Below are 144179 nucleotides of genomic sequence, written 5' to 3'. Positions count from 1 at the left end.
GTCGGTACAGGGGCCCATGGCAGATTACGGGCCTGGCAGCAGCAATGGGAGGCCGTACAGGGACCCATGACACACTCTGGACCTGGCAGCAGCATGGGGAGGCGGTACAGGGGCCCATGACAGATTACGGGCCTGGCAGCAGCATGAGGAGTCGGTACGGGGGCCCATGACACACTCTGGACCTGGCAGCAGCATGAGGAGGCGGTACAGGGGCGCATGACAGATTACGAGCCTGGCAGCAGCAACTTGGACAGGAGGACGTTCAGCTTCTGCACCGTCGGGTGCGTGCTCGCAAACTGTTGTCTCTTGGAAACGGATTCCAAGAAAGACTGCTGACGGAATCCGTGAAGAGGAGTAGCAGGAGAAGGAGCATCTGAACGAGCGGAATATGCCAACAAGCGACAACAGTGGCCCATGACAGATTACGGGCCTGGCAGCAGCATGAGGAGTCGGTACGGGGGCCCATGGCAGATTACGGGCCTGGCAGCAGCTATGGGAGGCCCGTAATCTGCCAGCACCCTATGACAAAAAATGGAACCCACCAGCAGTGTGAGGAGACCTGAAAGTGGCACATGGCAGAGTGTGGCGATGGAGACAGCAGCAATGGGAGGCCGTACAGGGACCCATGAGAGACTCTGGACCTGGCAGCAGCATGAGGAGGCGGTATAGGGGCCCATGGCAGATTAGGGGCCTGGCAGCAGCTATGGGAGGCCCGTAATCTGCCAGCACCCTATGACAAAAAATGGAACACACCAGCAGTGTGAGGAGACCTGAAAGTGGCACATGGCAGAGTGTGGCGATGGAGGCAGCAGCAATGGGAGGCCGTACAGGGACCCATGAGAGACTCTGGACTTGGCAGCAGCATGAGGAGGCGGTATAGGGGCCCATGGCAGATTAGGGGCCTGGCAGCAGCTATGGGAGGCCCGTAATCTGCCAGCACCCTATGACAAAAAATGGAACACACCAGCAGTGTGAGGAGACCTGAAAGTGGCACATGTTTGGGGCATGATTCATGGCGGATTTAGTCAGTTGTGTCAGGAACTGGTGGTTTGAAATCCAGACTAATCCACGCCTGATTCATTTTCACAAACGTGAGTCTCTCCACACTTTGGGTGGACAGTCGTGTCCTCCGCGGAGTTGCAATACCTCCTGCCGCACTAAACACGCGCTCCGATGCCACGCTACTGGCCGGGCATGACAGCCTTTCAAGGGCAAATTCAGCTAGTTGGGGCCAAAGGTCAAGTTTCGTTGCCCAGTAGTCAAGGGGATTGTCTACCTCGGTTGGCAGGGTGCTGTCCAAGTAGGCCTAAGCCTGTTGTTTGAGGTCCTGCTCCAGGTCCACCTGATGCTGCTGCTGCTGCTGCGGCTGGTTAGTAGTTTCCTCACTGCGCTGGTGAAGAAAGCTACTCATCATCGACTGCAGACTGAGGCAGCCGCTGCTGGTGGAGCTGCCACTGCTCCTACCACCCCACCCCTCCCCTGCTGCCATGGCAGCGGAACACGAGCGCACAGGGCCCACAGTGTCTGAGGATGGACGTTGGCGCAGACAGGCAGAGACCAGCTGACTACATAGGTGTTTTTTATAGTACGTTATTTTGGCCTCCCTCTCAGCAGGTGTGAAAAAGGCCACCATTTTTGAACGGTAGCGAGGGTCCAACAAGGTGGACAGCCAAAAGTCATCCCTCTGTCTGATGGTTATTATTCGGCTGTCGCTACGCAAGCAAGCGAGCATGCTATGGGCCATTTGTGCCAAGGAATGCGAGGGACTCCCTGCCTCCATCTCCACAGCATACTGCCACGGTGCGTCTGGGTCCTCTGTCTCCTCTTCCTCCTCCTCTACCAGATGCTCCTGCTCCTCCACTCCTGTCCGCTGAGTGGAAAAACCACCCATTTCACTCAATAATTCCTGAGCACCAATGTCCTCCTCTACCTCCTCCTCTTCTTCCAGTCCTGCCCCCACAGGGGCCATGTGGCGTTGAGATCTGTGCGCCACGTCTACCGCACCCTGACCAGCCATTGTTAACAGCATTTGTTCCAGGACGTGCAACAGAGGAATGACGTCGTTCATCCCATAGTCCTGCCGACTCACGAATAGCGTGGCCTCCTCAAAGGGCCTGAGCAAGCGCAGGTGTCACGCATGAGCTGCCAATGGCTGACATCTAAGTTACACAGGGAGTACCTTTATCTGCTTTTAACATCAGGAAATCTGTGATGGCCTTTTGCTGTTCGTAAAGGCGGTCTAACATATGTAGGGTTGAATTCCACGTTGTTGCAACGTCACAGCATGAGGAGTCGGTATAGGGGCCCATGGCAGATTAGGGGCCTGGCAGCAGTTATGGGAGGCCCATAATCTGCCAGCACCCTATGACAAAAAATGGAACACACCAGCAGTGTGAGGAGACCTGAAAGTGGCACATGGCAGAGTGTGGCGATGGAGACAGCAGCAATGGGAGGCCGTACAGGGACCCATGAGAGACTCTGGACCTGGCAGCAGCATGAGGAGGCGGTATATAGGGGCCTACGGCAGATTAGGGGCCTGGCAGCAGCTATAGGAGGCCCGTAATCTGCCAGCACCCTATGTCAAAAAATTCAACACACCAGCAGTGTGTGAGGAGACCTGAAAGTGGCACATGGCAGAGTGTGGCGATGGAGACAGCAGCAATGGGAGGCCGTACAGGGACCCATGACAGACTCTGGACTTGGCAGCAGCATGAGGAGGCGGTATATAGGGGCTTATGGCAGATTAGGGGCCTGGCAGCAGCTATAGGAGGCCCGTAATCTGCCAGCACCCTATGTCAAAAAATTCAACACACCAGCAGTGTGAGGAGACCTGAAAGTGGCACATGGCAGAGTGTGGCGATGGAGACAGCAGCAATGGGAGGCCGTACAGGGACCCATGACAGACTCTGAACTTGGCAGCAGCATGAGGAGGCGGTATATAGGGGCCCATGGCAGATTAGGGGCCTGGCAGCAGCTATAGGAGGCCCGTAATCTGCCAGCACCCTATGTCAAAAAATTTAACACACCAGCAGTGTGAAGAGACCTGAAAGTGGCACATGGCAGCAGAGTGTGGCGATGGAGACAGCAGCAATGGGAGGCCGTACAGGGACCCATGAGAGACTCTAGACTTGGCAGCAGCATGAGGAGGCGGTATATAGGGGCCCATGGCAGATTAGGGGCCTGGCAGCAGCTATGTGAGGCCCGTAATCTGCCTGCACCCTATGTCAAAAAATTAAACACACCAGCAGTGTGAAGAGACCTGAAAGTGGCACATGGCATGAGAGACTCTGGACCTGGCAGCAGCAGGAGGAGGCGGTATAGGGGCCCATGGCTGATTAGGGGCCTGGCAGCAGCTATGTGAGGCCCGTTATCTTGCAGCACCCTATGTCAAAAAATTTAACACACCAGCAGTGTGAAGAGACCTGAAAGTGGCACATGGCAGCAGAGTGTGGCGATGGAGACAGCAGCAATGGGAGGCCGTACAGGGACCCATGAGAGACTCTAGACTTGGCAGCAGCATGAGGAGGCGGTATATAGGGGCCCATGGCAGATTAGGGGCCTGGCAGCAGCTATGTGAGGCCCGTAATCTGCCTGCACCCTATGTCAAAAAATTTAACACACCAGCAGTGTGAAGAGACCTGAAAGTGGCACATGGCAGCAGAGTGTGGCGATGGAGACAGCAGCAATGGGAGGCCGTACAGGGACCCATGAGAGACTCTAGACTTGGCAGCAGCATGAGGAGGCGGTATATAGGGGCCCATGGCAGATTAGGGGCCTGGCAGCAGCTATGTGAGGCCCGTAATCTGCCTGCACCCTATGTCAAAAAATTTAACACACCAGCAGTGTGAAGAGACCTGAAAGTGGCACATGGCAGCAGAGTGTGGCGATGGAGACAGCAGCAATGGGAGGCCGTACAGGGACCCATGAGAGACTCTAGACTTGGCAGCAGCATGAGGAGGCGGTATATAGGGGCCCATGGCAGATTAGGGGCCTGGCAGCAGCTATGTGAGGCCCGTAATCTGCCTGCACCCTATGTCAAAAAATTTAACACACCAGCAGTGTGAAGAGACCTGAAAGTGGCACATGGCAGCAGAGTGTGGCGATGGAGACAGCAGCAATGGGAGGCCGTACAGGGACCATGACAGACTCTGGACTTGGCAGCAGCATGAGGAGGCGGTATATAGGGGCCCATGGCAGATTAGGGGCCTGGCAGCAGCTATGTGAGGCCCGTAATCTGCCTGCACCCTATGTCAAAAAATTTAACACACCAGCAGTGTGAAGAGACCTGAAAGTGGCACATGGCAGCAGAGTGTGGCGATGGAGACAGCAGCAATGGGAGGCCGTACAGGGACCATGACAGACTCTGGACTTGGCAGCAGCATGAGGAGGCGGTATATAGGGGCCCATGGCAGATTAGGGGCCTGGCAGCAGCTATGTGAGGCCCGTAATCTGCCTGCACCCTATGTCAAAAAATTTAACACACCAGCAGTGTGAAGAGACCTGAAAGTGGCACATGGCAGCAGAGTGTGGCGATGGAGACAGCAGCAATGGGAGGCCGTACAGGGACCCATGAGAGACTCTAGACTTGGCAGCAGCATGAGGAGGCGGTATATAGGGGCCCATGGCAGATTAGGGGCCTGGCAGCAGCTATGTGAGGCCCGTAATCTGCCTGCACCCTATGTCAAAAAATTTAACACACCAGCAGTGTGAAGAGACCTGAAAGTGGCACATGGCAGCAGAGTGTGGCGATGGAGACAGCAGCAATGGGAGGCCGTACAGGGACCCATGAGAGACTCTAGACTTGGCAGCAGCATGAGGAGGCGGTATATAGGGGCCCATGGCAGATTAGGGGCCTGGCAGCAGCTATGTGAGGCCCGTAATCTGCCTGCACCCTATGTCAAAAAATTTAACACACCAGCAGTGTGAAGAGACCTGAAAGTGGCACATGGCAGCAGAGTGTGGCGATGGAGACAGCAGCAATGGGAGGCCGTACAGGGACCATGACAGACTCTGGACTTGGCAGCAGCATGAGGAGGCGGTATATAGGGGCCCATGGCAGATTAGGGGCCTGGCAGCAGCTATGTGAGGCCCGTAATCTGCCTGCACCCTATGTCAAAAAATTCAACACACCAGCAGTGTGAGGAGACCTGAAAGTGGCACATGGCAGAGTGTGGCGATGGAGACAGCAGCAATGGGAGGCCGTACAGGGACCCATGACAGACTCTGAACTTGGCAGCAGCATGAGGAGGCGGTATATAGGGGCCCATGGCAGATTAGGGGCCTGGCAGCAGCTATAGGAGGCCCGTAATCTGCCAGCACCCTATGTCAAAAAATTTAACACACCAGCAGTGTGAAGAGACCTGAAAGTGGCACATGGCAGCAGAGTGTGGCGATGGAGACAGCAGCAATGGGAGGCCGTACAGGGACCCATGAGAGACTCTAGACTTGGCAGCAGCATGAGGAGGCGGTATATAGGGGCCCATGGCAGATTAGGGGCCTGGCAGCAGCTATGTGAGGCCCGTAATCTGCCTGCACCCTATGTCAAAAAATTTAACACACCAGCAGTGTGAAGAGACCTGAAAGTGGCACATGGCATGAGAGACTCTGGACCTGGCAGCAGCAGGAGGAGGCGGTATAGGGGCCCATGGCTGATTAGGGGCCTGGCAGCAGCTATGTGAGGCCCGTTATCTTGCAGCACCCTATGTCAAAAAATTTAACACACCAGCAGTGTGAAGAGACCTGAAAGTGGCACATGGCAGCAGAGTGTGGCGATGGAGACAGCAGCAATGGGAGGCCGTACAGGGACCCATGAGAGACTCTAGACTTGGCAGCAGCATGAGGAGGCGGTATATAGGGGCCCATGGCAGATTAGGGGCCTGGCAGCAGCTATGTGAGGCCCGTAATCTGCCTGCACCCTATGTCAAAAAATTTAACACACCAGCAGTGTGAAGAGACCTGAAAGTGGCACATGGCAGCAGAGTGTGGCGATGGAGACAGCAGCAATGGGAGGCCGTACAGGGACCATGACAGACTCTGGACTTGGCAGCAGCATGAGGAGGCGGTATATAGGGGCCCATGGCAGATTAGGGGCCTGGCAGCAGCTATGTGAGGCCCGTAATCTGCCTGCACCCTATGTCAAAAAATTTAACACACCAGCAGTGTGAAGAGACCTGAAAGTGGCACATGGCAGCAGAGTGTGGCGATGGAGACAGCAGCAATGGGAGGCCGTACAGGGACCATGACAGACTCTGGACTTGGCAGCAGCATGAGGAGGCGGTATATAGGGGCCCATGGCAGATTAGGGGCCTGGCAGCAGCTATGTGAGGCCCGTAATCTGCCTGCACCCTATGTCAAAAAATTCAACACACCAGCAGTGTGAGGAGACCTGAAAGTGGCACATGGCAGAGTGTGGCGATGGAGACAGCAGCAATGGGAGGCCGTACAGGGACCCATGACAGACTCTGAACTTGGCAGCAGCATGAGGAGGCGGTATATAGGGGCCCATGGCAGATTAGGGGCCTGGCAGCAGCTATAGGAGGCCCGTAATCTGCCAGCACCCTATGTCAAAAAATTTAACACACCAGCAGTGTGAAGAGACCTGAAAGTGGCACATGGCAGCAGAGTGTGGCGATGGAGACAGCAGCAATGGGAGGCCGTACAGGGACCCATGAGAGACTCTAGACTTGGCAGCAGCATGAGGAGGCGGTATATAGGGGCCCATGGCAGATTAGGGGCCTGGCAGCAGCTATGTGAGGCCCGTAATCTGCCTGCACCCTATGTCAAAAAATTAAACACACCAGCAGTGTGAAGAGACCTGAAAGTGGCACATGGCATGAGAGACTCTGGACCTGGCAGCAGCAGGAGGAGGCGGTATAGGGGCCCATGGCTGATTAGGGGCCTGGCAGCAGCTATGTGAGGCCCGTTATCTTGCAGCACCCTATGTCAAAAAATTTAACACACCAGCAGTGTGAAGAGACCTGAAAGTGGCACATGGCAGCAGAGTGTGGCGATGGAGACAGCAGCAATGGGAGGCCGTACAGGGACCCATGAGAGACTCTAGACTTGGCAGCAGCATGAGGAGGCGGTATATAGGGGCCCATGGCAGATTAGGGGCCTGGCAGCAGCTATGTGAGGCCCGTAATCTGCCTGCACCCTATGTCAAAAAATTTAACACACCAGCAGTGTGAAGAGACCTGAAAGTGGCACATGGCAGCAGAGTGTGGCGATGGAGACAGCAGCAATGGGAGGCCGTACAGGGACCATGACAGACTCTGGACTTGGCAGCAGCATGAGGAGGCGGTATATAGGGGCCCATGGCAGATTAGGGGCCTGGCAGCAGCTATGTGAGGCCCGTAATCTGCCTGCACCCTATGTCAAAAAATTTAACACACCAGCAGTGTGAAGAGACCTGAAAGTGGCACATGGCAGCAGAGTGTGGCGATGGAGACAGCAGCAATGGGAGGCCGTACAGGGACCCATGAGAGACTCTAGACTTGGCAGCAGCATGAGGAGGCGGTATATAGGGGCCCATGGCAGATTAGGGGCCTGGCAGCAGCTATGTGAGGCCCGTAATCTGCCTGCACCCTATGTCAAAAAATTTAACACACCAGCAGTGTGAAGAGACCTGAAAGTGGCACATGGCAGCAGAGTGTGGCGATGGAGACAGCAGCAATGGGAGGCCGTACAGGGACCCATGAGAGACTCTAGACTTGGCAGCAGCATGAGGAGGCGGTATATAGGGGCCCATGGCAGATTAGGGGCCTGGCAGCAGCTATGTGAGGCCCGTAATCTGCCTGCACCCTATGTCAAAAAATTTAACACACCAGCAGTGTGAAGAGACCTGAAAGTGGCACATGGCAGCAGAGTGTGGCGATGGAGACAGCAGCAATGGGAGGCCGTACAGGGACCATGACAGACTCTGGACTTGGCAGCAGCATGAGGAGGCGGTATATAGGGGCCCATGGCAGATTAGGGGCCTGGCAGCAGCTATGTGAGGCCCGTAATCTGCCTGCACCCTATGTCAAAAAATTTAACACACCAGCAGTGTGAAGAGACCTGAAAGTGGCACATGGCAGCAGAGTGTGGCGATGGAGACAGCAGCAATGGGAGGCCGTACAGGGACCCATGAGAGACTCTAGACTTGGCAGCAGCATGAGGAGGCGGTATATAGGGGCCCATGGCAGATTAGGGGCCTGGCAGCAGCTATGTGAGGCCCGTAATCTGCCTGCACCCTATGTCAAAAAATTTAACACACCAGCAGTGTGAAGAGACCTGAAAGTGGCACATGGCAGCAGAGTGTGGCGATGGAGACAGCAGCAATGGGAGGCCGTACAGGGACCATGACAGACTCTGGACTTGGCAGCAGCATGAGGAGGCGGTATATAGGGGCCCATGGCAGATTAGGGGCCTGGCAGCAGCTATGTGAGGCCCGTTATCTTGCAGCACCCTATGTCAAAAAATTAAACACACCAGCAGTGTGAAGAGACCTGAAAGTGGCACATGGCAGCAGAGTGTGGCGATGGAGACAGCAGCAATGGGAGGCCGTACAGGGACCATGACAGACTCTGGACTTGGCAGCAGCATGAGGAGGCGGTATATAGGGGCCCATGGCAGATTAGGGGCCTGGCAGCAGCTATGTGAGGCCCGTAATCTGCCTGCACCCTATGTCAAAAAATTTAACACACCAGCAGTGTGAAGAGACCTGAAAGTGGCACATGGCAGCAGAGTGTGGCGATGGAGACAGCAGCAATGGGAGGCCGTACAGGGACCCATGAGAGACTCTGGACCTGGCAGCAGCAGGAGGAGGTGGTATATAGGGGCCCATGGCAGATTAGGGGCCTGGCAGCAGCTATGTGAGGCCCGTAATCTGCCTGCACCCTATGTCAAAAAATTTAACACACCAGCAGTGTGAAGAGACCTGAAAGTGGCACATGGCAGCAGAGTGTGGCGATGGAGACAGCAGCAATGGGAGGCCGTACAGGGACCCATGAGAGACTCTGGACTTGGCAGCAGCATGAGGAGGCGGTATATAGGGGCCCATGGCAGATTAGGGGCCTGGCAGCAGCTATGTGAGGCCCGTTATCTTGCAGCACCCTATGTCAAAAAATTAAACACACCAGCAGTGTGAAGAGACCTGAAAGTGGCACATGGCAGCAGAGTGTGGCGATGGAGACAGCAGCAATGGGAGGCCGTACAGGGACCCATGAGAGACTCTGGACTTGGCAGCAGCATGAGGAGGCGGTATATAGGGGCCCATGGCAGATTAGGGGCCTGGCAGCAGCTATGTGAGGCCCGTTATCTGGCAGCACCCTATGTCAAAAAATTAAACACACCAGCAGTGTGAAGAGACCTGAAAGTGGCACATGGCAGCAGAGTGTGGTGATGGAGACAGCAGCAATGGGAGGCCGTACAGGGACCCATGAGAGACTCTGGACTTGGCAGCAGCATGAGGAGGCGGTATATAGGGGCCCATGGCAGATTAGGGGCCTGGCAGCAGCTATGTGAGGCCCGTAATCTGCCTGCACCCTATGTCAAAAAATTCAACACACCAGCAGTGTGAGGAGACCTGAAAGTGGCACATGGCAGAGTGTGGCGATGGAGACAGCAGCAATGGGAGGCCGTACAGGGACCCATGACAGACTCTGAACTTGGCAGCAGCATGAGGAGGCGGTATATAGGGGCCCATGGCAGATTAGGGGCCTGGCAGCAGCTATAGGAGGCCCGTAATCTGCCAGCACCCTATGTCAAAAAATTTAACACACCAGCAGTGTGAAGAGACCTGAAAGTGGCACATGGCAGCAGAGTGTGGCGATGGAGACAGCAGCAATGGGAGGCCGTACAGGGACCCATGAGAGACTCTAGACTTGGCAGCAGCATGAGGAGGCGGTATATAGGGGCCCATGGCAGATTAGGGGCCTGGCAGCAGCTATGTGAGGCCCGTAATCTGCCTGCACCCTATGTCAAAAAATTAAACACACCAGCAGTGTGAAGAGACCTGAAAGTGGCACATGGCATGAGAGACTCTGGACCTGGCAGCAGCAGGAGGAGGCGGTATAGGGGCCCATGGCTGATTAGGGGCCTGGCAGCAGCTATGTGAGGCCCGTTATCTTGCAGCACCCTATGTCAAAAAATTTAACACACCAGCAGTGTGAAGAGACCTGAAAGTGGCACATGGCAGCAGAGTGTGGCGATGGAGACAGCAGCAATGGGAGGCCGTACAGGGACCCATGAGAGACTCTAGACTTGGCAGCAGCATGAGGAGGCGGTATATAGGGGCCCATGGCAGATTAGGGGCCTGGCAGCAGCTATGTGAGGCCCGTAATCTGCCTGCACCCTATGTCAAAAAATTTAACACACCAGCAGTGTGAAGAGACCTGAAAGTGGCACATGGCAGCAGAGTGTGGCGATGGAGACAGCAGCAATGGGAGGCCGTACAGGGACCATGACAGACTCTGGACTTGGCAGCAGCATGAGGAGGCGGTATATAGGGGCCCATGGCAGATTAGGGGCCTGGCAGCAGCTATGTGAGGCCCGTAATCTGCCTGCACCCTATGTCAAAAAATTTAACACACCAGCAGTGTGAAGAGACCTGAAAGTGGCACATGGCAGCAGAGTGTGGCGATGGAGACAGCAGCAATGGGAGGCCGTACAGGGACCCATGAGAGACTCTAGACTTGGCAGCAGCATGAGGAGGCGGTATATAGGGGCCCATGGCAGATTAGGGGCCTGGCAGCAGCTATGTGAGGCCCGTAATCTGCCTGCACCCTATGTCAAAAAATTTAACACACCAGCAGTGTGAAGAGACCTGAAAGTGGCACATGGCAGCAGAGTGTGGCGATGGAGACAGCAGCAATGGGAGGCCGTACAGGGACCCATGAGAGACTCTAGACTTGGCAGCAGCATGAGGAGGCGGTATATAGGGGCCCATGGCAGATTAGGGGCCTGGCAGCAGCTATGTGAGGCCCGTAATCTGCCTGCACCCTATGTCAAAAAATTTAACACACCAGCAGTGTGAAGAGACCTGAAAGTGGCACATGGCAGCAGAGTGTGGCGATGGAGACAGCAGCAATGGGAGGCCGTACAGGGACCATGACAGACTCTGGACTTGGCAGCAGCATGAGGAGGCGGTATATAGGGGCCCATGGCAGATTAGGGGCCTGGCAGCAGCTATGTGAGGCCCGTAATCTGCCTGCACCCTATGTCAAAAAATTTAACACACCAGCAGTGTGAAGAGACCTGAAAGTGGCACATGGCAGCAGAGTGTGGCGATGGAGACAGCAGCAATGGGAGGCCGTACAGGGACCCATGAGAGACTCTAGACTTGGCAGCAGCATGAGGAGGCGGTATATAGGGGCCCATGGCAGATTAGGGGCCTGGCAGCAGCTATGTGAGGCCCGTAATCTGCCTGCACCCTATGTCAAAAAATTTAACACACCAGCAGTGTGAAGAGACCTGAAAGTGGCACATGGCAGCAGAGTGTGGCGATGGAGACAGCAGCAATGGGAGGCCGTACAGGGACCATGACAGACTCTGGACTTGGCAGCAGCATGAGGAGGCGGTATATAGGGGCCCATGGCAGATTAGGGGCCTGGCAGCAGCTATGTGAGGCCCGTTATCTTGCAGCACCCTATGTCAAAAAATTAAACACACCAGCAGTGTGAAGAGACCTGAAAGTGGCACATGGCAGCAGAGTGTGGCGATGGAGACAGCAGCAATGGGAGGCCGTACAGGGACCATGACAGACTCTGGACTTGGCAGCAGCATGAGGAGGCGGTATATAGGGGCCCATGGCAGATTAGGGGCCTGGCAGCAGCTATGTGAGGCCCGTAATCTGCCTGCACCCTATGTCAAAAAATTTAACACACCAGCAGTGTGAAGAGACCTGAAAGTGGCACATGGCAGCAGAGTGTGGCGATGGAGACAGCAGCAATGGGAGGCCGTACAGGGACCCATGAGAGACTCTGGACCTGGCAGCAGCAGGAGGAGGTGGTATATAGGGGCCCATGGCAGATTAGGGGCCTGGCAGCAGCTATGTGAGGCCCGTAATCTGCCTGCACCCTATGTCAAAAAATTTAACACACCAGCAGTGTGAAGAGACCTGAAAGTGGCACATGGCAGCAGAGTGTGGCGATGGAGACAGCAGCAATGGGAGGCCGTACAGGGACCCATGAGAGACTCTGGACTTGGCAGCAGCATGAGGAGGCGGTATATAGGGGCCCATGGCAGATTAGGGGCCTGGCAGCAGCTATGTGAGGCCCGTTATCTTGCAGCACCCTATGTCAAAAAATTAAACACACCAGCAGTGTGAAGAGACCTGAAAGTGGCACATGGCAGCAGAGTGTGGCGATGGAGACAGCAGCAATGGGAGGCCGTACAGGGACCCATGAGAGACTCTGGACTTGGCAGCAGCATGAGGAGGCGGTATATAGGGGCCCATGGCAGATTAGGGGCCTGGCAGCAGCTATGTGAGGCCCGTTATCTGGCAGCACCCTATGTCAAAAAATTAAACACACCAGCAGTGTGAAGAGACCTGAAAGTGGCACATGGCAGCAGAGTGTGGTGATGGAGACAGCAGCAATGGGAGGCCGTACAGGGACCCATGAGAGACTCTGGACCTGGCAGCAGCAGGAGGAGGTGGTATATAGGGGCCCATGGCAGATTAGGGGCCTGGCAGCAGCTATGTGAGGCCCGTAATCTGCCTGCACCCTATGTCAAAAAATTTAACACACCAGCAGTGTGAAGAGACCTGAAAGTGGCACATGGCAGCAGAGTGTGGCGATGGAGACAGCAGCAATGGGAGGCCGTACAGGGACCCATGAGAGACTCTGGACTTGGCAGCAGCATGAGGAGGCGGTATATAGGGGCCCATGGCAGATTAGGGGCCTGGCAGCAGCTATGTGAGGCCCGTTATCTTGCAGCACCCTATGTCAAAAAATTTAACACACCAGCAGTGTGAAGAGACCTGAAAGTGGCACATGGCAGCAGAGTGTGGCGATGGAGACAGCAGCAATGGGAGGCCGTACAGGGACCCATGAGAGACTCTGGACCTGGCAGCAGCAGGAGGAGGTGGTATATAGGGGCCTATGGCAGATTAGGGGCCTGGCAGCAGCTATAGGAGGCCCGTAATCTGCCAGCACCCTATGTCAAAAAATTCAACACACCAGCAGTGTGTGAGGAGACCTGAAAGTGGCACATGTTTGAGGCATGATTCATGGCGGATTTAGTCAGTTGTGTCAGGAACTGGTGGTTTGAAATCCAGACTAATCCACGCCTGATTCATTTTCACAAACGTGAGTCTCTCCACACTTTGGGTGGACAGTCGTGTCCTCCGCGGAGTTACAATACCTCCTGCCGCACTAAACACGCGCTCCGATGCCACGCTACTGGCCGGGCATGACAGCCTTTCAAGGGCAAATTCAGCTAGTTGGGGCCAAAGGTCAAGTTTCGTTGCCCAGTAGTCAAGGGGATTGTCTACCTCGGTTGGCAGGGTGCTGTCCAAGTAGGCCCAAGCCTGTTGTTTGAGCTCCTGCTCCAGGTCCACCTGATGCTGCTGCTGCTGCTGCGGCTGGTTAGTAGTTTCCTCACTGCGCTGGTGAAGAAAGCTACTCATCATCGACTGCAGACTGAGGCAGCCGCTGCTGGTGGAGCTGCCACTGCTCCTACCACCCCACCCCTCCCCTGCTGCCATGCCAGCGGAACGCGAGCGCACAGGGCCCACAGTGTCTGAGGATGGACGATGGCGCACAAAGGCAGAGACCAACTGACTACATAGGTGGTTTTTATAGTACGTAATTTTGGCCTCCCTCTCAGCAGGTGTGAAAAAGGCCACCATTTTGGACCGGTAGCGAGGGTCCAACAAGGTGGACAGCCAAAAGTCATCCCTCTGTCTGATGGTTATTATTCGGCTGTCGCTACGCAAGCAACCGAGCATGCTATGGGCCATTTGTGCCAAGGAATGCGAGGGACTCCCTGCCTCCATCTCCACAGCATACTGCCACGGTGCGTCTGGGTCCTCTGTCTCCTCCTCCTCCTCCTCTACCAGATGCTCCTGCTCCTCCACTCCTGTCCGCTGAGTGGAAAAACCACCCATTTCACTCAATAATTCCTGAGCACCAATGTCCTCCTCTACCTCCTCCTCTTCTTCCTGTCCTGCCCCCACAGGGGTCATGTGGCGTTGAGATCTGTGCGTCACGTCTACCGCACCCTGACCAGCCATTGTTAACAGCATTTGTTCCAGGACGTGCAACAGAGGAATGACGTCGTTCATCCCATAGTCCTGCCGACTCACGAATAGCGTGGCCTCCTCAAAGGGCCTGAGCAAGCGGCAGGTGTCACGCATGAGCTGCCAATGGCTGACATCTAAGTTACACAGGGGAGTACCTTTATCCGCTTGTAACATCAGGAAATCGGTGATGGCCTTTCGCTGCTCGTAAAGGCGGTCTAACATGTGTAGGGTTGAATTCCACCTTGTTGCAACGTCGCAGATCAGGCGATGCTGTGGAATTCCGTTCTGCCGCTGCAGCTCAATGAGGGTGTTCTTTGCGGTGTAGGAATGGCTGAAATGCATGCACAGTTTACGTGACATTTTAAGGATGTCTTGCAGTGGGATGGTGGATTTTAGGAACCGCTTGACAACCAGATTGAACACGTGAGCCATGCATGGCGCATGGCACAACCTTCCTTGACGCAGAGCAGACACCATGTTCTTTCCGTTGTCAGTCAACATGGTTCCGATTTTTAGTTTGCGCGGAGACAGCCATCTGTCGATTTCTCTGTTCATTACACTCAGCAGTTCCTCCCCTGTGTGACTACGTTCGCCAAGGCATACCAGGTGCAGCACAGCGTGACACCGTTGCGCCCTGCACATGTGATATGCCGGTCGGGTAATGGGACTTGGCACGGGGGTGGCGGCTGAGGACACGGCGGAAAAAGAGGTGGTAGAGGCGGACATGCTTGCTGGACCAAGGACGTGCAAACGTGGAGGCAAAAGCGTCGTGACCTGTCCAAGTTGCTGGTGCGGCTGTGCCGGCACCACGTTCACCCAGTGGGCCGTAAATGACATGTACTGTCCCTGACCGTAGTTACAGCTCCACACGTCGGCGCTGCCGTGCACTTTGGCAGAGACCGACATGCTCAAAGACTGGCCCACCATCTCTTCTACATGTGAATGCAGGGCTGGCACTGCCTTTTGGGCAAAGAAATGACGGCTTGGCACTCTCCACCGCGGCGCGGCACAAGCCATCATTTCTCGGAAAGGTGCTGAGTCCACCAGTTGGAAAGGGAGGGACTGCAGCACCAGCAACTTGGACAGGAGGACGTTCAGCTTTTGCACCGTCGGGTGCGTGCTCGCAAACTGTTGTCTCTTGGATACGGATTCCAAGAAAGACTGTTGACGGAATCCGAGAAGAGGAGTAGCAGGAGAAGGAGCATCTGAACGAGCGGAAGATGCCAATGAGCGACAACTCCCCTCAGCAGAGGTGTTGGAGCCTTGACTGGCTGATAGAGGGCGATTGACGACGTCGGGTGACGGAGCAAGTAACGGAGCGGGTGATGGAGCGGGGGCTGGGGCAGGCAGAACCGCCGTATGTTTATCACGGTTTTCCCAGGCTACCGAATGGTGACGCTGCATATGCTGACGCAACGCTGTAGTCCCAACATGGGCCCCCTGGCCACGCTTGCATTTCTGGCCACATAGTCGACATACGGCTACGTTTACTTCCTCGGGCGGCTTGAGGAAAAATTGCCACACCACCGAGTAGGAAACTTTGCCCCCGCTACTCTTCACTGGCTGACTGCTACTTCCTCCGTGCGCACCGGCACCACTACTGGCCGTGGTGGTAGGCTGCAGTGGAGCTGGTGCTCTACTCCGTGGACGTTTGGCTCCACTGACACTGATGCGACCCTGCTGCTGTCTCCTGGGCAACCCACCGACTGTTTTGCTCGCTGCCAAGCTGCCACCCTCTTCTCCTGATGATGCGGAAGAAATTGCCTGATGACGACGAGGCTGCCAAGTGCGATCAACCTCCTCATCATCAAGTAGGGTCTCCGCCTCACTACTAGCCCCCTCGGCTGCGTCTGGGTCAGGAGACAGACCTGTCTCTAGACCGGCTACCGAGCCACTCTCCTCGCCAGTACTTGTTCGCTTGGCTGCTGAAAAGGCCGATGTCTCCCCCCGTTCCTGACCGCCCTCTGTTAGCTCTTCCTCACTGTACAGTGGGGCTGAGCCCACAGCATGCGATACTTCGCTTGGTGAGGGAACAGCAAAGGACAGGGGCAGGTAGAGGACACGTGATTTCAGTGGGCTTGGTCCCGGGCCATGCCAACTAACGGTTGTGTCTGACGTACCCACCGACCGTTGGCTGTAGGTGTCAGAGGTGACCTGGGAAGAGGAAGACGACCGAGCCAACCAATCAATGACGGCAGGGTTGTCGGTGGAGACACGACCGCTGGATGACACCGGGAGCACTGGCCTCTGGCTGCGAATACTGCTGCCTCGACCCCTTCCTCTGCTGCCACGTCTGCTCGCTCCTAAAACATTGCCTCCTCTGCCACTCCTCTGCATGTTGTCTGACATACTATTTAATTCAACGATTAGGTGTCCCTGAGTAACAATTCTCTGGCACTCAGTAACAATTCTGTCTGTCCCTGAGTATGAATTCTGTGGCCCTGAGTAACAATTGTGTGTCTGTGCAAGTAACAATTCTGTGTCTGTGCAAGTAACAATTTTGTGTCTGTGAGAGTAACAATTCTCTGGCACTCAGTAACAATTCTGTCTGTCCCTGAGTAACAATTCTCTGGCACTCAGTAACAATTCTGTCTGTCCCTGAGTATGAATTCTGTGGCCCTGAGTAACAATTCTGTCTCTGTGCGAGTAACAATTCTGTGTCTGTGCAAGTAACAATTTTGTGTCTGTGAGAGTAACAATTCTCTGGCACTCAGTAACAATTCTGTCTGTCCCTGAGTAACAATTCTCTGGCACTCAGTAACAATTCTGTCTGTCCCTGAGTAACAATTCTCTGGCACTCAGTAACAATTCTGTCTGTCCCTGAGTAACAATTCTCTGGCACTCAGTAACAATTGTGTGTCTGTGCAAGTAACAATTCTGTGTCTGTGCAAGTAACAATTTTGTGTCTGTGAGAGTAACAATTCTCTGGCACTCAGTAACAATTCTGTCTGTCCCTGAGTAACAATTCTCTGGCACTCAGTAACAATTCTGTCTGTCCCTGAGTATGAATTCTGTGGCCCTGAGTAACAATTCTGTCTCTGTGCGAGTAACAATTCTGTGTCTGTGCAAGTAACAATTTTGTGTCTGTGAGAGTAACAATTCTCTGGCACTCAGTAACAATTCTGTCTGTCCCTGAGTAACAATTCTATGGCACTCAGTAACAATTCTGTCTTCCCTGAGTAACAATTCTCTGGCACTCAGTAACAATTCTGTCTGTCCCTGAGTATGAATTCTGTGGCCCTGAGTAACAATTCTGTCTCTGTGCGAGTAACAATTCTGTGTCTGTGCAAGTAACAATTTTGTGTCTGTGAGAGTAACAATTCTCTGGCACTCAGTAACAATTCTGTCTGTCCCTGAGTAACAATTCTCTGGCACTCAGTAACAATTCTGTCTGTCCCTGAGTATGAATTCTGTGGCCCTGAGTAACAATTGTGTGTCTGTGCAAGTAACAATTCTGTGTCTGTGCAAGTAACAATTTTGTGTCTGTGAGAGTAACAATTCTCTGGCACTCAGTAACAATTCTGTCTGTCCCTGAGTAACAATTCTATGGCACTCAGTAACAATTCTGTCTTCCCTGAGTAACAATTCTCTGGCACTCAGTAACAATTCTGTCTGTCCCTGAGTATGAATTCTGTGGCCCTGAGTAACAATTCTGTCTCTGTGCGAGTAACAATTCTGTGTCTGTGCAAGTAACAATTTTGTGTCTGTGAGAGTAACAATTCTCTGGCACTCAGTAACAATTCTGTCTGTCCCTGAGTAACAATTCTCTGGCACTCAGTAACAATTCTGTCTGTCCCTGAGTATGAATTCTGTGGCCCTGAGTAACAATTGTGTGTCTGTGCAAGTAACAATTCTGTGTCTGTGCAAGTAACAATTTTGTGTCTGTGAGAGTAACAATTCTCTGGCACTCAGTAACAATTCTGTCTGTCCCTGAGTAACAATTCTCTGGCACTCAGTAACAATTCTGTCTGTCCCTGAGTATGAATTCTGTGGCCCTGAGTAACAATTCTGTCTCTGTGCGAGTAACAATTCTGTGTCTGTGCAAGTAACAATTTTGTGTCTGTGAGAGTAACAATTCTCTGGCACTCAGTAACAATTCTGTCTGTCCCTGAGTAACAATTCTCTGGCACTCAGTAACAATTCTGTCTGTCCCTGAGTAACAATTCTCTGGCACTCAGTAACAATTCTGTCTGTCCCTGAGTAACAATTCTCTGGCACTCAGTAACAATTGTGTGTCTGTGCAAGTAACAATTCTGTGTCTGTGCAAGTAACAATTTTGTGTCTGTGAGAGTAACAATTCTCTGGCACTCAGTAACAATTCTGTCTGTCCCTGAGTAACAATTCTCTGGCACTCAGTAACAATTCTGTCTGTCCCTGAGTATGAATTCTGTGGCCCTGAGTAACAATTCTGTCTCTGTGCGAGTAACAATTCTGTGTCTGTGCAAGTAACAATTTTGTGTCTGTGAGAGTAACAATTCTCTGGCACTCAGTAACAATTCTGTCTGTCCCTGAGTAACAATTCTCTGGCACTCAGTAACAATTCTGTCTGTCCCTGAGTAACAATTCTCTGGCACTCAGTAACAATTCTGTCTGTCCCTGAGTAACAATTCTCTGGCACTCAGTAACAATTGTGTGTCTGTGCAAGTAACAATTCTGTGTCTGTGCAAGTAACAATTTTGTGTCTGTGAGAGTAACAATTCTCTGGCACTCAGTAACAATTCTGTCTGTCCCTGAGTAACAATTCTCTGGCACTCAGTAACAATTCTGTCTGTCCCTGAGTATGAATTCTGTGGCCCTGAGTAACAATTCTGTCTCTGTGCGAGTAACAATTCTGTGTCTGTGCAAGTAACAATTTTGTGTCTGTGAGAGTAACAATTCTCTGGCACTCAGTAACAATTCTGTCTGTCCCTGAGTAACAATTCTATGGCACTCAGTAACAATTCTGTCTTCCCTGAGTAACAATTCTCTGGCACTCAGTAACAATTCTGTCTGTCCCTGAGTATGAATTCTGTGGCCCTGAGTAACAATTCTGTCTCTGTGCGAGTAACAATTCTGTGTCTGTGCAAGTAACAATTTTGTGTCTGTGAGAGTAACAATTCTCTGGCACTCAGTAACAATTCTGTCTGTCCCTGAGTAACAATTCTCTGGCACTCAGTAACAATTCTGTCTGTCCCTGAGTATGAATTCTGTGGCCCTGAGTAACAATTGTGTGTCTGTGCAAGTAACAATTCTGTGTCTGTGCAAGTAACAATTTTGTGTCTGTGAGAGTAACAATTCTCTGGCACTCAGTAACAATTCTGTCTGTCCCTGAGTAACAATTCTCTGGCACTCAGTAACAATTCTGTCTGTCCCTGAGTAACAATTCTGTCTGTCCCTGAGTATGAATTCTGTGGCCCTGAGTAAGAATTCTCTGGCACTCAGTAACAATTCTGTCTGTCCCTGAGTATGAATTCTGTGGCCCTGAGTAACAATTGTGTGTCTGTGCAAGTAACAATTCTGTGTCTGTGCAAGTAACAATTTTGTGTCTGTGAGAGTAACAATTCTCTGGCACTCAGTAACAATTCTGTCTGTCCCTGAGTAACAATTCTCTGGCACTCAGTAACAATTCTGTCTGTCCCTGAGTATGAATTCTGTGGCCCTGAGTAAGAATTCTCTGGCACTCAGTAACAATTCTGTCTGTCCCTGAGTATGAATTCTGTGGCCCTGAGTAACAATTGTGTGTCTGTGCAAGTAACAATTCTGTGTCTGTGCAAGTAACAATTTTGTGTCTGTGAGAGTAACAATTCTCTGGCACTCAGTAACAATTCTGTCTGTCCCTGAGTAACAATTCTCTGGCACTCAGTAACAATTCTGTCTGTCCCTGAGTAACAATTCTCTGGCACTCAGTAACAATTCTGTCTGTCCCTGAGTAACAATTCTCTGGCACTCAGTAACAATTCTGTCTGTCCCTGAGTAACAATTCTGTCTGTCCCTGAGAATGAATTCTGTGGCCCTGAGTAAGAATTCTCTGGCACTCAGTAACAATTCTGTCTGTCCCTGAGTAACAATTCTCTGGCACTCAGTAACAATTCTGTCTGTCCCTGAGTAAAAATTCTGTGGCCCTAATAACGTTTCTGTGGCCCTAAGTAACAATTCTCTGGCACTGAGTAACAATTCTGTCTGTCCCTGAGTATGAATTCTGTGGCCCTAACTAGCGTTTCTTTGTCCCTAAATAACGATTCTGTGGCCCTCATTAACAAGTCTGTGTCCCTGAGTAATGGTTCTCTGTCCCTAAGTAACTTCTCTCTGTCCCCAATTCTCGTTTCTGTGGCCCTAACTCTGTCCCTGTCCCTAGTACAGAGCGGTCTGCCTCTGTTCAATGACTGCAGGCAAATGAAGATTTCCAAAATGGCCGCTATATATACCTCGACCATTACACAGTGCTGGCTGGCTGGCTGCTGATTGGCTGATGCGATCACATGTCGTTGAGGAATGCATTATGGGGCAGCGCGCCTTGTCTGCGCGCCTTCCCCGACATCCCCGCTCCGTCGCCGCACATGTCAGCCGCCATTTTCGGAAAAATTTCGATTCGCGCGTCCGAATTAGGCTGTTTTTCGGATTCGGCACGAATCGAAATTTTTCCGAAATTCGACTCGAATTCCACTTCGGATACTTCGATTCGCTCATCTCTAGCCGCCATCTTTCTATCTATGGTGGCATCCTCCCCTAGAATGGCCATCTCTTCTTCGTACCAGATGACCCAAGGGCTCTTGCCATTTGTGCTTTGAAGCTCTGGTCCATCTCCTCTCAGGACTGCTTTGCTCCTGTCTGTGCCTGCATCTTCCCGTTGCTGTTGGCTGGCTTCCTCCAGCATCTGGACCAGCTGATCTTTGTTAAGTCCCTTGTAGTTGAGGCCCAAAGTTCTGGACTTTTCTTGTAAGCTGGTTACCATCCAGTGTTTATATTACGGGGCCACCGCTTCCATGGTATGCAGACTCTCATCTGCCATCTCGAGTGCTCTCATCCCGCTGCTGCCAACCAGTTGTCAAGAGAACCAGAGAACACAGAGACAGATTGCATGGAACCCGGCTTTTATTGGGGAGGGTTTTGGGGCACAGACAACAGTTCCTTTAGTCCATAGGTCCACACCAGACACAGCAACACAGTACAGTTCTCTGGAAGGCATTATGAAAGAACAGGGGTATGGTCATCCACAGGGTTAATCCACACAGGAGGCTCCAGGCAGGGAACGGTTAAGTCCAGGCAGGTTCATGGGGAGCAAGGGGTTAAGTCCAGGCAGGTTCACGGAGAGCAAGGGGTTAAGTCCAGGCAGGGGATAGATCCAGCCAGGCAGATTCACGGGGACAGCAGAAGATTCCTCCACAATTCAGGGATTCCAGGCAGCACAGACAGTCCAGGAGATGATGAGGAGGACACGGGATGGCTGGATGAGAGAAGCTGGCCCTCAGCACAGCCTTCTCTCACACAGCCAGGAGAACACACGAGGGTTTTTTTTTCCTGCTCACCCTTAAGTATAGAACTGGTAACCGGATACTTCCTGTCAGGTTACCATGGTAATGGGTCCTGTCTCCCAGGTCTGCAGACCTGCCCAGGGAGCTCAGGAATTTGTGCATGAGGGGGAAGGGAGGAGGGGGCTTGTTTGTGGATTCCTTCTGCAGGAGGCCAGACTGCAAGCCAGGGGGGGAGGGGCTGCTGAGGGCTGCCTGTGTCAAGGACAGGGAGGACTAGAAGTCCCAGCATGGACGGGACAGAAGAGTGAAGGGTTGCTGAGGAGTGGGGGGTAGCAGCCAGCAAACCTGGAGGATGGGGAAGGAAGGACCAGCTCTGTGACAGGGGAGGACATATTAAGAGTTCAGTTTTGGATAAATTGAGTTTGAGGAAGTGGTGTGACATTCAGACTGATACGTAGGTCAGTAAGTTAGTGATGTGTGAGGAGACTGATGTGAACTGAGGGGTAGAGAGATAGATTTGGGTTTCATCAGCATAGAAATGGTATTGGAAAGCCATGGAAAGCTATAAGCTCACTAAGGGAGGAAGTGTAGATCAAGAATAGGAGAGGTCCAAGAAAAGAACCTTGGGAGACTCTGATGGAGAAAGAAGGAGTAGAGGCGGAAGTAGAGTTGTAAGTCACACTGAAGGTGTAGTGGGATAGGTTGTATGAGAACCAATAAAGAGCACAAGCATGGAGACCAAAAAAGTGGAGTTTTTTATGGCGGAGAGGATGGTCAGCTATATCAAAGGTGGCTGATGTTGGGAATACAACAGCATGTACTATATATAGTATTTGTGTGTTTATATCACTTGACCAGTAGATGGCACTGTACACTAAGGTTACTAGTTGTGCATATGTGTAAAACTTGTTGGTTCTCTCTCTTCTCTCTTCCTCTCTCTCAAACCAAGATGTCTGCTGTCACAGTCTGCTGAAATGTGCTGTATGTTTGCAACTTAAGCCACACAAGTAAAACAGTTCTTCCTCATCACTACCAGTGTCTTCTTTAACACATAACCAACAGCTGAAAGATCCAGGAGTAGAAGTACAGAATGGTGTCCATTGGTTTTTGCTGTTAGTAAATCATTTGTGAGTTTTAGGAGAGCAGTTTCTGTGGAGTGCTAAGGGCAAAATCCAGACTAAATGGGATCAAAAAGGTTATTCTCAGTGAGGTAGTCATTTAGATGATTGTAGACCAGACTGTTGTCTTACATCACAAGGATGATGAGTGTATTCATAAATGTATTTACCTGCAGCAACAATTCTAACAATTATTTTTTAGAGGGAGATTTAATTGAGCTCAGAAACAATCCATAAAACAGAGGTACAGACAAGGCAGATGACAGGGTGCTCAGAATATTCATGCAATCATCAGACACCTTCAGTTGACCCACTTTTTCTTGTCATAATTTAAACAAAAAGAACCTTCCTTAATATACACATTTTCCCCATTCAGTACAATGACAAGCACTCTGATTGGCCACTTTTAGTAGCCCCTTTGATCTTCTGGGTGACAGATAATGCCTTCTGGGCTTGGACAGCCGTGGTCAATAATTCTAGTAAAAGTTATCCAGATATTTTCTAAACTGCATTCTTTTACCATTAATTAGATAAACAAGTTACCCTTTGAGGAATGCTATTTACCATACGTAAAACCCCTTTTCATGTTATTAGATAGTAGATGCTGGCCAAGTCCTTTCAAGTCTGACTGAGCAATCTGCATTTTATCACCCTTGCAAGTTTACAAATTACCTCCTTTGAAATGTAACAAGTTGGCCCCCAAGTGCCAATGTGAGCTTGCATAAAATTAACATAGCAAAGAGTCCTTGGCTATCCTTTTGCTGTGTAAAATATATCTATCTCTAGTCAGCTGCTGGCCTGGTCAATAACATGAATATACACCATATATATATATATATATATATATATGTGTGTGTGTGTGTGTGTGTGTGTGAGTCTGTGTGTACATGTGTTTATACATATGTGTGTGTATATACATGTGTGTGTCTGTGTGTACATGTGTCTGTATGCATGTACATGTGTCTGTGTGTATGTATTTGTGTGTGTAGGTACATGTGTCTGAGTGTGTGTGTCTGTGTATGTACATGTGTATGCATGTACATGTGTCTGTGTGTATGTACTGTGGGGTTAGCTCAGGTGGGGGATCTCCTTCCCTGGGACAAAGGTAGACCACACAACAGGCTTTTCGTCAAAATCTGACTGGATGTCAGTTTTATTAAAAAGGTTTGCAAGAAATATCAAAATGAACAAAACATCAAAATAAACCCTTGCCATCCAGGCACTAACTAAACAGCAGATGATTCCTCTCTCAGAGGTGAAGGGCTTCTCCCTGTCACCAAAACAAAATAACAGCAAACCTTTTCTTGCAGGTATAGTCCATACACACAGCTCTCTCAGAATACCTCTCTGAGTCCCAGGCCACGAGCGACTCCTTGCTCCAGCTCTGCCCTTTTTATATCACCTGTTGGTGGTCATTAGTGGAGTTCAAACTCTGGTCCGGAACCACCTCTGCCATTGTGGCCCCGAAAACCCGGAGTGGACTCCATCTTACACCTCACAGTATGACCTCATGCGAGGTGACACATATCTTCCATCCATCACTTTGCCGTTCATACTGTCACAGTACATTTATGTGTGTATATGTACATGTGTCTGTATGTGTGTCTGTGTGTACATGTGCCTGTGTGTGTAAATGTATATGTATGTACATGTGTGTGTTTGTGTGTCTGTGTGTACATGTGTCTGTGTATGTACATGTGTCTGTATGTATCTACATGTATTTGTGTGTGTGTACATGTGTCTGAGTGTGTGTGGCTGTGTATCTACACATGTGTGTGTGTATGAACACATATCTATGTGTGTGTATGTATGTACATGTGTGTATGTGTCTGTGTATACATGTGTCTGTGTGTATGTGTCTGTGTATAAATGTGTCTATGTGAATGTACATGTATCTGTGTGTATGTACATGTGTCTGTGTGTGTGTGTGTGTGTATATGTAGGTGTGTGTGTGTGTATATGTGTCTGTGTGTGTGTGTGTGTGTGTGTGTATATGTGTCTGTGTGTGTCTGTGTTTACACGTGTCTGTGTATGTACATATGTCTGTGTGTGTGAACATGTGTCTGTGTGTATGTACATGTATCTGTGTTTGTATGTATGTACATGTGTCTGTGTGTACATGTGACTGTGTGTGTGTACATGTGTCTCTGTTTATGTATTTGTGTGTATGTATGTACATGTGTCGGTGTGTATGCACATGTATCTGTGTGTTTGCATGTACATGTGTCTGTGTGTGTTTGTGTATGTCCATGTATCTGTGTGTGTGTATGTACATGTGTCTGTGTGTACATGTGTCAGTGTATGTACCTGTGTCTGTGTGTGTGTATGTACATGTGTGCAAATGTACATGTGTCTGTGTGTATGCGCATGTGTCTGTGTGTATGTGCATGTGTCTGTGTATGTACCTGTGTCTGTGTACGTGTGTGTGTATACATATTTCTGTGTGTGTGTTTGTGTGTGTGTACACATGTGTCTGTGTGTGTATGTACATGTGTCTGTGTGTATTTGCATTTGTCTGTGTGTGTGTGTGTGTATGTACATGTGTCTCTGTGTCTGTGTGTGTGTACACATGTGTCTGTGTGTGTGTATGTACATGTGTGTGTACATATGTCTGTTTTAAGCATACATGTATGGGTGGTTTGGTCAGGTTCAGGATGATGTGGATATTATGGGTGGTAGAGTGTGGGGGGCACTTGAGGTATTGCTGGGTTGGATACTAGGTAGTATATGCTTGGTAGAGTTATGGTTTGGTGAGTGAAAGATTATGGGGGTTATGGTTGTATGTGGTCCATGGTTTAAGTATGATGGAGTGTTTAGTGGACATTGGAGGCCCTGATGTAATGTGAAGGGACACTGATGTAATGTGGGGGGACTCTGGGGACACTGATGTAATGTGGGTAACATTTAACAGTGTCATTTCATGAGATAATTTACGAGGGTTTGTTTAGGGGCAGAATTAAGGGTGTAGCAGGGTAGGGGTTGGGTGGGGCAAATGGTGGTGAGTAACTCTTAAGGCATGGCTAGTAGCTCAGGACTTGAAATTCTGAGCCATATAGATAAATTTACAATATTCTACACAGATGTTCAAGGAGTTTGGAGAAAAAGTGGAGCAAGGGGGAGTAGGTTGTTAAAAGTAGTGGTGTCCAATGAGAGCTTTTTATGTATGGGGTGATTAGTACATGTTTTAGAGAATTGGGAAATGTTCCAGAAGAGAGAGAAATTGAAGATGTGGGTTAGAGAGTGTATGGCAGAGCCAAAAGATGACTGCAGTATTTAGAAGCGAACAGGGTCCATGGGACAGGTGGTTAGGTCACATAGTTACACCGTTCAGCTGGTTAGGTGGGTGTTTAGCAAACTATAGTAGCAGGGTTGGATAAGGGAAGTAGTGATTGTATCTGTGGACATGAGGTGTAAAGTGAGGGAGATATCTGTAGTTAGTGGATAGAGGCAGTGAAAGAAAATGTAGAGAGTTGAAGGTAGAGAAGAGTTCTTGGAGACGGAATAAGTGATAAAATAGGTCTGCTTGGCAGTGTAGAGACAGGAATTGTATTTTTGGAGGGCAGATTTATATTGGTTGAAATCTTTCTGAGACTTAGGCTGGCCATACACTATACAATTTTCTGTCCAATTTCTGCCCAATTGCCTTTAGATTTACCTTCAACTATGTAGTGCAAGGGTCTGCATAACTGGATACAATTGAAAGTGTTATTAGTTTTGACCTCCTGTTATATGGTTTTTGGTAAATCTAAACCAAAAATATCAAGAAAATTGTATAATGTATGGCCAGACTTAGTCTTAAGCAGCAGGTGTTCAAGAGTGCAGCTACATTTTTGAGCGTTCTGGTATCATCTGTTTGTATCATTGTATCATTGATGGAAATGATCTTCTGAGATGGCCCAGTGATCCATAATGACTGGATGAACCCAAATTTGATGGTTATTTGTGTAGTGGTTGGTGGGAATCCTTTGTGTATAGTCCTAAGGAGAAAACAGTCCCATGTTACATGACACACACTGCTGGGAAATTTGTAATTGGAGTTCTTAGTTTACACTGATCAGACACATCATTATTCAGGGGGGAGTTTGTAAAGGGTTCATAGTTTCTTCTAGTTTACTATGAAACAATCAATAAATACAATTTAAAAAATGGTTATTCAGATACTGTGTATACCGTGAGAACTCTATGTATTAGAAATTTACTTGCGTTTGTATTTCTAGCTCAGCCATCACTAATAATTAGTGATGGGCCGAACACCCCCATTTGGTTCACAGTCAAACATCTGAACCTACAGAATGTTCGACCATGAACTTCGGACACTGAACCGAACAACTGAGCGGTATCTTCCTGCTTCTGAGTATATGGTGAGATCCCACTCAGTGACTACAATCCAGCATGAGTTCTATTATGAAGTCACGCTGTATTTTAGTAGGGAGACATTCATTTATGTTCCTGGAGTCAGTGGGTTTCCCCTCTGACAGCTGAATGTTGCAAGATTTGTCTACATTGCCTGACAATTAAATACAAAAAATGATAAGGGGTCCCCCTCACATCCATACCAAGCCCTTTGGATCTGGTATGGATTTTGAGGGGATCCCCCACCCCAAAATAAAAAAAATGGTGTGGGGTACCCCCCAAAATCCATACCAGACTCTTCTCTGAGCATGCAGCCCGGCAGGTCAGGAAAGGGGGGGACGAGCAACCCCCCCTCCTCAACAATACCATGCTACATGCCCTCAACATGGGGAGTGCTTTGGGGCAGTGGGGCTCCCCCCAAAGCACCTTGTCCCCATACTGATGGGGAGAAGGGCCATTTCCCCACAACCATGACCTTTGGTTGTGGGGGTCTGTGGGTGGGGGGCTTATCAGAATCTTGAAGCCCCCCTTTAACAAGGGGACCCCCACCATGTGAATGAGTATGGGGTACATGCTACCACTACCCATTCACACAAAAAAAATGTAGTGAAAAAAAGACAGGAGACAGTCTGTGACAAGCTGTTTGTTAAAAATAAAAATTAAAAAAATCTGATCTGTGGTCAAGTGCATTGCTTTGGCCAATCACAATGTACTGTCAGGGCACAGTGCATTGTGGGGCAGGGCAGGCGAATAGCCTGCCGAACACATGAATGGCCCATGTTCAATTCAAACATGCAGCCCATCCCTTCTAATAATCCCCATAATGTGTCTAATAGGTTTACTTCGTATGATCAACAGCTCCATCTAGTGATCATAATACAGTCGTTTTTTTAAATACCTCATTCAGAAATATATGACTATATGGCCACTAGAAGGAGCTGACGATCACAGGAAATTAACATACTGGACACATTAAGGGAATTATTTGTGAAGGAAACTTTTAGACCCCCTAGGTGAATAGCCAATATTCATCCATCTGAGAGGCAATTTACAGTCATGGAGGCAGTCATGTGAGATTATCACAGGGAAGCCAATCTCTCCATAGGATGTGTACATATAGACATATTTGGGGGTATCTCTTTCCCCTTCTATATGATCTTTATAGCACCACTGACTGCCAGTACAGACATTTCTGCTGTCATTTGTCAGATATCATCCAATCAGGATGAATGTTTACGGTTTCTGATTGTCCTTTCTACAGGGTCAGCTTCTGGTGTTCTGGGATATGGCCCACAAACCACCGGGGATCTTATCATATATTCTCTAGAGGATCTGAAAGGATGTGATTTCAAGAGATTTAGGAACAAATTGTCTGATTTCTCCTATGGAGATAAACATCCCATCCCTCGAGGAAGACTAGAAAATGCAGACTGGATTACCACCAAGGACCTCCTGATAGACACATATGGAGAAGAAGGTGCTCTGGATGTCACAATTAAAGTCTTTACACTGATCAGTCTGATGGGACCTGCAAATGACCTCCAGGAGAGGAGAGCACAAAATGGTGAGTTCCCATCTATAGTGACCCATTCCTACCAATTCCTGATCAACATCTGTGTGAGGAAGAACTATGAATGTCATACAGGGAAAACCCGTGACCACTCATGAGCTTCTAATGGGATGAAACCAACTTTACTAAGGAAGTTTAAGAGATAAAATAAATTTGGGTATCAAAATTGTGGATCAAGGAAAAGGTTACAGAGTTCAGGAACAATCTAAAAGGGAAGCAGAGTAACAATTCTCCAGGATGCTGACAGTCACTCATCATAACACAATGACTTCACTGACATTGCAATACAGTTGCAGCCACTTGCCTCATAAGTTTGGCTTGGTGTTCTGAAGTTCGCCATACATGGGTCAGATTTATTTGATGAATAAGTTGGCTGCTTAAAAAAACTGAACATATTCCTCCATTGACGTAAGTGAGGTGGATGAAGGAATCCTCCCTGCTGCACTATCGTATTCTGACAGTGAGACTTCTCTGCTGTCAGAATGCACTGATCAGCATTGCAACCAACTGCTGCAAATGCTGATCAAGTGAACACATACCAGCAGTTATGCTTTGGAGGAGCTGATCGTTAGATTGACTCATCAAAAACTTTAACAGCCATAGACTGTTAAGGTTCCCTGCTGAAACAGCCAAATTTCCATCCATCTATGGCCATCTGAACCTCCATTAGAAAAAGAAGCCAATACTCCAGCTTCTAAGTGTGTGCCAGTAAAATTCTGCAACGAGTATTGGGGTCCGACCACATTCACATCACTGCAATGTTCTGAGATGTTATCAGGCACACAAAGACCTCTCCCCATCACCTGCAGAAAGAAATAAGATGAGAAGAGGATCCAATCTCCAGAAGGTTGGTGGGATTATGGTGACTGGGAGTATCTACCATAAGAAATATATTCATAGAAATACATGGTAGAAATATCAAAGGTTATTCAGGATTAATCAGTTATCCAAAATCAGATTTAAGGGGAAGAGATTTTCCTGCACACATCCTACTTCATATACAATAATAGAATTATTTCTTTACAGCCAAATTAAAGAAGATGACACACAACAACAGATTAGCAGGTTAGTAGGACATCCAAGTTTGATATGAAATCTGTTCTGGATGAACATTTTCTTCTCTCTTAAGCTGGAGATACACACATAGGTTTTTTTTTCATTCAACCAGCAGATTAAACCCCAGAGAAAAACCCCAGAGATCCCCACATCCACAAAAGCAATGTGGATACATAGATCTCCGCATTGTCAGAATACACTGATCAGTGCTGCAGCCATTAGCTACATGTTGGCTTAAATGCTGGACAATTCTAATGACAGGCTTCTGTTAAACACACAAGGCTACACACATATCGGAATTTAGCCAGTTCTGGAAATAATTAAATTTCAATACATTTATACTAAGCTTTAGTCTAGATCAGTTGCATCTAAACTGATTTGGCAATTTGCTTTCTTTATCTGGGCCTTGGGGCATGATTCCTCCCACTGACAACAATGGTGGGGCACTATTCCTCCCATTGATACAAGATACTATTCCTCCCACTGAACCAGCAATGAGATATAACTCCTGCTCTTGATATCAGCAATTGAGCACCATTTCTCCCATTGACACTAACTATGGATCCCTCTGACACCAATGATGGGGCACTATTCCTCCCACTGACACCAGCAATGGGGCACTATTCCTCCCACTGATACCAATGATGGGGCACTATTCCTCCCACTGATACCAATGATGGGGCACTATTCCTCCCACTGACACCAATGATGGGGCACTATTCCTCCCACTGATACCAATGATGGGACACTATTCCTCCCACTGACACCAATGATGGGGCACTATTCCTCCCACTGACACCAATGATGGGACACTATTCCTCCCACTGACACCAGCAATGGGGCACTATTCCTCCCACTGATACCAATGATGGGGCACTATTCCTCCCACTGATACCAATGATGGGGCACTATTCCTCCCACTGACACCAATGATGGGGCACTATTCCTCCCACTGATACCAATGATGGGACACTATTCCTCCCACTGACACCAATGATGGGGCACTATTCCTCCCACTGACACCAATGATGGGACACTATTCCTCCCACTGACACCAGCAATGGGGCACTATTCCTCCCACTGATACCAATGATGGGGCACTATTCCTCCCACTGATACCAATGATGGGGCACTATTCCTCCCACTGATACCAATGATGGGGCACTATTCCTCCCACTGACACCAATGATGGGGCACTATTCCTTCCACTGATATCAATGATGGGGCACTATTCCTCCCACTGATACCAATGATGGGGCACTATTCCTCCCACTGACACCAATGATGGGGTACTATTCCTCCCACTGACACCAATGATGGGGCACTATTCCCCCCACTGACACCAATGATGGGGTACTATTCCTCCCACTGACACCAATGATGGGGCAGTATTCCTCCCACTGATACCAATGATGGGGCACTATTCCTCCACTGATACCAATGATGGGGCACTATTCCTCCCACTGATACCAATGATGGGAAACTATTCCTCCCACTGACAACAATAGTGGGGCGCTATTCCTCCCATTGATACAAGATACTATTCCTCCCACTGAACCAACAATGTGGTATAATTCCTGCTCTTGGCATCAGCAATTGAGCACCATTTCTCCCACTGACTCTAACCATGGAGTACTATTCATCCCTCTGATATCAATGATGGGGTACTATTCCCCAAACTAACAACAATAATGTAGCACTATTCCTCCCACTGACACTAATGATGGGGCACTATTCCTCCCACTGACACCAATGATGGGGGCACTATTCCTCCCACTGACACCAATGATGGGGCACTATTCCTCCTACTGACACCAATGATGGGGCACTATTCCTCCCACTGATGGCAATGATGGGGTACTATTCCTCCCACTGACACCATAAATGGTACACTATTCCTCCCTCTGACACCAATGATGGGGCACTATTCCTTCCACTGATACCAATGATGGGGCACTATTCCTCCCACTGATACCAATGATGGGGCACTATTCCTCCCACTGATGACAATGATGGGGTACTATTCCTCCCACTGACACCATAAATGGGACACTATTCATCCCACTGACAACAATAGTGGAGCACTATAACTCCTACTGACACCAATGATGGGTCACTATTCCTCCCACTGACACCAATGATGGGGCCACTATTTCTCCCACTGACACCAACAATGGGACACTCCACCTCCCACTGACAACAATAGTGGGGCAATATAACTCCCACTGACACCAATGATGGGGCACTATTTCTAAAACTGACACCAATGATGGGGCACTATTCCTCCCACTGATGACAATGATGGGACACTATTACTCCCACTGACACCAATTATGGGGTACTATTCCCCCCAATGACACCAACGATGGGGCACTATTCCTCCCACTGATACCAATGATGGGGCACTATTCCTCCCACTGATACCAATGATGGGGCACTATTCCTCCCACTGATACCAATGATGGGGCACTATTCCCCCCACTGACACCAATGATGGGGCACTATTCCTCCCACTGACACCAATGATGGGGTACTATTCCTCCCACTGACACCAATGATGGGGCACTATTCCTCCCACTGACACCAATGATGGGGCACTATTCCCCCCACTGACACCAATGATGGGGCACTATTCCTCCCACTGATACCAATGATGGGGCACTATTCCCCCCACTGACACCAATGATGGGGCACTATTCCTCCCACTGATACCAATGATGGGGCACTATTCATTCCACTGATACCAATGATGGGGCACTATTCCTCCCACTGACACCAATGATGGGGTACTATTCCTCCCACTGACAGCAATGATGGGGCACTATTCCTCCCACTGATACCAATGATGGGGCACTATTCCTCCCACTGACACCAATGATGGGGCACTATTCCTCCCACTGATACCAATGATGGGGCACTATTCCTCCCACTGACACCAATGATGGGGCACTATTCCTCCCACTGACACCAATGATGGGGCACTATTCCTCCCACTGATACCAATGATGGGGCACTATTCCTCCCACTGATACCAATGATGGGGCACTATTCCTCCCACTGATACCAATGATGGGGCACTATTCCTCCCACTGATACCAAAGATGGGACACTATTCCTCCCACTGACACCAATGATGGAGCACTATTCCTCCCACTGATACCAAAGATGCATTGTTTTACACTAATGCCTGACCAATTTTTTTTACCAAATGGCCACAGTTCAGCCCCTCTAAAGTCTTAAGGGCTAAACTAGCCATGAGTTAATAAAGTTTAGAGACCTCTAATCTGTATGATGTGTACACAGTTTGGAGGGTTCCACAATCCTGTATTTCATGGGATTTCTTCTTTTAGGTTTACATTCTTAGGATTTATAATTAGAATACAATATTTCCATAACATCTTTTCTGCATGGTTGAATTCCGTTTGACTTCCTTTTTTCCATTTTTTTTTTTTTGCACTTTATTGTCCCTGACATAATGTCTTTGAATTACTGTATGTTTTTGTAAGGTTTGTGCAGACTACAACCTTCTGTATTTATATAGTGCCTATCTATGATACTTGAACTGTGGAACTACTTTTGATCATTTTTGGTACATTGTACTTTGAAAAACCTTTAATTTTTTTACAGTAGAATACAATATTTCTAACTCTGTCTTATACTGTAAATACTAATACATGTGTGTACAAGGAATAAAATATTTTCTTTTCTCTCATAAAGACCTCAAAAAGGAATGCAGACAGTCTGTGAAAGAGACATTCCGGGGGAATAAAGAATATAATTCCCGTTTGGGGGAGGCTGCTTATCTACAGAAAAGATACACCAAGTTATCGATGACAAAGGGACACCAGAATAAAGAGGAAAAAGAACAAGAACTATGGAGTTCAGGCATAAGACATCTACAGAGCATAGAGAAAAGACCTTCTGATGAATACTCCCCAACCACAATCCAGGCTCTCTTTGACCCTGATGAATATGGTTTTATTCCTAAAATTGTGGTGTTACAAGGACCTGCTGGGATTGGAAAAACAATGACCTCCAAGAAGATCATGCTGGACTGGGCCTCTGGGGATCTCTACCAAGACAAGTTTGACTTTGTGTTTTATCTGAGCTGTAGAGAAATCAATACCATCCCTGGAAACATAAGCCTTGTGGGACTTTTATCCAGAGCCTGCAAATTGCAGAGTTCAGATGACCTTCTGTCTATACTGAAGGATCCTGGAAGTCAGAGAAAACTTCTCACTATAGTTGATGGGTTTGATGAACTGAGGTGGACTCTGGAGGAGGAATCTGAGGCTTGTCTTGACATTTCTATGGAAACCCACAAAGAAATAATTCTCCAAAGACTGCTCAGGAAACAGGCTCTCCCACAATCTTCTCTGATCATCACCACCAGGTCACTGGCCATGGAGAAACTTAACACACTGATTGATGATTCTCACATTGATTCTCGCAATGTGGAAATCCAAGGATTTACAAGGGAAGATCGAGAGGAATATGTCCATAAATTCTTTGGAAATAAGGAAGATGCAGACAAGGTTCTCAGTATAATAAAAGACAATCAAGTTCTGTACACCATGTGTGCCGTCCCCATCACATGCTGGATTGTCTGCACTGTAATGAAACAAGAAATACAAAAAGATTTGGGATTAATTCGGTGTAAAACGACGACTTCAATTTACCTTCTATACCTGGAGGTTCTAATAACCCATCACAGCAAGGAGCAGTCTGTACACAGGAAACAAACCTGTCTGAAGAAGCTGTGTGCTCTGGCCAATCAGGGAGTTCTGCAGCAACAAATCTTATTTGAGAAGAAAGATCTAGAAAGACATGGACTTTCTCTGTCTGAGGTGGAGTCTGTATTTCTGAATGAGAACATCTTTCATTGGGACGTCCGCACCCAGGCCTGCTACAGCTTCATCCACCTGAGTGTACAGGAGTTCCTTGCTGCTCTGTATTATCTGCTGGATGATGGGTTTGGATTTATGAAAGATATGCTTCTTCCAGAGATTTGTATAGGACTCCAGTGGGAATATTCTAGTACATTTTTCCCCCATTTAGCATTAGCTATACAATTCTTGTTTGGTCTCTTAAATGAAAGGCAGGTGAAGACATTCTCAGAGAGCACAGGCATCAACATCTCACTCCAAGTCATAACTGCAGTGAAATGTTCTGTTATGGAGCACATCAATGACACTTTCTTTACTCATACCATCTTCTGTCTGTATGAGACTCAGGATGAGGACTTCATTAGGAGAGTAATGTCTCATTGTCCACGTTTGTATCTGCACTGCTCACGTACCAGTCACTTATGGATGGACAGTAATTATTCCAAGAAGCTGAGCTATTGCTTGAAGAAAAGTACATGTTTACAGTCTCTATGTTTTTATTCATTTATTGTGGATCCAGAGTGCAAGAAAAATCTCTCTCCATTCCTACACAGGTGTCAGAAGGTCAGGTAAGTGAGTGTGAGGAGATAACTGAATTCAGAGAATGGACAGGAACCTGCATACAGTATAATGGTGATGATCAGACATGTTCTCCATCCACCACACTTATTAGAAGTCCAGGGAACTCATGCTTTCCTCAGTCCTAAATGATGGTTACCAATGTATCACCTCATACAAAACTTTTGGTAAAAATCACATCACTTACATAGTATTAACCCTTTCACTGCCACCTTATTATACCATTCATCACACACATAATAACATTTGATCAAAATTTACTAAAAAACACAAAACTCTACATTTTTCATAAACAGAGGATGTTTTTATGTTGAACATTTGTGTAAAAATTTATAAAAACTGTAAAACATTCAATCAGAGGTCTCTAAATACAAAAACTGCTGTGAAAGTCATGAATAATACTCAGATGGTTTGTAATATGTGTAAAATATCAGTTTCTATCTGTTGCCTTTTGAAGGGTAAATGTAACATTCCCTAACATTCATTTCAAAGAGAAAATAGCCATAAGAGCATTTTATCAATACAGAAAAAGCCTAACACTATAGTCTAAGTGTGGATTCACATATATGCCATGCATATTGAAGCTACATTTTCACAGCTAATTGACAAGGTATAATATCAATGAAAATATGCTGCACTACATATAACAAACTGCACAATACCTAAACCATATATCTATACATAAAACAGTGATGTCAAAAACAGAAACTAAGTGACTCCAAAAATATGTTAAGTAAAATGTATTAATTGTCCAAAAAATGAATTTGGTTAAAGTCCAATAATTTAGGTATTCTCCTGTGACCCCCTCCTTGAAATAATGACCACCATGTGCATCTGTCACAGAAATCCAGTGCAAAAAAAACCTCCACCATATATCTGCTCACCTCCAGCAGTGTGACCTCACATTATGCAATGTTTTGGTCTAACTGCACGTTTGATCCCAATAACATGGACTCTGTAGATCAAATTGCTGCAGGGTAGCTCCAAAAGATGCTCCCTCCAGATAACTGCATCATGCTCAGCCATATTCTTCATAAACAAAAACTCAAAATAGTGCTTCATCCTTCAAAACTTTTATTTGCACATTAAAACATAAGAAATGCACTTATGTTCCAGAGATCCATATCTGCACCATGTATGGTGAATGTCCTGTAATATACTAATTAGGCACAAGATGGCAGTATCATCCCACCACAACATAAAACTGCTAACAGGGATGATACTGCCATCTTGTGCCTAATTAGTATATTACAGGACATTCACCATACATGGTGCAGATATGGACCTCTGGAACATAAGTGCATTTCTTATGTTTTAATGTGCAAATAAAAGTTTTGAAGGATGAAGCACTATTTTGAGTTTTTGTTTATGAGGAATATGGCTGAGCATGATGCAGTTATCTGGAGGGAGCATCTTTTGGAGCTACCCTGCAGCAATTTGATCTACAGAGTCCATGTTATTGGGATCAAACGTGCAGTTAGACCAAAACATTGCATAATGTGAGGTCACACTGCTGGAGGTGAGCAGATATATGGTGGAGGTTTTTTTGCACTGGATTTCTGTGACAGATGCACATGGTGGTCTTTATTTCAAGAAGGGATCACAGGAGAATACCTAAATTATTGGACTTTAAGAAAATTCATTTTTTTGTACAATTAATATATTTTATTTAACATATTTTTAGAGTCACTTAGTTTCTGTTTTTTACATCACTGTTTTATGTATAGATATATGGTTTAGGTATTGTGTATTTTGTTATATGTAGTGCAGCATATTTTCATTGATATTATTCATTATTTAGCCCACTGAGACATGGGTTGTGTGCACTAGCAGCTACAGTTTATTTCATACTTCCTAATTTTTATTTACATTTGTATTCACCATAGTAAGAACTTGAGGTTATTCACATTATTAATTGACAAGGTAGTTGTTTGAGCAGTTTAGTTCAGGTTTACATCAGGTTCAGGACAGGAATAGATTAGGATCAGGTCAGGAATTTTCTCTGTTCACAACTGATGGCATATGCGGTTCAGAAGCATTTTCATAGAAGTCAATGAGCCTGAATTTGCATCTGAGCTGGACTGTACTGAAAACTGACGGGACTCTTTTTCAGTTCACACTGAATCTGCACACCAGTTGCACCACATGTATGTGAACAGGCAAATTAGAAACCAATGTCATGCAAATAGGAAATCTCATTTGCAATGTCATGCAAATTGGTTCAAAACACATCCAAGACACATATATGTTACCCAGATCGAAGAAGATTGGAGCAGAAGAGGAAATAGTGTGAGGAAGAGTTGTGCTCAGTGTATGGAGATCTCTGTGCTCCCCATTGACAGTGATGGATCTGATACTGCAGAGGGAACTGCTATACATTGCCTTGAAAAAGTCTTCCTCCCCCTTGAAATTTTCCACATTTTTTCAGGTTACAACCATGTGATAGACCAACACAAAGTGGCCCATAATTGTCTCTTTAGGCTCAGTCCCAAATTCAATTGTATGCTGTAGGATTCTTACATTACACTGTGTGAGTCTATGTGTTGCACAGGCCTGTGTTAGTGAATTGGTGGAGCGCTCCTAAAGACTGACATGTCACTGGCTGCATTTGTATTCAGCCTCCTTTACTCTGATACACCTAACTAAAATCTAGTGGAAACAATTGCCTTCAGAAGTCACCTAATTAGTAAAGAGTGCATCTGTGTGTCATGTAATCTCAGTATAAGAACATTGGGGAACTGGAGAAAGTACAAAGGGCAACCAAACTTATACGAGGCATGGCGGAGATCAGCTATGAGGAAAGATTAGAGGAACTGAATGTATTCTCTACTGAGAAGAGGAGATTAAGGGGGGATATGATCACCATGTATAATACATAAGGGGGGGATATGATCTCCATGTATAATACATAAGGGGGGATATGATCTCCATGTATAATACATAAGGGGGGATATGATCTCCATGTATAATACATAAGGGGGATATGATCTCCATGTATAATACATAAGGGGGGATATGATCTCCATGTATAATACATAAGGGGGGTATATGATCTCCATGTATAATACATAAGGGAGGATATGATCTCCATGTATAATACATAAGGGGGGGATATGATCTCCATGTATAATACATAAGGGGGATATGATCTCCATGTATAATACATAAGGGGGATAAGATCTCCATGTATAATACATAAGGGGGGGATATGATCTCCATGTATAATACATAAGGGGGGATATGATCTCCATGTATAATACATAAGGGGGATATGATCACCATGTATAATACATAAGGGGGATATGATCTCCATGTATAATACATAAGGGGGATATGATCTCCATGTATAATACATAAGGGGGATATGATCTCCATGTATAATACATAAGGGGGGATATGATCACCATGTATAATACATAAGGGGGGATATGATCTCCATGTATAATACATAAGGGGGGATATGATCACCATGTATAATACATAAGGGGGGATATGATCTCCATGTATAATACATAAGGGGGGATATGATCACCATGTATAATACATAAGGGGGATATGATCTCCATGTATAATACATAAGGGGGATATGATCTCCATGTATAATACATAAGGGGGGGATATGATCTCCATGTATAATACATAAGGGGGGGATATGATCTCCATGTATAATACATAAGGGGGATATGATCTCCATGTATAATACATAAGGGGGAGATATGATCTCCATGTATAATACATAAGGGGGATATGATCTCCATGTATAATACATAAGGGGGATATGATCTCCATGTATAATACATAAGGGGGGATATGATCTCCATGTATAATACATAAGGGGGATATGATTTCCATGTATAATATATAAGGAGGGATATGATCTCCATGTATAATACATAAGGGGGGGATATGATCTCCATGTATAATACATAAGGGGGATAAGATCTCCATGTATAATACATAAGGGGGGATATGATCTCCATGTATAATACATAAGGGGGGATATGATCTCCATGTATAATACATAAGGGGGATATGATCTCCATGTATAATACATAAGGGGGGATATGATCTCCATGTATAATACATAAGGGGGGATATGATCTCCATGTATAATACATAAGGGGGGATATGATCTCCATGTATAATACATAAGGGGGGATATGATCTCCATGTATAATACATAAGGGGGGGATATGATCTCCATGTATAATACATAAGGGGGATATGATCTCCATGTATAATACATAAGGGGGGATATGATCTCCATGTATAATACATAGGGGAGGATATGATCTCCATGTATAATACATAAGGGGGGATATGATCTCCATGTATAATACATAAGGGGGATATGATCTCCATGTATAATACATAAGGGGGGATGTGATCTCCATGAATAATACATAAGGGGGGATATGATCTCCATGTATAATACATAAGGGGGATATGATCTCCATGTATAATACATAAGGGGGGATATGATCTCCATGTATAATACATAAGGGGGGGATATGATCTCCATGTATAATACATAAGGGGGATATGATCTCCATGTATAATACATAAGGGAGGATATGATCTCCATGTATAATACATAAGGGGGGATGTGATCTCCATGAATAATACATAAGGGGGGATATGATCTCCATGTATAATACATAAGGGGGATATGATCTCCATGTATAATACATAAGGGAGGATATGATCTCCATGTATAATACATAAGGGGGATATGATCTCCATGTATAATACATAAGGGGGGATATGATCTCCATGTATAATACATAAGGGGGATATGATCTCCATGTATAAAACATAAGGGGGGATATGATCTCCATGTATAATACATAAGGGGGGGATATGATCTCCATGTATAATACATAAGGGGGATATGATCTCCATGTATAATACATAAGGGGGATATGATCTTCATGTATAATACATAAGGGGGATATGATCTCCATGTATAATACATAAGGGGGATATGATCACCATGTATAATACATAAGGGGGGATATGATCTCCATGTATAATACATAAGGGGGGATATGATCTCCATGTATAATACATAAGGGGGATATGATCTCCATGTATGATACATAAGGGGGGATAGGATCTCCATGTAAAATACATAAGGGGGGATAGGATCTCCATGTATAATACATAAGGGGGGATATTATCTCCATGTATAACATAAGGGGGGATATGATCTCCATGTATAATACATAAGGGGGGATATGATCTCCATGTATAATACATAAGGGGGGATATGATCTCCATGTATAATACATAAGGGGGGATATGTTCTCCATGTATAATACATAAGGGGGATATGATCTCCATGTATAATACATAAGGGGGGATATGTTCTCCATGTATAATACATAAGGGGGGATATGTTCTCCATGTATAATACATAAGGGGGGATTGCTGTAGGAAAGTCCTGGATTCTTTCTTGGATACACAGAATATAACTGGATATAACATTTATAGGTAAATTTGATGCAGGGAATATCCGATTACCTCTCGGGGGGTTAAGAAGGAATTTTCTTCCCAGCAGGTGCAAATTGGATCGTGCTTTGCTGGGGTTTTTTTCCTTCCTCTGGATCAACTGTGGGTGTAGGATTATAACTTTTTTTTTATGGTTGAAATGGATGGACTTTTGTCTTTTTTCAGCCAGACTAACTATGTTATTATAAATCCAGCTGTTCTGTGAAGCCCTCAGAGGTTTGTTAGAGAACATTAGTGAATAAACAGCATCATGAAAGCCAAGGAACACACCAAATAGGTCAGAGACAAAGTTGTGGAGAAGTTTAAAGCAGGGTTAGGTTATATAAAAATATCTTAAGCTTTGAACATCTCACAGAGCACTGGTAAATCCATCATCCCAAAATGGAAAGAGTATGGCACAACTGCAAACCTACCAAGACATGGCCATCCACCTAAACTGACAGGGCAATGAGAGCATTCATCAGAGAAGCAGCCATGGGAACTCTGGAGGATCTGCAGAGATCCACAGCTGATGTGGGAGAATCTGTCCACAGGACAACTATTAGTTGTGCAATCTGTAAATCTGGCCTTTATGGAAGAGCGGCAAGAAGAAAGCCATTGTTGGAGGAAAGCCATAAGAAGTCCTGAATGCAGTTTGTGAGCAGCCATGTGGGGGACACAGCAAACACATGGAAGAAGGGGCTCTGGTCAGAGGAGACCAAAATGCAACTTTTTGGCATAACAGCAGAACGCTATGTGTGGGGGAAAACTAACACTGCACATCACCCTGAACATACCATCCCCACCGTGAAACATGGTGGTGGCAGGATCACATTGTGGGGATGTTTTTCTTCAACAGGGACAGGAAAGCTGGTCAGAATTGATGGGAAGATGGATGGAGCCAAATACAGGGTAATCTTAGAAGAAAACCTGTTAGAGTCTGCAAAAAACATGAGACCGGGGCAGGACATCCAGCTAGAGCTACAATGGAATGGTTTAGATCAAAGCATCTTCATGTGTTAGAATGGCCCAATCACAGTCCAGACCTAAATCCAATGGAGAATCTGTTGCAAGACTTGAAAATTTGCTGTTCCCAGATGCTCTCCATCCAATCTGACAGAGCTTTAGCCATTCTGCAAAGAAGAATGGGCAGAAATGTCCCTCTCTACATGTGCAAAGCTGGGAGAGACATCCCAAAAAGACTTGCAGCTGGAATTGCAGCCAAAGGGGGTCCTACAAAGTATTGACTCCAGGGGGCTGAATACAAATGCCGCCACATTTTTCTCAGATTTATTTGTCACAAATGTTGAAAACCATTTCTCATTTACCTTCCACTTTACAATTATGTGCCACTTTGTGTTGGTCTATCACATCCAATGCCAATAAAATAAATTGACGTTTTTGGTTGTAACATGACAAAATGTGGAAAATTGCAAGGGGTATGAATACTTTTTCAAGGCACTGTACAGAATAGAGGATATAATGCTGCAGTGACAGAACTCCGCTGTGTACCTTGGCTGATATGTGAAGGGTTCAGTCCAATAAACTTGTCACACAATGGAGTCTCATCTTCCTCACATTGTTTCCATTATGTATAGGAGATCACTCTCTAACATTTTACAGGTGCATCTCAATAAATTAGAATATTATCAAAAAGTTAATTTATTTCAGTAATCCAAAAACTGAAACTCATATATTCTATAGATTCATTACACACAGAGCAATATATTTTAAGCATTTCTTTCTTTTAATTTTGATGGGATCCACCCCAAAGTCTGGAGCGATGCGCTGAGAGCATGATATGGCCGCTCCCTCCCCCTCTACAGCCCAGCACTCCAGTGAGCATGGTGGGGGGGGGGCAGAGCAGACAGAGATGAATGACAGTCTTGTTGTCTGTGATCATGTGATCGTTGAGTTCTCACCCTTAGAGCCAGCCGGTGAGGGACAGATGCAGCATCCACCTAGGTAAGTAGAATTTGAAAAAACGAAATGCCATACTTTTCTTTTATGGTGTTTTTACTTATTTATTACTCTAACAAGGAGTAGATCATGGTCTTAGATACATTTCTGGCCTTCATTGTATCCATAACCTTGTGTACAAGTTCTTACTGCCCTCTTACTTAAAATATAGTTCCAGCAGTAGTGGTAATAAAAGATTTTTTCTTCCGGAGAAATTTAGAATCCCCAGAGTTACTCCTATTCCTCTGTTTACAAAAGTGGGTGAAATCGGAGATTCTAAGATTCCTCCACCTGGAAATCCTTTCCTCCACTACAAATCCAATCTTCTCTCCCTGGAAATCTGTTACTCCAATACTGGAGGCAGTAGACACAAGTTGAAAGGTTCCCTTTTCATTTCTCCCTTTTCTTAACTTCCAATATACAGCACAGACCCCCAACATGAAAGGATTATAGGGGGTCTTGTTATTATAAATACACATAAAGAGGATTCCACTAAATCTGTATGGGGGGAGATGACCAGTGGGGTGAAATGATGACTTTAATCCCTCACATTTCACTTCATTGGCATCCAGTATTGTGATCCCATCAATAGATTCTATGACCTTCCCAGTGGGTCTGCATCTTGTAGAATTTGCCCAATGTTCAGCAGTGGTGTCGTCTGACATATCACCTCCTTCCATGTCAGGTGTGATCTGCCAGTCATTCATTGGTGGGCAGAAATGGGTGTATCCAGCCAATGGAGGGAAAGCTTAGTGTTCAGAGATCTGGGGGATAGAAATAATGCCAGAGGTGTGACCAGGGCCAGAATTAGGGGTGGGCAGAAGGGGTGGATGCCCTGGGCACAATGGTTCACTGCAGGGATAGTGGTACCTTCCTTCTGTTACAAGGCTGACAGGAGAAGGGTTCAGTGGTAGTGATTTTGACAAGCAGGTGACTGCTGAGCGTAAGATCCCCTAAACTTACACATCATGAATGTGGGGGAGGGGTGCAGTTTGACATCTTTGCCCTGGATGAGCTTGTCCTGGAACTGCGTGTGACATCATCATCCCAACATTGGAGGGGCCAATTGTCTACAAAAGTGGGTGGAGATGAGAATGCCTGGACTGCATTTTATATTTGGAACCAAAGAGGTGTTCCAGGATGTTGCAGAAATTGTTAATGCATGAAACTTTATCTCTGGAAGGCCGGAGACCATATATACAGTATATATATATATATATATATATATATATATATATATATATATATATATCAGGGAATCAGAGGCCTCCTTTAAGTTTTGTATGGAGTGTGACTTCAAAGACTGCTTATCCCCACCAATGAAAAGTCCTCATCAGGTTCAGTATCAGACTGTAGAGCTGGAGGGAAGGGCAGCCATTTGGAAGAGATATGTTGGTTGTTACATTTTTATTCTTGTTTTTGGATGTAATACTGTACATTCTTGGGAGGTAACTATTATCTCATTATTGTATTTTAGATTTTCCAGTTGTGTTTTTTCCAGTAAAGATTATCTGGAAAAGGCCAAAACAGAAGGGTTCCCCTCTTCAGACAAAAAGAAGCCTTCTAAACTTTCCTGGCTGATTAACCCAGAGAGTAAAATTCAGGAATTATGGTAAGAGAAATCTGTGATTCTGCCGTGATCAGGAAATGTGATGTTTTGTGATAATTCCCATCTCTCAGTGTTTCCATATGTCTCTGGGTGTCCTCCATCCTCACTGATATAGAATCTCACATCACCTGTACTCTTCTCATGTGTTCTCCTCACTCTAAGGGAATATTTCTCTTCGTAATCCCATCCATGAGATTTGGGGTTCCTTTTAACCAATTCAATACCGGGCAATTTTACACCTTCCTGCCCAGGCCATTTTTCAGGTTTCAGCACTCTCACACTTTGAATGACAATTGCGCGGTCATACAACATTGTACCCAAACTAAAATTTTATCATTTTCTTCACACAACTAGAGCTTTCTTTTGGTGATATTTAATCACCGCTGGGGTTTTTATTTTTTGCTAAATTAACAAAAAAAGACCAAACATTTTGAAAAAAAAACACGTTTTTCTTTGTTTCTGTTATAAAAGTTTACAAATAAATAATTGTTCTTCATAAATTTAGGTATTCTGCTACATGTCTTTGGTGAAAATAACCCAAATTAGGATGTATTATTTAGTTTGTAGGAAAGTTATAGAGTTCACAAACTATGGGATAGATCTGAATATTGATCAATCCTGAAGTACTGACAGCCAATCTAATTTCTTGAGGTCCAAGAATGTCAGAATAGTACAGATATCCCCCAAATGACCCCTTTTTGCAGAGTAGACAGTCCGACGTACTTCATAAGAGGAATGGCGAGTTTTTTGAAGTTGTATTTTTTTGTCATAATTTTTGCGGAAAATGAAAAAATTAAAAAATATATTTTCACTATTTTTTTTACATACTGTCACCAGTGCAGTACAGCGTCATCATATAACTGGCATGGCGGTGAACAGGGACACTGACTGGTGACAGTATGAAAAAAAAAAATATATATATATATATATTTTTTTTTTATTATTATTATTTTTAATTTTTTATTACTTTTTTTTTTTTTTTTTTTAAGATTTTTTTTCATATTTTACTATGACCAAAGTAGTACAATGTTACCATAGTAACATTGTACTACTTTGGGGAAGTGATCAGTATTTAATTTTTTTTTTTTTGTTTACACAATTTGCTTATAGCAAAGAATTACTTTGCTATAAGCAAGCATTTACCTGAATGACATCGATTCATTCAGGGTTTTTTTTTTTTTTTGTGCTTAGCTGTGATTTGGTCACAGCTAATCACATGACATGTGCATGTGATCGCTGTGACCATTCACAGCTAGGCACTAGTATACAATGGATGGCATGAATGAAGCCATCCATTGTATACAACTGTCATGTGACCTGCTGTGATTGGCACATGGCAATAGAACAGTAAACCTGTACTGAAGAGTGGGCGAGCGTTGCTAGGGAAATGACTTACAGTATAATGTAAAAGTGATGGCTCAGGAGAAAAGCCGACAATGTCTGTTACAGAGGTTGGGGTGCAGACTGGCCAGTCTGGTCCCAAGAGGGGAGACTTCTTTGCAACAGCAAGTCCCTAACCTTTCCCTCCTAATCAAGAAACTTTCCTTAGCACTAGTTACTTTCCTTAGCAAGCAGAATCTCTCTCCCTACACTAGCCACTCATAGAATGTGTGCCAAATCCCAGGGGCAGGGACTTTTAAAGACCCTGTTGACCCAAGATGACTGTTATGGGTAACCAACTGGAACACTGCTCCATTGACCCTGGAAACCAAAGAGAAGCCATGTTTCCTGTGACTTCCACACAGGTTGAACGCCACCTACAGAGGAGATGGCAGTCTGCACCTGCAAGTGTGTACATGTGACAAAATTGGATAGCTTCTAGCAGGAGGAGTTGTTGGAACTCTCTCTGTTAGCAGATCCATCTCCCATAGCAATAGGAGCAGATTAGCACCACAGAGGTCTCCAACCAGTACACAGGAAAAAGAATTAGGTGACAGGCACACATTGACTATGTTCTAGGTACACTGGGACTAAAGTAGCAGTGACAGGTGGCAAAAGCAAGGGCTTTGCATGTCCCTCCTAAATGCACTGTGGTGATGTACATTATATCAAGAGAGTTTAGTAGAGATCATTTGTCTGTTCAAGTGAAGGTAGCCCATACATTAGACAATGGTAAAAATTCACTAAAGGTTATTGTCACAAGTTAGCCTGCAGCCTCCTGTTGTGTTGTCTTACCTCCTTGCTGTTCATGTTTCCCTTCACATGTGTGTTGTCTGTGCTCACCTATGGGCGTCATCTGCTATTCCCTGGGTTTTATGTCCTTCCCTTCCATCACTTCCTGGCCCGCCTCCTTGTCTGCCTGTCTATTTTAGACATGCTCAGTCTGTCCTACATTGCCAGAGCAACGTTTGTTGTCTGTGCTCCCCAGTGTTCTTCCAAGTATCTGGTCTAGTGTTTCTGTGTACCGACCCCGGCTTTGTCCCTGACTTCTCTCCTACATTGCCCACCTGTGTACCTACCCCGGCTTCGTTCCTGACCTTGCTTGTCTTCCACCTGTCCCGACTTCGGTTTGTCTTCTGGATCTTCTAGTCTACTCCCATTGCACCCAGCTCCCGCTGTTGGTCTCTTCTACCACAACTGGATGAACCTGGGGGCCGCGACCTGGTTTTGGCTTGCTCCAAGTCCATCCCCACCATCAGGGGCTCTGGTGAACAAGCAGGTTGGGGCTTAGACTCCATACCCTAGGGAGCCCCAAGCTGTGGATTAAGAGTTTACCACAACCGGTGCTGACAGTTATCTCATGCAAGTTGGTCAAGTGACAACACATCAGTGAAACTGAAACTGTCCATTCACTTTTTATAGTATGCTGCATTTATCACAAATAGAAAAATGCTTGGTAAATACCACATAAAAAGACCTTAAAGTCAATTCCCAGATCTTACTGGACTCTCCTCATGTACTATTTTTGTCCATTAATGTACCGCGTGTCTTCAGAATAGGATCTCCCTGGACACTCCTCGCCTACTATTACCGTCTATTAATGTACCGCGTGTCTTCATAATAAGATCTCCCCGGACTCTCCTCGCCTACTATTACCGTCTATTAATGTACCGCGTGTCTTCAGAATAAGATCTCCCCGGACTCTCCTCACCTACTATTACCGTCTATTAATGTACCGCGTGTCCTCAGAATAAGATCTCCCCGGACTCTCCTCGCCTACTATTACCGTCTATTAATGTACCGCGTGTCTTCAGAATAGGATCTCCCCGGACTCTCCTAGCCTACTATTACCGTTTATTAATGTACCTCGTGTCTTCAGAATAGGATCTCCCTGGACACTCCTCGCCTACTATTACCGCCTATTAATGTACCACGTGTCTTCAGAATAGGATCTCCCCGGACTCTCCTCGCCTACTATTACCGTCTATTAATGTACCGCGTGTCTTCAGAATAAGATCTCCCCGGACTCTCATCACCTACTATTACCGTCTATTAATGTACCGCGTGTCTTCAGATTAGGATCTCCCCGGACTCTCCTCACCTACTATTACCGTCTATTAATGTACCGCGTGTCTTCAGAATAAGATCTCCCCGGACTCTCCTCGCCTACTATTACAGTCTATTAATGTACCGCGTGTCTTCAGAATAGGATCTCCCCGGACTCTCCTCACCTACTATTACCGTCTATTAATGTACCGCGTGTCTTCAGAATAGGATCTCCCCGGACTCTCCTCGCCTACTATTACTATTAATGTACCGCGTGTCTTCAGAATAGGATCTCCCCGGACTCTCCTCGCCTACTATTACCATCTATTAATGTACCGCGTGTCTTCAGAATAGGATCTCCCTGGACTCTCCTCGCCTACTATTACTATTAATGTACCGCGTGTCTTCAGAATAGGATCTCCCCGGACTCTCCTCGCCTACTATTACCGTCTATTAATGTACCGCGTGTCTTCAGAATAGGATCTCCCCGGACTCTCCTCGCCTACTATTACTATTAATGTACCGCGTGTCTTCAGAATAGGATCTCCCCGGACTCTCCTCGCCTACTATTACCGTTAGAGATGAGCGAAGAAATGAAAAATTCGATTCGACTGATTCGGCGAATTCGTGGACAATATTCGATTCGAGTCGAATAAATTCGCTGTGAATTTAACTTAAAAAAGGGTGTTTCTAGGCTTCAGAGAGACTTAATATTAGTGCAGAACACTGTACCTTTAATTTAAATGCCCTTGGAGTCTGCTGGGGAAGAGAAATAATACTGTCAGTCAGTATGACATGCAGATGAGTGCCGTCGATCTTAGAATCACCGCACACTTCACTCATTTGGGCAGTCACGGGGCCAAAACCAGAGTGTGGAGCCACAGTGTGGCGGTGGAGGCAGCAGCAATGGGAGGCCATACAGCACCCTATGACAAAAATGGAAACCACCAGCAGTGTGAGGAGACCTGAAAGTGGCACATGGCAGAGTGTGGCGATAGAGACAGCAGCAATGGGAGGCCGTACAGGGACCCATGACACACTCTGGACCTGGCAGCAGCATGAGGAGGCGGTACAGGGGCCCATGACAGATTACGGGCCTGGCAGCAGCATGAGGAGTCGGTACAGGGGCCCATGGCAGATTACGGGCCTGGCAGCAGCAATGGGAGGCCGTACAGGGACCCATGACACACTCTGGACCTGGCAGCAGCATGGGGAGGCGGTACAGGGGCCCATGACAGATTACGGGCCTGGCAGCAGCATGAGGAGTCGGTACGGGGGCCCATGACACACTCTGGACCTGGCAGCAGCATGAGGAGGCGGTACAGGGGCGCATGACAGATTACGAGCCTGGCAGCAGCAACTTGGACAGGAGGACGTTCAGCTTCTGCACCGTCGGGTGCGTGCTCGCAAACTGTTGTCTCTTGGAAACGGATTCCAAGAAAGACTGCTGACGGAATCCGTGAAGAGGAGTAGCAGGAGAAGGAGCATCTGAACGAGCGGAATATGCCAACAAGCGACAACAGTGGCCCATGACAGATTACGGGCCTGGCAGCAGCATGAGGAGTCGGTACGGGGGCCCATGGCAGATTACGGGCCTGGCAGCAGCTATGGGAGGCCCGTAATCTGCCAGCACCCTATGACAAAAAATGGAACCCACCAGCAGTGTGAGGAGACCTGAAAGTGGCACATGGCAGAGTGTGGCGATGGAGACAGCAGCAATGGGAGGCCGTACAGGGACCCATGAGAGACTCTGGACCTGGCAGCAGCATGAGGAGGCGGTATAGGGGCCCATGGCAGATTAGGGGCCTGGCAGCAGCTATGGGAGGCCCGTAATCTGCCAGCACCCTATGACAAAAAATGGAACACACCAGCAGTGTGAGGAGACCTGAAAGTGGCACATGGCAGAGTGTGGCGATGGAGGCAGCAGCAATGGGAGGCCGTACAGGGACCCATGAGAGACTCTGGACTTGGCAGCAGCATGAGGAGGCGGTATAGGGGCCCATGGCAGATTAGGGGCCTGGCAGCAGCTATGGGAGGCCCGTAATCTGCCAGCACCCTATGACAAAAAATGGAACACACCAGCAGTGTGAGGAGACCTGAAAGTGGCACATGTTTGGGGCATGATTCATGGCGGATTTAGTCAGTTGTGTCAGGAACTGGTGGTTTGAAATCCAGACTAATCCACGCCTGATTCATTTTCACAAACGTGAGTCTCTCCACACTTTGGGTGGACAGTCGTGTCCTCCGCGGAGTTGCAATACCTCCTGCCGCACTAAACACGCGCTCCGATGCCACGCTACTGGCCGGGCATGACAGCCTTTCAAGGGCAAATTCAGCTAGTTGGGGCCAAAGGTCAAGTTTCGTTGCCCAGTAGTCAAGGGGATTGTCTACCTCGGTTGGCAGGGTGCTGTCCAAGTAGGCCTAAGCCTGTTGTTTGAGGTCCTGCTCCAGGTCCACCTGATGCTGCTGCTGCTGCTGCGGCTGGTTAGTAGTTTCCTCACTGCGCTGGTGAAGAAAGCTACTCATCATCGACTGCAGACTGAGGCAGCCGCTGCTGGTGGAGCTGCCACTGCTCCTACCACCCCACCCCTCCCCTGCTGCCATGGCAGCGGAACACGAGCGCACAGGGCCCACAGTGTCTGAGGATGGACGTTGGCGCAGACAGGCAGAGACCAGCTGACTACATAGGTGTTTTTTATAGTACGTTATTTTGGCCTCCCTCTCAGCAGGTGTGAAAAAGGCCACCATTTTTGAACGGTAGCGAGGGTCCAACAAGGTGGACAGCCAAAAGTCATCCCTCTGTCTGATGGTTATTATTCGGCTGTCGCTACGCAAGCAACCGAGCATGCTATGGGCCATTTGTGCCAAGGAATGCGAGGGACTCCCTGCCTCCATCTCCACAGCATACTGCCACGGTGCGTCTAGGTCCTCTGTCTCCTCTTCCTCCTCCTCTACCAGATGCTCCTGCTCCTCCACTCCTGTCCGCTGAGTGGAAAAACCACCCATTTCACTCAATAATTCCTGAGCACCAATGTCCTCCTCTACCTCCTCCTCTTCTTCCAGTCCTGCCCCCACAGGGGCCATGTGGCGTTGAGATCTGTGCGCCACGTCTACCGCACCCTGACCAGCCATTGTTAACAGCATTTGTTCCAGGACGTGCAACAGAGGAATGACGTCGTTCATCCCATAGTCCTGCCGACTCACGAATAGCGTGGCCTCCTCAAAGGGCCTGAGCAAGCGCAGGTGTCACGCATGAGCTGCCAATGGCTGACATCTAAGTTACACAGGGAGTACCTTTATCTGCTTTTAACATCAGGAAATCTGTGATGGCCTTTTGCTGTTCGTAAAGGCGGTCTAACATATGTAGGGTTGAATTCCACCTTGTTGCAACGTCACAGCATGAGGAGTCGGTATAGGGGCCCATGGCAGATTAGGGGCCTGGCAGCAGTTATGGGAGGCCCATAATCTGCCAGCACCCTATGACAAAAAATGGAACACACCAGCAGTGTGAGGAGACCTGAAAGTGGCACATGGCAGAGTGTGGCGATGGAGACAGCAGCAATGGGAGGCCGTACAGGGACCCATGAGAGACTCTGGACCTGGCAGCAGCATGAGGAGGCGGTATATAGGGGCCTACGGCAGATTAGGGGCCTGGCAGCAGCTATAGGAGGCCCGTAATCTGCCAGCACCCTATGTCAAAAAATTCAACACACCAGCAGTGTGTGAGGAGACCTGAAAGTGGCACATGGCAGAGTGTGGCGATGGAGACAGCAGCAATGGGAGGCCGTACAGGGACCCATGACAGACTCTGGACTTGGCAGCAGCATGAGGAGGCGGTATATAGGGGCTTATGGCAGATTAGGGGCCTGGCAGCAGCTATAGGAGGCCCGTAATCTGCCAGCACCCTATGTCAAAAAATTCAACACACCAGCAGTGTGAGGAGACCTGAAAGTGGCACATGGCAGAGTGTGGCGATGGAGACAGCAGCAATGGGAGGCCGTACAGGGACCCATGACAGACTCTGAACTTGGCAGCAGCATGAGGAGGCGGTATATAGGGGCCCATGGCAGATTAGGGGCCTGGCAGCAGCTATAGGAGGCCCGTAATCTGCCAGCACCCTATGTCAAAAAATTTAACACACCAGCAGTGTGAAGAGACCTGAAAGTGGCACATGGCAGCAGAGTGTGGCGATGGAGACAGCAGCAATGGGAGGCCGTACAGGGACCCATGAGAGACTCTAGACTTGGCAGCAGCATGAGGAGGCGGTATATAGGGGCCCATGGCAGATTAGGGGCCTGGCAGCAGCTATGTGAGGCCCGTAATCTGCCTGCACCCTATGTCAAAAAATTAAACACACCAGCAGTGTGAAGAGACCTGAAAGTGGCACATGGCATGAGAGACTCTGGACCTGGCAGCAGCAGGAGGAGGCGGTATAGGGGCCCATGGCTGATTAGGGGCCTGGCAGCAGCTATGTGAGGCCCGTTATCTTGCAGCACCCTATGTCAAAAAATTTAACACACCAGCAGTGTGAAGAGACCTGAAAGTGGCACATGGCAGCAGAGTGTGGCGATGGAGACAGCAGCAATGGGAGGCCGTACAGGGACCCATGAGAGACTCTGGACTTGGCAGCAGCATGAGGAGGCGGTATATAGGGGCCCATGGCAGATTAGGGGCCTGGCAGCAGCTATGTGAGGCCCGTTATCTTGCAGCACCCTATGTCAAAAAATTTAACACACCAGCAGTGTGAAGAGACCTGAAAGTGGCACATGGCAGCAGAGTGTGGCGATGGAGACAGCAGCAATGGGAGGCCGTACAGGGACCCATGAGAGACTCTGGACCTGGCAGCAGCAGGAGGAGGTGGTATATAGGGGCCCATGGCAGATTAGGGGCCTGGCAGCAGCTATGTGAGGCCCGTAATCTGCCTGCACCCTATGTCAAAAAATTTAACACACCAGCAGTGTGAAGAGACCTGAAAGTGGCACATGGCAGCAGAGTGTGGCGATGGAGACAGCAGCAATGGGAGGCCGTACAGGGACCATGACAGACTCTGGACTTGGCAGCAGCATGAGGAGGCGGTATATAGGGGCCCATGGCAGATTAGGGGCCTGGCAGCAGCTATGTGAGGCCCGTAATCTGCCTGCACCCTATGTCAAAAAATTTAACACACCAGCAGTGTGAAGAGACCTGAAAGTGGCACATGGCAGCAGAGTGTGGCGATGGAGACAGCAGCAATGGGAGGCCGTACAGGGACCATGACAGACTCTGGACTTGGCAGCAGCATGAGGAGGCGGTATATAGGGGCCCATGGCAGATTAGGGGCCTGGCAGCAGCTATGTGAGGCCCGTTATCTTGCAGCACCCTATGTCAAAAAATTTAACACACCAGCAGTGTGAAGAGACCTGAAAGTGGCACATGGCAGCAGAGTGTGGCGATGGAGACAGCAGCAATGGGAGGCCGTACAGGGACCATGACAGACTCTGGACTTGGCAGCAGCATGAGGAGGCGGTATATAGGGGCCCATGGCAGATTAGGGGCCTGGCAGCAGCTATGTGAGGCCCGTTATCTTGCAGCACCCTATGTCAAAAAATTTAACACACCAGCAGTGTGAAGAGACCTGAAAGTGGCACATGGCAGCAGAGTGTGGCGATGGAGACAGCAGCAATGGGAGGCCGTACAGGGACCATGACAGACTCTGGACTTGGCAGCAGCATGAGGAGGCGGTATATAGGGGCCCATGGCAGATTAGGGGCCTGGCAGCAGCTATGTGAGGCCCGTAATCTGCCTGCACCCTATGTCAAAAAATTTAACACACCAGCAGTGTGAAGAGACCTGAAAGTGGCACATGGCAGCAGAGTGTGGCGATGGAGACAGCAGCAATGGGAGGCCGTACAGGGACCATGACAGACTCTGGACTTGGCAGCAGCATGAGGAGGCGGTATATAGGGGCCCATGGCAGATTAGGGGCCTGGCAGCAGCTATGTGAGGCCCGTAATCTGCCTGCACCCTATGTCAAAAAATTTAACACACCAGCAGTGTGAAGAGACCTGAAAGTGGCACATGGCAGCAGAGTGTGGCGATGGAGACAGCAGCAATGGGAGGCCGTACAGGGACCCATGAGAGACTCTAGACTTGGCAGCAGCATGAGGAGGCGGTATATAGGGGCCCATGGCAGATTAGGGGCCTGGCAGCAGCTATGTGAGGCCCGTAATCTGCCTGCACCCTATGTCAAAAAATTTAACACACCAGCAGTGTGAAGAGACCTGAAAGTGGCACATGGCAGCAGAGTGTGGCGATGGAGACAGCAGCAATGGGAGGCCGTACAGGGACCCATGAGAGACTCTGGACTTGGCAGCAGCATGAGGAGGCGGTATATAGGGGCCCATGGCAGATTAGGGGCCTGGCAGCAGCTATGTGAGGCCCGTAATCTGCCTGCACCCTATGTCAAAAAATTAAACACACCAGCAGTGTGAAGAGACCTGAAAGTGGCACATGGCAGCAGAGTGTGGCGATGGAGACAGCAGCAATGGGAGGCCGTACAGGGACCCATGAGAGACTCTGGACTTGGCAGCAGCATGAGGAGGTGGTATATAGGGGCCCATGGCAGATTAGGGGCCTGGCAGCAGCTATGTGAGGCCCGTTATCTTGCAGCACCCTATGTCAAAAAATTAAACACACCAGCAGTGTGAAGAGACCTGAAAGTGGCACATGGCAGCAGAGTGTGGCGATGGAGACAGCAGCAATGGGAGGCCGTACAGGGACCCATGAGAGACTCTGGACTTGGCAGCAGCATGAGGAGGCGGTATATAGGGGCCCATGGCAGATTAGGGGCCTGGCAGCAGCTATGTGAGGCCCGTAATCTGCCTGCACCCTATGTCAAAAAATTTAACACACCAGCAGTGTGAAGAGACCTGAAAGTGGCACATGGCAGCAGAGTGTGGCGATGGAGACAGCAGCAATGGGAGGCCGTACAGGGACCCATGAGAGACTCTAGACTTGGCAGCAGCATGAGGAGGCGGTATATAGGGGCCCATGGCAGATTAGGGGCCTGGCAGCAGCTATGTGAGGCCCGTAATCTGCCTGCACCCTATGTCAAAAAATTAAACACACCAGCAGTGTGAAGAGACCTGAAAGTGGCACATGGCAGCAGAGTGTGGCGATGGAGACAGCAGCAATGGGAGGCCGTACAGGGACCCATGAGAGACTCTAGACTTGGCAGCAGCATGAGGAGGCGGTATATAGGGGCCCATGGCAGATTAGGGGCCTGGCAGCAGCTATGTGAGGCCCGTAATCTGCCTGCACCCTATGTCAAAAAATTTAACACACCAGCAGTGTGAAGAGACCTGAAAGTGGCACATGGCAGCAGAGTGTGGCGATGGAGACAGCAGCAATGGGAGGCCGTACAGGGACCCATGAGAGACTCTGGACTTGGCAGCAGCATGAGGAGGCGGTATATAGGGGCCCATGGCAGATTAGGGGCCTGGCAGCAGCTATGTGAGGCCCGTTATCTTGCAGCACCCTATGTCAAAAAATTAAACACACCAGCAGTGTGAAGAGACCTGAAAGTGGCACATGGCAGCAGAGTGTGGCGATGGAGACAGCAGCAATGGGAGGCCGTACAGGGACCCATGAGAGACTCTAGACTTGGCAGCAGCATGAGGAGGCGGTATATAGGGGCCCATGGCAGATTAGGGGCCTGGCAGCAGCTATGTGAGGCCCGTAATCTGCCTGCACCCTATGTCAAAAAATTAAACACACCAGCAGTGTGAAGAGACCTGAAAGTGGCACATGGCAGCAGAGTGTGGCGATGGAGACAGCAGCAATGGGAGGCCGTACAGGGACCCATGAGAGACTCTGGACTTGGCAGCAGCATGAGGAGGCGGTATATAGGGGCCCATGGCAGATTAGGGGCCTGGCAGCAGCTATGTGAGGCCCGTTATCTTGCAGCACCCTATGTCAAAAAATTAAACACACCAGCAGTGTGAAGAGACCTGAAAGTGGCACATGGCAGCAGAGTGTGGCGATGGAGACAGCAGCAATGGGAGGCCGTACAGGGACCCATGAGAGACTCTGGACTTGGCAGCAGCATGAGGAGGCGGTATATAGGGGCCCATGGCAGATTAGGGGCCTGGCAGCAGCTATGTGAGGCCCGTTATCTTGCAGCACCCTATGTCAAAAAATTAAACACACCAGCAGTGTGAAGAGACCTGAAAGTGGCACATGGCAGCAGAGTGTGGCGATGGAGACAGCAGCAATGGGAGGCCGTACAGGGACCCATGAGAGACTCTAGACTTGGCAGCAGCATGAGGAGGCGGTATATAGGGGCCCATGGCAGATTAGGGGCCTGGCAGCAGCTATGTGAGGCCCGTAATCTGCCTGCACCCTATGTCAAAAAATTAAACACACCAGCAGTGTGAAGAGACCTGAAAGTGGCACATGGCAGCAGAGTGTGGCGATGGAGACAGCAGCAATGGGAGGCCGTACAGGGACCCATGAGAGACTCTGGACTTGGCAGCAGCATGAGGAGGCGGTATATAGGGGCCCATGGCAGATTAGGGGCCTGGCAGCAGCTATGTGAGGCCCGTAATCTGCCTGCACCCTATGTCAAAAAATTTAACACACCAGCAGTGTGAAGAGACCTGAAAGTGGCACATGGCAGCAGAGTGTGGCGATGGAGACAGCAGCAATGGGAGGCCGTACAGGGACCCATGAGAGACTCTGGACTTGGCAGCAGCATGAGGAGGCGGTATATAGGGGCCCATGGCAGATTAGGGGCCTGGCAGCAGCTATGTGAGGCCCGTAATCTGCCTGCACCCTATGTCAAAAAATTAAACACACCAGCAGTGTGAAGAGACCTGAAAGTGGCACATGGCAGCAGAGTGTGGCGATGGAGACAGCAGCAATGGGAGGCCGTACAGGGACCCATGAGAGACTCTGGACTTGGCAGCAGCATGAGGAGGCGGTATATAGGGGCCCATGGCAGATTAGGGGCCTGGCAGCAGCTATGTGAGGCCCGTTATCTTGCAGCACCCTATGTCAAAAAATTAAACACACCAGCAGTGTGAAGAGACCTGAAAGTGGCACATGGCAGCAGAGTGTGGCGATGGAGACAGCAGCAATGGGAGGCCGTACAGGGACCCATGAGAGACTCTGGACTTGGCAGCAGCATGAGGAGGCGGTATATAGGGGCCCATGGCAGATTAGGGGCCTGGCAGCAGCTATGTGAGGCCCGTTATCTTGCAGCACCCTATGTCAAAAAATTAAACACACCAGCAGTGTGAAGAGACCTGAAAGTGGCACATGGCAGCAGAGTGTGGCGATGGAGACAGCAGCAATGGGAGGCCGTACAGGGACCCATGAGAGACTCTAGACTTGGCAGCAGCATGAGGAGGCGGTATATAGGGGCCCATGGCAGATTAGGGGCCTGGCAGCAGCTATGTGAGGCCCGTAATCTGCCTGCACCCTATGTCAAAAAATTAAACACACCAGCAGTGTGAAGAGACCTGAAAGTGGCACATGGCAGCAGAGTGTGGCGATGGAGACAGCAGCAATGGGAGGCCGTACAGGGACCCATGAGAGACTCTGGACTTGGCAGCAGCATGAGGAGGCGGTATATAGGGGCCCATGGCAGATTAGGGGCCTGGCAGCAGCTATGTGAGGCCCGTAATCTGCCTGCACCCTATGTCAAAAAATTAAACACACCAGCAGTGTGAAGAGACCTGAAAGTGGCACATGGCAGCAGAGTGTGGCGATGGAGACAGCAGCAATGGGAGGCCGTACAGGGACCCATGAGAGACTCTGGACCTAGCAGCAGCATGAGGAGGCGGTATATAGGGGCCTATGGCAGATTAGGGGCCTGGCAGCAGCTATAGGAGGCCCGTAATCTGCCAGCACCCTATGTCAAAAAATTAAACACACCAGCAGTGTGAGGAGACCTGAAAGTGGCACATGTTTGAGGCATGATTCATGGCGGATTTAGTCAGTTGTGTCAGGAACTGGTGGTTTGAAATCCAGACTAATCCACGCCTGATTCATTTTCACAAACGTGAGTCTCTCCACACTTTGGGTGGACAGTCGTGTCCTCCGCGGAGTTACAATACCTCCTGCCGCACTAAACACGCGCTCCGATGCCACGCTACTGGCCGGGCATGACAGCCTTTCAAGGGCAAATTCAGCTAGTTGGGGCCAAAGGTCAAGTTTCGTTGCCCAGTAGTCAAGGGGATTGTCTACCTCGGTTGGCAGGGTGCTGTCCAAGTAGGCCCAAGCCTGTTGTTTGAGCTCCTGCTCCAGGTCCACCTGATGCTGCTGCTGCTGCTGCGGCTGGTTAGTAGTTTCCTCACTGCGCTGGTGAAGAAAGCTACTCATCATCGACTGCAGACTGAGGCAGCCGCTGCTGGTGGAGCTGCCACTGCTCCTACCACCCCACCCCTCCCCTGCTGCCATGCCAGCGGAACGCGAGCGCACAGGGCCCACAGTGTCTGAGGATGGACGTTGGCGCACAAAGGCAGAGACCAACTGACTACATAGGTGGTTTTTATAGTACGTAATTTTGGCCTCCCTCTCAGCAGGTGTGAAAAAGGCCACCATTTTGGACCGGTAGCGAGGGTCCAACAAGGTGGACAGCCAAAAGTCATCCCTCTGTCTGATGGTTATTATTCGGCTGTCGCTACGCAAGCAACCGAGCATGCTATGGGCCATTTGTGCCAAGGAATGCGAGGGACTCCCTGCCTCCATCTCCACAGCATACTGCCACGGTGCGTCTGGGTCCTCTGTCTCCTCCTCCTCCTCCTCTACCAGATGCTCCTGCTCCTCCACTCCTGTCCGCTGAGTGGAAAAACCACCCATTTCACTCAATAATTCCTGAGCACAAATGTCCTCCTCTACCTCCTCCTCTTCTTCCTGTCCTGCCCCCACAGGGGTCATGTGGCGTTGAGATCTGTGCGCCACGTCTACCGCACCCTGACCAGCCATTGTTAACAGCATTTGTTCCAGGACGTGCAACAGAGGAATGACGTCGTTCATCCCATAGTCCTGCCGACTCACGAATAGCGTGGCCTCCTCAAAGGGCCTGAGCAAGCGGCAGGTGTCACGCATGAGCTGCCAATGGCTGACATCTAAGTTACACAGGGGAGTACCTTTATCCGCTTGTAACATCAGGAAATCGGTGATGGCCTTTCGCTGCTCGTAAAGGCGGTCTAACATGTGTAGGGTTGAATTCCACCTTGTTGCAACGTCGCAGATCAGGCGATGCTGTGGAATTCCGTTCTGCCGCTGCAGCTCAATGAGGGTGTTCTTTGCGGTGTAGGAATGGCTGAAATGCATGCACAGTTTACGTGACATTTTAAGGATGTCTTGCAGTGGGATGGTGGATTTTAGGAACCGCTTGACAACCAGATTGAACACGTGAGCCATGCATGGCGCATGGCACAACCTTCCTTGACGCAGAGCAGACACCATGTTCTTTCCGTTGTCAGTCAACATGGTTCCGATTTTTAGTTTGCGCGGAGACAGCCATCTGTCGATTTCTCTGTTCATTACACTCAGCAGTTCCTCCTCTGTGTGACTACGTTCGCCAAGGCATACCAGGTGCAGCACAGCGTGACACCGTTGCGCCCTGCACATGTGATATGCCGGTCGGGTAATGGGACTTGGCACGGGGGTGGCGGCTGAGGACACGGCGGAAAAAGAGGTGGTAGAGGCGGACATGCTTGCTGGACCAAGGACGTGCAAACGTGGAGGCAAAAGCGTCGTGACCTGTCCAAGTTGCTGGTGCGGCTGTGCCGGCACCACGTTCACCCAGTGGGCCGTAAATGACATGTACTGTCCCTGACCGTAGTTACAGCTCCACACGTCGGCGCTGCCGTGCACTTTGGCAGAGACCGACATGCTCAAAGACTGGCCCACCATCTCTTCTACATGTGAATGCAGGGCTGGCACTGCCTTTTGGGCAAAGAAATGACGGCTTGGCACTCTCCACCGCGGCGCGGCACAAGCCATCATTTCTCGGAAAGGTGCTGAGTCCACCAGTTGGAAAGGGAGGGACTGCAGCACCAGCAACTTGGACAGGAGGACGTTCAGCTTTTGCACCATCGGGTGCGTGCTCGCAAACTGTTGTCTCTTGGATACGGATTCCAAGAAAGACTGTTGACGGAATCCGAGAAGAGGAGTAGCAGGAGAAGGAGCATCTGAACGAGCGGAAGATGCCAACGAGCGACAACTCCCCTCAGCAGAGGTGTTGGAGCCTTGACTGGCTGATAGAGGGCGATTGACGACGTCGGGTGACGGAGCAAGTAACGGAGCGGGTGATGGAGCGGGGGCTGGGGCAGGCAGAACCGCCGTATGTTTATCACGGTTTTCCCAGGCCACCGAATGGTGACGCTGCATATGCTGACGCAACGCTGTAGTCCCAACATGGGCCCCCTGGCCACGCTTGCATTTCTGGCCACATAGTCGACATACGGCTACGTTTACTTCCTCGGGCGGCTTGAGGAAAAATTGCCACACCACCGAGTAGGAAACTTTGCCCCCGCTACTCTTCACTGGCTGACTGCTACTTCCTCCGTGCGCACCGGCACCACTACTGGCCGTGGTGGTAGGCTGCAGTGGAGCTGGTGCTCTACTCCGTGGACGTTTGGCTCCACTGACACTGATGCGACCCTGCTGCTGTCTCCTGTGCAACCCACCGACTGTTTTGCTCGCTGCCAAGCTGCCACCCTCTTCTCCTGATGATGCGGAAGAAATTGCCTGATGACGACGAGGCTGCCAAGTGCGATCAACCTCCTCATCATCAAGTAGGGTCTCCGCCTCACTACTAGCCCCCTCGGCTGCGTCTGGGTCAGGAGACAGACCTGTCTCTAGACCGGCTACCGAGCCACTCTCCTCGCCAGTACTTGTTCGCTTGGCTGCTGAAAAGGCCGATGTCTCCCCCCGTTCCTGACCGCCCTCTGTTAGCTCTTCCTCACTGTACAGTGGGGCTGAGCCCACAGCATGCGATACTTCGCTTGGTGAGGGAACAGCAAAGGACAGGGGCAGGTAGAGGACACGTGATTTCAGTGGGCTTGCTCCCGGGCCATGCCAACTAACGGTTGTGTCTGACGTACCCACCGACCGTTGGCTGTAGGTGTCAGAGGTGACCTGGGAAGAGGAAGACGACCGAGCCAACCAATCAATGACGGCAGGGTTGTCGGTGGAGACACGACCGCTGGATGACACCGGGAGCACTGGCCTCTGGCTGCGAATACTGCTGCCTCGACCCCTTCCTCTGCTGCCACGTCTGCTCGCTCCTAAAACATTGCCTCCTCTGCCACTCCTCTGCATGTTGTCTGACATACTATTTAATTCAACGATTAGGTGTCCCTGAGTAACAATTCTCTGGCACTCAGTAACAATTCTGTCTGTCCCTGAGTATGAATTCTGTGGCCCTGAGTAACAATTCTGTGTCTGTGCGAGTAACAATTCTGTGTCTGTGCGAGTAACAATTCTGTGTCTGTGCAAGTAACAATTTTGTGTCTGTGCGAGTAACAATTCTCTGGCACTCAGTAACAATTCTGTCTGTCCCTGAGTAACAATTCTCTGGCACTCAGTAACAATTCTGTCTGTCCCTGAGTAACAATTCTCTGGCACTCAGTAACAATTCTGTCTGTCCCTGAGTATGAATTCTGTGGCCCTGAGTAACAATTCTGTGTCTGTGCGAGTAACAATTCTGTGTCTGTGCAAGTAACAATTTTGTGTCTGTGCGAGTAACAATTCTCTGGCACTCAGTAACAATTCTGTCTGTCCCTGAGTAACAATTCTCTGGCACTCAGTAACAATTCTGTCTGTCCCTGAGTATGAATTCTGTGGCCCTGAGTAACAATTCTGTGTCTGTGCGAGTAACAATTCTGTGTCTGTGCAAGTAACAATTTTGTGTCTGTGCGAGTAACAATTCTCTGGCACTCAGTAACAATTCTGTCTGTCCCTGAGTAACAATTCTCTGGCACTCAGTAACAATTCTGTCTGTCCCTGAGTAACAATTCTCTGGCACTCAGTAACAATTCTGTCTGTCCCTGAGTAACAATTCTCTGGCACTCAGTAACAATTCTGTGTCTGTGCGAGTAACAATTCTGTGTCTGTGCAAGTAACAATTTTGTGTCTGTGCGAGTAACAATTCTCTGGCACTCAGTAACAATTCTGTCTGTCCCTGAGTAACAATTCTCTGGCACTCAGTAACAATTCTGTCTGTCCCTGAGTAACAATTCTCTGGCACTCAGTAACAATTCTGTGTCTGTGCGAGTAACAATTCTGTGTCTGTGCAAGTAACAATTTTGTGTCTGTGCGAGTAACAATTCTCTGGCACTCAGTAACAATTCTGTCTGTCCCTGAGTAACAATTCTCTGGCACTCAGTAACAATTCTGTCTGTCCCTGAGTAACAATTCTCTGGCACTCAGTAACAATTCTGTCTGTCCCTGAGTATGAATTCTGTGGCCCTGAGTAACAATTCTGTGTCTGTGCGAGTAACAATTCTGTGTCTGTGCAAGTAACAATTTTGTGTCTGTGCGAGTAACAATTCTCTGGCACTCAGTAACAATTCTGTCTGTCCCTGAGTAACAATTCTCTGGCACTCAGTAACAATTCTGTCTGTCCCTGAGTAACAATTCTCTGGCACTCAGTAACAATTCTGTCTGTCCCTGAGTAACAATTCTCTGGCACTCAGTAACAATTCTGTCTGTCCCTGAGTATGAATTCTGTGGCCCTGAGTAACAATTCTGTCTGTGCGAGTAACAATTCTGTGTCTGTGCAAGTAACAATTTTGTGTCTGTGCGAGTAACAATTCTCTGGCACTCAGTAACAATTCTGTCTGTCCCTGAGTAACAATTCTCTGGCACTCAGTAACAATTCTGTCTGTCCCTGAGTAAAAATTCTGTGGCCCTAATAACGTTTCTGTGGCCCTAAGTAACAATTCTCTGGCACTGAGTGAAAATTCTGTCTGTCCCTGAGTATGAATTCTGTGGCCCTAACTAGCGTTTCTTTGTCCCTAAATAACGATTCTGTGGCCCTCATTAACAAGTCTGTGTCCCTGAGTAATGGTTCTCTGTCCCTAAGTAACTTCTCTCTGTCCCCAATTCTCGTTTCTGTGGCCCTAACTCTGTCCCTGTCCCTAGTACAGAGCGGTCTGCCTCTGTTCAATGACTGCAGGCAAATGAAGATTTCCAAAATGGCCGCTATATATACCTCGACCATTACACAGTGCTGGCTGGCTGGCTGCTGATTGGCTGATGCGATCACATGTCGTTGAGGAATGCATTATGGGGCAGCGCGCCTTGTCTGCGCGCCTTCCCCGACATCCCCGCTCCGTCGCCGCACATGTCAGCCGCCATTTTCGGAAAAATTTCGATTCGCGAGTCCGAATTAGGCTGTTTTTCGGATTCGGCACGAATCGAAATTTTTCCGATATTCGACTCGAATTCCACTTCGGATACTTCGATTCGCTCATCTCTAATTACCATCTATTAATGTACCGCGTGTCTTCAGAATAAGATCTCCCCGGACTCTCCTCACCTACTATTACCGTCTATTAATGTACCGCGTGTCTTCAGAATAAGATCTCCCCCGACTCTCCTCACCTACTATTACCATCTATTAATGTACCGCGTGTCCTCAGAATAAGATCTCCCCGGACTCTCCTCACCTACTATTACCGTCTATTAATGTACCGCGTGTCTTCAGAATAGGATCTCCCCGGACTCTCCTCGCCTACTATTACCGTCTATTAATGTACCGCGTGTCTTCAGAATAGGATCTCCCCGGACTCTCCTCGCCTACTATTACCGTCTATTAATGTACCGCGTGTCTTCAGAATAAGATCTCCCCCGACTCTCCTCGCCTACTATTACCGTCTATTAATGTACCGCGTGTCTTCAGAATAGGATCTCCCCGGACTCTCCTCGCCTACTATTACCATCTATTAATGTACCGCGTGTCCTCAGAATAAGATCTCCCCGGACTCTCCTCACCTACTATTACCGTCTATTAATGTACCGCGTGTCTTCAGACTAGAATCTCACTGGATGCTCCTCTCCTACTATTACCGTCTATTAATATACCGCGTGTCTTCAGAATAGTATCTCCTCGGTTTCTCCTCACCTACTATTACCGTCTATTAATGTACCGCGTGTCTTCAGAATAGGATCTCCTCGGTTTCTCCTCGCCTACTATTACCGTCTATTAATGTACCGCGTGTCTTCAGAATAGGATCTCACCGGACTCTCCTCGCCTACTATTACCGTCTATTAATGTACCGCGTGTCTTCAGAATAGGATCTCCCCGGACTCTCCTCACCTACTATTACCGTCTATTAATGTACCGCGTGTCTTCAGAATAGGAACTCCCCGGACTCTCCTCGCCTACTATTACCGTCTATTAATGTACCGCGTGTCTTCAGAATAAGATCTCCCCGGACTCTCCTCGCCTACTATTACCGTCTATTAATGTACCGCGTGTCTTCAGAATAGGATCTCCCCGGACTCTCCTCGCCTACTATTACCGTCTATTAATGTACCGCGTGTCTTCAGAATAGGATCTCCCCGGACTCTCCTCGCCTACTATTACCGTCTATTAATGTACCGCGTGTCTTCAGAATAGGATCTCCCCGGACTCTCCTCGCCTACTATTACCGTCTATTAATGTACCGCGTGTCTTCAGAATAAGATCTCCCCGGACTCTCCTCACCTACTATTACCATCTATTAAAGTACCGCGTGTCTTCAGAATAAGATCTCCCCGGACTCTCCTCGCCTACTATTACCATCTATTAAAGTACCGCGTGTCTTCAGAATAAGATCTCCCCGGACTCTCCTCGCCTACTATTACTATTAATGTACCGCGTGTCTTCAGAATAGGATCTCCCCGGACTCTCCTCGCCTACTATTACCGTCTATTAATGTACCGCGTGTCTTAAGAATAAGATCTCCCCGGACTCTCCTTGCCTACTATTACCGTCTATTAAAGTACCGCGTGTCTTCAGAATAAGATCTCCCCGGACTCTCCTCACCTACTATTACCGTCTATTAATGCACCGCGTGTCTTCAGAATAGGATCTCCCCGGACTCTCCTCGCCTACTATTACCGTCTATTAATGTACCGCGTGTCTTAAGAATAAGATCTCCCCGGACTCTCCTCACCTACTATTACTATTAATGTACCGCGTGTCTTCAGAATAGGATCTCCCCGGACTCTCCTCGCCTACTATTACCGTCTATTAATGTACCGCGTGTCTTAAGAATAAGATCTCCCCGGACTCTCCTCTCCTACTATTACTGTCTATTAATGTACCGCGTGTCGTCAGAATAAGATCTCCCCCGACTCTCCTCGCCTACTATTACCGTCTATTAATGTACCGCGTGTCTTCAGAATAGGATCTCCCCGGACTCTCCTCGCCTACTATTACTATTAATGCACCGCGTGTCTTAAGAATAAGATCTCCCCGGACTCTCCTCGCCTACTATTACCGTCTATTAATGTACCGCGTGTCTTCAGAATAGGATCTCCCCGGACTCTCCTCACCTACTATTACCGTCCATTAATGTACCGCGTGTCTTCAGAATAGGATCTCCCCGGACTCTCCTCGCCTACTATTACCGTCTATTAATGTACCGCGTGTCTTCAGAATAGGATCTCCCCGGACTCTCCTCGCCTACTATTACTATTAATGTACCGCGTGTCTTCAGAATAGGATCTCCCCCGACTCTCCTCGCCTACTATTAACGTCCATTAATGTACCGCGTGTCTTCAGAATAAGATGTCCCCGGACTCTCCTCACCTACTATTACTATTAATGCACCGCGTGTCTTCAGAATAGGATCTCCCCGGACTCCCCTCGCCTACTATTACCGTCCATTAATGTACCGCGTGTCTTCAGATTAGGATCTCCCCCGACTCTCCTCGCCTACTATTACCGTCTATTAATGTACCGCGTGTCTTCAGAATAGGATCTCCCCGGACTCTCCTCGCCTACTATTACCGTCCATTAATGTACCGCGTGTCTTCAGATTAGGATCTCCCCGGACTCTCCTCACCTACTATTACCATCTATTAATGCACCGCGTGTCTTCAGAATAAGATCTCCCCGGACTCTCCTCGCCTACTATTACCGTCTATTAATGTACCGCGTGTCTTCAGATTAGGATCTCCCCCGACTCTCCTCGCCTACTATTACCGTCTATTAATGTACCGCGTGTCTTCAGAATAGGATCTCCCCGGACTCTCCTCGCCTACTATTACCGTCCATTAATGTACCGCGTGTCTTCAGAATAGGATCTCCCCGGACTCTCCTCGCCTACTATTACCATCTATTAATGTACCGCGTGTCTTCAGAATAAGATCTCCCCGGACTCTCCTCACCTACTATTACCGTCTATTAATGTACCACGTGTCTTCAGAATAGGACCTCCCCAGACTCTCCTCGCCTTCTATTACCGTCTATTAATGCACCGCGTGTCTTCAGAATAGGATCTCCCCGGACTCTCCTCGCCTACTATTACTATTAATGTACCGCGTGTCTTCAGAATAGGATCTCCCCGGACTCTCCTCGCCTACTATTACCGTCTATTAATGTACCGCGTTTCTTCAGAATAAGATCTCCCCGGACTCTCCTCACCTACTATTACCATTAGAGATGAGCGAATCGAAGTATCCGAAGTGGAATTCGAGTCGAATATCGGAAAAATTTCGATTCGTGCCGAATCCGAAAAATAGCCTAATTCGGACGCGCGAATCGAAATTTTTCAGAAAATGGCGGCTGACATGTGCGGCGACGGAGCGGGGATGTCTGGGAAGGCGCGCAGACAAGGCGCGCTGACCCATAATGCATTCCTCAACGACATGTGATCGCATCAGCCAATCAGCAGCCAGCCAGCCAGCACTGTGTAATGGTCGAGCTATAAATAGCGGCCATTTTGGAATTCTTCATTTGCCTGCAGTTATTGAACAGAGGCAGACCGCTCTGTACTAGGGACAGGGACAGAGTTAGGGCCACAGAAACGATACTTGGGGACAGAGAAAAGTTACTTAGGGACAGAGAACCATTACTCAGGGACACAGACTTGTTAATGAGGGCCACAGAATCGTTATTTAGGGACAAAGAAACGCTAGTTAGGGCCACAGAATTCATACTCAGGGACAGACAGAATTGTTACTCAGTGCCAGAGAATTGTTACTTAGGGCCACAGAAACGTTATTAGGGCCACAGAATTTTTACTCAGGGACAGACAGAATTGTTACTCAGTGCCAGAGAATTGTTACATAGGGCAACAGAAACGTTATTAGGGCCACAGAATTTTTACTCAGGGACAGACAGAATTGTTACTGAGTGCCAGAGAATTGTTACTCAGGGACAGACAGAATTGTTACTGAGTGCCAGAGAATTGTTACTTAGGGCCACAGAAACTTTACTTAGGGCCACAGAATTGTTACTCAGGGACAGACAGAATTGTTACTGAGTGCCAGAGAATTGTTACTCAGGGACAGACAGAATTGTTACTGAGTGCCAGAGAATTGTTACTCAGGGCCACAGAAACTTTACTTAGGGCCACAGAATTTTTACTCAGGGACAGACAGAATTGTTACTGAGTGCCAGAGAATTGTTACTCAGGGACAGACAGAATTGTTACTGAGTGCCAGAGAATTGTTACTTAGGGCCACAGAAACTTTACTTAGGGCCACAGAATTGTTACTCGCACAGACACAGAATTGTTACTCGCACAGACACAGAATTGTTACTGAAGGCCACAGAACTGTTACTTAGGGCCACAGAATTGTTACTCGCACAGACACAGAATTGTTACTCGCACAGACACAGAACTGTTACTGAGGGCCACAGAACTGTTACTTAGGGCCACAGAATTGTTACTCGCACAGACACAGAATTGTTACTCAGGGCCACAGAACTGTTACTTAGGGACAAAGAAACGCTAGTTAGGGCCACAGAATTCATACTCAGGGACAGACAGAATTGTTACTCAGGGACAGACAGAATTGTTACTGAGTGCCAGAGAATTGTTACTCAGGGCCACAGAAACTTTACTTAGGGCCACAGAATTTTTACTCAGGGACAGACAGAATTGTTACTGAGTGCCAGAGAATTGTTACTCAGGGACAGACAGAATTGTTACTGAGTGCCAGAGAATTGTTACTTAGGGCCACAGAAACTTTACTTAGGGCCACAGAATTGTTACTCGCACAGACACAGAATTGTTACTCGCACAGACACAGAATTGTTACTGAAGGCCACAGAACTGTTACTTAGGGCCACAGAATTGTTACTCGCACAGACACAGAATTGTTACTCGCACAGACACAGAATTGTTACTCAGGGCCACAGAACTGTTACTTAGGGACAAAGAAACGCTAGTTAGGGCCACAGAATTCATACTCAGGGACAGACAGAATTGTTACTCAGGGACAGACAGAATTGTTACTGAGTGCCAGAGAATTGTTACTCAGGGCCACAGAAACTTTACTTAGGGCCACAGAATTTTTACTCAGGGACAGACAGAATTGTTACTGAGTGCCAGAGAATTGTTACTCAGGGACAGACAGAATTGTTACTGAGTGCCAGAGAATTGTTACTTAGGGCCACAGAAACTTTACTTAGGGCCACAGAATTGTTACTCGCACAGACACAGAATTGTTACTCGCACAGACACAGAATTGTTACTGAAGGCCACAGAACTGTTACGTAGGGCCACAGAATTGTTACTCGCACAGACACAGAATTGTTACTCGCACAGACACAGAACTGTTACTGAGGGCCACAGAACTGTTACTTAGGGCCACAGAATTGTTACTCGCACAGACACAGAATTGTTACTCAGGGCCACAGAACTGTTACTTAGGGACAAAGAAACGCTAGTTAGGGCCACAGAATTCATACTCAGGGACAGACAGAATTGTTACTCAGGGACAGACAGAATTGTTACTGAGTGCCAGAGAATTGTTACTCAGGGACAGACAGAATTGTTACTGAGTGCCAGAGAATTGTTACTCAGGGACAGACAGAATTGTTACTGAGTGCCAGAGAATTGTTACTCAGGGACAGAGAGAATTGTTACTGAGTGCCAGAGAATTGTTACTTAGGGCCACAGAAACTTTACTTAGGGCCACAGAATTGTTACTCGCACAGACACAGAATTGTTACTCGCACAGACACAGAATTGTTACTGAAGGCCACAGAACTGTTACTTAGGGCCACAGGATTGTTACTCGCACAGACACAGAATTGTTACTCGCACAGACACAGAACTGTTACTGAGGGCCACAGAACTGTTACTTAGGGCCACAGAATTTTTACTCAGGGACAGACAGAATTGTTACTGAGTGCCAGAGAATTGTTACTCAGGGACAGACAGAATTGTTACTGAGTGCCAGAGAATTGTTACTTAGGGCCACAGAAACTTTACTTAGGGCCACAGAATTGTTACTCGCACAGACACAGAATTGTTACTCGCACAGACACAGAATTGTTACTGAAGGCCACAGAACTGTTACTTAGGGCCACAGAATTGTTACTCGCACAGACACAGAATTGTTACTCGCACAGACACAGAACTGTTACTGAGGGCCACAGAACTGTTACTTAGGGACAAAGAAACGCTAGTTAGGGCCACAGAATTCATACTCAGGGACAGACAGAATTGTTACTCAGGGACAGACAGAATTGTTACTGAGTGCCAGAGAATTGTTACTCAGGGACAGACAGAATTGTTACTGAGTGCCAGAGAATTGTTACTCAGGGACAGACAGAATTGTTACTGAGTGCCAGAGAATTGTTACTCAGGGACAGACAGAATTGTTACTGAGTGCCAGAGAATTGTTACTTAGGGCCACAGAAACTTTACTTAGGGCCACAGAATTGTTACTCGCACAGACACAGAATTGTTACTCGCACAGACACAGAATTGTTACTGAAGGCCACAGAACTGTTACTTAGGGCCACAGAATTGTTACTCGCACAGACACAAAATTGTTACTCGCACAGACACAGAACTGTTACTGAGGGCCACAGAACTGTTACTTAGGGCCACAGAATTGTTACTCGCACAGACACAGAATTGTTACTCAGGGCCACAGAACTGTTACTTAGGGACAAAGAAACGCTAGTTAGGGCCACAGAATTCATACTCAGGGACAGACAGAATTGTTACTCAGGGACAGACAGAATTGTTACTGAGTGCCAGAGAATTGTTACTCAGGGCCACAGAAACTTTACTTAGGGCCATAGAATTTTTACTCAGGGACAGACAGAATTGTTACTGAGTGCCAGAGAATTGTTACTCAGGGACAGACAGAATTGTTACTGAGTGCCAGAGAATTGTTACTCAGGGACAGACAGAATTGTTACTGAGTGCCAGAGAATTGTTACTCAGCGACAGACAGAATTGTTACTGAGTGCCAGAGAATTGTTACTTAGGGCCACAGAAACTTTACTTAGGGCCACAGAATTGTTACTCGCACAGACACAGAATTGTTACTCGCACAGACACAGAATTGTTACTGAAGGCCACAGAACTGTTACTCGCACAGACACAGAATTGTTACTGAGGGCCACAGAACTGTTACTGAGGGCCACAGAACTGTTACTTAGGGCCACAGAATTGTTACTCGCACAGACACAGAATTGTTACTCGCACAGACACAGAACTGTTACTGAGGGCCACAGAACTGTTACTTAGGGCCACAGAACCGTTACTTGCACAAACACATAAATTTTTACTCAGGGCCACAGAACTGTTACTGAGGGCCACAGAATTGTTACTCGCACAGACACAGAATTGTTACTCGCACAGACACAGAACTGTTACTGAGGGCCACAGAACTGTTACTTAGGGCCACAGAATTGTTACTCGCACAGACACAGAATTGTTACTCAGGGACACAGAATTGTTACTCAGGGACACATAATCGTTGAATTAAAGAGTATGTCAGACAACATGCAGAGGAGTGGCAGAGGAGGCAATGTTTTAGGAGCGAGCAGACGTGGCAGCAGAGGAAGGGGTCGAGGCAGCACTATTCGCAGCCAGAGGCCAGTGCTCCCGGTGTCATCCAGCGGTCGTGTCTCCACCGACAACCCTGCCGTCATTGATTGGTTGGCTCGGTCGTCTTCCTCTTCCCAGGTCACCTCTGACACCTACAGCCAACGGTCGGTGGGTACGTCAGACACAACCGTTAGTTGGCATGGCCCGGGAGCAAGCCCACTGAAATCACATGTCCTCTACCTGCCCCTGTCCTTTGCTGTTCCCTCACCAAGCGAAGTATCGCATGCTGTGGGCTCAGCCCCACTGTACAGTGAGGAAGAGCTAACAGAGGGCGGTCAGGAACGGGGGGAGACATCGGCCTTTTCAGCAGCCAGGCGAAGAAGTACTGGCGAGGAGCGTGGCTCTGTAGCCGGTCTAGAGACAGGTCTGTCTCCTGACCCAGACGCAGCCGAGGGGGCTAGTAGTGAGGCGGAGACCGTACTTGATGATGAGGAGGTTGATCGCACTTGGCAGCCTCGTCGTCATCAGGCAATTTCTTCCGCATCATCAGGAGAAGAGGGTGCCAGCTTGGCAGCGAGCAAAACAGTCGGTGGGTTGCCCAGGAGGCAGCAGGGTCGCAGCAGTGTCAGTGGAGGCAAACGTCCACGGAGTAGAGCACCAGCTCCACTGCAGCCTACCACCACGGCCAGTAGTGGTGCCGGTGCGCACGGAGGAAGTAGCAGTCAGCCAGTGAGGAGTAGCGGGGGCAAAGTTTCCTACTCGGTGGTGTGGCAATTTTTCGTCAAGCCGCCCGAGGAAGTAAACGTAGCCGTATGTCGACTATGTGGCCAGAAATGCAAGCGTGGCCAGGGGGCCCATGTTGGGACTACAGCGTTGCGTCAGCATATGCAGCGTCACCATTCGGTGGCCTGGGAAAACCGTGATAAAGATACGGCGGTTCTGCCTGCCCCAGCCCCCGCTCCATCACCCGCTCCGTTACTTGCTCCGTCACCCGACGTCGTCAATCACCCTCTATCAGCCAGTCAAGGCTCCAACACCTCTGCTGAGGGGAGTTGTCGCTCGTTGGCATCTTCCGCTCGTTCAGATGCTCCTTCTCCTGCTACTCCTCTTCTCAGATTCCGTCAACAGTCTTTCTTGGAATCCGTTTCCAAGAGACAACAGTTTGCGAGCACGCACCCGACGGTGCAAAAGCTGAACGTCCTCCTGTCCAAGTTGCTGGTGCTGCAGTCCCTCCCTTTCCAACTGGTGGACTCAGCACCTTTCCGAGAAATGATGGCTTGTGCCGCGCCGCGGTGGAGAGTGCCAAGCCGGCATTTCTTTGCCCAAAAGGCAGTGCCAGCCCTGCATTCACATGTAGAAGAGATGGTGGGCCAGTCTTTGAGCATGTCGGTCTCTGCCAAAGTGCACGGCAGCGCCGACGTGTGGAGCTGTAACTACGGTCAGGGACAGTACATGTCATTTACGGCCCACTGGGTGAACGTGGTGCCGGCACAGCCGCACCAGCAACTTGGACAGGTCACGACGCTTTTGCCTCCACGTTTGCACATCCTTGGTCCAGCAAACATGTCCGCCTCTACCACCTCTTTTTCCGCCGTGTCCTCAGTCGCCACCCCCGTGCCAAGTCCCATTACCCGACCGGCATATCACATGTGCAGGGCGCAACGGTGTCACGCTGTGCTGCACCTGGTATGCCTTGGCGAACGTAGTCACACAGGGGAGGAACTGCTGAGTGTAATGAACAGAGAAATCGACAGATGGCTGTCTCCGCGCAAACTGAAAATCGGAACCATGTTGACCGACAACGGAAAGAACATGGTGTCTGCTCTGCGTCAAGGAAGGTTGTGCCATGCGCCATGCATGGCTCACGTGTTCAATCTGGTTGTCAAGCGGTTCCTAAAATCCACCATCCCACTGCAAGACATCCTTAAAATGTCACGTAAACTGTGCATGCATTTCAGCCATTCCTACACCGCAAAGAACACCCTCATTGAGCTGCAGTGGCAGAACGGAATTCCACAGCATCGCCTGATCTGCGACGTTGCAACAAGGTGGAATTCAACCCTACACATGTTAGACCGCCTTTACGAGCAGCGAAAGGCCATCACCGATTTCCTGATGTTACAAGCGGATAAAGGTACTCCCCTGTGTAACTTAGATGTCAGCCATTGGCAGCTCATGCGTGACACCTGCCGCTTGCTCAGGCCCTTTGAGGAGGCCACGCTATTCGTGAGTCGGCAGGACTATGGGATGAACGACGTCATTCCTCTGTTGCACGTCCTGGAACAAATGCTGTTAACAATGGCTGGTCAGGGTGCGGTAGACGTGGCGCACAGATCTCAACGCCACATGACCCCTGTGGGGGCAGGACAGGAAGAAGAGGAGGAGGTAGAGGAGGACATTTGTGCTCAGGAATTATTGAGTGAAATGGGTGGTTTTTCCACTCAGCGGACAGGAGTGGAGGAGCAGGAGCATCTGGTAGAGGAGGAGGAGGAGGAGACAGAGGACCCAGACGCACCGTGGCAGTATGCTGTGGAGATGGAGGCAGGGAGTCCCTCGCATTCCTTGGCACAAATGGCCCATAGCATGCTCGGTTGCTTGCGTAGCGACAGCCGAATAATAACCATCAGACAGAGGGATGACTTTTGGCTGTCCACCTTGTTGGACCCTCGCTACCGGTCCAAAATGGTGGCCTTTTTCACACCTGCTGAGAGGGAGGCCAAAATTACGTACTATAAAAACCACCTATGTAGTCAGTTGGTCTCTGCCTTTGTGCGCCAACGTCCATCCTCAGACACTGTGGGCCCTGTGCGCTCGCGTTCCGCTGGCATGGCAGCAGGGGAGGGGTGGGGTGGTAGGAGCAGTGGCAGCTCCACCAGCAGCGGCTGCCTCAGTCTGCAGTCGATGATGAGTAGCTTTCTTCACCAGCGCAGTGAGGAAACTACTAACCAGCCGCAGCAGCAGCAGCAGCATCAGGTGGACCTGGAGCAGGAGCTCAAACAACAGGCTTGGGCCTACTTGGACAGCACCCTGCCAACCGAGGTAGACAATCCCCTTGACTATTGGGCAACGAAACTTGACCTTTGGCCCCAACTAGATGAATTTGCCCTTGAAAGGCTGTCATGCCCGGCCAGTAGCGTGGCATCGGAGCGCGTGTTTAGTGCGGCAGGAGGTATTGTAACTCCGCGGAGGACACGACTGTCCACCCAAAGTGTGGAGAGACTCACGTTTGTGAAAATGAATCAGGCGTGGATTAGTCTGGATTTCAAACCACCAGTTCCTGACACAACTGACTAAATCCCCCATGAATCATGCCTCAAACATGTGCCACTTTCAGGTCTCCTCACACTGCTGGTGTGTTGAATTTTTTGACATAGGGTGCTGGCAGATTACGGGCCTCCTATAGCTGCTGCCAGGCCCCTAATCTGCCATAGGCCCCTATATACCACCTCCTCCTGCTGCTGCCAGGTCCAGAGTCTCTCATGGGTCCCTGTACGGCCTCCCATTGCTGCTGTCTCCATCGCCACACTCTGCCATGTGCCACATTCAGGTCTCTTCACACTGCTGGTGTGTTGAATTTTTTGACATAGGGTGCTGGCAGATTACGGGCCTCCTATAGCTGCTGCCAGGCCCCTAATCTGCCATGGGCCCCTATATACCGCCTCCTCATGCTGCTGCTAGGTCCAGAGTCTCTCATGGGTCCCTGTACGGCCTCCCATTGCTGCTGTCTCCATCGCCACACTCTGCCATGTGCCACTTTCAGGTCTCCTCACACTGCTGGTGTGTTGAATTTTTTGACATAGGGTGCTGCCAGATAACGGACCTCCTATAGCTGCTGCCAGGCCCCTAATCTGCCATGGGCCCCTATATACCGCCTCCTCATGCTGCTGCTAGGTCCAGAGTCTCTCATGGGTCCCTGTACGGCCTCCCATTGCTGCTGTCTCCATCGCCACACTCTGCCATGTGCCACATTCAGGTCTCCTCACACTGCTGGTGTGTTGAATTTTTTGACATAGGGTGCTGGCAGATTACGGGCCTCCTATAGCTGCTGCCAGGCCCCTAATCTGCCATGGGCCCCTATATACCGCCTCCTCATGCTGCTGCTAGGTCCAGAGTCTCTCATGGGTCCCTGTATGGCCTCCCATTGCTGCTGTCTCCATCGCCACACTCTGCCATGTGCCACTTTCAGGTCTCCTCACACTGCTGGTGTGTTGAATTTTTTGACATAGGGTGCTGCCAGATAACGGGCCTCCTATAGCTGCTGCCAGGCCCCTAATCTGCCATGGGCCCCTATATACCGCCTCCTCATGCTGCTGCTAGGTCCAGAGTCTCTCATGGGTCCCTGTACGGCCTCCCATTGCTGCTGTCTCCATCGCCACACTCTGCCATGTGCCACATTCAGGTCTCCTCACACTGCTGGTGTGTTGAATTTTTTGACATAGGGTGCTGGCAGATTACGGGCCTCCTATAGCTGCTGCCAGGCCCCTAATCTGCCATGGGCCCCTATATACCGCCTCCTCATGCTGCTGCTAGGTCCAGAGTCTCTCATGGGTCCCTGTACGGCCTCCCATTGCTGCTGTCTCCATCGCCACACTCTGCCATGTGCCACTTTCAGGTCTCCTCACACTGCTGGTGTGTTGAATTTTTTGACATAGGGTGCTGCCAGATAACGGGCCTCCTATAGCTGCTGCCAGGCCCCTAATCTGCCATGGGCCCCTATATACCGCCTCCTCATGCTGCTGCTAGGTCCAGAGTCTCTCATGGGTCCCTGTACGGCCTCCCATTGCTGCTGTCTCCATCGCCACACTCTGCCATGTGCCACTTTCAGGTCTCCTCACACTGCTGGTGTGTTTAATTTTTTGACATAGGGTGCTGCCAGATAACGGGCCTCCTATAGCTGCTGCCAGGCCCCTAATCTGCCATGGGCCCCTATATACCGCCTCCTCATGCTGCTGCTAGGTCCAGAGTCTCTCATGGGTCCCTGTACGGCCTCCCATTGCTGCTGTCTCCATCGCCACACTCTGCCATGTGCCACATTCAGGTCTCTTCACACTGCTGGTGTGTTGAATTTTTTGACATAGGGTGCTGGCAGATTACGGGCCTCCTATAGCTGCTGCCAGGCCCCTAATCTTGCATGGGCCCCTATATACCGCCTCCTCATGCTGCTGCTAGGTCCAGAGTCTCTCATGGGTCCCTGTACGGCCTCCCATTGCTGCTGTCTCCATCGCCACACTCTGCCATGTGCCACTTTCAGGTCTCCTCACACTGCTGGTGTGTTGAATTTTTTGACATAGGGTGCTGCCAGATAACGGGCCTCCTATAGCTGCTGCCAGGCCCCTAATCTGCCATGGGCCCCTATATACCGCCTCCTCATGCTGCTGCTAGGTCCAGAGTCTCTCATGGGTCCCTGTACGGCCTCCCATTGCTGCTGTCTCCATCACCACACTCTGCCATGTGCCACATTCAGGTCTCCTCACACTGCTGGTGTGTTGAATTTTTTGACATAGGGTGCTGGCAGATTACGGGCCTCCTATAGCTGCTGCCAGGCCCCTAATCTGCCATGGGCCCCTATATACCGCCTCCTCATGCTGCTGCTAGGTCCAGAGTCTCTCATGGGTCCCTGTACGGCCTCCCATTGCTGCTGTCTCCATCGCCACACTCTGCCATGTGCCACTTTCAGGTCTCCTCACACTGCTGGTGTGTTTAATTTTTTGACATAGGGTGCTGCCAGATAACGGGCCTCCTATAGCTGCTGCCAGGCCCCTAATCTGCCATGGGCCCCTATATACCGCCTCCTCATGCTGCTGCTAGGTCCAGAGTCTCTCATGGGTCCCTGTACGGCCTCCCATTGCTGCTGTCTCCATCGCCACACTCTGCCATGTGCCACATTCAGGTCTCTTCACACTGCTGGTGTGTTGAATTTTTTGACATAGGGTGCTGCCAGATAACGGGTCTCCTATAGCTGCTGCCAGGCCCCTAATCTGCCATGGGCCCCTATATACCGCCTCCTCATGCTGCTGCTAGGTCCAGAGTCTCTCATGGGTCCCTGTACGGCCTCCCATTGCTGCTGTCTCCATCGCCACACTCTGCCATGTGCCACTTTCAGGTCTCCTCACACTGCTGGTGTGTTTAATTTTTTGACATAGGGTGCTGCCAGATAACGGGCCTCCTATAGCTGCTGCCAGGCCCCTAATCTGCCATGGGCCCCTATATACCGCCTCCTCATGCTGCTGCTAGGTCCAGAGTCTCTCATTGGTCCCTGTACGGCCTCCCATTGCTTCCACTCTGCCATGTGCCACTTTGAGGTCTCCTCACACTCCTGCGGTTTTCCATTTTGTCATAGGTTGCTGGCAGATTAGCGGCCTTCCATAGGTGCCGCCAGGCCCCATATCAGCCATGGGCCCCCTTACCTCCTGGTCACGCTGCTGCTGGTCCCACAGTGTGACCTGGGTCCCTGTACGGCCTCCCATTGCTGCTGCCAGGAGGCAGCAGGGTCGCAGCTGTGTCAGTGGAGGCAAACGGCCACGGAGTAGAGCAGCAGCTCCACTGCAGCCTACCACCACAGCCAGTAGTGGTGCCGATGTGCATGGAGGAAGTAGCAGTCAGCCAGTGAGGAGTAGCGGGTGCAAAGTTTCCTACTCGGCGGTGTGGCAAGTTTTCGTCAAGCCGCCCGAGGAAGTAAACGTAGCCGTATGTCGACTATGTGGCCAGAAAGTCAAGCGTGGCCAGGGGGCCCATGTTGGGACTACAGCGTTGCGTCAGCATATGCAGCGTCGCCATTCGGTGGCCTGGGAAAAACGTGATAAAGATACGGCGGTTCTGCCTGCCCCAGCCCAGGGTTCCATTTTGTCATAGGGTGCTGGCAGATTAGCGGGCTTCCATAGGTGCCGCCAGGCCCCATATCGGCCATGGGCCCCCGTACCTCCTGGTCACGCTGCTGCTGGGCCCACAGTGTGACCTGGGTCCCTGTACGGCCTCCCATTGCTTCCACTCTGCCATGTGCCACTTTGAGGTCTCCTCACACTCCTGCGGTTTTCCATTTTGTCATAGGTTGCTGGCAGATTAGCGGCCTTCCATAGGTGCCGCCAGGCCCCATATCGGCCATGGGCCCCCGTACCTCCTGGTCACGCTGCTGCTGGTCCCACAGTGTGACCTGGGTCCCTCTACGGCCTCCCATTGCTTCCACTCTGCCATGTGCCACTTTGAAATCTCCTCACACTCCTGCGGTTGTCCATTTTGTCATAGGTTGCTGGCAGATTACAGGCCTTCCATTGGTGCCGCCAGGCCCCATATCGGCCATGGGCCCCCGTACCGCCTGGTCACGCTGCTGCTGGTCCCACAGTGTGACCTGGGTCCCTGTACGGCCTCCCATTGCTTCCACTCTGCCATGTGCCACTTTGAGGTCTCCTTACACTCCTGCGGTTTTCCATTTTGTCATAGGTTGCTGGCAGATTAGCGGCCTTCCATAGGTGCCGCCAGGCCCCATATCGGCCATGGGCCCCCGTACCTCCTGGTCACGCTGCTGCTGAGCCCACAGTGTGACCTGGGTCCCTGTACGGCCTCCCATTGCTTCCACTCTGCCATGTGCCACTTTGAGGTCTCCTTACACTCCTGCGGTTTTCCATTTTGTCATAGGTTGCTGGCAGATTACAGGCCTCCCATAGGTGCCGCCAGGCCCCAAATCGGCCATGGGCCCCCGTACCGCCTGGTCACGCTGCTGCTGGTCCCACAGTGTGACCTGGGTCCCTGAACGGCCTCCCATTGCTTGCACTCTGCCATGTGCCACTTTGAAATCTCCTCACACTCCTGCGGTTTTCCATTTTGTCATAGGTTGCTGGCAGATTACAAGCCTTCCATAGGTGCCACCAGGCCCCAAATCGGCCATGGGCCCCCGTACCGCCTGGTCACGCTGCTGCTGGGCCCACAGTGTGACCTGGGTCCCTGTACCGCCTCCCATTGCTCCCACTCTGCCATGTGCCACTTTCAGGTCTCCTCACACTCCTGCTGGTTTCCATTTTGTCATAGGTTGCTGTATGGCCTCCCATTGCTGCTGGCTCCACCGCCACACTGTGGCTCCAAACACTGGTTTTGGCCCCGTGACTGGCCAAATGAGTGAAGTGTGCGGTGATTCTAAGATCGACGGCACTCATCTGCATGTCATACTGACTGACAGTATTATTTCTCTTCCCCAGCAGACTCCAAGGGCATTTAAATTAAAGGTACAGTGTTCTGCACTAATATAAAGGCTCTTTGAAGCCTAGAAACACCCTTTTTTAAGTTAAATTCACAGCGAATTTATTCGACTCGAATCGAATATTGTCCACGAATTCGCCGAATCAGTCGAATCAAATTTTTCATTTCTTCGCTCATCTCTAATTACCATCTATTAATGTACCGCGTGTCTTCAGAATAGGATCTCCCCGGACTCTCCTCGCCTACTATTACTATTAATGTACCGCGTGTCTTCAGAATAGGATCTCACCGGACTCTCCTCGCCTACTATTACCATCTATTAATGTACCGCGTGTCTTCAGAATAGGATCTCCCCGGACTCTCCTCGCCTACTATTACTATTAATGCACCGCGTGTCTTCAGAATAGGATCTCACCGGACTCTCCTCGCCTACTATTACCATCTATTAATGTACCGCGTGTCTTCAGAATAAGATCTCCCCGGACTCTCCTCACCTACTATTACCGTCTATTAATGTACCGCGTGTCTTCAGAATAGGATCTCCCCGGACTCTCCTCGCCTACTATTACCATCTATTAATGTACCGCGTGTCTTCAGAATAGGATCTCCCCGGACTCTCCTCGCCTACTATTACCATCTATTAATGTACCGCGTGTCTTCAGAATAAGATCTCCCCGGACTCTCCTCGCCTACTATTACCGTCTATTAATGTACCGCGTGTCTTCAGAATAGGATCTCCCCGGACTCTCCTCGCCTACTATTACCATCTATTAATGTACCGCGTGTCTTCAGAATAGGATCTCCCCGGACTCTCCTCGCCTACTATTACTATTAATGTACCGCGTGTCTTCAGAATAGGATCTCCCCGGACTCTCCTCGCCTACTATTACCGTCTATTAATGTACCGCGTGTCTTCAGAATAGGATCTCCCCGGACTCTCCTCACCTACTATTACCGTCTATTAATGTACCGCGTGTCTTCAGAATAAGATCTCCCCGGACTCTCCTCACCTACTATTACCGTCTATTAATGTACCGCGTGTCTTCAGAATAAGATCTCCCCGGACTCTCCTCACCTACTATTACCGTCTATTAATGTACCGCGTGTCTTCAGAATAAGATCTCCCCGGACTCTCCTCGCCTACTATTACCGTCTATTAATGTACCGCGTGTCTTCATAATAAGATCTCCCCGGACTCTCCTCGCCTACTATTACTATTAATGTACCGCGTGTCTTCAGAATAGGATCTCCCCGGACTCTCCTCGCCTACTATTACCATCTATTAATGTACCGCGTGTCTTCAGAATAGGATCTCACCGGACTCTCCTCGCCTACTATTACCATCTATTAATGTACCGCGTGTCTTCAGAATAGGATCTCCCCGGACTCTCCTCGCCTACTATTACCATCTATTAATGTACCGCGTGTCTTCAGAATAGGATCTCCCCGGACTCTCCTCGCCTACTATTACCGTCTATTAATGTACCGCGTGTCTTCAGAATAGGATCTCCCCGGACTCTCCTCACCTACTATTACCGTCTATTAATGTACCGCGTGTCTTCAGAATAAGATCTCCCCGGACTCTCCTCACCTACTATTACCGTCTATTAATGTACCGCGTGTCCTCAGAATAAGATCTCCCCGGACTCTCCTCGCCTACTATTACCGTCTATTAATGTACCGCGTGTCTTCAAAATAAGATCTCCCCGGACTCTCCTCGCCTACTATTAACGTCCATTAATGTACCGCGTGTCTTCAGAATAGGATCTCACCGGACTCTCCTCGCCTACTATTACCGTCTATTAATGCACCGCGTGTCTTCAGAATAAGATCTCCCCCGACTCTCCTCGCCTACTATTACCGTCTATTAATGCACCGCGTGTCTTCAGAATAGGATCTCCCCGGACTCTCCTCGCCTACTATTACCGTTTATTAATGTACCGCGTGTCTTCAGAATAGGATCTCCCCGGACTCTCCTCGCCTACTATTACCGTTTATTAATGTACCGCGTGTCTTCAGAATAGGATCTCACCGGACTCTCCTCGCCTACTATTACCGTCTATTAATGTACCGCGTGTCTTCAGAATAAGATCTCCCCGGACTCTCCTCACCTACTATTACCGTCTATTAATGTACCGCGTGTCTTCAGAATAGGATCTCCCCGGACTCTCCTCACCTACTATTACCGTCTATTAATGTACCGCGTGTCTTCAGAATAGGATCTCCCCGGACTCTCCTCACCTACTATTACCGTCTATTAATGTACCGCGTGTCTTCAGAATAAGATCTCCCCGGACTCTCCTCACCTACTATTACCGTCTATTAATGTACCGCGTGTCTTCAGAATAAGATCTCCCCGGACTCTCCTCGCCTACTATTACCGTCTATTAATGTACCGCGTGTCTTCAGAATAAGATCTCCCCGGACTCTCCTCGCCTACTATTACCGTCCATTAATGTACTGCGTGTCTTCAGAATAGGATCTCACCGGACTCTCCTCACCTACTATTACCGTCTATTAATGTACCGCGTGTCTTCATAATAAGATCTCCCCGGACTCTCCTCGCCTACTATTACTATTAATGTACCGCGTGTCTTCAGAATAGGATCTCCCCGGACTCTCCTCGCCTACTATTACCATCTATTAAAGTACCGCGTGTCTTCAGAATAGGATCTCCCCGGACTCTCCTCACCTACTATTACCGTCTATTAATGTACCGCGTGTCTTCAGAATAAGATCTCCCCGGACTCTCCTCACCTACTATTACTGTCTATTAATGTACCGCGTGTCTTCAGAATAAGATCTCCCTGGACACTCCTCGCCTACTATTACCGTCTATTAATGTAACGCGTGTCTTCAGAATAAGATCTCCCCGGACTCTCCTCGCCTACTATTAACGTCCATTAATGTACCGCGTGTCTTCAGAATAGGATCTCACCGGACTCTCCTCACCTACTATTACCGTCTATTAATGCACCGCGTGTCTTCAGAATAAGATCTCCCCCGACTCTCCTCGCCTACTATTACCGTCTATTAATGCACCGCGTGTCTTCAGAATAGGATCTCCCCGGACTCTCCTCGCCTACTATTACCGTTTATTAATGTACCGCGTGTCTTCAGAATAGGATCTCCCCGGACTCTCCTCGCCTACTATTACCGTCTATTAATGTACCGCGTGTCTTCAGAATAGGATCTCCCCGGACTCTCCTCACCTACTATTACCGTCTATTAATGTACCGCGTGTCTTCAGAATAAGATCTCCCCGGACTCTCCTCACCTACTATTACCGTCTATTAATGTACCGCGTGTCTTCAGAATAAGATCTCCCCGGACTCTCCTCGCCTACTATTAACGTCCATTAATGTACCGCGTGTCTTCAGAATAGGATCTCACCGGACTCTCCTCACCTACTATTACCGTCTATTAATGTACCACGTGTCTTCATAATAAGATCTCCCCGGACTCTCCTCGCCTACTATTACTATTAATGTACCGCGTGTCTTCAGAATAGGATCTCCCCGGACTCTCCTTGCCTACTATTACCATCTATTAAAGTACCGCGTGTCTTCAGAATAGGATCTCCCCGGACTCTCCTCGCCTACTATTACCATCTATTAATGTACCGCGTGTCTTCAGAATAGGATCTCCCCGGACTCTCCTCGCCTACTATTACCGTCTATTAATGTACCGCGTGTCTTCAGAATAAGATCTCCCTGGACACTCCTCGCCTACTATTACCGTCTATTAATGTAACGCGTGTCTTCAGAATAAGATCTCCCCGGACTCTCCTCGCCTACTATTAACGTCCATTAATGTACCGCGTGTCTTCAGAATAGGATCTCACCGGACTCTCCTCACCTACTATTACCGTCTATTAATGCACCGCGTGTCTTCAGAATAAGATCTCCCCCGACTCTCCTCGCCTACTATTACCGTCTATTAATGCACCGCGTGTCTTCAGAATAGGATCTCCCCGGACTCTCCTCGCCTACTATTACCGTTTATTAATGTACCGCGTGTCTTCAGAATAGGATCTCCCCGGACTCTCCTCGCCTACTATTACCGTCTATTAATGTACCGCGTGTCTTCAGAATAGGATCTCCCCGGACTCTCCTCACCTACTATTACCGTCTATTAATGTACCGCGTGTCTTCAGAATAAGATCTCCCCGGACTCTCCTCACCTACTATTACCGTCTATTAATGTACCGCGTGTCTTCAGAATAAGATCTCCCCGGACTCTCCTCGCCTACTATTAACGTCCATTAATGTACCGCGTGTCTTCAGAATAGGATCTCACCGGACTCTCCTCACCTACTATTACCGTCTATTAATGTACCACGTGTCTTCATAATAAGATCTCCCCGGACTCTCCTCGCCTACTATTACTATTAATGTACCGCGTGTCTTCAGAATAGGATCTCCCCGGACTCTCCTTGCCTACTATTACCATCTATTAAAGTACCGCGTGTCTTCAGAATAGGATCTCCCCGGACTCTCCTCGCCTACTATTACCATCTATTAATGTACCGCGTGTCTTCAGAATAGGATCTCCCCGGACTCTCCTCGCCTACTATTACCGTCTATTAATGTACCGCGTGTCTTCAGAATAGGATCTCCCCGGACTCTCCTCACCTACTATTACTATTAATGTACCGCGTGTCTTCAGAATAAGATCTCCCCGGACTCTCCTCACCTACTATTACTATTAATGTACCGCGTGTCTTCAGAATAAGATCTCCCCGGACTCTCCTCACCTACTATTACTATTAATGTACCGCGTGTCTTCAGAATAGGATCTCCCCGGACTCTCCTCACCTACTATTACCGTCTATTAATGTACCGCGTGTCTTCAGAATAAGATCTCCCCGGACTCTCCTCACCTACTATTACCGTCTATTAATGTACCGCGTGTCTTCAGAATAAGATCTCCCCCGACTCTCCTCGCCTACTATTACTATTAATGTACCGCGTGTCTTCAGAATAGGATCTCCCCCGACTCTCCTCGCCTACTATTACTATTAATGTACCGCGTGTCTTCAGAATAGGATCTCCCCGGACTCTCCTCGCCTACTATTACTGTCTATTAATGTACCGCGTGTCTTCAGAATAAGATCTCCCCGGACTCTCCTCGCCTACTATTACCGTCTATTAATGTACCGCGTGTCTTCAGAATAGGATCTCCCCGGACTCTCCTCGCCTACTATTACCGTCTATTAATGTACCGCGTGTCTTCAGAATAGGATCTCCCCGGACTCTCCTCGCCTACTATTACTGTCTATTAATGCACCGCGTGTCTTCAGAATAGGATCTCCCCGGACTCTCCTCGCCTACTATTACTGTCTATTAATGTACCGCGTGTCTTAAGAATAAGATCTCCCCGGACTCTCCTCGCCTACTATTACCGTCTATTAATGTACCGCGTGTGTTCAGAATAAGATCTCCCCGGACTCTCCTCGCCTACTATTACCGTCTATTAATGTACCGCGTGTCTTCAGAATAGGATCTCACCGGACTCTCCTCGCCTACTATTACCATCTATTAATGTACCGCGTGTCTTCAGAATAGGATCTCCCCGGACTCTCCTCGCCTACTATTACCATCTATTAATGTACCGCGTGTCTTCAGAATAGGATCTCCCCGGACTCTCCTCGCCTACTATTACCGTCTATTAATGTACCGCGTGTCTTCAGAATAGGATCTCCCCGGACTCTCCTCACCTACTATTACCGTCTATTAATGTACCGCGTGTCTTCAGAATAAGATCTCCCCGGACTCTCCTCACCTACTATTACCGTCTATTAATGTACCGCGTGTGTTCAGAATAAGATCTCCCCGGACTCTCCTCGCCTACTATTACCATCTATTAATGTACCGCGTGTCTTCAGAATAGGATCTCACCGGACTCTCCTCGCCTACTATTACCATCTATTAATGTACCGCGTGTCTTCAGAATAGGATCTCCCCGGACTCTCCTCGCCTACTATTACCATCTATTAATGTACCGCGTGTCTTCAGAATAGGATCTCCCCGGACTCTCCTCGCCTACTATTACCGTCTATTAATGCACCGCGTGTCTTCAGAATAAGATCTCCCCGGACTCTCCTCACCTACTATTACCGTCTATTAATGTACCGCGTGTCTTCAGAATAGGATCTCACCGGACTCTCCTCACCTACTATTACCATCTATTAATGTACCGCGTGTCTTCAGAATAGGATCTCCCCGGACTCTCCTCACCTACTATTACCGTCTATTAATGTACCGCGTGTCTTCAGAATAAGATCTCCCCGGACTCTCCTCACCTACTATTACCGTCTATTAATGTACCGCGTGTCTTCAGAATAAGATCTCCCCGGACTCTCCTCGCCTACTATTACCGTCTATTAATGTACCGCGTGTCTTCATAATAAGATCTCCCCGGACTCTCCTCGCCTACTATTACTATTAATGTACCGCGTGTCTTCAGAATAGGATCTCCCCGGACTCTCCTCGCCTACTATTACCATCTATTAATGTACCGCGTGTCTTCAGAATAGGATCTCACCGGACTCTCCTCGCCTACTATTACCATCTATTAATGTACCGCGTGTCTTCAGAATAGGATCTCCCCGGACTCTCCTCGCCTACTATTACCATCTATTAATGTACCGCGTGTCTTCAGAATAGGATCTCCCCGGACTCTCCTCGCCTACTATTACCGTCTATTAATGTACCGCGTGTCTTCAGAATAGGATCTCCCCGGACTCTCCTCACCTACTATTACCGTCTATTAATGTACCGCGTGTCTTCAGAATAGGATCTCACCGGACTCTCCTCACCTACTATTACCGTCTATTAATGTACCGCGTGTCTTCAGAATAAGATCTCCCCGGACTCTCCTCGCCTACTATTAACGTCCATTAATGTACCGCGTGTCTTCAGATTAGGATCTCCCCCGACTCTCCTCGCCTACTATTACCGTCTATTAATGCACCGCGTGTCTTCAGAATAGGATCTCCCCGGACTCTCCTCGCCTACTATTACCGTTTATTAATGTACCGCGTGTCTTCAGAATAGGATCTCCCCGGACTCTCCTCGCCTACTATTACCGTCTATTAATGTACCGCGTGTCTTCAGAATAGGATCTCCCCGGACTCTCCTCACCTACTATTACCGTCTATTAATGTACCGCGTGTCTTCAGAATAAGATCTCCCCGGACTCTCCTCGCCTACTATTAACGTCCATTAATGTACCGCGTGTCTTCAGAATAGGATCTCACCGGACTCTCCTCACCTACTATTACCGTCTATTAATGTACCGCGTGTCTTCATAATAAGATCTCCCCGGACTCTCCTCGCCTACTATTACTATTAATGTACCGCGTGTCTTCAGAATAGGATCTCCCCGGACTCTCCTCGCCTACTATTACCATCTATTAATGTACCGCGTGTCTTCAGAATAGGATCTCCTCGGACTCTCCTCGCCTACTATTACCGTCTATTAATGTACCGCGTGTCTTCAGAATAGGATCTCCCCGGACTCTCCTCACCTACTATTACCGTCTATTAATGTACCGCGTGTCTTCAGAATAAGATCTCCCCGGACTCTCCTCGCCTACTATTACCGTCTATTAATGTACCGCGTGTCTTCAGAATAAGATCTCCCCGGACTCTCCTCACCTACTATTACCGTCTATTAATGTACCGCGTGTCTTCAGAATAAGATCTCCCCGGACTCTCCTCGCCTACTATTACCGTCTATTAATGCACCGCGTGTCTTCAGAATAGGATCTCCCCGGACTCTCCTCGCCTACTATTACCGTTTATTAATGTACCGCGTGTCTTCAGAATAGGATCTCCCCGGACTCTCCTCGCCTACTATTACCGTCTATTAATGTACCGCGTGTCTTCAGAATAGGATCTCCCCGGACTCTCCTCACCTACTATTACCGTCTATTAATGTACCGCGTGTCTTCAGAATAAGATCTCCCCGGACTCTCCTCACCTACTATTACCGTCTATTAATGTACCGCGTGTCTTCAGAATAGGATCTCCCCGGACTCTCCTCGCCTACTATTACCGTCTATTAATGTACCGCGTGTCTTCAGAATAGGATCTCCCCGGACTCTCCTCACCTACTATTACCGTTTATTAATGTACCGCGTGTCTTCAGAATAGGATCTCCCCGGACTCTCCTCGCCTACTATTACCGTCTATTAATGTACCGCGTGTCTTCAGAATAGGATCTCCCCGGACTCTCCTCACCTACTATTACCGTCTATTAATGTACCGCGTGTCTTCAGAATAGGATCTCCCCGGACTCTCCTCACCTACTATTACCGTCTATTAATGTACCGCGTGTCTTCAGAATAGGATCTCCCCGGACTCTCCTCGCCTACTATTAACGTCCATTAATGTACCGCGTGTCTTCAGAATAGGATCTCACCGGACTCTCCTCACCTACTATTACCGTCTATTAATGTACCGCGTGTCTTCATAATAAGATCTCCCCGGACTCTCCTCGCCTACTATTACTATTAATGTACCGCGTGTCTTCAGAATAGGATCTCCCCGGACTCTCCTCGCCTACTATTACCATCTATTAAAGTACCGCGTGTCTTCAGAATAGGATCTCCCCGGACTCTCCTCGCCTACTATTACCATCTATTAATGTACCGCGTGTCTTCAGAATAGGATCTCCCCGGACTCTCCTCGCCTACTATTACCGTCTATTAATGTACCGCGTGTCTTCAGAATAGGATCTCCCCGGACTCTCCTCACCTACTATTACCGTCTATTAATGTACCGCGTGTCTTCAGAATAAGATCTCCCCGGACTCTCCTCGCCTACTATTAACGTCCATTAATGTACCGCGTGTCTTCAGAATAAGATCTCCCCCGACTCTCCTCGCCTACTATTACCGTCTATTAATGTACCGCGTGTCTTCAGAATAGGATCTCACCGGACTCTCCTCGCCTACTATTACCGTCTATTAATGCACCGCGTGTCTTCAGAATAAGATCTCCCCCGACTCTCCTCGCCTACTTTTACCGTCTATTAATGCACCGCGTGTCTTCAGAATAGGATCTCCCCGGACTCTCCTCGCCTACTATTACCGTTTATTAATGTACCGCGTGTCTTCAGAATAGGATCTCCCCGGACTCTCCTCGCCTACTATTACCGTCTATTAATGTACCGCGTGTCTTCAGAATAAGATCTCCCCGGACTCTCCTCGCCTACTATTACCGTCTATTAATGTACCGCGTGTCTTCAGAATAAGATCTCCCCGGACTCTCCTCGCCTACTATTACCGTCTATTAATGTACCGCGTGTCTTCAGAATAGGATCTCCCCCGACTCTCCTCGCCTACTATTAACGTCCATTAATGTACCGCGTGTCTTCAGAATAGGATCTCCCCGGACTCTCCTCACCTACTATTACCGTCTATTAATGTACCGCGTGTCTTCAGAATAAGATCTCCCCGGACTCTCCTCGCCTACTATTACTATTAATGTACCGCGTGTCTTCAGAATAGGATCTCCCCGGACTCTCCTCGCCTACTATTACCATCTATTAATGTACCGCGTGTCTTCAGAATAGGATCTCCCCGGACTCTCCTCGCCTACTATTACCGTCTATTAATGTACCGCGTGTCTTCAGAATAGGATCTCCCCGGACTCTCCTCACCTACTATTACCGTCTATTAATGTACCGCGTGTCTTCAGAATAAGATCTCCCTGGACTCTCCTCGCCTACTATTAACGTCCATTAATGTACCGCGTGTCTTCAGAATAAGATCTCCCCCGACTCTCCTCGCCTACTATTACCGTCTATTAATGCACCGCGTGTCTTCAGAATAAGATCTCCCCCGACTCTCCTCGCCTACTATTACCGTCTATTAATGCACCGCGTGTCTTCAGAATAGGATCTCCCCGGACTCTCCTCGCCTACTATTACCGTTTATTAATGTACCGCGTGTCTTCAGAATAGGATCTCCCCGGACTCTCCTCGCCTACTATTACCGTCTATTAATGTACCGCGTGTCTTCAGAATAGGATCTCCCCGGACTCTCCTCGCCTACTATTACCGTCTATTAATGTACCGCGTGTCTTCAGAATAGGATCTCCCCGGACTCTCCTCGCCTACTATTACCGTCTATTAATGTACCACGTGTCTTCAGAATAGGATCTCCCCGGACTCTCCACGCCTACTATTACCGTCTATTAATGTACCGCGTGTCTTCAGAATAGGATCTCCCCGGACTCTCCTCGCCTACTATTACTGTCTATTAATGCACCGCGTGTCTTCAGAATAAGATCTCACCGGACTCTCCTCGCCTACTATTACCGTCTATTAATGTACCGCGTGTCTTCAGAATAGGATCTCCCCGGACTCTCCTCGCCTACTATTACTGTCTATTAATGTACTGCGTGTCTTAAGAATAAGATCTCCCCGGACTCTCCTCGCCTACTATTACCGTCTATTAATGTACCGCGTGTCTTCAGAATAAGATCTCCCCGGACTCTCCTCGCCTACTATTACCGTCTATTAATGTACCGCGTGTCTTCAGAATAGGATCTCCCCGGACTCTCCTCGCCTACTATTACTATTAATGTACCGCGTGTCTTCAGAATAGGATCTCCCCCGACTCTCCTCGCCTACTATTAACGTCCATTAATGTACCGCGTGTCTTCAGAATAGGATCTCGCCGGACTCTCCTCGCCTACTATTACCGTCTATTAAAGTACCGCGTGTCTTCAGAATAAGATCTCCCCGGACTCTCCTCGCCTACTATTACTATTAATTTACCGCGTGTCTTCAGAATAGGATCTCCCCGGACTCTCCTCACCTACTATTACCGTCTATTAATGTACCGCGTGTCTTCAGAATAAGATCTCCCCGGACTCTCCTCACCTACTATTACCGTCTATTAATGCACCGCGTGTCTTCAGAATAGGATCTCCCCGGACTCTCCTCACCTACTATTACCGTCTATTAATGTACCGCGTGTCTTCAGAATAAGATCTCCCTGGACTCTCCTCGCCTACTATTACTGTCTATTAATGTACCGCGTGTCTTCAGAATAGGATCTCCCCGGACTCTCCTCGCCTACTATTACCGTCTATTAATGTACCGCGTGTCTTCAGAATAAGATCTCCCCGGACTCTCCTCGCCTACTATTACTATTAATGCACCGCGTGTCTTCAGAATAAGATCTCCCCGGACTCTCCTCACCTACTATTACTATTAATGTACCGTGTGTCTTCAGAATAAGATCTCCCCGGACTCTCCTCGCCTACTATTACCGTCTATTAATGTACCGCGTGTCTTAAGAATAAGATCTCCCCGGACTCTCCTCGCCTACTATTACCGTCTATTAATGTACCGCGTGTCTTCAGAATAGGATCTCCCCGGACTCTCCTCGCCTACTATTACCGTCTATTAATGCACCGCGTGTCTTCAGAATAGGATCTCCCCGGACTCTCCTCGCCTACTATTACCGTCTATTAATGCACCGCGTGTCTTCAGAATAGGATCTCCCCGGACTCTCCTCGCCTACTATTACCGTTTATTAATGTACCGCGTGTCTTCAGAATAGGATCTCCCCGGACTCTCCTCGCCTACTATTACCGTCTATTAATGCACCGCGTGTCTTCAGAATAGGATCTCCCCGGACTCTCCTCGCCTACTATTACCGTCTATTAATGTACCGCGTGTCTTCAGAATAGGATCTCCCCGGACTCTCCTCGCCTACTATTACCGTCTATTAATGTACCGCGTGTCTTCAGAATAGGATCTCCCCGGACTCTCCTCACCTACTTTTACTGTCTATTAATGTACCGCGTGTCTTAAGAATAAGATCTCCCCGGACTCTCCTCGCCTACTATTACCATCCATTAATGTACCGCGTGTCTTCAGAATAGGATCTCCCCGGACTCTCCTCACCTACTATTACCGTCTATTAATGTACCGCGTGTCTTCAGAATAGGATCTCCCCGGACTCTCCTCGCCTACTATTACTATTAATGTACCGCGTGTCTTCAGAATAGGATCTCCCCCGACTCTCCTCGCCTACTATTAACGTCCATTAATGTACCGCGTGTCTTCAGAATAGGATCTCCCCGGACTCTCCTCGCCTACTATTACCGTTTATTAATGTACCGCGTGTCTTCAAAATAGGATCTCCCCCGACTCTCCTCGCCTACTATTAACGTCCATTAATGTACCGCGTGTCTTCAGAATAAGATCTCCCCGGACTCTCCTCACCTACTATTACCGTCTATTAATGTACCGCGTGTCTTCAGAATAGGATCTCGCCGGACTCTCCTCGCCTACTATTACCGTCTATTAAAGTACCGCGTGTCTTCAGAATAAGATCTCCCCGGACTCTCCTCGCCTACTATTACTATTAATGTACCGCGTGTCTTCAGAATAGGATCTCCCCGGACTCTCCTCACCTACTATTAACGTCCATTAATGTACCGCGTGTCTTCAGAATAAGATCTCCCCCGACTCTCCTCACCTACTATTACCATCTATTAATGTACCGCGTGTCCTCAGAATAAGATCTCCCCGGACTCTCCTCACCTACTATTACCGTCTATTAATGTACCGCGTGTCTTCAGAATAGGATCTCCCCAGACTCTCCTCACCTACTATTACCGTCTATTAATGCACCGCGTGTCTTCAGAATAGGATCTCCCCAGACTCTCCTCACCTACTATTACCGTCTATTAATGTACCGCGTGTCTTCAGAATAGGATCTCCCCGGACTCTCCTCACCTACTATTACTATTAATGTACCGCGTGTCTTCAGAATAGGATCTCCCCCGACTCTCCTCGCCTACTATTAACGTCCATTAATGTACCGCGTGTCTTCAGAATAAGATCTCCCCGGACTCTCCTCACCTACTATTACCGTCTATTAATGTACCGCGTGTCTTCAGAATAAGATCTCCCCCGACTCTCCTCGCCTACTATTACCGTCTATTAATGTACCGCGTGTCTTCAGAATAAGATCTCCCCGGACTCTCCTCACCTACTATTACTATTAATGCACCGCGTGTCTTCAGAATAGGATCTCCCCGGACTCTCCTCGCCTTCTATTACCGTCTATTAATGCACCGCGTTTCTTCAGAATAGGATCTCCCCGGACTCTCCTCGCCTACTATTACCGTCTATTAATGTACCGCGTGTCTTCAGAATAGGATCTCCCCGGACTCCCCTCGCCTACTATTACCGTCCATTAATGTACCGCGTGTCTTCAGATTAGGATCTCCCCCGACTCTCCTCGCCTACTATTACCGTCCATTAATGTACCGCGTGTCTTCAGATTAGGATCTCCCCGGACTCTCCTCGCCTACTATTACCGTCCATTAATGTACCGCGTGTCTTCAGATTAAGATCTCCCCGGACTCTCCTCGCCTACTATTACCGTCTATTAATGCACCGCGTGTCTTCAGAATAAGATCTCCCCGGACTCTCCTCACCTACTATTACTATTAATGTACCGCGTGTCTTCAGAATAGGATCTCCCCGGACTCTCCTCGCCTACTATTACCGTCTATTAATGCACCGCGTGTCTTCAGAATAGGATCTCCCCGGACTCTCCTCGCCTACTATTACTATTAATGTACCGCGTGTCTTCAGAATAGGATCTCCCCGGACTCTCCTCGCCTACTATTACCGTCTATTAATGTACCGCGTTTCTTCAGAATAAGATCTCCCCCGACTCTCCTCGCCTACTATTACCGTCTATTAATGTACCGCGTGTCTTCAGAATAGGATCTCCCCGGACTCTCCTCGCCTACTATTACCGTCTATTAATGTACCGCGTGTCTTCAGAATAGGATCTCCCCGGACTCTCCTCGCCTACTATTACCGTCTATTAATGTACCGCGTTTCTTCATAATAAGATCTCCCCGGACTCTCCTCGCCTACTATTACCGTCTATTAATGTACCGCGTTTCTTCATAATAAGATCTCCCCGGACTCTCCTCACCTACTATTACCATCTATTAATGTACCGCGTGTCTTCAGAATAACATCTCCCCGGACTCTCCTCACCTACTATTACCGTCTATTAATATACCGCGTGTCTTCAGAATAGGATCTCACCGGACTCTCCTCGCCTACTATTACCGTCTATTAATGTACCGCGTGTCTTCAGAATAGGATCTCACCGGACTCTCCTCGCCTACTATTACCGTCTATTAATGTACCGCGTGTCTTCATAATAAGATCTCCCCGGACTCTCCTCGCCTACTATTACCGTCTATTAATGTACCGCGTGTCTTCAGAATAGGATCTCCCCGGACTCTCCTCGCCTACTATTACCGTCTATTAATGCACCGCGTGTCTTCAGAATAAGATCTCCCCGGACTCTCCTCGCCTACTATTACCATCTATTAATGTACCGCGTGTCTTCAGAATAAGATCTCCCCTGACACTCCTCGCCTACTATTACCGTCTATTAATGTACCGCGTGTCTTCAGAATAGGATCTCCCCGGACTCTCCTCACCTACTATTACCGTCTATTAATGTACCGCGTTTCTTCAGAATAGGATCTCCCCGGACTCTCCTCGCCTACTATTACCGTCTATTAATGTACCGCGTGTCTTCAGAATAAGATCTCCCCCGACTCTCCTCGCCTACTATTACCGTCCATTAATGCACCGCGTGTCTTCAGAATAAGATCTCCCCGGACTCTCCTCGCCTACTATTACCGTCCATTTATGTACCGCGTGTCTTCAGATTAGGATCTCCCCGGACTCTCCTCGCCTACTATTACCGTCCATTAATGTACCGCGTGTCTTCAGAATAAGATCTCCCCCGACTCTCCTCGCCTACTATTACCGTCTATTAATGCACCGCGTGTCTTCAGAATAAGATCTCCCCGGACTCTCCTCACCTACTATTACTATTAATGTACCGCGTGTCTTCAGAATAGGATCTCCCCGGACTCTCCTCTCCTACTATTACCATCTATTAATGTACCGCGTGTCTTCAGAATAGGATCTCCCCGGACTCTCCTCTCCTACTATTACCGTCTATTAATGTACCGCGTGTCTTCAGAATAAGATCTCCCCGGACTCTCCTCGCCTACTATTACCGTCTATTAATGTACCGCGTTTCTTCAGAATAAGATCTCCCCGGACTCTCCTCGCCTACTATTACCGTCTATTAATGTACCGCGTGTCTTCAGAATAAGATCTCCCCGGACTCTCCTCACCTACTATTACCGTCTATTAATGTACCGCGTGTCTTCAGAATAGGATCTCCCCGGACTCTCCTCGCCTACTATTACTATTAATGTACCGCGTGTCTTCAGAATAGGATCTCCCCCGACTCTCCTCGCCTACTATTAACGTCCATTAATGTACCGCGTGTCTTCAGAATAGGATCTCGCCGGACTCTCCTCGCCTACTATTACCGTCTATTAAAGTACCGCGTGTCTTCAGAATAAGATCTCCCCGGACTCTCCTCGCCTACTATTACTATTAATTTACCGCGTGTCTTCAGAATAGGATCTCCCCGGACTCTCCTCACCTACTATTACCGTCTATTAATGTACCGCGTGTCTTCAGAATAAGATCTCCCCGGACTCTCCTCACCTACTATTACCGTCTATTAATGCACCGCGTGTCTTCAGAATAGGATCTCCCCGGACTCTCCTCACCTACTATTACCGTCTATTAATGTACCGCGTGTCTTCAGAATAAGATCTCCCTGGACTCTCCTCGCCTACTATTACTGTCTATTAATGTACCGCGTGTCTTCAGAATAGGATCTCCCCGGACTCTCCTCGCCTACTATTACCGTCTATTAATGTACCGCGTGTCTTCAGAATAAGATCTCCCCGGACTCTCCTCGCCTACTATTACTATTAATGCACCGCGTGTCTTCAGAATAAGATCTCCCCGGACTCTCCTCACCTACTATTACTATTAATGTACCGTGTGTCTTCAGAATAAGATCTCCCCGGACTCTCCTCGCCTACTATTACCGTCTATTAATGTACCGCGTGTCTTAAGAATAAGATCTCCCCGGACTCTCCTCGCCTACTATTACCGTCTATTAATGTACCGCGTGTCTTCAGAATAGGATCTCCCCGGACTCTCCTCGCCTACTATTACCGTCTATTAATGCACCGCGTGTCTTCAGAATAGGATCTCCCCGGACTCTCCTCGCCTACTATTACCGTCTATTAATGCACCGCGTGTCTTCAGAATAGGATCTCCCCGGACTCTCCTCGCCTACTATTACCGTTTATTAATGTACCGCGTGTCTTCAGAATAGGATCTCCCCGGACTCTCCTCGCCTACTATTACCGTCTATTAATGCACCGCGTGTCTTCAGAATAGGATCTCCCCGGACTCTCCTCGCCTACTATTACCGTCTATTAATGTACCGCGTGTCTTCAGAATAGGATCTCCCCGGACTCTCCTCGCCTACTATTACCGTCTATTAATGTACCGCGTGTCTTCAGAATAGGATCTCCCCGGACTCTCCTCACCTACTTTTACTGTCTATTAATGTACCGCGTGTCTTAAGAATAAGATCTCCCCGGACTCTCCTCGCCTACTATTACCATCCATTAATGTACCGCGTGTCTTCAGAATAGGATCTCCCCGGACTCTCCTCACCTACTATTACCGTCTATTAATGTACCGCGTGTCTTCAGAATAGGATCTCCCCGGACTCTCCTCGCCTACTATTACTATTAATGTACCGCGTGTCTTCAGAATAGGATCTCCCCCGACTCTCCTCGCCTACTATTAACGTCCATTAATGTACCGCGTGTCTTCAGAATAGGATCTCCCCGGACTCTCCTCGCCTACTATTACCGTTTATTAATGTACCGCGTGTCTTCAAAATAGGATCTCCCCCGACTCTCCTCGCCTACTATTAACGTCCATTAATGTACCGCGTGTCTTCAGAATAAGATCTCCCCGGACTCTCCTCACCTACTATTACCGTCTATTAATGTACCGCGTGTCTTCAGAATAGGATCTCGCCGGACTCTCCTCGCCTACTATTACCGTCTATTAAAGTACCGCGTGTCTTCAGAATAAGATCTCCCCGGACTCTCCTCGCCTACTATTACTATTAATGTACCGCGTGTCTTCAGAATAGGATCTCCCCGGACTCTCCTCACCTACTATTAACGTCCATTAATGTACCGCGTGTCTTCAGAATAAGATCTCCCCCGACTCTCCTCACCTACTATTACCATCTATTAATGTACCGCGTGTCCTCAGAATAAGATCTCCCCGGACTCTCCTCACCTACTATTACCGTCTATTAATGTACCGCGTGTCTTCAGAATAGGATCTCCCCAGACTCTCCTCACCTACTATTACCGTCTATTAATGCACCGCGTGTCTTCAGAATAGGATCTCCCCAGACTCTCCTCACCTACTATTAACGTCTATTAATGTACCGCGTGTCTTCAGAATAAGATCTCCCCCGACTCTCCTCGCCTACTATTACCGTCTATTAATGTACCGCGTGTCTTCAGAATAGGATCTCCCCGGACTCTCCTCACCTACTATTACTATTAATGTACCGCGTGTCTTCAGAATAGGATCTCCCCCGACTCTCCTCGCCTACTATTAACGTCCATTAATGTACCGCGTGTCTTCAGAATAAGATCTCCCCGGACTCTCCTCACCTACTATTACCGTCTATTAATGTACCGCGTGTCTTCAGAATAAGATCTCCCCCGACTCTCCTCGCCTACTATTACCGTCTATTAATGTACCGCGTGTCTTCAGAATAAGATCTCCCCGGACTCTCCTCACCTACTATTACTATTAATGCACCGCGTGTCTTCAGAATAGGATCTCCCCGGACTCTCCTCGCCTTCTATTACCGTCTATTAATGCACCGCGTTTCTTCAGAATAGGATCTCCCCGGACTCTCCTCGCCTACTATTACCGTCTATTAATGTACCGCGTGTCTTCAGAATAGGATCTCCCCGGACTCCCCTCGCCTACTATTACCGTCCATTAATGTACCGCGTGTCTTCAGATTAGGATCTCCCCCGACTCTCCTCGCCTACTATTACCGTCCATTAATGTACCGCGTGTCTTCAGATTAGGATCTCCCCGGACTCTCCTCGCCTACTATTACCGTCCATTAATGTACCGCGTGTCTTCAGATTAAGATCTCCCCGGACTCTCCTCGCCTACTATTACCGTCTATTAATGCACCGCGTGTCTTCAGAATAAGATCTCCCCGGACTCTCCTCACCTACTATTACTATTAATGTACCGCGTGTCTTCAGAATAGGATCTCCCCGGACTCTCCTCGCCTACTATTACCGTCTATTAATGCACCGCGTGTCTTCAGAATAGGATCTCCCCGGACTCTCCTCGCCTACTATTACTATTAATGTACCGCGTGTCTTCAGAATAGGATCTCCCCGGACTCTCCTCGCCTACTATTACCGTCTATTAATGTACCGCGTTTCTTCAGAATAAGATCTCCCCCGACTCTCCTCGCCTACTATTACCGTCTATTAATGTACCGCGTGTCTTCAGAATAGGATCTCCCCGGACTCTCCTCGCCTACTATTACCGTCTATTAATGTACCGCGTTTCTTCATAATAAGATCTCCCCGGACTCTCCTCACCTACTATTACCATCTATTAATGTACCGCGTGTCTTCAGAATAACATCTCCCCGGACTCTCCTCGCCTACTATTACCGTCTATTAATATACCGCGTGTCTTCAGAATAGGATCTCACCGGACTCTCCTCGCCTACTATTACCGTCTATTAATGTACCGCGTGTCTTCAGAATAGGATCTCACCGGACTCTCCTCGCCTACTATTACCGTCTATTAATGTACCGCGTGTCTTCATAATAAGATCTCCCCGGACTCTCCTCGCCTACTATTACCGTCTATTAATGTACCGCGTGTCTTCAGAATAGGATCTCCCCGGACTCTCCTCGCCTACTATTACCGTCTATTAATGCACCGCGTGTCTTCAGAATAAGATCTCCCCGGACTCTCCTCGCCTACTATTACCATCTATTAATGTACCGCGTGTCTTCAGAATAAGATCTCCCCTGACACTCCTCGCCTACTATTACCGTCTATTAATGTACCGCGTGTCTTCAGAATAGGATCTCCCCGGACTCTCCTCACCTACTATTACCGTCTATTAATGTACCGCGTTTCTTCAGAATAGGATCTCCCCGGACTCTCCTCGCCTACTATTACCGTCTATTAATGTACCGCGTGTCTTCAGAATAAGATCTCCCCCGACTCTCCTCGCCTACTATTACCGTCCATTAATGCACCGCGTGTCTTCAGAATAAGATCTCCCCGGACTCTCCTCGCCTACTATTACCGTCCATTTATGTACCGCGTGTCTTCAGATTAGGATCTCCCCGGACTCTCCTCGCCTACTATTACCGTCCATTAATGTACCGCGTGTCTTCAGAATAAGATCTCCCCCGACTCTCCTCGCCTACTATTACCGTCTATTAATGCACCGCGTGTCTTCAGAATAAGATCTCCCCGGACTCTCCTCACCTACTATTACTATTAATGTACCGCGTGTCTTCAGAATAGGATCTCCCCGGACTCTCCTCTCCTACTATTACCATCTATTAATGTACCGCGTGTCTTCAGAATAGGATCTCCCCGGACTCTCCTCTCCTACTATTACCGTCTATTAATGTACCGCGTGTCTTCAGAATAAGATCTCCCCGGACTCTCCTCGCCTACTATTACCGTCTATTAATGTACCGCGTTTCTTCAGAATAAGATCTCCCCGGACTCTCCTCGCCTACTATTACCGTCTATTAATGTACCGCGTGTCTTCAGAATAGGATCTCACCGGACTGTCCTCACCTACTATTACTGTCTATCAGATAATCCATTTGCTTCTGCTTCCTGCAGGAGATTTATATGCAGTTCTGGTGTAAAAAATGACATTACTGAGCACTCTTTTCTTCATTTGTAAAAGGTTATTTTTATATACTCCCAAATGCACAAATTAAAACTAGATACTTGGATAAATATATATATAAACCTGCGCTAATAAGAACCTCAATACATAATCAATTAAAAAAATGAGGTGTAAAACCTATAGCAGCTGAACACAAAAACCAAGATACTAGGCAATCAACAATAAATACATAAGTGTATGATTATTTGTAAGTTACAAATAATCATAAGAAAACAGTGAAAAATGTCTCAAAAAAGTAGTCCATCCAAAAATAAAAGTATAGAAAAGTCCCAGAGGCTGTGGTGAAACAAAAGAAATCCAAGGAGAATTGTCCTGTCACCAACCACTACTACAGGCTTACCTGAAAGGCATGACCCCCTGTTAGGAGTGGTCAATCCCACTTTGTTAAACAATCCAGAAAGTTGGTCACCTGAATCCTCCTCCAGATCACCAAAACAGCAGACAAGGATCTTCCAAACAATGGACCTTAATTAGGGACCTAACCCTAAACCCTAGATAAAATTCAGGATAAGGCTTGGACTCGTAGTGGAAAACATGCAAAGAAAGAATGCTCCACATAGTGTAAAACCATAATCACAACATTTATTTAAAGCATGGTTGCACTCACACGTAAGCAAACATCATTAGGCATTGATTTTCAAAAAAATCCAAATTTTCAAGTTTCCAAAATGGCCGCTGGCCATTCACGCATGCGCAGTAACGTGTGTGCGTGGCTCCACCCTACGTGTTTTGTCACAAGTACCATCATCAGGGGCATGCCCACACACTTAACCACGCTCCATATATAGGACCTGAAGCCCCGGAGGATCACACTTGATTGGCCACTCATGGTGAGTAAAGCAGGAAGTACATCTGCAAAGTAATCAGGTTCTAATCAACTGGAAACATTTCCATCTAGTGCCAGAAGATCAAATTGCATTTCAAATTTGAATTAGTCCACCAAAGGTGTGCTAGAAATGGAACATAGCTCCACCCTATGGTGACAATCAAAAATCAATGAAACTTACCAATTACTAAACCATCCTGCTGGAGCTGTCTATTAGAGAGCCATCTAATGTTCTTATACAGAAAAAATTACAATATTAAAATATGACAAAATCAAATTATGAGAAATGTAAAATTAAAAAATGAAATAAGAAATAAATTGGGGAAAATCAAAAGATCAACAATAAAAATGACCCCTCCAATCTTGAATATCCAAGGGCATATATATATCGGAAGTTAATCCTCTCTGACTAAAGGATCTACAACTTTAGAGAGAGTTCTAGAAGCAGTGGGCAAATATAAGGAGTGGCTGATCTGCATATTCAAGGAACTCTGAGCAATCCCCAAAAGGAGGCATGGCAAGGGGTCCAAACAGCTCTTAAATATGAGAGAGCCTGCCTAGTAGCAGGAGAGTTTGGGTGGAAGATGGAGACGTAGGTTGGAGTGCAAGAGCCTGGGAAGAGGCCAAGATGGGAAAGGGGCTAACCTTCAGCCGGCGCAACTGAACAGGAAAAAAATTTGCACCCTCACCAGCCCCTGGAGAGAGGACCACCTGTGTAGCAGAAGAGGAACGGCCCAGCTGGAAGGCCTGGTAGTAGCCACCAAATCAATAGCAGCACAGGGGAAGGACAAGTAGGTAAACCTTCACCCCCTGGGCCAGATAGGGGAAGGAGCACTCTGGTGAGAAACCAGATTAGCAACCTGCTGGGACTGTCTTTTTTTTAAAGTGGCAGGACTGGATCCCCTGTCCATGGATTTCTTTCAGGCAGCCATATGGAGAAATATTTGGGGTCTGGAGAGGTACACTAGGAGATGCTGGCTAGCTCTCCAAGAAGAGAAGTTCTTCATAGATTTGTACATAGTTCAGGAAGTTCATCCTCAATTCTCAGTTCCATTGGGAATTCTGTATACCCCTTACCCTATCCAAATTTTATTCCCCTAATATAATAACAAAAATAATGCTCAAGGTCCGTTTATTGGCTCCTGAATGCAAGTGAATGGAAATGCGTGTTGCCTGGCTGTGCAGGACTATAGGGGGACCCAAAAACTTCAGCAACTCCTGAAGTGGTAGCGTTACACATAAATCCACTGAATGCAGGAAAGAACACAGATCACATCGAGATGATGGGTGAGGGGTGGAGCAGTTCAGGGATTTATCCACAGCACTGTTGAAATCTCCACTCATTAATAAAAAGCCCTTGAGGACCTCATCTACATGTTTCTTGGCCAGAGTCAGGGGTGTGGATGTTAAAGTGGAGCTCCAGTCTCCGGTGAAAAACTGTAGCTGTTGATTTTTAAAAAACAGTCATTCACCTGTCCCATGATCCAACAGTATCCTCACCACAGCTGGGTTTGCCGGCATCTTAAGTGTGTGCACCCGGCTATGACAGCTTGTGGCTTCAAAGTCGGATGCCCACTGTGCATGTGCAAGAAGCACTGCGCATTGTGAATGGTTCCGTAGTCTTCTGGGACCAGAAGACTACAGAGGGGGAGGGGGGAGGGTGTAGCTAGCCAGCTAAGACCAGTCCTAGGTTGTTAATATGGTCACATATATGTGTATACCAAACCTGCCAATAACCTCAGTACAGTGTATATGTGTATATGTAAAAGCCAAAAGCAGAATCATTGCTGTGATTTATGTCTTTGATTGTTATATGACATTTATATATTCATTGTGTTAGCAGAAGCAGAAAAGGAAAATATGCCTTTAAGAGTTAGTATAAGGTGAGCCAATCACAGCCAGCCTCACACTGTACAGAGCCTTAACCAATCCCAGCCAGTTTCACATTTGTGCCTGTGTAAAACTCTCTGCTAGGATTTTCTAGAGACACATGCTCACCAGACAGAGGAGGAAACAGACAAAGTTCCAATCAGAGGAGCTTTATGGAAGCAGAGAAGGCCAAATAGGTATTTAATGCACTTGTGTGTTCCTCTGTTGTTTAGTAATGCAGGTAGATCTGTATGTAAAAGCTCCCAGGCAAGAAATGTAAGCTCTGTGTTCCAATTATGAGGTGACAACAGCATAGAGTGCTTTCAGGATAATGGACAAAGTTAGACAAGTATTGCATGTTGTTGTTGGTTTTTATTACAGATAATACATTTTGTTTGGCTTTTTCTAGTGTTCACCGATCCAGACATTCGTGGCCTCCTGGGCTGGGTGTGCCGACACATCCAGACCCTGGAGCAAGCCCTGGAGGTGGACCCAGCCGAGGACAAGCCTGGGCTTGTGGTCTATATTAAGCAACGTTTTTAGTTCCACCAAACTTACGAACTTACGAATCAAGTCACTGTAGAGTAATCTAACGAATTTATAAATCCAAGTGAATTTATCAATCTATCGAAATATACAGAACAAATTTATCAAATCTATTGAACCTATCGAGATAAGCTATTGAATCAACCCAATGTAATACGAATTAAACCATTGTAATATGAAAGAAACAAGCCATTGTAGGCAGTTATATGAAGAAGATTGAAGTTATTAAAGAAGTTAACTAAAGTATTCGGTGTGCTCTTTAAACCTACTGCATCCATAGAGCGGCATTGGAGGAATTACAGAGTAAAGTCAGTCTAATCAAACAAAGAAACAGCAATTGCATAATTGTTCTAATGCCACAGCGCACTAGGCACCAAAGGGTGCTGCGCCTGCCACAAAGGGGAACTTCTGTTTCTGATCACCTAGGTGATCACAGCAAAAGTAGGAGCAGGTACCTGACAAAAATCAGGCACCCACTCCCCAAAGGTGCCAATCCTTAATGGGGATCGGGGGAGAAGGCCTTAAAGCAGAACTTCCTCCTTTCAGTGGAGTTCCATTTTAACTAATGCATATGTAGCATTGTTCTACTCAAAAGTGTAAGGTCCGCTTATTTGCCTCCTCCCCCCTCCACTGCCATATTGGGCACCTTTTTGGGGGAGGGGGGAGCGGGTGACTGGTTTTGACAGGTACTCGCTCCCACTTCCAGCTCAGTTCACAGCAGCAAAGTGAGCTTGAAGTTCGGCCCCCTCCTCCCTCCCGCAGTCTCCTGGGAACTTTAACAGGTCCCAGAAGACTGCCGGACCAATTAGGAAGCACAGTGTAACTTGCACATGCACAGTGGGCACCAGGCTGTGAAACCACAAGCTGTCACAGCCTGGTGCCCACAGTTAAGATGCCGGCATCGTGGAGGACAGAAGGAGAGAAGGGACGGTGCAGATGAGAACATCACTGGACTCCAGGACAGGTAAGTGTGTGTTTTTTAAAAGTCACCAGATACAGTTTTTGTAGCTACTAACTTTTAATCACTTGCCTACCAGGCACTTATACCCCCTTCCTTCCCAAGCCAATATTCAGCTTTCAGCACTGTCGCACTTTGAATGACAATTGCGCGGTCATGCAACATTGTACGCATATGAAATTTGTATCATTTTTTTCACACACATAGAGATTTCTTTTGGTGGTATTTACTCGCCACTGGGTGTTTTATTTTTTGCGCTATAAACACAAAATAGCAAAAAAAATTAATTGAAAAAAAAGTTTTTCTTTGTTTCTATTATAAAATTTTGCAAACAGGTAATTTTTCAACTTCACTGATGTGCGTTGATGAGGCTGCACTTATAGGCAGTGCTGATGGGCACTGAAGATGTGGCACAGATAGGCAGCACTGATGGGCACTGAGAGGAGGCACTGATAGGCGACACTGATGAGCTGGCACTGATAGGCAGCACTGATGAGCTGGCACTGATGGGCATTGATAGGTGGCACTGATGGGCAGCACTTCTGGGAACTGATGGGCAGCACTGATGGGTGGCACTGCTGGGCACAGGTGGGTAGCACTGATAGGCACAGGTGGGTGCCAATCTGTTCTCTGACAATTACTGGTTATCGGCAGTACTTTCCTCATGCTGTATCAGTGTGAGGAAAGTGCAGCCGATAACTGGCAACTGTATTTACACAGTGATCTCCTGTGTCATTGGACACAGCTCATCACATGGCTGCTGTGATTGGCCATTTACCATATCACATGATCAGCTGCGTCCATAGGACACAGTGATCACTGGCAGTGCCGGGTGTGCGCAGGGGGCGTGTTCTCACATGACTTCCAGAACTAGACAACCACTCTGTAGCCATCTTTCAGCTATAGCATGGTAGGGAAGAGGTCAATAAACACAAAACGGATGGAACTCCACTTTAAGATAATATATCTCCCAGTGGTGTTATAAATTGCTTCACAAAGCTGCAAGGCCACAGACTGAATAATTGCTCTCTTCTTAACAGATGCACAGGCTATAAAGATGTGAGGGAAGAATTTGTTTGTACATTCACGTTATTTTTGTTGGGTGGAGTGCATAATATATCCCTTTCAGCTTTTTCAACTCTTGCCACATGGATTGTCTTTTACATGTACATGAACATTTATTGACACCATTTTGATAACCATAATGAAGGCAGGCTAAAGTGATGAGATGTAGATTGGTAACTGTGTAGCAGTGAGTCTAATGATGAGATATTACCTGTAGATGAAAAGATCTTGTAAACTTGAGTTGTTGACACAGACAGCAGAGTTCAGACATAGCTCTCCAAAACGTCCCATGTGGTATCTTAGTGCTACAGAAAGAACAGAGAAAACGGCTCAATTCCCCAATGAAAGTAAAGAAAACAAGAAATTTGAGCTGAACCTCAATATGCAAATACATTTGAAATTTCACATTAGGGGATTTGCGCTCCTACTTTTCCACCACAATCCTCTTATTGGCACAATTTTTATCAGGGAAGGTCATTGAAGATTCAGGTACACATTGCTAAAGTCATCTGGATTCCACTTGTTACCATTCAGGAGAGACTCTGCACAGAGATCTTTAGGAAAATGGATCCTCCTCCTCCATAGGTAGCAGATCCCATTTTATTTTGCCAGCTTTAACCTTTAGCAAATATCCAGTTTTCTTTAGTGATGAGGGTTTCTGTGTGAAAGCCCCAGGAGTAGGGGATTTTATTATTGTGGAAGAGCTTAGTGCATGATACTAGCTTTTTGCAAGCTAGCATTACATGTTGAGATAAAATTCCTGCATAGGGAGGAGGAAGTGAAGAGTGTTGCTGGGCGAACCTCATCAAATTTCCCTTGACATGGATAAAATGTAGAAGGGCTATTACATCACAGGGCACTCTTTCAGGCAAATGTTGTGGTTTGGGTAAGTAATGTGCTCCATCCACAATAATTTATCTTTCTGGGGTGTCAGGGAGCAAGGTAGGTATTAACTGCTGTACATACTGCCTAAGTTCAGAGGGTGACACAGTCTCAGCTACCCTACACAGTTCGATATTATTCCTATGGGATCTGTCTTCAATATCTGTGAGCTTGCATTTGATGACTTGTAATTCCTTCTCTGTCCCACTGTGAGCGTCCACGAGCTCATTGAGGGCAGTGGCAAACTCTGCCATCTTGTTTTCAATGTGACTCATAATGAACAGGAGCTCAGAGAACAGTGAAGTTGCTCAGGCAATGTGGGCAAGACTAAGCATGTCTTAGGCGGGCCAGGAAGTGATGGAAGGGAAGGAAATAAAATACAGAGAATAGCAGGCGATGCCCATAGTTGAGAACAAACAGTCCACACATGTGAAAGGAATCAGAGCAGGAAAAACAGGAGGTAAGAATACACAAGCAAGATGCTGCCCCATGTCACTGGATGGGTCTGAATTTTGCTGAGTATAGCCGCAGCTCTCTCTTTATGCAGCCATTTTCCCAGCTGCCACTATGCTGTCAGAGATACTTTCAAATGCACTGCTCAGCCAGCACCCTGATGAACAGCAACTTGAAAGCAAAATGTCCGATTGCAGGCTGTAGCCATCCTTCGCCTAAACAGGTGGAATCCCTTCAACAAGAAGACCCTGCTGTTCTAAATCTCAGACTATTTATGTGCACCTCAGCTACCTTCTGGGCACACCCAGGGATTGGCTGCAGCACAATAATATTTATGCTGCCTATTTGCCTTAGTCCACTTCAGTGTTCCAGAACTTTCTAGAAAGCAGGGGAGAACAATAAAACCTACAGCTTCTGAAATCCAGAACAGCCAAATAAATCAACAACTACTCCAATGATTTTAGGGGAGCCAAAAACATTTAGCCCTAGCAGCCTAACTAGGAGGACACTCCAGGTAATAACACCAGGGGTAATTGATCCAGGAAAGATCAAATTGCCTCTTGGGGGATCAGGAAGGATTTTTTTGCCCTGGCGGTGCAAATTGGATCAGGCTGATGAGACCAAGTTGTAAGGGGGTTTCAAATGGCTGTATTCCAAAAGCACAAGTCCTTGCCCCATTTCTCTCCTGTTAGAACAGTGACCCTCCTGATGAAGCTTTAACCCTTCATCATATTGTGCCCCACTCTATGCCAGAGGCCTCCACCCAACATTCCTGGTCATTTACCTTTATATCCCCAAAGGAAGGAATGTCCACACAGAGATGTTGGTGGCTGCACTTTACTGATGGAACATCAAAGATGGCACAAACAGTCATATCAGATCAACATACTATCTAGAGTCATTTGACAGTCTATTCACATCACATCACTAATCACATTTAGCGGATGGTCTGCAGTAGTCACATGTGAAAGCATCATGCAGCACTTTTGGTAAGCCTTCTTCCCATAAACAGTCTATCTCTACCAAGAGTCATTATTACTCAAAGAGTTAGAATCTCTGCAGTCACCTCTTCCATGAGTACACCTCTGCTGGGACCCTCTAGAGGGTATAACCTCATTCCAGAGAACTATTGGCTCGACCTAAAAGGCCATTTTTCAACCTGCCCTAGCCCCCACCTCTATAAGGGTCAAAAGGTCTACAGCCGGCTCTTCTAGGTGAAGATCTACCTCTTTCTGACCTCCAGCCCTGTCCAGGGCCTCCACTTACTGGCTACATTTGCCAGGTGGTCAAGTCTCTGGCTTTCATGCCCCAACTACACTAGGGCTCCTCTGAACCTGGCTCATATCTGGACACTGAATTACCCATGACATCACTACAGCAGGGCTCTAACTAAAAAGAGTTTAGCACCTGATGACACAATGATGTTCTGTAACCAGATACTAGTCTAGTCTATAACAGAGCCACCTAGTGACAGATTAGCTAACTAAATCCGCCTGCACATTAGACGTAAGTAATACTGTCAACAAATTGATGTTCTGTTTCCGTAATAACCATGTTATTGCTGTAAACTTCTGATGGATAGAGAGCACCTTTATATGGCTTTTCAGTATATTGTGATATGTCCTTGTATTCATCCTAAAACATAATAACATGTTAATTATAAGAGAGGTGCATGGCTCACCACACCCCATCAGAATGTAATATAGAGAAATAACCAAAAAATCTTAGGATATGGTCATCACAAAACTCATACAAAAGAAAAAAGAAAGAAAGACATTGGTATTAAGCAGGGCCGGATCTAGGGGGGTGCTGGGGTGGGCTGTGGCCCCCTAGATTTTGCTTGTGCACCTGATGTAAGGGGGGGCACTCTCATGGGGACAGCTGATGGAAGGGGGCACTCTGATGGGGACACCTGATGTAAGGGGCACTCTGATGGGGATAACTGATGTAAGGAAGCACTTTGATAGGGATAACTGATCATATGTGAGGGGACATTCTTATGACAATTGATTCAAGGAGGGGCTCTGTTAGGAACACAGATGTATAGGGGCACTCTGATGGTGACACCTGATGTACCGGGGCACTCTGATGGAGACACGATGTAAAGGGGGACTCTGATTAGTAGTCATGATGTAGAGAAGGACTCTGAGGACTCCTGATGTAAATGGGGTCTCTGATAAGACATCTGACATAAGGGAGCACTGGTTTTGTTTAACCACTAGCCGCCCAGCCACTGTATAAAAACGGTGGCAGGGCGGCACGACTGGGCAAAAGCACGTTTTAAAATGTGCTGTTTCAAAACAGGTAGGGGGTGCGCGTGAGGCACGCCACCGCCCTACCTTCATCGCCGATCAATCTCAGTCGTGGGTGTCAGTCGCCGGGTCACAGCCGGTTATTATCAGCTGTGTCCAGGCGATTAGCAGCAATCAGTGACAGAGAGCAGGGCTGCAGTAGCTCTGCTTTCTGTCAGTTCCCTGACAGTTTCTGACAAGCTTACCAGTAGAAAAGAGTTTCTCCGTCCGGATCTGTGTGTCTCCCTGCAGTTCTCACCCCGCCCCCTAGTAAAACACTCCCCTCACACAGTTAACCCTTTTAATGCAAAAAAAAGTTAACCCCTTCCTCCCCAGTGCCATTAGTACAGTGTCAGTGTTTTTTTTTTTGCACTGATCACTGTATTGGTGTCACTGGGGATGTCAGTGACCCCAAGTCAGTTCCCCCCAGTGTCAGAATGTCCGCCACAGTCCCGCAGTCCTGCCATAAGTTGCTGATCGCCGCCATAAGTCGCTGATCGCCGCCATTATTAGTATAAAAAAAATTTAAAATCTGAGTATCTTTTCCGCCATTTGTAAACGCTATAACTTTCACGTAAACCAATTAATTTACATGTATTGGGTTTTGTTTTAGCAAAGACATGTCGCAGAATGCATTTTGGCTGAAATTTATGAGGAAATTTGATTTTTAAATTTTTTTACTGGACATGTTTTATAGCAAAAAGTACAAAATATTGTTTTTTTTTCTCAAAATTGTCGGCCTTTTTTTTTTATAGCGCAAAAAATAAAAAAAAAACAGGTGATCAAATACCACCAAAAGAAAGATCAATTTGTGGGAAAAAAAAGAATGTAAATTTAATTTATGTACCATATTGCATGATCGCGCAATTGTCCGTTAAACTAGCGCAGCGCTGTATAGCAAAAAAAGTCGTAAATTGCAGTATCTATGCCATAGTTTATAGATGCTATAACGTTCACAAAAAGCAATCAATATATACTTATTGGGATTTTTTTTACCAAAAACATGGAGCAGAATACATTTTGGGCTAAATTTATAACTAATTTGGAGTTTACTATATATTTTTTATAGCAGAAGTTAAAAAATATTGTTTTTCTTCAAAATTTTTGGTCTTTTCTGTTTATTGCGTGAAAAATAAAAAGCGCACAGGTGATCAAATACCACCAAAATAAAGCTCTATTTGTGTGAAAAAAAGGACGTAAATTTTGTTTGGGTGCAGCGTTGCATGACCGCGCAATTATCCGTTGAATTAGTGCAGCGCCAAGTAGCAAAAATAGGCCTGGTCATTAAGGGGGGTAAATCCTCAGGAGGGCAAGTGGTTAATCACCGTAATCTAATGACAATCTATTGCAAACTAGTGTTTCCCATGTGTGACAGACTGTCAGTGACTTACACACATAGTGTGGACATTATGCCCCCTGACTTTTTTTTATTGCACCCCCAGATCAGATAGGCTAGATCAGGCCCTGGTATCAAGGTGGAAAAAAGTCAGTAAAACCTTCATCCACATGATTACAGCTTGTTGTGTTTTGTAAGTGATATTTAATGTGGATGATCATTAGTCTTCTGTACAGTATAAGCTGTGGAAGGATACCTGAATCATTCTGTTACTCTACAAGGATTATTTAAGAATTGACAGATTTATGTTACACACAAGGATGGAATCTACACTGATTGACTGTCCTATGTGTGCTTTCATCTTCATATCTGTCTGTGTTATTCATTCTATCTGCATATATCTGACTTCACCAAAGATGTATGGATCATTTCCTAACCAATCTTTGCCTTGAGTCCCTCTTTGTCAGGTCTTGTCTGCTCCTGATCAGTATGTACTCATCATGTCTCTGTGTGATCTCCCCAATGATATGGGAGACAAGCTTTCTACAGAGTAAATGGACTGTATGAGATATTTACACTCCCCCTTCCATGGATTATCAGAAGTGATGTTTACAGACATTTCTCACCTTAAAGCAAAATTCTGGGCAAAAACATATTTACATGTCCTTGTTGCTAATTTCCTATCTTCACTGAATATGTCATCCATCTTTGGGGTCACTCAGTAGTTGCTCTGAAATAGCCTATTCATTTTCATATCAAACCATTAATTATTTTTGATTTGTAAGACTGATGGCTGCTCTGCCTCCTATTAACCCAGCCACCGGTTTTGGCACATCCCTTTTGTAATTCTTTTTCCAGGAAGCAGTGATGTTATTCAGCCTCATTTGCAGTGGTGGGCGGACCAAGACTCTCAGACACATTCAACATGAACAGGTCTATAGTGTACCTGCCCATAGTCATCTGTAATTGATGGGAACTGTAGTTTCCTTTTACTGCAGAGAGAGGAGAGGATATGATGTAATCCCGGCTGTTACACCTTCTCCTTGGCAGAGTTATTGGCTGTTATCTTTTTAAGTAAAGAGATGAGGTCATACAAATTCAGTTAGACTTTTCTCCTAAATGGTAAGGATTTTAAAAACTGTATTAATGGTTTAGTGTTTTGTGTAGGGGGGTGTATTAATGCGTGATTTTTTTGGGCTATCCTGGAGTTCTTCTTTGAGAATGGGACACCATTGTTTCTTACTTTTTTATTTTATATTAGTTTTGTGATTCCAATTCTGTAAAATTTTTGTATAGTATACTATTATACTATAATGTGTCTGTATTTGTCTCTGCAGTTTGGATGGATGTTACTTGGCTTCTTCATGCTGTGATGACCTCTGCTCCATTCTTATCACTAACCGATCTCTCATCAGACTGGATTTATCAAGGAACAAGCTGCAGGACTCTGGAATAAAGCGTCTGTGTGAGGGACTCCAACATCCAAACTGTACCCTACAGGAGCTGAGGTGAGAAAATTACAATAAATTATATATTCATTTGCAGGACATGAAATAAATATTCAGTGTGGCATGTTGCACTGATAGCTGTCATCGTAGCCCTTCCAGTTACTTGAAGCTGGACAGGTTCTTCCAAATGTACATTACGATTTAGGAGAGTGAAAATTATAGAGCAGTGAAAAATTGGCCAGCACCAGGACACTTTTAGTAAGCAAGAAAATGCAGAAACATATCAGAGAAGCAGGACACAGGCAGGTGTATAGCTGCAGGAATAGGAAACCACAGATGATGCGACAGTGTAATCTGTCCAGTGACAGGACAGGTTTAATTATGGAGAATAGGACTAACAGGTGGAGGCCCAACGTTTATTCTTACTATGGAGAAAGTAAGTCATATTATGTGGGCAGTTTTAGGTGCTTTTTTTCACAGAAAGTGGTGTTTAGCAAACAAAAGGCAGCTGAACATAAAAAGTCCCTAACAGTATAAAACAAACACCAATATAAATCAAAGAGAAATTAAAATCTCAACATACTACCCCTGAAATAAAAGCCACGCCCCTTTTTTTTTTTTTTAAAGGAAAGCCTTGCAGCAAGAATTGACTGCTGTCCTTAAAGGGAAACTAAACTGTATTAGACCGCTACAAACCAAAAATGCTATTTAATTTTTTTTTTATATAAATATCATGTATAGTGTGTAGGGGTTTTGGGTTGAGATACCAAAAGTATAGTATTTTGTAAAAATGTTCCTTATATACAAAACCGATAGAGCTTTACGCAGCTTGCAACCAAAGAACTTGCTAGGTTTCAAGTGAAAGTTCTTTCCTCAGAATGTTTTCCCATTTCAGCATATAGGGATGTTTTCCTAGTGTCTGTATGAGATACAATGTCTGATATTAAACCTTTTCAAGAAGGTCCCTCAGAACCTTGGGAAATAGTAAGGAGGGGACTATGGAGAGTGCATAATTCTATATCTGCAGGTATCCTTAAAATGCCATACATGGCAAGTCTGCTCTTATAGTGTGCAAAGGAGAGAAATCTCTTGTGTGGTGGGGTCTACCAACTGGCAGAAGTGAAATAGCTGCTCCTGAAACCAAGGATAGGACATTGAAGTGGATAGACTATCTGGCACTGCAGAATTAAAAAGAAAAGAGGTAATTGGGGATGCTTCTGACATAAGTGGATATTTACATTTCAAAGTTTTTCATAAGTCACGAAGAAAGGACATACTGCACAGGAGATCACTAGGAGGCACAGTCACATCTGCATTCCACAATAGATTGGATGTATGGGGACTAACCAGAACTTTTCAACCTCTATCTATTGGTTGTTGTTATGTATAGTAGACCAGGAAGTGATGGCTCATATTTGTGAGGCATGGTGATAAGTTGACAAGTTTGGGAATGCAAGCCCCCCATCATTTCAGAAGGCAAACAATACTGATTGCAAAAGCTTATGCCTCTTACAGGGCCAGATAAAGTTCAAGAAGTCAACTTGGAATTTTTTTAAGATTGGCGGAAGAGATATGAATAGGAAATGTTTGATAAAGATGTTTAAGCTTGGGAAAGATATACATCTTTTTTTTTTTTTTTAATTTAAATATTTATTCATTTTTCAAACAAGACAATACACATTTCCATAGTGTAAAATATAACATTACAAAAATCTCATAAAACACTAATTTCAAATCATTTTCTCCCCATAACTCCCTTCCTTTTAACCCTCCCACCTCCCACCCCGCGTCAACATACCCCTGACATCTATCTGATCTACTTGTATCTCATATCCTCTGGAAATCGAGGCCTGGAAAAGGAAAAGGAAAGAAAGAAAGGCCAATTCCTATATTTTCTCTCTCTCCCTGTCACTTCCCCTTTTTCCTTTCTTTCTTCTTGTCCTCTCTATCCCTTTTCTTTATGCTTACTTACTCAGTACCTTCTTTTACCTTCCCTTTGAACTCCTCCCATTTCTCCCATTTCATATGATATGTCACCATCCTATCTTCCTGTATATAATAAAGTTTTTCCAGTCTAGCAATCTGGTCCACTCTATTTATCCAGTCCTCTTCCCTCGGTGCTTCAACTTTACCCCAGAACTTAGGAATCAGACTTTTTGCTGCATTTAAGTAGCACAATATACTCAGTTCTCTATATTTATTTCCAGGTAATTTTGAGTTATGAAAAAGACAGGTTTCAGGATCCAGTCCTATCTCCATTCCAGTAATATTCGTAATTTGATTTGTAATTTTTTCCCAATATACTTGTATTTTTGAGCATTCCCACCATATGTGATACATCGTACCCAACCCTCCACACCCTCGCCAACACCAAGGTTGCTTCTCCTCCCTCATCTTGTGCTCTATCACCGGTGTAACATACCACCTTGTCAAACATTTAAAATTCATTTCCACTTCACGCATACTAATATTTTCGTGTACCATTCTATATATTTTCCTCTGTGTGTGCTCTTCCCACTCCACTCCTAGATCCTTTTCCCATTTTTCTATATATTTTAATTTAAACTTGCTATCTAAGTCCGTGAGCGTTTTATATGCTTTAGCAGTGCTGTGTTTCCCATCACCTCTGTCTTCTAAATATTTCTCAAATTCATTCCACTCTTTCCTAGTTCTAAGGGGCTTCGTCAATTTCTCCACAAATTGTTTCAATTGATTGTATCTCCATATATCTATCCTAGTGAAAATCCTTCCCTCTTCCCTTTTCAAATCCTCCAGTGTTCTTAAGTGTACCCCCTTCATTACATCTCTCAGCTGAGTGTCTTCCTTCATAAACCATCTACCTGAGATTTCCTCTTTACCTGTGGGGAAAAAATCTGAATTTCTTAGTGGTATCAACAGTGAATTGAAGTCCCATTTCCTCTGTTTGTGCATTTTATCCCACTCCCTATATTTTTCCTAATTGTTGATAACAGGGGTTCTAATTAGAGATGAGCGAAGAAATGAAAAATTCGATTCGACTGATTCGGCGAATTCGTGGACAATATTCGATTCGAGTCGAATAAATTCGCTGTGAATTTAACTTAAAAAAGGGTGTTTCTAGGCTTCAGAGAGACTTAATATTAGTGCAGAACACTGTACCTTTAATTTAAATGCCCTTGGAGTCTGCTGGGGAAGAGAAATAATACTGTCAGTCAGTATGACATGCAGATGAGTGCCGTCGATCTTAGAATCACTGCACACTTCACTCCTTTGGCCAGTCACGGGGCCAAAACCAGTGTTTGGAGCCACAGTGTGGCGGTGGAGCCAGCAGCAATGGGAGGCCATACAGCAACCTATGACAAAATGGAAACCAGCAGGAGCGTGAGGAGACCTGAAAGTGGCACATGGCAGAGTGGGAGCAATGGGAGGCGGTACAGGGACCCAGGTCACACTGTGGGCCCAGCAGCAGCGTGACCAGGCGGTACGGGGGCCCATGGCCGATATGGGGCTTGGTGGCACCTATGGAAGGCCTGTAATCTGCCAGCAACCTATGACAAAATGGACAACCGCAGGAGTGTGAAGAGATTTCAAAGTGGCACATGGCAGAGTGGAAGCAATGGGAGGACGTACAGGGACCCAGGTCACACTGTGGGCTCAGCAGCAGCGTGACCAGGAGGTACGGGGGCCCATGGCCGATATGGGGCCTGGCGGCACCTATGGGAGGCCGCTAATCTGCCAGCAACCTATGACAAAATGGACAACCGCAGGAGTGTGAAGAGATTTCAAAGTGGCACATGGCAGAGTGGAAGCAATGGGAGGCCGTACAGGGACCCAGGTCACACTGTGGGCCCAGCAGCAGCGTGACCAGGCGGTACGGGGGCCCATGGCCGATATGGGGCCTGGCGGCACCTATGGGAGGCCGTTAATCTGCCAGCAACCTATGACAAAATGGAAAACCGCAGGAGTGTAAGGAGACCTCAAAGTGGCACATGGCAGAGTGTAAGCAATGGGAGGCCGTACAGGGACCCAGGTCACACTGTGAGCTCAGCAGCAGCGTGACCAGGAGGTACGGGGGCCCATGGCCGATATGGGGCCTGGCGGCATCAATAGAAGGCCTGTAATCTGCCAGCAACCTATGACAAAATGGAAACCAGCAGGAGTGTGAGGAGACCTGAAAGTGGCACATGGCAGAGTGGGAGCAATGGGAGGCGGTACAGAGACCCAGGTCACACTGTGGGACCAGCAGCAGCGTGACCAGGCGGTACGGGGGCCCATGGCCGATATGGGGCCTGGCGGAACCTATGGAAGTCCTGGAATCTGCCAGCAACCTATGTCAAAATGGACAAGCGCAGTAGTGTAAGGAGACCTCAAAGTGGCACATGGCAGAGTGTAAGCAATGGGAGGCCGTACAGGGACCCAGGTCACACTGTGGGCTCAGCAGCAGCGTGACCAGGAGGTACGGGGGCCCATGGCCGATATGGGGCCTGGCGGCACCTATGGGAGGCCGCTAATCTGCCAGCAACCTATGACAAAATGGACAACCGCAGGAGTGTGAGGAGATTTCAAAGTGGCACATGGCAAAGTGGAAGCAATGGGAGGCCGTACAGGGACCCAGGTCACACTGTGGGCTCAGCAGCAGCGTGACCAGGAGGTACGGGGGCCCATGGCCGATATGGGGCCTGGCGGCACCTATGGGAGGCCGCTAATCTGCCAGCAACCTATGACAAAATGGACAACCGCAGTAGTGTGAGGAGATTTCAAAGTGGCACATGGCAGAGTGGAAGCAATGGGAGGCCGTACAGGGACCCAGGTCACACTGTGGGCTCAGCAGCAGCGTGACCAGGCGGTACGGGGGCCCATGGCCGATTTGACCTCATTCATCCCATAGTCCTGCCGACTCACGAATAGCGTGGCCTCCTCAAAGGGCCTGAGCAAGCGCAGGTGTCACGCATGAGATGACAATGGCTGACATCTAAGTTACACAGGGAGTACCTTTATCCGCTTTTAACATCAGGAAATCTGTGATGGCCTTTAGCTGTTCGTAAAGGCGGTCTAACATATGTAGGGTTGAATTACACCTTGTTGCAATGTCACAGCATGAGGAGTCGGTACGGGGGCCCATGGCAGATTACGTGCCTGGCAGCAGCAATGGGAGGCCCGTAATCTGCCAGCACCCTATGTCAAAAAATTCAACACACCAGCAGTGTGAGGAGACCGGAAAGTGGCACATGGCATGAGAGACTGTGGACCTGGCAGCAGCATGAGGAGGCGGTACAGGGGCCCATGGCAGATTAGGGGCCTGGCAGCAGCTATGGGAGGCCCGTAATCTGCCAGCACCCTATGTCAAAAAATTCAACACACCAGCAGTGTGAGGAGACCTGAAAGTGGCACATGGCAGAGTGTGGCGATGGAGACAGCAGCAATGGGAGGCCGTACAGGGACCCATGAGAGACTCTAGACTTGGCAGCAGCTTGAGGAGGCGGTATATAGGGGCCCATGGCAGATTAGGGGCCTGGCAGCAGCTATGTGAGGCCCGTAATCTGCCTGCACCCTATGTCAAAAAATTAAACACACCAGCAGTGTGAAGAGACCTGAAAGTGGCACATGGCAGCAGAGTGTGGCGATGGAGACAGCAGCAATGGGAGGCCGTACAGGGACCCATGAGAGACTCTAGACTTGGCAGCAGCATGAGGAGGCGGTATATAGGGGCCCATGGCAGATTAGGGGCCTGGCAGCAGCTATGTGAGGCCCGTTATCTTGCAGCACCCTATTTTAAAAAAATTAAACACACCAGCAGTGTGAAGAGACCTGAAAGTGCAGACACCATGTTCTTTCCGTTGTCGGTCAACATGGTTCCGATTTTCAGTTTGCGCGGAGACAGCCATCTGTCGATTTCTCTGTTCATTACACTCAGAAGTTCCTCCCCTGTGTGACTACGTTCGCCAAGGCATACCAGGTGCAGCACAGCGTGACACCGTTGCGCCCTGCACATGTGATATGCCGGTTGGGTAATGGGACTTGGCACGGGGGTGGCGGCTGAGGACACGGCGGAAAAAGAGGTGGTAGAGGCGGACATGCTTGCTGGACCAAGGACGTGCAAACGTGGAGGCAAAAGCGTCGTGACCTGTCCAAGTTGCTGGTGCGGCTGTGCCGGCACCACGTTCACCCAGTGGGCCGTAAATGACATGTACTGTCCCTGACCGTAGTTACAGCTCCACACGTCGGCGCTGCCGTGCACTTTGGCAGAGACCGACATGCTCAAAGACTGGCCCACCATCTCTTCTACATGTGAATGCAGGGCTGGCACTGCCTTTTTGGCGAAGAAATGACGGCTTGGCACTCTCCACCGCGGCGCGGCACAAGCCATCATTTCTCGGAAAGGTGCTGAGTCCACCAGTTGGAAAGGGAGGGACTGCAGCACCAGCAACTTGGACAGGAGGACGTTCAGCTTTTGCACCGTCGGGTGCGTGCTCGCAAACTGTTGTCTCTTGGATACGGATTCCAAGAAAGACTGTTGACGGAATCCGAGAAGAGGAGTAGCAGGAGAAGGAGCATCTGAACGAGCGGAAGATGCCAACGAGCGACAACTCCCCTCAGCAGAGGTGTTGGAGCCTTGACTGGCTGATAGAGGGTGATTGACGACGTCGGGTGACGGAGCAAGTAACGGAGCGGGTGATGGAGCGGGGGCTGGGGCAGGCAGAACCGCCGTATCTTTATCACGGTTTTCCCAGGCCACCGAATGGTGACGCTGCATATGCTGACGCAACGCTGTAGTCCCAACATGGGCCCCCTGGCCACGATTGCATTTCTGGCCACATAGTCGACATACGGCTACGTTTACTTCCTCGGGCGGCTTGACGAAAAATTGCCACACCACCGAGTAGGAAACTTTGCCCCCGCTACTCTTCACTGGCTGACTGCTACTTCCTCCGTGCGCACCGGCACCACTACTGGCCGTGGTGGTAGGCTGCAGTGGAGCTGGTGCTCTACTCCGTGGACGTTTGGCTCCACTGACACTGATGCGACCCTGCTGCCTCCTGGGCAACCCACCGACTGTTTCGCTCGCTGCCAAGCTGGCACCCTCTTCTCCTGATGATGCGGAAGAAATTGCCTGATGACGACGAGGCAGCCAAGTGCGATCAACCTCCTCATCATCAAGTACGGTCTCCGCCTCACTACTAGCCCCCTCGGCTGCGTCTGGGTCAGGAGACAGACCTGTCTCTAGACCGGCTACCGAGCCACTCTCCTCGCCAGTACTTGTTCGCTTGGCTGCTGAAAAGGCCGATGTCTCCCCCCGTTCCTGACCGCCCTCTGTTAGCTCTTCCTCACTGTACAGTGGGGCTGAGCCCACAGCATGCGATACTTCGCTTGGTGAGGGAACAGCAAAGGACAGGGGCAGGTAGAGGACACGTGATTTCAGTGGGCTTGCTCCCGGGCCATGCCAACTAACGGTTGTGTCTGACGTACCCACCGACCGTTGGCTGTAGGTGTCAGAGGTGACCTGGGAAGAGGAAGACGACCGAGCCAACCAATCAATGACGGCAGGGTTGTCGGTGGAGACACGACCGCTGGATGACACCGGGAGCACTGGCCTCTGGCTGCGAATACTGCTGCCTCGACCCCTTCCTCTGCTGCCACGTCTGCTCGCTCCTAAAACATTGCCTCCTCTGCCACTCCTCTGCATGTTGTCTGACATACTCTTTAATTCAACGATTAGGTGTCCCTGAGTAACAATTCTGTGTCCCTGAGTAACAATTCTGTGTCTGTGCGAGTAACAATACTGTGTCTGTGCGAGTAACAATTCTGTGGCCCTAAGTAACAGTTCTGTGGTCTTCAGTAACAATTCTGTGTCTGTGCGAGTAACAATTTTGTGTCTGTGCGAGTAACAATTCTCTGGCACTCAGTAACAATTCTGTCTGTCCCTGAGTAACAATTCTCTGGCACTCAGTAACAATTCTGTCTGTCCCTGAGTAACAATTCTCTGGCACTCAGTAACAATTCTGTCTGTCCCTGAGTAACAATTCTCTGGCACTCAGTAACAATTCTGTCTGTCCCTGAGTAACAATTCTGTCTGTCCCTGAGCATGAATTCTGTGGCCCTGAGTAACAATTCTGTGTCTGTGCGAGTAACAATTCTGTGGCCCTAAGTAACAGTTCTGTGGCCTTCAGTAACAATTCTGTGTCTGTGCGAGTAACAATTCTGTGTCTGTGCGAGTAACAATTTTGTGTCTGTGCGAGTAACAATTCTCTGGCACTCAGTAACAATTCTGTCTGTCCCTGAGTAACAATTCTCTGGCACTCAGTAACAATTCTGTCTGTCCCTGAGTAACAATTCTCTGGCACTCAGTAACAATTCTGTCTGTCCCTGAGTAACAATTCTCTGGCACTCAGTAACAATTCTGTCTGTCCCTGAGTAACAATTCTCTGGCACTCAGTAACAATTCTGTCTGTCCCTGAGTAACAATTCTCTGGACTCAGTAACAATTCTGTCTGTCCCTGAGTAACAATTCTGTCTGTCCCTGAGTATGAATTCTGTGGCCCTGAGTAACAATTCTCTGGCACTCAGTAACAATTCTGTCTGTCCCTGAGTAACAATTCTCTGGCACTGAGTAACAATTCTGTCTGTCCCTGAGTAACAATTCTGTCTGTCCCTGAGTATGAATTCTGTGGCCCTGAGTAACAATTCTGTGTCTGTGCGAGTAACAATTCTGTGTCTGTGCAACAATTCTGTGTCTGTGCGAGTAACAATTTTGTGTCTGTGCGAGTAACAATTCTCTGGCACTCAGTAACAATTCTGTCTGTCCCTGAGTAACAATTCTCTGGCACTCAGTAACAATTCTGTCTGTCCCTGAGTAACAATTCTGTCTGTCCCTGAGTATGAATTCTGTGGCCCTGAGTAACAATTCTGTGTCTGTGCGAGTAACAATTCTGTGTCTGTGCGAGTAACAATTCTGTGTCTGTGCGAGTAACAATTTTGTGTCTGTGCGAGTAACAATTCTCTGGCACTCAGTAACAATTCTGTCTGTCCCTGAGTAACAATTCTCTGGCACTCAGTAACAATTCTGTCTGTCCCTGAGTAACAATTCTGTCTGTCCCTGAGTATGAATTCTGTGGCCCTGAGTAACAATTCTCTGGCACTCAGTAACAATTCTGTCTGTCCCTGAGTAACAATTCTCTTGCACTTAGTAACAATTCTGTCTGTCCCTGAGTAACAATTCTGTCTGTCCCTGAGTATGAATTCTGTGGCCCTGAGTAACAATTCTGTGTCTGTGCAACAATTCTGTGTCTGTGCGAGTAACAATTTTGTGTCTGTGCGAGTAACAATTCTCTGGCACTCAGTAACAATTCTGTCTGTCCCTGAGTAACAATTCTCTGGCACTCAGTAACAATTCTGTCTGTCCCTGAGTAACAATTCTCTGGCACTCAGTAACAATTCTGTCTGTCCCTGAGTAACAATTCTGTCTGTCCCTGAGTATGAATTCTGTGGCCCTGAGTAACAATTCTGTGTCTGTGCGAGTAACAATTCTGTGTCTGTGCGAGTAACAATTCTGTGTCTGTGCGAGTAACAATTTTGTGTCTGTGCGAGTAACAATTCTCTGGCACTCAGTAACAATTCTGTCTGTCCCTGAGTAACAATTCTCTGGCACTCAGTAACAATTCTGTCTGTCCCTGAGTAACAATTCTGTCTGTCCCTGAGTATGAATTCTGTGGCCCTGAGTAACAATTCTCTGGCACTCAGTAACAATTCTGTCTGTCCCTGAGTAACAATTCTCTGGCACTCAGTAACAATTCTGTCTGTCCCTGAGTAACAATTCTGTCTGTCCCTGAGTATGAATTCTGTGGCCCTGAGTAACAATTCTGTGTCTGTGCGAGTAACAATTCTGTGTCTGTGCAACAATTCTGTGTCTGTGCGAGTAACAATTTTGTGTCTGTGCGAGTAACAATTCTCTGGCACTCAGTAACAATTCTGTCTGTCCCTGAGTAACAATTCTCTGGCACTCAGTAACAATTCTGTCTGTCCCTGAGTAACAATTCTGTCTGTCCCTGAGTATGAATTCTGTGGCCCTGAGTAACAATTCTGTGTCTGTGCGAGTAACAATTCTGTGTCTGTGCGAGTAACAATTCTGTGTCTGTGCGAGTAACAATTTTGTGTCTGTGCGAGTAACAATTCTCTGGCACTCAGTAACAATTCTGTCTGTCCCTGAGTAACAATTCTCTGGCACTCAGTAACAATTCTGTCTGTCCCTGAGTAACAATTCTGTCTGTCCCTGAGTATGAATTCTGTGGCCCTGAGTAACAATTCTCTGGCACTCAGTAACAATTCTGTCTGTCCCTGAGTAACAATTCTCTTGCACTTAGTAACAATTCTGTCTGTCCCTGAGTAACAATTCTGTCTGTCCCTGAGTATGAATTCTGTGGCCCTGAGTAACAATTCTGTGTCTGTGCAACAATTCTGTGTCTGTGCGAGTAACAATTTTGTGTCTGTGCGAGTAACAATTCTCTGGCACTCAGTAACAATTCTGTCTGTCCCTGAGTAACAATTCTCTGGCACTCAGTAACAATTCTGTCTGTCCCTGAGTAACAATTCTCTGGCACTCAGTAACAATTCTGTCTGTCCCTGAGTAACAATTCTGTCTGTCCCTGAGTATGAATTCTGTGGCCCTGAGTAACAATTCTGTGTCTGTGCGAGTAACAATTCTGTGTCTGTGCGAGTAACAATTCTGTGTCTGTGCGAGTAACAATTTTGTGTCTGTGCGAGTAACAATTCTCTGGCACTCAGTAACAATTCTGTCTGTCCCTGAGTAACAATTCTCTGGCACTCAGTAACAATTCTGTCTGTCCCTGAGTAACAATTCTGTCTGTCCCTGAGTATGAATTCTGTGGCCCTGAGTAACAATTCTCTGGCACTCAGTAACAATTCTGTCTGTCCCTGAGTAACAATTCTCTGGCACTCAGTAACAATTCTGTCTGTACCTGAGTAACAATTCTGTCTGTCCCTGAGTATGAATTCTGTGGCCCTGAGTAACAATTCTGTGTCTGTGCGAGTAACAATTCTGTGTCTGTGCAACAATTCTGTGTCTGTGCGAGTAACAATTTTGTGTCTGTGCGAGTAACAATTCTCTGGCACTCAGTAACAATTCTGTCTGTCCCTGAGTAACAATTCTCTGGCACTCAGTAACAATTCTGTCTGTCGCTGAGTAACAATTCTGTCTGTCCCTGAGTATGAATTCTGTGGCCCTGAGTAACAATTCTGTGTCTGTGCGAGTAACAATTCTGTGTCTGTGCGAGTAACAATTCTGTGTCTGTGCGAGTAACAATTCTCTGGCACTCAGTAACAATTCTGTCTGTCCCTGAGTAACAATTCTCTGGCACTCAGTAACAATTCTGTCTGTCCCTGAGTAACAATTCTGTCTGTCCCTGAGTATGAATTCTGTGGCCCTGAGTAACAATTCTGTGTCTGTGCGAGTAACAATTTTGTGTCTGTGCGAGTAACAATTCTCTGGCACTCAGTAACAATTCTGTCTGTCCCTGAGTAACAATTCTCTGGCACTCAGTAACAATTCTGTCTGTCCCTGAGTAACAATTCTGTCTGTCCCTGAGTATGAATTCTGTTGCCCTGAGTAACAATTCTCTGGCACTCAGTAACAATTCTGTCTGTCCCTGAGTAACAATTCTCTGGCACTCAGTAACAATTCTGTCTGTCCCTGAGTAACAATTCTGTCTGTCCCTGAGTATGAATTCTGTGGCCCTGAGTAACAATTCTCTGGCACTCAGTAACAATTCTGTCTGTCCCTGAGTAACAATTCTCTGGCACTCAGTAACAATTCTGTCTGTCCCTGAGTAAAAATTCTGTGGCCCTAATAACGTTTCTGTGGCCCTAAGTAACAATTCTCTGGCACTGAGTAACAATTCTGTCTGTCCCTGAGTATGAATTCTGTGGCCCTAACTAGCGTTTCTTTGTCCCTAAATAACGATTCTGTGGCCCTCATTAACAAGTCTGTGTCCCTGAGTAATGGTTCTCTGTCCCTAAGTAACTTTTCTCTGTCCCCAATTCTCGTTTCTGTGGCCCTAACTCTGTCCCTGTCCCTAGTACAGAGCGGTCTGCCTCTGTTCAATGACTGCAGGCAAATGAAGAATTCCAAAATGGCCGCTATATATACCTCGACCATTACACAGTGCTGGCTGGCTGGCTGCTGATTGGCTGATGCGATCACATGTCGTTGAGGAATGCATTATGGGGCAGCGCGCCTTGTCTGCGCGCCTTCCCAGACATCCCCGCTCCGTCGCCGCACATGTCAGCCGCCATTTTCTGAAAAATTTCGATTCGGGCGTCCGAATTAGGCTATTTTTCGGATTCGGCACGAATCGAAATTTTTCAGATATTCGACTCGAATTCCACTTCGGATACTTCGATTCGCTCATCTCTAGTTCTAATGATAGAACAAACAACAGTGGGGAAAGTGGGCATCCCTGTCTGGTTCCATTTGACATAGAAAAGGTCTCTGATCTCTCTCCGTTTACCATTACCATCGCAGACGGTCCTTCATATAACTTTCCAATCCACTTTCTCATCCTACTTCCCAATCCCAAGATCTCCAGTGTGTCTATCATAAAACTCCAGTTAACCCTGTCGAACGCCTTCTCTGCATCAATCGAGAGCAGCACTACTGGTTTTTTTTCCAATTTACTTTTCTGTATAAGCATCAGGGACCTCAACCCATTATCTCGACCCTCTCTTCCTCTAACAAAACCCACCTGATCTCCATGTATCCAATCTGGCATCAGATCTCCTAACCTATTCGCCAATACTTTTGCATATAACTTCGTATCTACGTTTAATAATGATATCGGTCTATAACTTGAACAGTTGGTTATGTCTTTACCTTCCTTATGTATCAAAACCACCTGTGCCAGAAGGGATTCCTGTCTTATCTCCATCTCTCCTCCCAATGCCTCCATATATCTCTTTAACTTAGGTATCAGTAAATCAGCATATTTTTTATAATACCTCACTGTATACCCGTCTGGTCCTGGGCTTTTTCCCGTCTTAAAGCTTTTTAATGCTATTTGTAGTTCTTCTTGTGTGATATCAGATTCTAAGGAGTTTAATAATTCTACATTTAATTTTGGTAGTCCTGCCTTCCTTAAATAATCTCTTCTTTTTTCAATATTTATCACTTTATCTTTATTTATATCATCCTTGGGGGCAATATTGTATAATTTACTGTAGTAATCTTTAAATACCTTTGCAATGTCTTTGGTTGAATGGACTAACTCTACCTTGGGGTTTTTTATTTTATCTATGTAGTTCCTATTCTTCTTTCTCCTCAAGGCTCTCATCAAGTATTTTCCTGATCTATCTCCCCATCTATATCTTTCACCAATGATCTTATTAAAAGTTCTCATTTTTTCTTCCTCCATTACTGTCTCTAGTTCTTCTCTCTTTTTTATCACTCTTTGCTCTATCTCTTTCCTTATATTATTTTTATGTAGGAGTTCCATCTCAGCTATTTCCTTCAAAAGCCCACTGATCTTCTCTCGTCTTTCCCTTTTTTTCTTTGCCCCAGTCGCAATAAGGATACCTCTTATATATACTTTATGTGCCTCCCACACTGTAGCTAGTGATACATCCCCTGTTTCATTTTCCTCAAAGAACCTCTCTATTTCCTCTCTGATCTTCCGGTCAGTATCTGGATCCATGAGGAGTGTCTCATTCAATCTCCATGATAAGCCTCCTGATACCTTCCCTCCCCATCTTAATTCCGATATTACAGGTGCATGGTCCGAGAAAGTTATTGCTTCTATTTTAACTTTAATCAAATCCTCAACGAGTCGATGGTCTACCATAATATAATCCAATCTAGAGTATGTCCTATGTACACTAGAGAAAAAGGTGTAATCTCTATCTCTCATGTTAACAACTCTCCAGCTATCCACCAATTGACACTCTTTCATCACCCTTTTCAATAATCCCATGGACCTGTTTTCCCCTCTCTGTACTCTAGATGTTGTATCTATTTGTGGATCCATACAAATGTTAAAGTCTCCCGCCACTATTAGATATCCCTTTCCAAAGTCCATCAATCTTCTCATAACCTCTTTCAAAAACTTCTCTGTCTTTCTATTAGGGCAATATATGTTTACAAGCGTACATTCTATGTCCTGTAGTTTACCTTTCAAGAACAGAAACCTCCCCTCTGGGTCCGTCTTTCTATCTTCTAGTTCAAACCTGATGTTTTTTGCAAATCCTATAGCTACCCCTTTAGCTATCTTAACTGGGGAATCTGCATAATACCATGTCGGGTGTTGTCTAGAGCTTAGCTTAATATTTTTTTTTAACTCTAGGTGTGTTTCCTGCAAAAAGACAACTGAGGCCTCTCTATGTTGTAGTTCCCTCTATAGTCTAAATCTTTTACCTGGACAATTTAATCCATTTACATTATGGGTTACCAAGCGTATTTCCTCCATATCTTATTTGTCTTCTTCCTTTTTTACCCTTTCCTTTCCTCTTCCTCCTCCCAAAACCTCTCCTTTCATTCAAGATGTCAGTTTTAAAAATCTCTATCCCCTGTCTCTCCCTAATTCTCTCCCTCCCCTCCAACCTCCCCCCCTCCACCCCCCCCCCCTCCCCCCCACCTCATCCCCACCTCCCCCCCCCCCTCAATCCCCCCCTCCTCCCTCCCCTTACCCCTCCTCCCTCAGATACTCCTCCCTCCTCTCCCCCCCCCCTATTAGGCTTTTTGTTTGCCTATGAATCATTTGTGGAAAAGGTCCCACTTTTGATTCCTACCTGGGAGTTCGGTTCTGTCCATGTGACGCTCACCTTCCCCCCCTCCTCCCCGGTGTCCCTCTATTTATCTGCTCTCTATTTTCTCTCCTAATTAGCTGCCATTCCTCTTTTCCCAACATATATAATTCTCTCTCCTCCTCTTCCCATTCCGGGATCTCCATTCTCTGCAGTTCAAATTTATTACAAAATTCTTTCATATCTTCAGGGGTTCTCAAAAATGCAGTGACTCCATCTCTCCAGCCGATTAAACATGCTGATCGACCCCATCTATACTGCACATTATGTCTTTTCAACATTTCCAACAATGGTTTCAATGACCTTTTTCTTCTCAATGTCCCAGGTGCTATATCTGCAAAAATTTGAATATTTTTTCCTCCATATTTAATATTCGATCTTCCCTTGATATTCCTCCATATTTCATCCCTATCTCCATAGTTATGAAACTGGACAATTATATCTCTTGATTTTTCTGGGCCTTTTTCTTGTAGGAATTTTCCTATCCTATAAGCTCCATCCAATTTATACGTCTCCGCACCAGATCTATCCATTATGGAGTTCAAAATATTGCATATAGTCTCCTTTAAATCTTCCCCTTGTAGCAACTCTGGGACTCCTCTTATTCTAATGTTATTTCTCCTTTCTCTATTTTCTTGGTCCTCCATCATATAAAGCAGTCTTTTTTGTTCCTTCCGGGTATCCACTATCAATTTCTCTATTTTTGGGATAATTTGGGTATGGTATTCGACTGTCTCCTCGGTTTCTTCCACCCTAATTAGCAGCTGTCCCATTTCTTTCCGCATTATCCCCATTTCTTGCTTTATAGATTTTTCCAGATTTTTAAACATCTCCGCCATTTCCTTTTTATTCGGTATTTGCAAGTCTTTTTCAGTTTCTCCCAGCTCTATCCTTTCAATTATTTGATGACTATTGATAGCTGCTCCCAGGGAGGATCTTGAACTATTATCTAAGCTTGTTTCCAGGTCGCTCCTTTCACTTATTTCCTGGGATCTTATAGGAGTCAATTTCCCCTGTGATGTATATTTTTTTATCGTTGCAGTTTGAATTTGGGAATTCTTGGGCATATTTCCTTTGCTATTTTTCCCTTTCATATCACCTGTAAGGTTTTTAAAGGTTTTTTTTTTGAGGCTCTATAGTCTATATTTAAGCTATTACTTCTTTCTCTTCTTCTTCTTCTCTAGTCTTCAGACCCTCTCTGGGAACCCCCTCCTTACTTCTCAAGGTGCTTATCAAATGGGCTATAGCATTAGCCAAATCGTAATCATGTAGGCAGATTAACAATTCTCACTCACCCACTTCAGTGTAGCTGCTTCAGAGTTTGCCATTCTGGGTTGTTTGATTTCCTGCGGCCGTGTTCTTGGTGGGGGTTCCTAGTGGGTCCCTTTTTTCCTTTTTCTCCTTGTGTCTTACAGCCTCTCCTGGGGTCTGCTTGATAGCAGGACACAGGCAACGTTTTTTTTCCCCCCAGTCTCTTAGGACACCAAACCGGCTTCCTCTTCTCCCAGCAGTCCCCCGCGGCAGCCCACGTGGTTACTCCGCTCTCCTCGTCGCCTGGCAACCCCTCTCTCTCTCCGGGATCACCTCGGGCAGTCCTCCGGCGGATAGTCGCCTCGGCTTCCTACTCCCCGACAAGCCACCGCACCGCCGCCAGGATCCCCCGCCTTTCTCGGTGAGTATTCAGTAGCTCAGCGGTTACAGACACATTAGGGAGGTTAGGAGGGAAAGGTTATCGGAGAGCGTCTAATCTCCGCTCTCCCTCGCCTCCATGGTCAGTCTCCACCCCCTCGACCAGCCCATCGGGAAAGATATACTTCTTAACAGAAACAGTATGATTAAAGAAATGGAATGGAATAGGTCTTTCATTTTAGAAGAGTCACCCTAATAGATTTGAGAAGGGGGAGACAATTCTCTTCATTTGATGAAGCAAATGATGAAGCAAGGTAAATGTTTAAGTATTTAAATGAGGTTCTACGTGCGTAGGGGAAAGTAATTGAAATGTGTAAAACTTCCAGATGAGGAGTGTTAAAGGGAAGAGCTTCTGATCTGGAGGATTTCATTTTATAACCTGATAAGGTTCCATAAATGTCCAGTTCCAATTAGCAAGCAAACATTAAAGCGACAACCTTGTTGCATCCTGAGGGGGAGTCCGCAGATGAGGCCGCGGCTTCATGTAATTCAGCCATCATAGGGTGGAGTGGATGATCTAGATACACTGGAGTCTCTGGACCTCGGTGGTCTCAGGGGTTTATGAGCACTGGAAGGCAGGCATGTTGGACCAAAAAAAAAAAATAGGGAGCATACTCCCATGTGCCTGGGAAGCAGCATGAGCAGGAGGGAGAAAAAGGGGAGATATGCTGTAGAGTAGGGGGCCAGTCTGAGTTGCCGTGAAGCTTATCAATGAGTCCATAGAGGCATCTCCAATGAAGGGGAGAGAAGGAATGGAAGAGGCTCAATCCAGTGCAGTGTTCATATAGGAGCCATGGGAGCCCAGTGGTGCAGGTGGAGAAGCACTGCAAGCGTGATCTGGGACATGTTCCCTCACGAGGGCTGTGGCCCCATGGTCTATGTATCTAACTGCCAATCCAAGTAGGATGGTGGAGGGCACACTTGGATCTGCAGGATGTCTCCAGTGAGTGGAGTAGCTTCCTCTTGTGTTCTAAGAAGCTGCATGTCAGAGAGGCAGTGTGGAGGAGAGCTGACCAACACCATTTTGTCATCCTCCCTGAGCATAACCCTTGCTGAGAGATCAAGGCTGGAGAGGATCAACTGTGAGACCACCAGGGGGGTCTGACCGGGTCCCCTGATTTAGCGGAGTGGACAAAAGTAACTCAGAACAGCGATAAATCTGCAAGATTGAAAAGAGATGATGCCTCAAGCATCCATGTGGCTTTGCTTCTGGACACTCCTCCCTATTTAATTCATTTTTAATATTTAAAGCTAAAACCCCTCATGTCTCCTTTTTTTTCTTCCTTTATGAAATCACTTTAACAGACCTTCTAGCTGTGGTCATGTTGAGTAAGAGCAGATGATTAATGTGGCATTTATTTCCTGGAATTTATCTGCGCTTAGCTCAGGCAAGTAGGCAGGAGGATGTGCTTAGCTCAGCAAGCCCTTCCTCCACTCCTTCAGATCAGGATTCCTGGGATGTATGACATCATTTTGGCCTAAGCCAGAATCCAGGAAGCCACTGAAGAAATGTAAAAATATTAAAACAAGTAAATATTGTGGTGAATGTGATGTCTGACCTCTGCCATCTACACCAACTTGTTACAAATGGCTGGTCAAACTCACACCAAACTGTCATGGATATGCAGTGATGGGACTCTCAACCTCACCCTGCACAAAGGTTTTTCCAGCTCACAGGACAACAATCAAAGTGCCAACAGACAGAGAGCAATTGTCACTGGGTTTGGCTAGCTATGCAGTTAACCCTTTATACCCCAAATAACCCAGGACACCAGATATATATCATAAATATCAGTGCTCACAATATTAGCAATAACAATTATGACTTTTAATAAATGTCTGTAATACCCACTGTCACCACAGACAGAAATATTCCAGAGATCTACTGTATAGTAGCACTCTTCAAAGAGTCAGGGAGTTCTGTGTTAATGCATTGGAGGCAATATTAAAACTTTTCAAATATTGTTAGAAAATAGAAAAGGTAAAACGGTGCAAATATGTAGAGAAGGGTATTACAAAGGAAAAAAAGACAATAATAGAGCACAAAACAAATAGATCAGTGGCTCTCATAAATCTTGGCTAATGTTCTTGTTTGCTGGTACAGGAGCGCTCCAGACTGCTAAAGCAGCCCCTCTTTTCTGGTTCCTAAGGAAGGTGTGGACAGAAACAAACTGACCAATGAGGTCCAAGAAGTTGCCCATGGGAGGTCAAAGTCCTTACGATCATTCAGCTGTCACTTCCTCAAATACAGTTCTCTAAATGTATTAATATCTTGATTATACCATGTCGTGATCTGGTAACCCACATATTATTATACAGTATACAAAAGCCGTTCCACTGATACTAAACACCTCAGATAGGCCGGTCATGCAGGAGGTGGAAGATTTCCTTTCTGCTTCCTGTATGTGACAGCCAGGTCATATGCAATCCTGATCCATTCAGTATTTTCTTGCACATTCAAATATTTAAACCATAGTTAGCCCCCGTTCACATGAATGGACTCCCGTGCCCGGGAAATGCAGAGAAGTCCCTGCACTTCTTCTGAAAATGCAGCCCGCACGGGAACCTCGGTTTCCAGTATGGTTCTGTTTTCCGGGGTGGGCGGTGTGCCATTAGAACTAATGGCACATGCCTGTGGGTCTGTATTTCTCTCTGCGAGTGGTACAGCTGCACATATTTTTGTATGGATCCGCAGCGGCACCACCCACACAGATGTGAACCTAGTCTTACACTATATTGCCAAACGTATTGGGCCAGCCCTTCAAATCATTGGATTTAGGTGTTCCAAACCCCTCCATGGACACAGGTGAATACAATCAAGCCCCTAGGCATGCAGACTGCTTCTACAAACATTGGTGAAAGAATAAGTTGCTCTCAGGAGCTCAGTGACTCCAAGCGTGGTCCCGTGATAGGTGGCCACCTGTGCAATAAGTCCATCTGTGACATTTCCTGGCTACTAAATATTCCATGCTCAACTGTTAGTGGGATTATAACAAAGTGGAAGCCACTGGGAACAACAGCCACTCAGCCACCAAGTGGTAGGCCACGTCACATGACAGAGCGGGGTCAGCGCATGCTGAAGCGCACAGTGCGCAGAAGTCTCCAACTGTCTGCAGAGTCAATAGCTAAAGACCTCCAAACTTGGTGTGGACTTCAGATTAGCACAACAGTGCTTAGATAGTACCATGGGACTCTAGAGATGTTCTTTGGAGTGACCAATTATGCTTCTCTGTCTGGCAATCCTATGGACATGTCTGGGTTTGGCGGTTGCAGGAGAACGGTACTTGCCTGACTGCATTGTGCCAAGTGTAAGGTTTGTGGAGGGGGGATTATGGTGTGGGGTTGTTTTTTAGGGGTTGAGCTTGGCCCCCTAGTTTCGGTGAAGGGAGCTCCTAAGGTGACATTTTGGACATTTTCATGCTCCCCCAACTTTGTGAGAAGATTTTGAGGTGACCCCTTCCTTTTTCAACATGACTGCCCACCAGTTCACAAAACAAGGTCCATAAAGACATGGAGTAGCCAGTTTGAGATGTAACTCTACAGACAAAGACTGGGATACAATTAAAGTTCATGTGTATGTAAAGGAAGGCATCCAAATACTTTTGGCAATATAGTGTATGTAGCTTGGTTGTGTCTGATTTTATGAAATGTGTGGATTTTGAGACTGTGAATTGAAGAATGGGTCTTTTGCGGGTCAATTCAAGTCTAAATAACTTATACAAGATCAATGAGTCCATGTTGAACCTTTTATTGCACGCCATGTACTCTTAATGGGTTCAATCACCCTGCAGACAATAGCACAACAGAACTGAAAGGTTTTTACAGATTTATGATGGGGCTAATCAAAATGCCCCCAATGGGAAGTGCTGATAACCTTTTTAGATGTTTACTACTAACATGAAGATGGCTTCTGACATACTGCAGTCTTCTGTTCCATCTCCTGATAAAGCATTCAATCAATTAATTATTTACAGCTTTAGCAGATCCCTATGTATTAGTTATTTGTAATGATATATCAGAATGGTTAATACCCATTCCTGAGTTGAAATAGCTGTTCCTTTGAAGTCTTTTGACCCATCTAGAAATGTTCACCCAAGTAAAGGCCATGGAGGTGCACCCGTGCTGTTATAGCTATGTTCTGAAAGGGGGGGGGGGGGTCACAGATGCTCTGCCTCCTGTTATAAAAATATCATGGCTGACTTAGGAATTCTGAATAACATTGTGTCTTCTCACAGAGGTTTTGGGGTGCCCAGTTCACATTCTCATCATAAATACTGTATAATACACCTTCATATCCATGTACTAATACTAGCAGCATAAGGATTAAAAGTAGTAATTGTTAATTTAGAGAGTTTAGTTCATCTTTAAATCAATCACAAACTAAAATTAAAGAAAAAAGTCCCCGAATAATACAGTAAAATGGCTATAGAGCATTTTCTTGCCCAAAGAGAGAGTCAGAGGTAAAGTGCAGTTTCCTAGATTGCTCTAATCTCTCCCTATGCATTTTGTCAGCTTTTCCTATCTTCTCCTACATCAGCTTCCAATAAAATGGCACAAGGGCTGATCTGTGTCTCCTTTAATAAGGAGGGGTCTAGTTTATTGGAAATCCCCCTTGTTGGTCCTTCTAAGTCCTTGTTGGTCCTGCTAGTCAGAGTTCAAATGTCATGCAGTGCATTATAGTTAACAAAAAAATTGGCCCAGTGAATTTGCATGAAACGTTTTTTACCAACTGACTAAACTGCAAACCCCACCACTGTTATTATTAAAGGAGAGCTAAACCCACCAATTAAATGTTTCCAAATCAGATCCATCCATGGCATGCCTCTGGTGATAACTGTCACACTTGTCAGTTGTTCTTATATCAGATCTAAACTTTAAAGCCCCAGTCAGTTTTTTGCTGTCTGTGTCAATGTTAGGGAGATTGACCCTCTCTTTTGTCCTGTTTACCATTATCATGGAAAGTGAAAGTAAAAGACAATCCCAAGTTTTGGGTTGTTCACAGAAAAGGAAAAGAGGGCAAATCTTCCATAGGGGACATTAGTTCTGGTGACAATCGGGGATTTTCTCAATTTGGAAGGATTCCCTCTCACTTCTTGTTTTGGCTCTCGGACAGAAAGTGAAGGGAAATCTCCCCCTGCGGGACACAGATGGCAAAGAAAAATTCCAACAGGGATTAAATCCCTCCCTTACTCTATCCAAAATTAGAAAAAAAAGTTTTAGCTATACAGTAGATCTACATTAAGGTCCTATTCACATTTGTCTATTTTCATGCAGCGATACTGATAGATTTTGCTGCATGGAGACGCATGTCAAGTAGAAATCCCATTATTTCCTATGTGGCCGGTTCCCATCTATGTGCCACAGTTTAGTGTGAAGGGGAATCTATATGGAGCCATTCACCCCTCCAATGTGTACATCATCACGTACGCTGCAACATACCCGTAACAGTGTAAATCCAGACTAAGACTTTTCAGGTGGGTGACAACTCACCTCCATTTCACAGGGGAGGTCCAGCCAATATTCCATGAACTCATCCATCCAAATGTCCCAACATTTCATTTTCTAAGACCCGCCCACTGATTATTCATAGGAATGTGACTACTTCTGCCAGTCACTGGAAGAACATTTCACCTCTCTTTCCTATTTCTCCCACCAGAGCTTATCACTGTAATCTGACAGTATCGTGCTGTGATGATCTTTGCTCAGTTGTCACCACAAACCGAAGTCTGCTCAGATTAAAGACAAAATTGGATGTTGATGAGAAGATCTCAGACTTACAAGAAGATCGTTATTGTGAGGTCCTTCGGCATGCGGGCTTCACTGTGAGAAAGAGACAAGAACTGCTATGTTTGAGGTAACACACATACTAAGCCTTAGAATGTGAATAGTGAAATGTAGACAACATTGGATGGTGATGAGATGATGGAAGGGGGGCATTGTTGGGAGGTCTTCTGACACCCGGGCTGCACTGTAATGAAAATGAAAGGACGGGGTGTCCATTCTATACAATGTCTGTAGAACCCATTGGAGGTCTCTGGAGTTATACAGATAATGAGATGACTGAGATTTCCTGGGCCAGTCACAGGTTTCCCAGATTTCCCAGATGATGGAGAATTTATTCCTCATCCCAAGTTTTATCATTACAGATGGGTGGATGAGGAACATCACCACTAATAATCTTAGTCAGGTACTACAATCTTCCACAAGTTTCATATTTACAGAAAAATATCTTTACTTTCATTAAAAATCCCCCATCCCCCACTGTCTATCCAATCTGTCAGTATGACTGAGCCAATCAGATGTGTGTTCTCGGCCTGTACACATGACAGTCCAGCACACCAGCCATACAGTCTAGTATCCCAATGGTGGAATGGCCATGAGTGTGTGGGCCCCTGCCATGGTGATGACCCCTAAGTATTAGGTGGGTAATTCATAAGGTGGAGGGGCTACTATAAATGGAGAAAATGATCAAACTCCCAAAGTATGAGGACAGAGGGGATGGAAGTTCTAACAGCAGAGTCCTCCTATTTCTTCTATATTGAAATGTATTGTGATATTGTAATAAACTGTATTCATTTATATTGTAAAACACTGAGCAAACTGTTAGTGCTTTATAAATTCTATATATAATAATAATTTGCGTATTGGGGTCAGGTATGAAGAAATGAAATCACACAATCCACCATCCACATGCAATCTACATCAGATTCCCTCCCAGCATAGGAGACCACTGACATACATTGTACGGCTGCAAATCTGTACATTATACATCACACACATTTCCAGGATGACAGAAAATACTTCCCATTAGTGTATATAAAAATGTCCATCATTTCTTCCAGAGCTCAGTACCAGCTCCCCCTTTTCCTTCATCACAGCAACATTTCCTCCTTTAACACTCTCATTGTATTCTTCTATGAAGGGATGAAGGACGTTGGATCAAAATTAAATACAAAGTAATGAAGAAATTGTCTTGTGAAGCCGTCTCCTCCTCTGAAGGTAATACATGGATCCTGATATAAAGAGTATGTCCGGAATGGAATTATATCAGATTAACCTGTTGATGACACTGATTATTCATCATTTTCCTTTTCTTCACATTCAGATGATTTGTGTCCATCTCTGACTGATATCTACTGAGCGTTATTCCGGAATGATCTGAGCGGTGATCTGTCATTCCTCCGATTCCTCCATCCTTCATCCCAATTCTCCTGTGTGGACAGATGAGGACTGTGGGGGCTCTCTCCATCCTTCATCCCAATTCTCCTGTGTGGACAGATGAGGACTGTAGGGGGCTCTCTCCATCCTTCATCCCAATTCTCCTCTGTGGACGGATGAGGACAGTGGGGGAGATCTCCATCCTTCATCCCAATTCTCCTCTGCGGATGGATGAGGACAGTGGGGGGCGATCTCCATCCTTCATCCCAATTCTCCTCTGTGGACAGATGAGGACTGTGGGGGGAGAACTCCATCTTTCATCCCAATTCTCCTCTGTGTGTGGATGAGGACACACTGGACTCTCTTCTTGGATCTGAAGAAGCTCTAACCACCAGTCTCTGTATCACCGGACACAGGTCTAAGAAATACAACTCATAGAACAATATAGGCGATAACAGCAGTATTGTCCTCACCAATCACATCCCGAATATTTCCCAGTACAGGTCAGGAGGGGGAGGGGTTATAGTACAACAAGGGACATATAGAGATGACATTACAGAGACCCTCATAAATATGACTTTGTCATCTTATCTATCAGGAAATGACCAGATTGGAGGGCAGTCTCATGTCCAGGAGGTACCTGCACATCGTGGGGCTCCTCAGGGGATACAGTGAATGGACAGGGCAGAATACCCTATAGGTCCCCCTCATAAACCAACACTGGGAGGAGTCTGTGTACTCCTCCCCCTCCCCTCTGCATACAATTAAAGTAGACCTGTCATGAGAGCAATATGTAGAAATCTTCCAAACCATCAGGAGACGGGAGAAGAGGATAAAAGACCATGGGAGAGATGGGACTGAGTGTAGTGATAGATACCAGAAGGTGGGAGATGGTTCTAGAAGATGGGGAGAAGTACGGTGCATGTACTCACATCTGGGAGGTTGTGGGAACCCATCCAGGGATCAGACAACCTATCTGAGGACTTGTGGAGAATATGTCCCTCTCCTCACTGAAGTCAATGGGTGGTCACCCTCCATGGTCATCGGGGAATTCTGGATCATCATATACTAAGCAGGATTTGGATCCCGGTGGAGAACTTTCACCCCAAGAAAAAATGAGGGTGAGGTCAGCAGAGGAGCCCATAGTAAAGGAGGAAACTCTGAAATGTTTTCTTCAGAAGGTCGGTGTTTACTGGACAAGTGAATGTAAAATACACCATCAACGCGTTTCATGGCTTCAAAGTGTCACTTCATCAGGACAGGTGTAAGAAGACGATATAAAAATAGGGAATGAAGTAACAGTCCAGTATATGGTATTATAAAGACCCGAGTCACATACAATTCATGGACAGGACTGAGATTTATAGCATTCAGGATTTGTATGATGTTAGACAAGGTGAAGAGATATATGGAGAGGATGATCAATACATGGAGAAATCAATCTATTCTATCATAGAAGGGAATCAATAGATCAATAAATGACATCAACCAATCAATAAGATCCATTTCATGGGATAGATTTATCATTCTGTGCACTGCTTATGTTGGAGGATCAAACCGTGATCACTGGATATTGGAAACATTCCTATTGATCTGATGATTGCTGGCATGGATTCCTGATTGATTATTGCTGGGAATAAAGTCCAATAAACACGCAGATTTGATGGGATTGAGAGGAGATTTCACTGGAGAGTTCCATTGAAGAGAATTCAGGGCTGGGGGCACTGCTGGGGACTTAAGGGTTCTGATTGGACCACCAGTACATGTGTCATATTAATCTGGAGGTGTGCACTGCTGGGGCCTGGAGGGTTCTGATTGGATCACCAGTACATGTGTTGTATTAATCTGGGGGTGTGCACTGCTGGGGCCTGGAGGGTTCTGACTGGACCACCAGTACACGTGTCATATAGATCTGGTGGTGTGCACTGCTGGGGCCTGGAGGGGCCTGGAGGGTTCTGATTGGACCACCAGTACACGTGTCATATTAATTTGGGGGTGTGCACTGCTGGGGCCTGGAGGGTTCTGATTGGACCACCAGTACACGTGTTGTATTAATCGGGGGGTGTTTGTTTATCATTGGAATGATTTTGGAAAGATGACCTCCAGATGTACACATGGGGGTGTCCCGGGGGGGTTACAATGTAGAGGGCGGAGAGAGAATACTGTACAGTGTGTAATAATATATTTGGAAAGCTGCCCCTATATACGATGGTGTAAAATCTAGTTGCAGAGCGCCCCCTGCATACAATGGTGTCATAGGGAGTCCTCTTCCTGATCCTGTTCTGGTGACACCCCAAATCTCAGGATTTTAGATCACTTTCGGTAATAATTGTAAACAGGACAAATAGAGAGGCTGAGTCTCCCTAAAGGAGGCCGAGGCAGCAATAGAAACCAACAGGAGGTCTCATCCCTCTCCACTCTCCAGAAAATCAATGCCTTTAGTTCTTCTGTAAAACAACCCAGTGAAGGGATGGGGGGAGGAAATATGTTTGTCTTTTCCAGAAGGTTGGATGCAGAATACTTTCATGTCCAGCATACTAAATGGGTCCAATACTGGGATCATCTGAGAAAATGTGTTCTGTATTCCTGGGAGGGAGGCACCTATGGGTTGATGTTTGTAGAAAATGAACACAGTGAGGACAATGGCAAGTGCTGAATGGCAGAGGTGACTGCATGGAGTCTGTAGTGCCAGAAACCTACTCAAATGTATTCTCCTCCCATCCTCTCTAGGTTTCTTCCCCTCCCCATCCTTTCTAGGCTCCTTACACCCCTCGTCTTCTCTAGGCTCCTTCCCCTCCCCGTCCTCTCTAGGCTCCTTCCCCTCCCCATCCTCTCTAAGCTCCTTCCCCTCCTCATCCTCTCTAGGCTCCTTCCCTTCCCATACTTTCTAGGATCCTTACCCTCCCCATCCTCTCTAGGCTTCTCTCCCATGCTCTCTAGGCTCCTTCTCCTCCCCATGCTTACTAGGTATCTTCTCCTCCTTATTCTCTCTAGGCTCCTTCTCCCCATTCTCTCTATGCTCCTTCCCCTCCTCATCCTCTCTAGGCTCCTTTCCCTCCCCATCCTCTCTAGGCACCTTCTTCTCCCCATCCTTACTAGGCATCTTCTCCTCCCCATCCTCTCTAGGCTCCTTCCCCTCCCCATCCTCTCTAGGCTCCTTCCCCTCCCCATCCTCTCTAGGCTCCTTTCCCTCTCCATCCTCTCTAGGCTCCTTCTCCTCCCCATCCTCTCTAGGCTCCTTCTCCTCCCCATCCTCTCTAGGCTCCTTTCCCTTCCCATCCTCTCTAGGCTCCTTCCCCTCCTCATCCTCTCTAGGCTCCTTACCGTCCCAATCCTCTCTAGGCTCCTTCTCCTCCCCATCCTCTCTAGGCTCCTTTCCCTTCCCATCCTCTCTAGGCTCCTTCCCCTCCCCGTCCTCTCTATGCTCCTTCCCCTCCTCATCATCTCTAGGCTCCTACTCCTCCCCATCCTCTCTAGGCTCCTTTCCCTCCCATCCTCTCTAGGCTCCTTTCCCTCTCATCCTCTCTAGGCTCCTTCCCCTCCCCGTCCTCTCTATGCTCCTTCCCCTCCTCATCATCTCTAGGCTCCTTCCCCTCCCCATCCTCTCTAGGCTCCTTTCCTTAATTCCCACTTAGCTTGATATGTCTAGCAGAACAATTCCCATCTGAAATAAGTGCCCCAAATGTAATTAAAACACATTCTCTACCTTCAATGGCTTGCTGAATGCTCAGCAGAAAAGGTGTCCCTGGAAATTTTTCTGAAATGTTTGTAATTATGTTCATGTAGTATGTCTGAAGTCTCTGACAGTATTCTATACCATATCTGCAGTCTCTGACCATCTCCTGTAGTATGTCTGCAGTCTCTGACCGTCTCCTGTAGTATGTCTGCAGTCTCTGACCATCTCCTGTAGTATGTCTGCAGTCTCTGACCGTCTCCTTTACTATGTCTGCAGTCTCTGGCAGTCTTCTATACTATGTCTGCAGTCTCTGACCGTCTCCTGTAGTATATCTGCAGTCTCTGACCGTCTCCTGTAGTATATCTGCAGTCTCTGACAGTCTCCTGTAGTATGTCTGTAGTCTCTGACCGTCTCCTGTAGTATGTCTGCAGTCTCTGACGGTCTCCTGTAGTATGTCTGTAGTCTCTGACCATCTCCTGTAGTATGTCTGCAGTCTCTGACCGTCTCCTGTAGTATGTCTGCAGTCTCTGACCGTCTCCTGTAGTATGTCTGCAGTCTCTGACCGTCTCCTGTAGTATGTCTGCAGTCTCTGTCCGTCTCCTGTAGTACGTCTGCAGTCTCTGACCATCTCCTGTAGTATGTCTGCAGTCTCTGACCGTCTCCTGTACTATGTCTGCAGTCTCTGACTATCTCCTGTAGTATGTCTGCAGTCTCTGACCGTCTCCTGTACTTTGTCTGCAGTCTCTGACCGTCTCCTGTAGTATGTCTGCAGTCTCTGACCGTCTCCTGTACTGTGTCTGCAGTCTCTGACCGTCTCCTGTAGTATGTCTGCAGTCTCTGACCGTCTCCTGCAGTATGTCTGCAGTCTCTGACCGTCTCCTGTAGTATGTCTGCAGTCTCTGACCGTCTCCTGTAGTATGTCTGCAGTCTCTGACCGTCTCCTGTAGTATGTCTGCAGTCTCTGACCGTCTCCTGTAGTATGTCTGCAGTCTCTGACCGTCTCCTGTAGCATGTCTGCAGTCTCTGACCGTCTCCTGTAGTATGTCTGCAGTCTCTGACCGTCTCCTGTAGCATGTCTGCAGTCTCTGACCGTCTCCTGTAGCATGTCTGCAGTCTCTGACCGTCTCCTGTAGCATGTCTGCAGTCTCTGACCGTCTCCTGTAGCATGTCTGCAGTCTCTGACCCTCTCCTGTAGTATGTGTGCAGTCTCTGACCCTCTCCTGTAGTCTGCCTGCAGTCTCTGACCCTCTCCTGTAGTATGTCTGCAGTCTCTGACCATCTCCTGTAGTATGTCTGCAGTCTCTGACCTTCTCCTGTAGTATGTCTGCAGTCTCTGACCCTCTCCTGTACTGTGTCTGCAGTCTCTGACCGTCTCCTGTAGTATGTCTGCAGTCTCTGACCGTCTCCTGTACTGTGTCTGCAGTCTCTGACCGTCTCCTGTAGTATGTCTGCAGTCTCTGACCGTCTCCTGTACTGTGTCTGCAGTCTCTGACCGTCTCCTGTAGTATGTCTGCAGTCTCTGACCGTCTCCTGTAGTATGTCTGCAGCCTCTGACCGTCTCCTGTAGTATGTCTGCAGTCCCTGACCATCTCCTGTAGTATGTCTGCAGTCTCTGGCCCTCTCCTGTACCCTGTCTGAAGTCTCTGACCGTCTCCTGTACTATGTCTGCAGTCTCTGACCGTCTCCTGTAGTATGTCTGCAGTCTCTGACCGTCTCCTGTACTCTGTCTGCAGTCTCTGACCGTCTCCTGTAGTATGCCTGCAGTCTCTGACCATCTCCTGTAGTATGTCTGCAGTCTCTGACCGTCTCCTGTACTCTGTCTGCAGTCTCTGACCGTCTCCTGCAGTATGCCTGCAGTCTCTGACCGTCTCCTGTAGTATGTCTGCAGTCTCTGACAGTCTCCTGTAGTATGTCTGCAGTCTCTGACCGTCTCCTGTAGTATGTCTGCAGTCTCTGACAGTCTCCTGTAGTATGTCTGCAGTCTCTGACCATCTCCTGTAGTATGTCTGCAGTCTCTAGCAGTCTTCTATACCATGTCTGCAGTCTCTGACCGTCTCCTGTAGTATGTCTGCAGTCTCTGACCGTCTCCTTTACTATGTCTGCAGTCTCTGGCAGTCTTCTATACTATGTCTGCAGTCTCTGACCGTCTCCTGTAGTATATCTGCAGTCTCTGACCGTCTCCTGTAGTATATCTGCAGTCTCTGACAGTCTCCTGTAGTATGTCTGTAGTCTCTGACCGTCTCCTGTAGTATGTCTGCAGTCTCTGACCGTCTCCTGTAGTATGTCTGTAGTCTCTGACCGTCTCCTGTAGTATGTCTGCAGTCTCTGACCGTCTCCTGTAGTATGTCTGCAGTCTCTGACCGTCTCCTGTAGTATGTCTGCAGTCTCTGACCGTCTCCTGTAGTATGTCTGCAGTCTCCGACCGTCTCCTGTAGTATGTCTGCAGTCTCTGACCGTCTCCTGTAGTATGTCTGCAGTCTCTGTCCGTCTCCTGTAGTACGTCTGCAGTCTCTGACTGTCTCCTGTAGTATGTCTGCAGTCTCTGACCGTCTCCTGTACTATGTCTGCAGTCTCTGACTATCTCCTGTAGTATGTCTGCAGTCTCTGACCGTCTCCTGTACTTTGTCTGCAGTCTCTGACCGTCTCCTGTAGTATGTCTGCAGTCTCTGACCGTCTCCTGTACTGTGTCTGCAGTCTCTGACCGTCTCCTGTAGTATGTCTGCAGTCTCTGACCGTCTCCTGCAGTATGTCTGCAGTGTCTGACCATCTCCTGTAGTATGTCTGCAGTCTCTGACCATCTCCTGTAGTATGTCTGCAGTCTCTGACCGTCTCCTGTAGCATGTCTGCAGTCTCTGACCGTCTCCTGTAGTATGTCTGCAGTCTCTGACCGTCTCCTGTAGCATGTCTGCAGTCTCTGACCGTCTCCTGTAGCATGTCTGCAGTCTCTGACCGTCTCCTGTAGCATGTCTGCAGTCTCTGACCGTCTCCTGTAGCATGTCTGCAGTCTCTGACCCTCTCCTGTAGTATGTGTGCAGTCTCTGACCCTCTCCTGTAGTCTGCCTGCAGTCTCTGACCCTCTCCTGTAGTATGTCTGCAGTCTCTGACCATCTCCTGTAGTATGTCTGCAGTCTCTGACCGTCTCCTGTAGTATGTCTGCAGTCTCTGACCCTCTCCTGTACTGTGTCTGCAGTCTCTGACCGTCTCCTGTAGTATGTCTGCAGTCTCTGACCGTCTCCTGTACTGTGTCTGCAGTCTCTGACCGTCTCCTGTAGTATGTCTGCAGTCTCTGACCGTCTCCTGTACTGTGTCTGCAGTCTCTGACCGTCTCCTGTAGTATGTCTGCAGTCTCTGACCGTCTCCTGTAGTATGTCTGCAGCCTCTGACCGTCTCCTGTAGTATGTCTGCAGTCCCTGACCATCTCCTGTAGTATGTCTGCAGTCTCTGGCCCTCTCCTGTACCCTGTCTGCAGTCTCTGACCGTCTTCTGTACTATGTCTGCAGTCTCTGACCGTCTCCTGTACTCTGTCTGCAGTCTCTGACCGTCTCCTGTAGTATGCCTGCAGTCTCTGACCGTCTCCTGTAGTATGTCTGCAGTCTCTGACAGTCTCCTGTAGTATGTCTGCAGTCTCTGACCGTCTCCTGTAGTATGTCTGCAGTCTCTGACAGTCTCCTGTAGTATGTCTGCAGTCTCTGACCCTCTCCTGTAGTATGTCTGCAGTCTCTGACCATCTCCTGTAGTATTTCTGCAGTCTCTGACCCTCTCCGGTAGTATGTCTGCAGTCTCTGACAGTCTCCTGTAGTATGTCTGCAGTCTCTGACCCTCTCCTGTAGTATGTCGACAGTCTCCTGTAGTATGTCTGCAGTCTCTGACCATCTCCTGTAGTATGTCTGCAGTCTCTGACCCTCTCCTGTAGTATGTCTGCAGTCTCTGACCCTCTCCTGTAGTATGTCTGCAGTCTCTGACCATCTCCTGTACTCTGTCTGCAGTCTCTGACCGTCTCCTGTAGTATGCCTGCAGTCTCTGACCGTCTCCTGTAGTATGTCTGCAGTCTCTGACCGTCTCCTGTAGTATGTCTGCAGTCTCTGATCCTCTCCTGTAGTATGTCTGCAGTCTCTGACCGTCTCCTGTAGTATGTCTGCAGTCTCTGACCATCTCCTGTACTCTGTCTGCAGTCTCTGACCCTCTCCTGTAGTATGTCTGCAGTCTCTGACCATCTCCTGTACTCTGTCTGCAGTCTCTGACCGTCTCCTGTAGTATGCCTGCAGTCTCTGACCGTCTCCTGTAGTATGTCTGCAGTCTCTGACCGTCTCCTGTAGTATGTCTGCAGTCTCTGATCCTCTCCTGTAGTATGTCTGCAGTCTCTGACCGTCTCCTGTAGTATGTCTGCAGTCTCTGACCCTCTCCTGTAGTATGTCTGCAGTCTCTGACAGTCTCCTGTAGTATGTCTGCAGTCTCTGACCCTCTCCTGTAGTATGTCTGCAGTCTCTGACCCTCTCCTGTAGTATGTCTGCAGTCTCTGACCATCTCCTGTACTCTGTCTGCAGTCTCTGACCGTCTCCTGTAGTATGCCTGCAGTCTCTGACCGTCTCCTGTAGTATGTCTGCAGTCTCTGACCCTCTCCTGTAGTATGCCTGCAGTCTCTGACCGTCTCCTGTAGTATGTCTGCAGTCTCTGACCCTCTCCTGTAGTATGTCTGCAGTCTCTGACCCTCTCCTGTAGTATGTCTGCAGTCTCTGACCGTCTCCTGTAGTATGTCTGCAGTCTCTGACCCTCTCCTGTAGTATGTCTGCAGTCTCTGACCGTCTCCTGTAGTATGTCTGCAGTCTCTGACCCTCTCCTGTAGTATGTCTGCAGTCTCTGACCGTCTCCTGTAGTATGTCTGCAGTCTCTGACCATCTCCTGTAGTATGTCTGCAGTCTCTGACCGTCTCCTGTAGTATGTCTGCAGTCTCTGACCATCTCCTGTAGTATGTAAATATAAAGCACAACCCTTTGGTGTGTTGGGGGGCAGTTGAGGCCCCCAGTGTCTCATCAGTTGGCCATCACTGGAGTACAGGGGAGTCAGAACAAGTCCTTTGTGGATAAAGTGGATCCATCACTATGAAGGCCTCCTTCACCAGTCCTGCAGTCTCTTCCTCCATCTATAAAGGGATCCATCACTATGAAGGCCTCCTTCACCAGTCCTGCAGTCTCTTCCTCCATCTATAAAGGGATCCATGGTGGCTCTGGGGTGTCTGGAGTTTTCCAGCTGAATGGAGATTTTACATGGACGTTGTGCGTCACAATGACAAGTCAGGTGATTGGTTGTGGCTGCGGCTCAGTCCCATTGACTTCAATAGACAGGTATGACAGGCGGTGCCACCTGTGAGACTCGGCATGTGAAGGTAAAATTGCCGCACTGTGAAGCTAAGCATGGAGGTCACAGCAATGTGTACTCACCCAATCGCTGCTTTCTTCATTTAGAGGTAGGTGATCAGGGGGCGGGTCTGTGACATCATCCTCTTCTAAACCCCTCCCATCTGACCGTGCCCATTACTCTCCATGGCATGCCGAGCAGAACTTGGTTTTCATGTGTCTGCGTTGGGCTGATTTGTGGTCACCATGGATTGAATTATTAGGTGTAAACCAGGCAGATGGCTTGTTCTGGGGATTGTCAGTGATCACATGTCCTGTTATATGGATTCAATATCCATCGTCTGACATCCTAACAGGAGTTCTGTCATTTTTCAGGATGTCAGTAAAACATGTCCTCCGTCAGTAAATGTTCATGTTGTGTCAGTAATAAAAGTCCCGGAGGGTTGGGAACCCTGCAAGGGGGGCAGAGATATGTGACTGCCTAGTCCAGCCTTTCTCAGCCAGGGTTCCTCCAAAGGGTTCTAGGGCTTCCTTGTCACTTCATTGGGCTGTATATGGAAGTGTCACCGACCAGCCGTTTCTGGATACACAGCTTTGTCATCATTGCACACACACCATTTTGTTTTCATTCAATACATTTTTTATTATAATTTCACTGTTAATAAGATTTCAAAAAAATTCAGGAAACAGTAAAGGAAGAAATCCGATTGGTCAGGAAGATCCCTTGTCTGGAATGTGGGGGCGGAGTCATTATTATTGGTGTACAATACAATACACAACGTGTTATATTATTATAACAAAGTATTGTAGAAAAGATCCCAACATAGAAAATGGGGGAAAGGAGGAAAGAAAGGCGGATATGAAGGGGAATCTGTGTACGGGGAACACCTTAACAATCACCACCATTTTATTCTCCAGGGCCTCTGATGTCACAGAATAGATGTTTGGGGGTTTATCTC

General features: G+C 47.6%; 1 protein-coding gene across 1 annotated transcript; it reads left to right on the top strand.

The window, feature by feature from the left end:
• The first annotated feature begins 27085 nt into the window (after positions 1-27085).
• LOC149450644 (NACHT, LRR and PYD domains-containing protein 3-like) lies at positions 27086-135847 on the top strand. Its single transcript, XM_089691685.1, has 9 exons — positions 27086-27154; positions 28356-28710; positions 29743-29781; positions 33490-35227; positions 44164-44298; positions 110449-110619; positions 132689-132886; positions 133955-134031; positions 134138-135847. The coding sequence occupies exons 1-9, from the start codon at positions 27086-27088 to the stop codon at positions 134170-134172; spliced, it is 2817 nt and encodes a 938-aa protein (XP_089547811.1). The 3' UTR covers positions 134173-135847.
• Positions 135848-144179: the final 8332 nt, after the last annotated feature.

This window comes from Staurois parvus, unplaced genomic scaffold (assembly GCF_062004578.1).
Source record: "Staurois parvus isolate SC_StPar_1 unplaced genomic scaffold, SC_StPar_1.0 ptg000569l, whole genome shotgun sequence".
In the NCBI taxonomy this organism is placed as follows: Eukaryota; Metazoa; Chordata; class Amphibia; order Anura; family Ranidae; genus Staurois; species Staurois parvus.
Note: the sequence above shows the minus strand (reverse complement) of the source record. Positions and strands in the feature narration are given on the sequence as shown.

Excerpts from the sequence above, each read along its gene's own strand:
- LOC149450644 (XM_089691685.1), top strand. The coding sequence starts at position 27,086 with ATGTTCGACCATGAACTTCGGACACTGAACCGAACAACTGAGCGGTAT. Across the intron at positions 44,299-110,448 it reads AGTAAAATTCAGGAATTATG|TTTGGATGGATGTTACTTGG; the intron begins GTAAGAGAAATC and ends TTGTCTCTGCAG. Across the intron at positions 110,620-132,688 it reads TGTACCCTACAGGAGCTGAG|AGCTTATCACTGTAATCTGA; the intron begins GTGAGAAAATTA and ends TTCTCCCACCAG.